At 49.7% G+C, this 139,801-nt stretch overlaps 5 protein-coding genes and 3 long non-coding RNA genes across 13 annotated transcripts; 3 read left to right on the forward strand and 5 right to left on the reverse strand.

The window, feature by feature from the left end:
• Nucleotides 1-13,416: 13,416 nt before the first annotated feature.
• Nucleotides 13,417-19,969, reverse strand: DHH (desert hedgehog signaling molecule). The gene is made up of 3 exons (XM_070052190.1): nt 17,458-19,969; nt 14,563-14,824; nt 13,417-14,277 (listed from the first exon to the last, which is right to left on the reverse strand). The coding sequence occupies exons 1-3, from the start codon at nt 17,758-17,760 to the stop codon at nt 13,652-13,654; spliced, it is 1,191 nt and encodes a 396-aa protein (XP_069908291.1). The 5' UTR covers nt 17,761-19,969; the 3' UTR covers nt 13,417-13,651.
• Nucleotides 19,970-20,085: 116 nt separating this feature from the next.
• On the reverse strand, nt 20,086-35,001 carry LMBR1L (limb development membrane protein 1 like). The gene is made up of 17 exons (XM_002711093.5): nt 34,607-35,001; nt 32,021-32,105; nt 31,122-31,155; nt 30,021-30,160; nt 29,771-29,874; nt 28,271-28,394; nt 27,016-27,084; nt 26,811-26,875; nt 26,404-26,476; nt 26,231-26,314; nt 26,056-26,132; nt 24,293-24,370; nt 24,137-24,210; nt 23,828-23,918; nt 23,661-23,727; nt 20,810-20,971; nt 20,086-20,654 (listed from the first exon to the last, which is right to left on the reverse strand). Exons 1-17 carry the CDS (start codon nt 34,676-34,678, stop codon nt 20,584-20,586), a joined length of 1,470 nt encoding a protein of 489 aa, XP_002711139.1. The 5' UTR covers nt 34,679-35,001; the 3' UTR covers nt 20,086-20,583.
• Nucleotides 35,002-35,135: 134 nt separating this feature from the next.
• On the forward strand, nt 35,136-52,756 carry LOC138844347 (uncharacterized). Its single transcript, XR_011380043.1, has 2 exons — nt 35,136-35,489; nt 52,454-52,756. It is a non-coding gene; the product is annotated as an uncharacterized lncRNA (long non-coding RNA).
• Nucleotides 52,757-54,933: 2,177 nt separating this feature from the next.
• TUBA1B (tubulin alpha 1b) lies at nt 54,934-58,167 on the reverse strand. 2 transcript variants are annotated; one of them, NM_001195806.1, is made up of 4 exons: nt 58,074-58,167; nt 56,581-56,803; nt 56,292-56,440; nt 54,934-56,091 (listed from the first exon to the last, which is right to left on the reverse strand). In NM_001195806.1, exons 1-4 carry the CDS (start codon nt 58,074-58,076, stop codon nt 55,111-55,113), a joined length of 1,356 nt encoding a protein of 451 aa, NP_001182735.1. In that variant the 5' UTR covers nt 58,077-58,167; the 3' UTR covers nt 54,934-55,110. The 2 variants fall into 2 exon arrangements, with proteins under 2 accessions (NP_001182735.1, XP_069907386.1); XM_070051285.1 differs by lacking the exon at nt 58,074-58,167 and adding an exon at nt 56,901-57,536.
• On the forward strand, nt 57,636-105,646 carry LOC103348262 (uncharacterized). Of its 4 annotated transcripts, none has more exons than XR_011380042.1 (4): nt 89,624-89,730; nt 91,547-91,651; nt 97,359-97,473; nt 105,391-105,646. It is a non-coding gene; the product is annotated as an uncharacterized lncRNA (long non-coding RNA). The 4 variants fall into 4 exon arrangements; XR_516691.4 differs by lacking the exon at nt 89,624-89,730 and adding an exon at nt 90,366-90,499; XR_011380041.1 differs by lacking the exons at nt 89,624-89,730; nt 91,547-91,651 and adding an exon at nt 57,636-58,162.
• On the forward strand, nt 72,313-73,327 carry LOC100357307 (prothymosin alpha). The gene is made up of 2 exons (XM_070051551.1): nt 72,313-72,325; nt 72,744-73,327. The coding sequence occupies exons 1-2, from the start codon at nt 72,313-72,315 to the stop codon at nt 73,205-73,207; spliced, it is 477 nt and encodes a 158-aa protein (XP_069907652.1). The 3' UTR covers nt 73,208-73,327.
• LOC100340483 (tubulin alpha-1A chain) lies at nt 86,520-90,498 on the reverse strand. The gene is made up of 4 exons (XM_002711101.5): nt 90,269-90,498; nt 88,307-88,529; nt 88,018-88,166; nt 86,520-87,710 (listed from the first exon to the last, which is right to left on the reverse strand). The coding sequence occupies exons 1-4, from the start codon at nt 90,269-90,271 to the stop codon at nt 86,730-86,732; spliced, it is 1,356 nt and encodes a 451-aa protein (XP_002711147.1). The 5' UTR covers nt 90,272-90,498; the 3' UTR covers nt 86,520-86,729.
• A 20,581-nt stretch (nt 105,647-126,227) lies between the features above and the next one.
• Nucleotides 126,228-131,318, reverse strand: LOC108176638 (uncharacterized). Of its 2 annotated transcripts, none has more exons than XR_011380044.1 (3): nt 131,100-131,313; nt 126,793-127,109; nt 126,228-126,339 (listed from the first exon to the last, which is right to left on the reverse strand). It is a non-coding gene; the product is annotated as an uncharacterized lncRNA (long non-coding RNA). The 2 variants fall into 2 exon arrangements; XR_007919446.2 differs by lacking the exon at nt 126,228-126,339 and adding an exon at nt 126,371-126,650 and having other exon boundaries at nt 131,100-131,318.
• Nucleotides 131,319-139,801: the final 8,483 nt, after the last annotated feature.

A 139,801-nucleotide genomic window follows, 5' to 3' on the forward strand; every position in this document is an offset into this window, starting at 1 on the left:
GGCCATTGCAGACATTTGGGGAGTGACCCAGCAAGTGGAAGACACCTCTCTCTTTCTTTCTCTCTCTCTCTAACTCTGCCTTTCAAATAAATAAAATAAATTTTTCAAGCAAACATACAAAAAACCCCATAAGTTTGATCAGATGTCTCCTTCAAACCAAAACCTAATTAACTGACTTCACTAAATATGTTTTTTTTTGGGGGGGGGGCAGCACTATGACTTAGAGGGTAAAGCTGCTGTCTGTGGTGCCAGCATCCCATATGGCTGTTGGTTCAAGTCCTAGCTGCTCCATTTCTGATCCAGCTCCCTGATAATTACCTGCAAAAGCAGCAAAAGATGTCCCAAGTACTTGGGGCCCTGCACCCAATTGGGAGACCTGGATGAAGCTCTTGGCAGTGGAGCAGGGGCCAGCACTGTGGCACAGTGGGTTAAATCCTGGCCTGAAGCGCCGGCATCCCATATGGGTGCTGGTTCTAGTCCCAGCTGCTCCTCTTCTGCCCCAGCTCTCTGCTGTGGCCTAGGAAAGCAGTAGAAGATGGCCTAAGTCCTTGGGCCCCTGCACCCACGTGGAAGACCCGGCAGAAGCTCCTGGCTTCAGATCGGCACAGTTCCGGCCATTGTAGACATCTGGGGAGTGAACCAGCTGGTGGAAGACCTCTGTCTCTGTCTCTACCTCTATCTGTAACTCTGTCTTTCAAATAAATAAATCTTTTTATATTTTTATTACTTTTTTAAAAGATTTATTTATTTTGCTTGAAAGTCAGGGTTACACAGAGAGAAGAGGCAGAGACAGAGAGAGGTCTTCCATCTGCTGGTTCACTCCCCAATCAGCCGCAATGACCGGAGCTGCACCAATCCGAAGCCAGGAGCCAGGAGCTTCTTCCAGGTCTCCCACGTTGGTGCAGGGGCCCAAGGACTTGGGCCATCTTCTACTGCTATCCCAGGCCACAGCAGAGAGCTGGATGGGAAGCAGAGCAGCCAGGACTAGAACCAGTGCCCATATGAGATGCCAGCGCTTCAGGCCAGGGTGTTAACCCACTGTGCCACAGCGCCGGCCTCTAAAATAAATCTTAAAAAAAAAAAAAAAAGTGGAGTAGCCAGGACTGAAACTGGCACCCACATGGGATGCTGGCTCTGCAGTTGAGAGCTTTACCCTCTGTGCCATGACATTGGCCCCCCTGACCAAATCCTTAACATAACACAGTGACCATTAGTATTTTTTCAGGGGCTTGATAAACATTTGAGGGAGGGAGTCAAGTGTCTAGCTCTGGGAAGCACTGTCCCTGTGGGTATGAATTGGTCTCCTCCTCTTTGGCAGCACACGGAAGCACCTCACTGCAGCCTTTGCACCTCATGCAGAGGGCAAGTCTCAAGGCCACACAGCTGGTGAATAAGAACATACAGCCCTATTGTTTTTAACTGTGGAATCGCAGTTAACTCAAAAGAAAGCAGTTTAGAAGTGGCAGCTACTGCTATGATGCAAGAATCTCCCCAAGACACTCCCTGTACTGATAACTAGGCCTTGATACAGAGCTTTCAAAGATAAAGGAAATCTACTTCCCCAACCACCTGAGAAGCCCCTTCATCTTTAGACTTTTTCTAAAAGATGTACTTATTTATTTGAAAGGCAGATTTACAAAGAGAGAGGCCGAGATAGAGAGAAGAGAGAGAGAGTGCTTCTATCCATTGCTCACTCCCCAAATGGCCACAGCATCCAGGGCTGAGCCAGGCTGAAGCCAGGAGCCCAGAATTCCATCTGGGTCTCCCACAGGGGTGGCACAGAGCCAGGTACCTGGGCCATCTTCCACTGCTTTTCCAGGCACATTAGCAGGGAGTTGGATGGGAAATGCAGCAGCTGGGATTTGAACTGGTGCCCATAGGGGATGCCTGCATCGTAGGTGGCAGCTTAACCCACTATACCATATCACTAGCCCCTTCACCTATACACTTTTTCATTTTTAAAATTGGTTTTGCTTATTTGAAAGGTAGAGTTACACACACACATACACACACACAGAGAGAGAGAGAGAGAGAGAGAGAGAGAGGGCAGAGAGAGGTCTTCCCTCTGCTGGTTCACCCTTCCAAATGGCCACAATGGCTGGGGCTGGGCCAGGTTGAAACCAGGAACCAGAAGCTTCTTCCAGGTCTCCGATACAGGTATAGGGACTCAAGGATTTGAGCAGTCCTCCATCTTTCCATCTTTATACTTTTTTAAAAGATTTTTATTTATTTATTTGAGAGGTAGAGTTACAGAGAGTGAGAGGGAGAGACAGAGAGAAAAGTCTTCCTTCCGTTGGTTCACTCCCCAAATGGCCAGGAGCCAGGTGTTTCTTCCCAGTCTCCCATGTGGGTGCAGCGGCCCAAGTACTTGGGCCATCTTCTACTGCATTCCCAGGCCATAGCAGAGAGCTGGATCAGAAGAGGAGCAGCCGGGGCTAGAACTGGTACCCATATGGGATGCTGGCACCACAGGCGGAGAATTAACCTACTACGCCACTGCACAAGCCCCAATCTTTATATAATTATAAAAAAAAAAAAACTATTTGAAAGCCAGATGTGTGTGTGTGAGAGATCCCATCTGCCGATTTACTCTTCAAATATTGGCACTAGCCAAGGTGGGCCAGTCTAAAGCCAAGAGATAGGAACTCAATCTGAGTCTCCCACATGGACAACCATGGTCCAAACATCTGAGCCATCACTGCTGCCTCTGAGCGAATGCAGTAGCAGAAAGCTGGAATCAGGAGCGGAGCCAGGATTTGTACCCAGGCACACTAGTAGGCATCCCTAGGGGCAAGTTCACTGTTAGAACAATTGCCTATCCCTTCTTCAGACAATTCCAACAGTCCCTGAATACCAGACAATGCCAAATAATGCTCCCTCCTAGTCAGTGTGCAGGAGGATAGGGAGAGCAAGACCCTCCTTCCCGTGGTAGTCCCTGGGTGCTTTGGGTGCCAGCTGCCTCTAAAAAAAGTTGGGTGACTTAGATTCCAGCTTAGTAAGGAAAAGATCTGTAGAAGCCATTCTCGAAGATTCTAAAAGACACTAGAGATTGGCCAAGGGCTGGAACAAGGAAAGGGTGTGTGTGTGTGTTCTGTGGAGGAAACAGGATTAATCTCAGCTCAATTGTGGGTGGAATCCTAGCTGCTGCAGCTGCTAAGGGCTTAGCCAGCTGTTCCCTGGGCAGATGCATTGTTCAGCACAGGCTTGACCTATAGGGTGGCAGCTCTGTCTCAACTTGTGACCATCAAGCTCCAAGCTAAGACTCAATTGAAAAGATCACAGGAAAGCAAGAGAAGCTAGCAAGGAAATTGTCCCCAGTTCCAAGGACTTCTGCTTGGACACCTTATGCCTTGGAATTAGATAACTATGCTCTTAGGTTATCTGGTCCTAGGAGAGGAGCTGAGAGATCATTTGAGTTTAGGTTTCCTCCTTCTTTCTTGTTTTCTTTAAGAGACAGAGACAAGCCCCATTTAATCATTCACTCCCCTCAATGATTACAATGGCTGGAGCCAGGCCCAGCTGAAGCCAGGAGCTGGGAATGCAATTCAGGTCTCCCATGTGGGTGGCAGGGACCCAATGGTATCAGGAACCAGAGCTGGGAATTGAACCCAGGCACTTGATTTGGGACGTGGGCATCTCACTGGTGTTCTAACTGCTAGGTTACATGGCTGTTCCAGAAATGCTTGTTAGCATGCATCAAGTTGTGTACAAATTAATAATAGCAAGGAGGAAAGGGTGTTCTGTTTTGTGAGAGGCAGAGAGACAGACAGACAGACTCAGAGAGAGCTCCCATCCTCTGGTTCACTCCCCAAATGCCCTCAATAGCTGGGGCTGGGACTGGCTAAAGCCAGGTTAGAAACTTAATCCAGGTCTGCAGGCTGCCTGCCTCCCAGGAAGCTGGAATTGGAAGCACAGTTGAAATTTAAATGCAGGGGCAGCGCATTAAAGCCCTGGCCTGAAGCGCAGGCATCCCATTTGGGCGTTGGTTCTAGTCCCAGCTGCTCCTCTTCCTGCTATGGCCTGGGAAAGCAGTGGAAGATGGCCCAAGTCCTTGGGCCCCTGCACCCACATGGCAGACCCAGAGGAGGCTCCTGGCTCCTGACTTCGGATCAGTGCAGCTCTGGCCATTGCGGCCAATTGGAGAATGAACCATCGGTTTGAAGACCTCTCTCTCTCTCTCTCTACCTCTCTCGGTAACTCTGTCTTTAAAATAAATAAAATAAATCTTAAAAAAAAAAAAAGAAATTTAAATGCAAGCACTCAAACATGGGACATGGGCATGTAACTGATGTCTTTGATGTTAGACTAAACACATGCTGGAGAAGAGGGTTTGAATGCGCTAATACACCATAAAATGCCTACGAGAAACAGACACTGACTACCCATAGGCAGCCGCTTCAGTCTCCCAGCCAGAGAAGGATGCTTCTTCAAGTATAACACAGGGCCAGTGCAGTGGCTCACTTGGTTAATCCTCCTCCTGAGGCGCCGGCATCCCATATGGTGCCAGTTCTAGTCCCGGTTGCTCCTCTTCCAGTCCAGCTCTCTGCTGTGGCCCAGGAGGGCAGTGGAGGATGGCCCAAGTGCTTGGGCCCCTGCACCCACCTGGGAGACCAGGAAGAAGCACCTGGCTCCTGGCTTCAGATAGGCACAGCACCAGCTGTGGTGGCCATCTGGGGAGTAAACCAATGGAGGGAAGACCTTTCTGTCTGTCTCTCTCTCTCACTGTCTATCACTCTACCTGTCAAATAAATAAATGCTCATTTTCAAGGCTGGCTGGTGCTGGTTCGAGTCCCAGCTACTGTGCTTCCAATCCAACTCCCTGCTATTGCACCAGGGAAAGCAGTGGAAGATAGTTCAAGTGCTTGGGCTCCTGCCACCCATGCAGGAGACCCAGATAGCATTCCAGGTTCCTGGCTTCAGGCTGAGTTGGCCAGCCCTGGCTTTTGGGGCCATTTGGGGAGTGAATCAATGGATGATAGATCTCTCCCTCTCTCCCTGTAACCCTGCCTTTCAAATAAATTAGCAAATCTTTTTATTTTAAAGAGATGTTCATTTTCCAAGGAGGTAGGACTATTTTCACCAAGTAATGGCCTTTGCTCAGCACTGGCCTCTCACTACTATTGTGGGGCAGGGAAACCCAGGTTCTCTCTATTGAACAAAGTAGCAGAGGAATAAGGTTGATGAGCAAAGTAAAGGGTGTGGGCAGGCTCCAGTGAGCTGCAACCCACAAGGCTCAGGGCTGTACCTTTACGTGATCTAGGGACAGAAGGCATAGTGCTTTGAGGAGGCTTCCAGGAAAGGGCAGTCAATTCCACAAATTCAGTGACTGCCCATTTTCCCACCTTTTGAGGAAGTCTCAGAAGTGTTGTGGTATCAGGCACGGGAAGGCTGTCAGAGTGCCAGTCATGGTGATTTTATAACAATGCTATTACCTATTAGTAGGTTAAAGGTCAGCAGGGTACATGAGGTCAAGAGCCATGTTGGATATTTTTAGGCTGTACCACTTGGGGCAGTGTGGTTGCTACAGTAGCCATTTCTGGTTGCTGGTGGAGGTGCGGTGGGGAGTGGGGGGATGATGTCCAGAGGCAGCCCTGGGGAGGGTGTGGTGACGGATTCCCTCCAGCCCTTCCTCTGATCCCTGGCTGTCTCCTTACCTATAACACTACTTCAAACATGTGGAAGCTTCTAACAAGGCTGCTGTAACAACAAAACACCACAGACAGGGCGGCTTCAACAGCTGGAAGTTCAAGATCAAGGGTGAAGCTGGTTCCATTTCAAGTGAGGGGTCGCTTCCTGGCTTGTAGACAGTTTCTGTCCACACAGGGCTTCTCCTCAGTGTGTAGGAGGAGAGGGAGGGAGAGAGAAACTGATGTCTTTTCTCCTAAGGGTGCTAACCATACAAGCCCCCGGCCCCACCCTTATGATCCCATTTTAGCACTGATTTCATGAATCACGCTGCAGGTTAGGATTTCCATCTATGAATCTGGGGGAAGGAGACACAAATATGTAATCTCCCCACTAGGCCAACGGAAAGGAGAAATGTCACGGAGCTAGGAAGTCTTTTTTTTTTTTTTTTTTTTTAATTTATTTGAGAAGTAGAGTTACAGACAGTGAAAGGGAGAGACAGAAAGGTCTTCCACCTGCTTGTTCACTCCCCAAATGGCTGCAATAGCAGGAGCTGTTCTGATCTGAAGCCAGGAGCCAGGAGCTTCTTCCGGGTCTCCCACATGGGTGCAGGGGCCCAAGGACTTGGGCCATCTTCCACTGCTTTCCCAGGCCATAGCAGAGAGCTGGACTGGAAGAGGAGCAGTTGGGACTGGAACCGGTGCTCATATGGGATGTTGGTGCCATAAGTAGAGGATTAACCTACTGCACCACAGCACCGGCCCCCAGCTAGGAAGTCTTTATAAGGACTCAACAAAGTGAATGAGCAAGGGTGAAAATCTATCAAGTTTTAGTTCTCAGTGGTCCTGGCTCCATCCCACCACTTACTGGCTGTGGTAACTTGGACAAACGACTTAACCCTCACTTGGCCTGTTTCCTCATCTGTGATAGCATCTGAGTTATTGTGGGGATTAAATTACAATGCATGTAAAGGGCTACAACAATGGGTATGTATAAACGTCTTAGTCACATGGGGGCCAGCGCTGTGGCATAGCTGGTAAAGCCACCACCTGCAGTGCCACTATCCCATATGGGCGCCGGTTCAAGTCATGGCTGCTCCAGTTCTGATCCAGCTCTCGGCTATGGCTTGGGAAAGCAGTAGAAGATGGCCCAAGTGCTTGGGCCCCTGTACTCCTGTGGGAGACACAGAAGAAGCTCCTGGCTCCTGGTTATGGATCAGTGTGGGGAGCAACTGGGAGCAACTCGGACTAGACTAAGTTACTGGAATTAAGAGTTATTCTATGCATCTGCTTTCCCACAATATGGCGCTGAGAAGGGAAACAGCTTCTACACAGCTGCCTCCAGTTCAACCAATAGACTGTGGGACCTGCTCCTGATTGGAGGAGAGCAGCGTACTCGGCGTGTGGGCAGCTGAGTTGGGATTGGCGGAAGAGGACTATAAAGGAGGAGAGAGACAGCATGCACCAGGAGCATCTAAGGGGAACACCTGTGCAGCCCCCGAGAGAGCCGGCCTGCGGTGTGCCGCTCCCCCGCGGAAGTGGGGAATGTGGCAGGGGGAACCGCCCTTCCACGGAGGTGGAAGGGACGGTAGCCAACCCGGGAAGAACCAGCAGCAAACCCGGGGAGGGCCGAGCAGACAAAAGAACAGCGCAGGGTCCTGTGTCGTTCCTCCACGAAGACGGGGAGCGACAGATCAGCCTGGCTCCGGCCATTGCGGCCAGTTGGGTAGAGAACCAGCGGATGGGAGACACTCTCTCTCTCTCTGTCTCTCCTTCTCTCTCTGTGTAACTCTGACTTTCAAATAAATAAATAAATCTTCAAAAAAATAAATAAAGTTCTCAGTTGCTTGTAGCTACCCTGTTTGGTCTCCTGCTCCAAACAGACTGCCTCATCCCAGCTTCCAGGTCTTTGCTGGTGATGTTCCCTCTGTCTGGAATGCCCTTCCAGACTCCATCATCTACATCATTTCTTTTTTTTTTTTTTTTTTTTTTTTTTTTTTTTTTTTTTTTTTTGACAGGCGGAGTGGACAGTGAGAGAGAGAGACAGAGAGAAAGGTCTTCCTTTGCCATTGGTTCACCCTTCAATGGCCGCCGCAGCCGGCATGCTGCGGCGGGCGCACCACGCTGATCTGATGGCAGGAGCCAGGTACTTCTCCTGGTCTCCCATGGGGTGCAGGGCCCAAGCACTTGGGCCATCCTCCACTGCACTCCCTGGCCACGGCAGAGAACTGGCCTGGAAGAGGGGCAACCGGGACAGAATCCGGCGCCCCGACCGGGACTAGAACCCAGTGTGCCGGCGCCGCTAGGCAGAGGTTTAGCCTAGTGAGCCACGGCGCCGGCACCTACATCATTTCAACGCTGCATCCAGGCACTCTTTTCTCCATAAGCCCTTCTCTGTATCAATAGATCATTTGCCCCAGTTAGGTTCATCCCAAATAAATAACACTGTTACTATGATAGTTAAACATTTTGCCCCTTTATGTCTACTTCTCCAAAAAAGAAACTTTCTTTTTTTTTTTTCAAAATATTTATTTTATTTATTTGAAAAGCAGAGTTATGGGGTGGGGGTGGGGGGAATCTTCCATTTGCTGGTTCACTGCCCAAATGGTCACAAAGGCCAAGGCTGGGCCAGGCCAAAGCCAGAAGCCAGGAGTGTTTCCCATGCGGATGCAGAGGCACAAGGACTTGGGCCATCTTCCGCTGCTTTTCCAGGTACATTAGCAGGAAGCTGAATCAGAAGTGGAGCAGCCAGCTCTTGAACTGGCACCATCTGGGATGCTGTCGTTGAAGGCATGGCTTACCCATTATGCCACACTGCCAGCCCCCCAACCTTTTTTTTAAACATGTATTTATTTTTTTTTATTTGAGAGGCAGAATTACAGAAAGAGGGAAAGAATCATCCACCTGCTGCTTCACTCCCTAAATGGCCATAATGGCAGGGCTGGGCCAGACAGAAGCCAGGAACCAGAAGCTTCTTCCGGGTCTCCCACATGGGTGCAGGAGCCTGTGCAGGACTATGCTAGAGATTCAGTAAGTTCTACTTGGAGAAAGGATGGAAGAAAGGAAAGACCAGAGACAGTCATTGTGCTATGGTGGGTTAAGCTGCCCCTTGGGACATACACATCCCATATTGAACTACCAGTCTGAGTCTCAGCTTTTCATTTCTTGCTACTACCTCCTGGGGCAGAGCAGATGATGACTTAATTATTTGGGTCCCTGTCACTCACATGGAAGACTTGGATGGAGTTTCTTGGCTCCTGGCTTCAGTCTGGCCTTGGCTGTAAAAGGCATTTGGGGCAATAAACCAGTGGATGGAAGATCTCTCTTTATCTCTTTTCAAGTAGATGAAAATACACTTAAAAAAAAATTCTGGGCCATGAAAGGTCACCTGAAACTTTAAGCAGGGGTTCTCAGCTCATTCGCAGTATGCAAGAGATCTTGCAGGAGTTATCACAAAATGTTCCATAAATTCCCAAAACAAGATTTCAGTTACTCACACTTTATTTCTCTCTCTCTCTCTCTCTCTTTTTTTTTTTTTTAAGATTTGCTTTATTTATTTGAAAGGCAGAGTTACAGAAAGAGGGAGAGACAGGAGAGAAAGAGAGATCTTCCATCCATTGGTTCACTCCCCAATTGGCCACAGTGGCCGGAACTGTGCCGATCCGAAGTCAGGAGCCAGGAGTCTCCCATGCGGGTGCAGGGGCCCAAGGACTTGGGCCATCTTCTACTGCTTTCCCAGGCCACAGCAGAGAGCTGGATTGGAAGAGTAGCTGGGACTAGAACCTGTGCCCATATGGGATGCCGACGCTTCAGGCCAGGGCTTTAATCTACTATGCCACAGCACCGGCCCCCACACTTTAGCTCTAAAACAAATTCAGGGACTAGCATTTAACACAGGAGATAAGTTAGCCCTTGGAACACCAGCATTCCATATCAGAACTCCCGGGGTTCAAGTCCCACTCCTCTTCCAATTCAGCTTCCTGGGATAGCTCATGTGTTTGGGTCCACCACCACTCCCTACATGGGAGATCCAGACGTAATTCCTGGCTTCTGGCTTCATCATGGTCCAACTCCAGCTGTTGTAGGCATTTGGGGAGTGCACCAGCAGATGAAAGATTTCTCATTCCCTCTCTCCTCTGTCACTTTACCTTTCAAATTAATAAAAATAAATAAATATAAAAAAAAAGGCTGGCGCCGCAGTTCACTAGACTAATCCTCCGCCTGTGGCACCAGCACCCCAGGTTCTAGTCCTGGCTGGGGCACCGGATTCTGTCCCAGTTGCTCCTCTTCCAGTCCAGCTCTCTGCTGTTGCCCGGGAGTGCAGTGGAGGATGGCCCAAGTGCTTGGGCCCTGAACCTGCATGGGAGACCAGGAAGAAGCACCTGGCTCCTGCCTTCGGATTGGCGCAGCGCACCAACCGTGGTGGCCATTTTGGGAGTGAACCAACAGAAAAGGAAGACTTTGTCTCTGTCTCTCTCTCTCTCTAGCTGCCTGTCAAAAAATTAAATCAGATAGCTGAAGAGAACAGCAAAGACAGTGGCAGATGGAGGTAAGGATAGAAAATATTGTTGAGTTGTGTACCAGGCACAGGGTCTTGTCAACGTTCTTGTCTCGGAGGGCTCATCATCCCCAGGTCTACCTGACCTTCAAGCTAGGCTCTTTTCCTACTTAAACATCCTTTTAAATTCATTTTTGTTTGAAAGCAGAGAGAGAGAGAGAGATCGTCTATCCACTGATCCACTTCTCGAATGACTGAAACAACCAGAGTTGAGTCAGTCACAAGCCATGAGCCTGGAACTTAATCTAGATCTTCCACAAGGGTGGCAGGAACCCAACTGTTTGGGCCATTGCCTGCTGCCTCTCAGGGTTCACATTAACAGGACGCTGGTATGGGAAGGGGAGCCAGGACTCGAACCAAGGCACTCTGATATGGAATGCGGGCATCCCAAGTAGCATCTTAACCACCATGCCTGGTGCCCAGTCCCTCTTTGCCTACTTTGTTGATGAGAAGAGGTATTGTAATTGAAAGATGCTGTGTGGCCGAGTGAACATACCCACCTGCTTTGTAGAGGTGGTGCCCCTTGCTGTTTGCAGGCAGTATTGCATTTTTTTTTTTTTTTTTAAGAAATCTGGGAGGGGGCCACAAGGGAACAAAGATAATAAAGGATGGCAGTGGGAGGTGAGTGGAGCCTCAGGGCCAGAAAGTAACCTACAAGATGTAGGGATTTTTTTTTTAATATTAAGATTTATTTATTTGAAAGGCAGAGTTACAGAGAGAAAGGGAGAAACAGAGATCTTCCATCTGCTGATTCCCTCTCCAAATGGCTGCAATGGCCAGGGCTGAGTCAGGCCAAAGCCAGGAGCCTGGAACTCCTTCTGGATCTCCCACATGAGTGGCAGGGGCCCAAGCACTTGGGCCATCTTCTGCAGCTTTCTCAGGAGCTGTAGCAGGGAACTGGATCAGAAGTGAAGCAGCTGGGACCTGAACCAGCACCCATATTGAATACCAGTATTGCAGATGGCAGCTTAACCCACTGTGCCACAGCATCAGCCCCAGGATGTGGATTTTCTTAAACCTGTTTTCATCTATTTGAAAGGCAGGCAAATAGAGAGACAGAGACCAATACAGAAAGATCTTCCATCTGATGATTCATCCCCAAATGCACACAACAGCCGGGAGCTAGGTACTCAATAAAGTATCCCACATGGGAGCCAACTACTTGAACTACCACCTGCTGCCCCTCATGCTGAGCCATTAGCAGGAAGCTGTAATCAGAGTTGCATGTTAGAGTCCCATGCAGAGTCTAACCAGGTTCATCATCAAATGCCTGTCCCCAGGATATGATTTTTTTCTCCTTTTTTTTTTTTGACAGAGGGAAAGAGACAAACTGCCACTGGTTTTGCTAGCTCACTCCCCAAATGCTTGCAACACCTGGGCTGACACCTGGAGCCCAGAACTCAATCAGATCTCACACAAGGGGAGGCAAAGACTAAACACTTGAGCCTACATCTGCTGTCTCCCAGGGTGTGCATTAGCAGAAAGTTGGAGTCAGAAACCAGAGCCAGCTACAGAATCCAGGCACTCTGCAAAGAGATGTGGATGTCTTCACACACACACACACACACACACACACAATATTATTTTCAGAGGGCCTTTAAGACATATGCATTATCTGAGTAGTATAGCAAGAAGAAGGAACCATCGATATAGGAAGACTAATTTATCAGATTAGGCAGTACCTGGGGTGACATGACAGGACAGCACCAGAATCTGGTGGGAGGCAAAGGCAGATTCAGAAAGAAAGCAGGAAGACCCTGCAGCTTGGGTGTGTTTCTGAGTCTGGGCCAAGGCGAGGTGGCGACAGGTGCCAAGGCAAACCTAGGGTCCAAATGTTGGCTCTATCAGACACTTCCTGGAACCCTATTTAGTATGCTTTTACCTGCTTGGCCAATGTACTTAAGGGTGCAAAGGCAAGGGACACAAGGGAGCAACTTTGACATGTAATGAAATCTGGCCTACCCCAGCTTCGAGCAGGCACAAGGGATACAAGGATGCGGCAGCTTGAACGGGTTTTCCTGAGAGAAGCAGATGGGCTCCTCTCCAGCTCCTGATACCTGCAGCTCTGCTCTGGCAACTTAGCCTGCCCTTCCCACCAGCTCTCCTTCCTGGGGGAGGCTGCCTTTGCACAGGTCCCCTCCACAGAGCAGAGTCATCTCTAGGCTTTCCAACAAAGCACTGCCTACCTAAGCCTCGAATTCTCCTGAAGGCCACCAGAGGGCAGTTTATAAGCAGGGACCTATGTGCTCTGCTGTGGACCCATCTAACCACCAGCACAGCTGCTGCAGGGAAAGGGGGTTGGGGGGATCCAAGCAGTACCATCCTCCAGGCCCTTGACACTCGCCTTCCAGAGACTTCTACTCCTAACTCAGGAAGTGGATCTGCCTGCCTGGGTTCCAAGTGTCTACTCCATTGGAACCCAAGGTTTCCAAAAACACCCAGGCCAGGGAGGCAGAGCTAGCAAAGGTGGGAGACAGGAGGAAGCCATAGAAATAACCAGCAGAGCTTGCAGTCAGGAAGGGAGCTCCAGCTGTGATAATTACATGCCCTAGTTGGGGAACTATTCTCCCCCTCCCATACACAAACACACCCCTCCATGCTGAACCCATTCTCCGAAGCCCTTGGTAAGAACAGTTTTGAACTTCCTCTGTCTACAAGTGTTTTCTTTGGGCTACACCACACCAGGGCATGGGGACTGTTATCAGCCAGGGATCCCCCCTCCCCAACACACATGCCCACCCCTATCATCAGATAACACACTGATATCCCAGAAAACAACATCAGCCTCATCCAGACACCCCTACCAGCGTAGGGGGTGGGCCAGGTTGATTCATGGCCTTGAAAGAAGGCGCCAGAGCTGCTGGTGAGCAAGAGCAGGCTGAGATGCTTTGTGTGCTGATGCCAGGGGGAGCCTGAGCATCTTGGGGAGCGGCTGCAGAGAAATGACGTGCAAGGGACTTTCCACCCCCTGCACAATGCCCACCCAAGCTGCAAACTCCAGGGCAGAATGTTTGTGCGCTCTGGGCGGGAGGTGGGCAGGCGTTGACTTGGGTCCAGCATCCCTTTCCTCACCCTCTGAGTAGAGACGTTTTCAATAAGCTCCTGGAAGCCTTCCCTTTTTCATCCCACCTGTCAGAACGTCTGGCTATGTCAGACGGTGTTAATGCAGTGCCCCAGCCCCTCCCCCTCGACAAGCTGGGCAAGCAAGCAGATCATTATATTACAATTTATAAATAGAAAATAAAATAAAATTATTGGGTAGGGCTGAGGCTCTAGGGAGGAAGGGCCTTACCTTCAACACCAACTGCCTGGGACCCGGGAACCCCTATTCTCAGTTCTTAGGTACGCCTAAACCAGGCAGTCCCCCACAGCCCTCCCCAACAGCATCGTTTGCTGTCCACACCCCCGAGATCTCAGCCAGCAGCCCATGGCCTCGTCCGGCGCCTCGAAGTTTCCATGCCTGGTGCCCTCAGCCCAGCAGCTCTTCGGCCAGGCGATAGAGGAGCCTAGAGTACCAGTGCATGCCGGTGGGTTGGACGTTGCCGCCCGGGAGCAGCGCCCCCAGCGCATGCAACAGGCGCAAAGGAGCGAAGGCGCGGTGCGCCCACTGGTGACTCTCCAGAACCGCGTAGCACGAGGCCAGGACGTCGTTTACCAACAGCGTCCCGTGCGCCGTGAGCGGCGCGAACACGCCCACGGCCTCCTCCCGTGCTACGCGGGCCACGCGCGCCGGCCGGAGGGCGTCCCCGCCGGGAGCCAGCACCGAGTCTCCAGCGCGTAGCCGGCGCGCGAACACCGGGGCAAAGTCCCCCGGCTCGGGAGCCGGCCCGCGAGCAGCGAACACCAGGTGCCAGGGCGTGAGCAGCAGTTTGCGCGGAGGCCGCTCGGTCTCCACAGCCACGAAGGAGGCCCGGCGCTGCAAGTCCCGGTCCAGGAAGAGCAGCACGGGCGTGGGCACCACCCGGCCCGCCGCATCGGCCGCCAGAACCCAGTCTCCGCGATGCAGCTCCCGCAGGCCCTTCCGCTCGCCGCTCTGCAGGCGCACCGTAGCGTTTCCCGGAAAGCAACCACCTGCCCTCACGGCCAGGGAGTTATCTGCAGGATACAACCACAGGGAGTGCTGAGTCAAGACCAGCGGCCTCCAGAACATTGGAACCGACGCCAAGCCCAGCACAGACCTCTCCACTTCACGGACCCCGCAATTTCCCATGGGGCTGGCCCCAACCTGGGCGAAAAATGCAAGGGGCAGGGGGGAGGTTCACACCGCAAAAGCTCCCTCGGTCTCCCCTAAGGTAGAAACAGAGCTGTTGCGGGCTCAGTTTCCGCCCCCTCCCGGGGACCCCGCTTTGGGTGGCCCTCCCCACCTGGCCCCTACAGTACCAGCTTTGACCGACACGTGGACGTGGTTGCGAGACTCATAGTAGACCCAGTCGAAGCCGGCCTCCACGGCCAGGCGCGCCAGCAGCCCGTACTTATTGCGATCGCGGTCGGAGGTGGTAATGTCCAGGGCCCTGCCTTCGTAGTGCAGCGAGTCCTGAGCGTGGTGGCCGTCCTCGTCCCAGCCCTCCGTCACCCGGAGGCGCACTCCGGGCCACATGTTCATCACGGCAATGGCCAGAGCATTCACGCGCTCCTTGCAGCGCTGGCAGGGAAGAGAGAGGAGTCAGTCTCCTCCCTAGCGCCACCTTGGGGGCCAAGGGACCCGGACAGGCCGGCCACCTCTCCCCCCACTCCCTCCCCACGTTTAGATGTCTTAGGAAAATGAGAAATCTGCACAGGTGTAGTGTTCGAACTGCACTCCCTGCTCCATTTGGGGGAGCTTCCTGGAAGAACCCTGGGGTTCCTCTGAGATTGAGGGGGCGTGACCATACCTACTTCTCCCCAGTTTGTAGGGCCTGCCCTTCACCCCCCACCTTGTGGGACCTCGGCTGAACCTGGGAGAGAGCCAGAGTGGACAGGGTGGTGGGAGGTTGGGGAGGGAGGCTGGGCTGCACCAGAGGAGCCCCTGTTTGAACCTGGCCCCTGCCCCGGGCCCTGGCTGCCCTCCCTCCACCCGATTCATCTTTTGTTTCATTGCCTTCCCTGGCATTGGGCATCGCTTCCTTCCTTCCTTCCTCCTCCTCCTGCTTTCAGTCCCTAATGTTAACCCCTTCCTGGTCTGGGTGCCCCCGACAGAGGTGCCAAAAGGAGCCTTGTGGGATCAAGGCCATGCTGGAAGAAAGAGCGGGGGCTGCGGGAAGTACAATGGCCATTCTCCCGGATGACTTAACTGAGCGAGAATCCCGGGCCGAGGCCGCGGACACACGGCGAGAAGCGGACTCAGCAGCTCCAGCCACAAAGGCGCTTTTCAGCCGCCCCAACTCTGGGAGAGGAAAGGGCAGAAAGCCGCGCCCCCCCTCCCCATCCCTGCTCCTGCCCGCTGGGTCCCCTCCCCCAGCATGGCCCAGTCCTCCCAGTTAGCACTTAGGCTTCTGCCAGCCAGCCTCAAGAGAGCCCCCATCTCTCCATCTCTGTTCCAGAGACAACCCAGAAGGGAGTGGGAGCCACACCTGAGAATGCCGTGCCTGGATCGGGGTGGGGGGGCACCTTCTGCAGGGTGGGGGTGGAGAGGAAGGCCAAGAAGTTGCTGCTTGCTGCAGCCGGGGGAGTGAGACTGCGGTTATCTTGGCCGTTCTGGTCTGGGAGCTGAAGACCTTGGCGCGCCCCGTGGCACCACCACCCGGGAGGGGAGGTGCAGAGAGACAGTTTCCCTTTCTTCTTCCCCCTCCAACCTCTCACCACTGGGCTTTCTCCTGTCAGAGGGACACTTCCCACCCACCCCACCCCCCAGCCCAGCCTCTCTGATGGCTTCACCTCCACAGGGCTTGCGGGTGGGGTGGGGGGGACAGGAACAGTGGTAACTCCTACCAACTTCTTGTCAGTTGTGTCCCCTAAGGAGGCCTGGGGCCCTGACCTGCGGGGGCAGCAGGCCAGTGCAAAGCCAACTCAATGGAGGCCTTTTTTGCAGCCAGCTGTGTGGGAGATAAGCAGGCCCCAGGGGGTTCCCAGGCCTGGCAGAGCCCCCTCTTGGTTGTGGTTTTGCCCCCTGTGCCATAGGTGGAGCGAGAGGAGGAGGAGAGAGAGGGCCACCATACTCCATGAAGAGGGGGCAAGACGGGAGTGGCCCCGTCTTCATCTCTTGGTAGGAGCAAGAGACCACTTTCTCTCCTTGGACAGGTTCTCCTAACAAAGTAACCTGGAAAGCCATGGAAATTAATCAGAGGAAATCCGTGCCACTCCCTCTCCCCCCCTTCCTCGCTCCATACACAATTAGGTGGTGTAATGGAAAGTGTATAGGACTTAGAATCAACAGCCCTGAATTCTAGTTCCGCTCGCGCCACTCATCGGTTCTGAGACTTTGAGTAAATGACTTTTCCTCCTGGGGCCCAGCTCTCCCATGTAAAAGTGGGGGTGGGTGGGTGGAAGTGACCCCCAAGTTTCCCTGCAGTCTTGACGTGTGTCCCCCTCTATGGTCAGATGTGGTCCTTCTCGTTTAAGGTGTTGCCCACCCCAGCACAGGCTAATTCGGTTCAAGTCTGTAGCGGATCCTCCATAATGGCAGGTGGATTTCTTCTCACTCCAAGGCAAGTGCTTTGGGATGCTTTGGGAGCCTGTTTGTTACCCCCCCCCCAACATGATTGTTCAGGCCCCAGAATAGGTCTGCCCTCATTCTGGGTCACTTCTTCCATGGCAGAGAGAACTCCATGTAGGGTGGCCTGATGACCTGATCTTGGGCCATCCTTCTTCTCCAGCCTCCTCGGGTGTCTCTGGCCCAGGGCTTCTGCACAGTCGGGGGCAGGAGCCAGGCAAAGGGCTTCTGTCTGCTGCCCAGCCGGCTCCTGGCCCCCAGCTCACCCCAGCCCTTCCTGCCTGGCTCGGTGGCTGACCCCCGGTCCACGCCTCAGCCATTTCCCGTCTCGCCTGCCGCCATCCTCTTTTCCCCGCCCTCGCTGCCTCTCCTGGCTTCACTCTCACTAGTCGGTCCCTCCTCCTCCTCCTCTCCATCCCAACCTTTCCCAGTGGGGATTCCCCCCACCCCCCACCAACCACTGGATTCAGTCAGCTGGGAGGTTTTCAGGTGGGGGTGGGGGACCGAAGGGGAGGTCATAAGAGTAAATTCTCTGCAAGAAGCCCAGTTCGCCTCCCCCCCCCCCCCGCCCCCAATCCCCAGGCGGCAACAGGGAAAACGGTGGAGTTGCCGGTGCCCCAGCGCAGGTTGGGAGAGGCACTCCTTACCTCTGTCATCAGGCGGTCTGCGCCAGTGTTCTCTTCATCCTTGAAGATGATGTCGGGGTTGTAGTTGGGCACCAGGTCCCGGAAGCGCTCAGAGCCCCTGGCCACCCTCCCCTCGGCCGGCCCACTGGCGCCCAGGGTCCGTTCAGGCATGCTGGGCACGAATTGCTTGTAGAGGAGCGGCACGAGCTGCTTGCGCACGTAGCGGCGCCGGCCAACTGGTCCCCGGCCGGGCCCGCAACTCTGGGCCGGCAGCACCAGCAGTGCCAAGCAGCACAGAGGCAGCAGGCTGGCCGGCAGTGCCATGGGTGCAGCGGGCTTGGGCCAAAAGGCAACGTTCTTCTCCTCACCAGTTCGCCTGTCAGTTGGGCATCTCCGCAGGCATCAGAGCGCGCGGCGGGCAGAGCCGCCCCCAGAGTGCCCTAGAGCCCTGGTGGCTCTGCGCACCTGGCCCCCCGCTAGCTCTGCCCACATGCCACCGAGGCGGGGGAGGGGGCCTGGAACCTGCTACAGATGGACCGACATAGCAGGGAAGGGGGGTCGTGGGTGAATGCCAGCCCAGCCGGTCTCTGCTGCCCAGCTCCGGCGCTGCCAGAACGCCGGGACTCCGCCTTAAGTGGCCCCTGGCCCCGCCCCCCGCCTTTCTCCCAGGACCGTCCCGCCCCATCCCATCCCACCCGGGCGGGGGCTCTAGCCGGTCACCAATGGTCCATTTTACCACTGGAGTGTGCTCCATCCTGGAACCCAGACAGACACCTGCCTAGGAAATCCTCGTAGCTTTACAGTCCTCAGCTGCCTGGATAACCGTCTTTATCTACCCAAGCCTAAATTTGGAACCAAACCACCCTCCTGATACTTGTCTTGGATCTTTGCTCTCCCAAAGCCTCCCCTGGGGGGCCATGCCCTCTGCTGTCCTCCAGGAAGGGTTCCAATTTCTGTCCCCCTCCAAGACCAGCCATGCCCTTTGGGCACACGGCCAGGACCTCCCCAAACTTCCCCCATTTCCATCTTTCCTCCGGATGCCCAGCGCTAGGAGGTGCGGGGGTCCAGGGGACAGGTTTCCCTCCTACTTGACAGTTCACTGGACCTGCCCCAGAACCAAGGACAGAGCTGGGTACTTAGTCTGCTTTGAGACTTGCGCTTTTGTCCCCTCTCATCCTTGCCAGGCATCCAAACAGCTGCTTCTTTCCTAATGGGTAACTTGTCTATTGGAAGCCACTGAAGGATGGTCTTAGATTGTGCATAAAAGGCTGATGACTCCCCTTGACCTTCCCCCAGGCACCCTTCTTAGCTGCCTCCTGGACTCCAATTCCAGCCTCTTGGGTCTTATCTCAGATGTACCTGACCTGCCAATTTTTATCATCTAGAAATCACATCCTCTTAAGGCTTCCCTGATGACCCCTCCATGCCCACCTGGGTTCCCTAGAGACAAAGCAATTAACTGCTCCGACAGCACAGTGTTAGAATTATCTGGTCCCCTTACTAGACAAAGCAATTCTTAAGCACAAACTTGTTTATCATCTATCTCCAAGGCTAAAGTGTCCAGCCTACAGTTGGGCGTTCGGCAAGTATTTGTGGAATCTATACTTTGTTGCATTTCACATTCCCCCTCCACTCACTCAGCCCCAGACCTGGCATTCCCAAGGAACTTTGGGCACATCAGGAAGAAAAACACCCATTCCTCAAGATATCTGAATGCCATTTGTGAGGAAATTATCACAGTGACTGTATACACAATGATTGGGACAATGGTGTCCCTGGAAGCTATGCAATGGATAACCTGCACAATCCTAAGCAGAAATTTAGCAAGAGAATTACTGAAGGAAATCAGTTTTTTGAGAGATGAAATTGGGGTCTTCCTTGGTGTAGGAATCAACCCCTTGTAGGGGCCAGCGCTGTGGCATAGCAGGTAAAGCTGCCACCTGCAATGCTGGCAATCCATATGGGCACTGGCTGGAGTCCTGGCTGTTCCACTTCCAATCCAGCTCTCTGCTATGGCCTGGGAAAGCAATGGAGGATGGCCCAAGTCTTTGCACCCCTGCACCTGTGTGGGAGACTTGGAGGAGGCTCCTGGCTCCAGATTGACCCAGGTCTGGCTGCTGTGACCATTTGGGGAGTGAACCAGTGGATGGAAGATCTCTCTCTGCCTCTCAAATAAATAAATAAATCTTAAAAAAAAAAAAAAAAAAAAAACAGACTAAGAGAAGAGGATCATGGCTTAGGGGTTGGTGTGGCACAGCAGGTTAAGCCACCACCCCTGTGATGCAGGCATCCCATCGCTGGTTGACAGTTCAAGTCCCAGCTGCTCTACTTCCAGTCCAGCTCCCTACTAATGTGCCTGGGAAAGCAGTGGAAGATAGCCCAAGTGTTTGGACCTCTGCACCCATGTGGGAGACCTGGTCCAACTCTGGCCATTGAGGCCATCTGGGGAGTGAACCAGTGGATGAAAGATCTCTCCCTCTCTCTATGAGTACTGTAACTCTGACTTTCAAATAAATAAATCTTAAAAAAAAAAAAAAAAAAAAAGCCCTGTGTTTCCCTCTCATGCAGGAGAGCTGGGGACAGTGGGAACAAGGCCATTCAAGTAGACACAGAAACAAGCTCTTCAAACAAATAAACAAACAAAAAAGCAAACCCTGGGATCAACTTTATTGCTGTTGGGTGCAGCCTCTTCATCCCTACGCCTTCAGTCTCTCTAGGACAGCACAGTGCTTAGGCTCCACTGGGCCAGAGGCAAGGCAGACAACCTGCTGCCCGAGCCTGCCCTGGCCCAGCCCCCTCCCTGCCCCCACCCCACCCTATTGCACATCAGGTCATGTAAACATGGCTCCGGGCATGGCCCGGAACAGCAGTGAGGCAGATTGATTTGTAAACGGATTTGGGACCAGGAGGCCAGGCCCAGTCACCCAGCCCAACCCCAAGCTGAGACCACTGTTAAGTCTGGAAAAGCAGAGGCCTGGTCCCAAACGCTGGCTCAGATTATGCAACAGTGCAGATGGCTCAGTTCCCCTCTGCCCACCCACACTCTCAGATGCCGGGCCCTGAGATCCCACCAACCCCGGTTCCCTCCAGGCCCTTCGGTAGCAGATGGCAGTGTCCAGTTCTCTCCCTCCCTCCCCCAGCCGGAGGTCACTGGTGGTGCTGGCTCTTCCGAGATGCCCGGGGGAAGCCGGAAACAGGCAGCGGCAATCTGTCCAGGCCTGAAGAAGAGGGGGAGGTGGGCAGGTCAAAGGCAGGCTAGGGAGTGGGTGGACCAGGCACACAGCAAGCAAAGCAGGAAGCGTACCCTTCCCAACTGGACTGACCATTGGCCTAGAGTACCCCCCCATCAGCGTGCACTCCCACTGCCCCTCACCAAAGGCTCGGATGAGCTCTGCCCGCACGGCCGCGGTGAAGGTCTTCACCAAGCACAGCGTGCTGAGGCCGGCAAAGGCTGCGTTGTAGAGGAACACGATGTAGAAGTTTCCCAGCCAGTTGAAGCGTCCAAAGTCGCCCAGCAGGTCGAAGCGGGTGAGTCCTGAAGTGCACAGGGTGACAGGTGGGCTCCCCAGTCCCTCTCCTACCAGCAGCTCGACTTTCTGCTGCCTCCTGGCGGCCACATCTTAGCACTGCAACAGATAGCTCGGCCTCTAGGGATCAATTACTCGCCCTCCCAAGCTCTGGCTCAAGGTCAGTTAGGGGCTCCATCTTCCCTTCTCCCCCAGGGGGCTTCCTCCTCTAGCTCCAACTGTTCCTAAGACCCTGGGCCTACTACGTGTTCCTAGGCCAATAGCTTCGAAGCTGGTCACCAGGATTTTTCTTAGTAGAGAGCAGTGTGAGGGCTAAGAGCTCAGACCATGATATGGGGATGTTTTAATTCATATCCCACCTCCACCCCTAACTGACTATGTGATCTAAGTAAGGCAAGTTCCTTACACACACTTTATCTGAGTTTCTTCAACTATTAAGTGGGGGGAAAAAAAGAACCGTGGGCTAGCGCCGTGGCGCAGAGGGTAAAGCCACTGTATGTAGTGCCAGCATCCCATATGGGCACAGGTTTGAGTCCTGGCTGCTCCAGTTCCAATCCAGCTCCCTGCTAGTGGCCTGGAAAAAGCAGCAGAAGATGGCCCAAGTGCTTGGGCCCCTGCACCCATGTGGGAGACCAAGATGAAGCTCCTGGCTTCAGCCTGGCTCAGCCCTGGACATTGTAGCCACTTGGGGAGTGAACCAATGGGTGGAAGATCTCTGTCTTCCCCCTCTCTCTGTAACTCTTTCAAAAAGAAAAGAAGAACAATAAGAAAAAGAATGGGACTATCTGATAATATACACTGGGCACTAAATGTTCAAGGCACCATTTTAAACTTACTGAGCCCTTAATATCATAATTGAAAAGTCTACCACCCCCTACTTTTGAATAATCCTACCCACACTGGGGTGAGCAAGTTTGGTCCAGTGGCTAAGATGCCCCTTGGGCAGCTCCTATCTTGTGTCACAAACTACCTAGGTTTGAGTCCCAGCTCCTCTTCCAACCTAGCTTTTTTTTTAAGATTTATTTATTTATTTGAAAGTCAGAGTTACACAGTGAGAGAAGGAGAAGCAGAGAGAGAGAGAGGTCTTCTATCCACTGGATCACTCCCCAGATGGCTGCAATGGCTGGAGCTGCACCGACCCGAAGCCAGGAGCTTCTTCCAGGTCTCCCACACGGGTGCAGGGGCCCACAGCTCCTTACTAATGTACATTCTGGGAGGCAGCAGGTGACAGTTCAAGTACGTGGGTCTCTGCTACCCATGTGAAACCCAGACTGAGCACCTGGCCCCTGGCTTTGGCCTGCACAACCCTGACTTTTGCAGGCATCTAGGGAATGAACTAACAGATGGAGATGTCACCCTTTGCCTTTCAAATAAAGTAAAATAAAATTGTAAACATTTAAAACCTAGAGGAATTAATAATTGTACATTCCTATAAAATTCCCATGGCGTAAATACCAATGGCACAGTAGCAAGTTTAACTTTAAGAACTAAATTGAGCCAATTTAAACACAAAGCCATTTATAATCCACAAAGGATAATGTGATGGTGGTGGTGGCTGGAAGTTACATCTGTAACTTGGGGTGAGTTCGTTATTTCTGTAAACTTATTAACCAGCTAATCCAGATCAAAGCTCAAAAGGCAGGAGAAGGACTGAGTAAATGAGTACTGAATGTGCAGACAAAGCACAGGACCGAGGGTCAGAAAAGGCTTCTAAATGGATCTGGGGGCTGCGGTTGGGGTGCTGTGGGTTAAGCTCCCGCCTGGGACACCAAGATCTGATACGAGCTTTGGCTTCAGTCCCTCTGCTCCACTTCCTATCCAGCTCCCTGCTGATGTGCCTGGGAAAGCAGCAGCAGATAGCCCAAGTGCTTGGGCCCTTGCACCCACGTGGGACACTTGGGAGTTCTAGGCTCCTGGTTTTGGCCTGTCCCAGCCCGAGCTGTTGCAGCCATTGGGGAGTGAACCAGCAGATGAAAGATATCTCTGCCTCTCCCTCTTCCTCTTTACGTTTCAACTAAACAAATAAATCTTAATAAATAAACTATCTTGGTCTTGCCTTAAACTAGCAGTACAAGTCTGGGTCAGTTGATTACCTACTTTCTTCTCTTTCAGATGAGAATATTTATTAACTGACCCACCCAGAAGGAAGATTTCATGAATACTGTGCTCCCCACCAGAAGCAAAAGTCTTAATGGGAGAAGCGGCAGGATGTAGTGACTGAGCTCCGGGGAACGGGCATTCGATCTGGCAGTTAAAGACCCCCGTGTCCCACATCAGTGGCTGGGCTTCTGTCACTGCAGATCCTGGGAGGCAGCACTGATGGCTGAAGTGCTGAGTTCTTGCTTGAGCCTCCAGTCCCCACCACCAGGAGTTTCAGGTATTTAAGGAGTGAACACTGGATGGGCGTGCTCTCTCTCTGCCCCATCTCCATCTGTCTGCCTCTCAAAAATAAAATAAAGTCTGAGCTTTGAACCAACACTACTCTGAAACTCAGCCATACTTAGATACTTTACGGGACTCAGTGTCCCCATCTATATAATGGATAGAGCTCCCAGTTTGGTGTAGGGGTGGAAACAGTATATATACACATACATACATATGTATATATACACACATGCATTTACACACACACGTCTGCCTGCCAGCAGGAGGTACTCAGAAAAAGCCAATTCCCTTTACCGCCCTCCACTAACTTACCCAGAGTCCGAGAGAACACAGGAAGTGCCGAGCTTAGGACCAGGAGGCAGACACAGTTCCCAATTATCTGGGTGGGAGTAGGGAGAGAAGAGGTGAAGGTAGCACAGCGGCCGGACCCATGGCCCATGCACATGCCCAGGAGGCTTCCCCTACCCCATCCCAGCTACCTGAGTCATGGCTGTGTCGTGGCACCGGGGCCGCAGGCCCCGGAAGAGCGGAGAGCTATAGAAGCCCACGACGGAGGATACCATCAGGTAACTGCCGACAGGGTTAGGGAAGAAGCAGGCCGCTCGGAGGGGTAAGGCCTCACCTCCAAGGGGGCAGCCCTCCTTTCAAAAGCCAGGTCTTTTTCTTCTTTCTGGACCTGAGGTTGGTGAAGACTTGCTCCCTTCCCCATCACCACCTGCCACCCCCACCCCAGTGCCAAGGGAGACAGGTTTGGTGAGCAGAGGCCACGGCGGGTTGCTGAAGGATACAAGATGAGGACAACCTGGATGATGGCACCGAAGGAGCCCAGCTTGGAGAAAGACACCTGGCCCAGGGAGGCATCCTGACAGGGAAGAACAGCATCAGAGTGGACGCTCTTCCCACCGCGGCCCCCCCACCTCTCCCCAGGGAAGGTAGGGCAGTACCTGCATGCCTCGGGGCATGGCCGCCTCATCGATGAGCAGCTCCAGGATGTGGAAGGCCACGATGAGCACAGACAGGCCCTGTGGGAGGCAAGGGCACGGACTGCCATCCCTGGCCCAGAGCTCATATCAGCAGCAGATGGGCCCCATGTCCGTCCGCACTTCCCAGGCCTGGCTCTGCTGCCCATCAACCTGCTGTGTGCAGGACCCTTTTCAGGGCTGTGACCAGCAACAGAGCACCTCTGAGGATCCCACAAGGTCAGCCCCTTTGGGAAGAAGGACTGCACAAAGGCTGGGTAGGGAATGGGCTCGTGCTGTGGCATTGTGCACTAAGCTTCCACCTGTAGCACCGGGATCCCACATGGGCACCAGTTGGAGACCTGGCTGCTCCTCCTCTGATCCAGCTCTGCTTTTATGGCCTGGGAAAGCAGAAAAAGGTGGCCCAAGTCTCCCACATGGGAGAACCAAAGAAGCTCCTGGCTCTGGATCAGCTCAGCTCCAGTCATTGTGGCCATTTGGGGAGTGAACCAGCAGATGAAAGACCTTTCTCTCTGTCTCTCCCTCTCTCTGACTCTCAAATAATAAATAAATAAAATCTCGAGAAAGAAAATGGTGCCTCTTCCTACAACTCACAAATCTGGGGTGGGACTGGATTTCAACCCTTATTCTCACATTCTACCACAAACCTGGCAAGTTATTTAATTCTTGTTTACGGATCAGGGGCCAGTGTGGTGGCACACAGGGCTAAGCTGTTGTTTGGGCTCGTGTATCCAATATTGGAGTCCCCTGGACTCCACTTCCAGTCTAGTTCCCTAGGAATGCATCCTGGGAGGCAGCAGCTGATGGCTAACAGTCTTGGGTTCCTGCCACCCACATGGAGAGTCAGATGGAGCTCCAGGTCCTGGCTTTGGCCTGGCCCAGCCCTGGTTGCTATGGGTATTTGAGGGGGAGTGCATCAGTGGATAGAAGATAGTTCTCTCTTTTTCTCTGTCACTATGCTTTTTAAGTTTTTCAAAAGATTTATTTATTTTGAAAGTCAGAGTTAGAGAGAGGGAGAGACAGAGAGAAATCTTCTGTCCACTGATTCACTCTCCACACGGCTGCAAAGCCAGGACTGGGCCAGGCCAAAGCCAGGAGGTTCTTCCAGGTCTCCCACATGGGTGTAGGGGCCCTGGCACTTGGCATCTCCTTTGCTGTTTTTCCCAGGGCATTAGCAGGGAGTCACATGTGAAGTGGAGCAGTCGGTACATGAACTGGCATCCTTACGGGATGCTGGCATCACAGGTGGCAGCTTTACCCAGTATACCTCAATGTCAGCCCCTCACTCTACCTCTTTTAAGTAGATGAAAGCAAATATATAAATACTAAACTATTTAATTAAAAAACATAGGAGCCAGCTCTGTGGCATAGCAGATAATACCACTGCCTGTGGTGCCAGCATCCCATATGGGTGCCAATTTGAGTCCTGGCTGCTTCATTTCCAATCTATGTCCCTACTAATGTGCCTGGGAAAGCAGCAGCAGATGGCCCAAATGCTTGGGCCCCTGTACCCACATAGAAGGCCTGGAAGAAGGTCCTGGCTCCTGGCTTTAGATCCGCCCAGCTCCTACCATTGTGGTGATGTGTTCACTACAGGGCAGGACTTAAAGTAGGCCCAAAGTGAAAGGCATCTACGATTACTGATGATCACCGGTCCCTGTGTCTTCCCCCTCCTCCCTGAGTCTCAAGGGCCTCCTCCCCTGCCTGCCCACGGCTGCTCTACTCACGGTCAGCACCAGCAAGCACAGCATGGCCAGGGGGTAGCCCAGGTTCCGCTGCCAGGCTGAAGCCTTCCGCCGCTTCTCTGTTTAGAAATGGGAGACTAGCAGGTTAGCCAGCACCTGGAACAAGGGGCGGGGGGTTCCTCTCCTTGGGGACACCCAGGTGTGCCAAGCCACATACCCAGGAGGACCCTCTGTGTCTGCAGAGCCAAGACCTGTCTGTGCAGCAGCTCCATGTCCAAAGGCAGCCAGCAGGAGGTGGGATCTAAGGGCAGAGAAGATGGTGCCTGCCTCCAGTCCCATGGCCCTGCCCAGGGCTAAGCCCATCACCCCAAGCTGAGAGCTGCAACTCACTACAGATCCTGTGTGTCAGAGCTGCTTCCTCAAAGGCCGAGCAGTAGAGTTGCTCTTCCAGGTCTTCCAGCAGCTGGGGGCACAGGGAAACGAAGGACCAACCCTCAGGGACTCCCTCACTGCCAAAGGCCCCAGAGGAACCCTGCTTAGCCGGGGCTACACAGTATCAGGACTTCCTCCAAGCTGCAGCCACCACCCTGTGGCCAGCAGCTTTGCTAAGTCTCCCAGTGGTCTGGCGTCCTGTCTTGCACGTTTAGGGGAGGGGTAGGGATGCCCAGCTCCACGTGCTAGGAGCCAACAAAGGCAGTGGCCCTCTGTGCACCATGCAACTGGAGGGCTGCTTCGTTGTCTGGCTCCAGCTTTGCAGAAGGCTCCCTCTGTAGGACAACAGGGCAAGGAGCACATACCCGGGGCTTGACCAGCAGCTTCCCGGTGACTGAGAACATGCGGGCGAGACCTAGCGGGGTACACACTGTGGGGATAAAAGCCAGTCACCTGCCAGGCCCTTCTTTCTACCCCTTCCCCTAACTCCTCCTCTGCTCCCTCTTCTTCCACCCCACTCGCTTTGGCTCACAGACCCTACCCACTCCCTCACAGGCTGTGCACACTTACCCAGAAGCAGCAGGACCCCGAGGAAGGAGATGCAGGAGTAGAGGTAGGGGAGATAGTACTCCCAGAAGTCTAAGGATGAAAAGTGGCAAGTTGGGGCAGGCACCGTGGCTCAGCAGGGTAAGCCTGCAGCCCCTTATCTGAGCACCAGGTTGAGTCCTGGCTGCTCTGCTTACGAACCCTTCCTTGCTTGTGTCTGGGAAGGTGGCAGCAGATGGCCCAAGTACTTGCGTTCTGCCACCCTTGTGGGAAGACCAGGGTGGAGTTCCAGGCTCATGGTTTCAGCCTGGCCCAAATCTGGCTGCTGCAGCCATTTGAAGAGTGATCATCAGATAGATCTCTGTCTCTCCCTCTCTGTCACTCTGCCTTTCAGAGCAGGTGCAGGGGTCCAAGGACTTAGGCCATCTTCTACTGCTTTCCCAGGCCACAGCAGAGAGCTGGATGGGAAGTGGAGCAGCCAGCAACCCATAGGGATGCTGGCACTGCAGGCGGTGGCTTCACCCGCTATGCCACAGCTCCAGCCCATAAATAAGCCTTTTAAAAAAATCACAGATGCGGCCGGTGCCACAGCTCACTTGACTAATCCTCTGCCTGCGGTGCCAGCACCCGGGTTCTAGTCCTGGTTGGGGCACCGGATTCTGTCCCGGTTGCTCCTCTTCCAGTCCAGCTCTCTGCTGTGGCCTGGGAGTGCAGTGGAGGACGGCCCAAGTCCTTGGGCCCTGCACCCTCATGGGAGACCAGGAAGAAGCACCTGGCTCTTGGCTTTGGATCGGCGCAGCACGCCAGCTGTAGCAGCTATTTGGGGAGTGAACCAACGGAAGGAAGACCTTTCGCTCTGTTTCTTTCTCACTGTCTAACTCTGCCTGTCCAAAAAAAAAAAAAAAAAAAAAAAAAAAAAAAAAAAATCACAGCTACATAAGATCTGTAGTACACAATGTATTCCTGTAATAATTTTGCCGCCCCCTTCTGTTGCTAGTATGGAGAGCCAAAAAGCACATAGATTTTGTTTTCCTTGGAACAGGTTGGCACCCCCAACCCCTTCGTTGTTTGGGGTCAACTCTACTCCTTAGTCCTTGCAAGGGTCTGATGGAATGAGCATGCAGGGTGCACCTGGCAGAGGACCATCAGTCTGTACCTCCCGCCTAATGCCCAGGGTGCCAATGTCTGTCACGTGAGAGGGACGCGGTCACTCCTGGAATGGAGCACTGACTGCCTGGGAAGTCGCTCGGATGGAAGGGGAAGAACTCTGGCCCCTCACCGTAGAGTGACTCCCTGCTGGCCTTGTTGTCCACGATGGCCGACGCCACCCACACCATGCCCAGCACCAGCAGAGTGAGCAGCAGCAGCATCACCACTGTCTCGTAGACCCGGCCCAGGACACCCTGCAAGGGGAGGCAGCAGGAGAGGGGAGGAGGAGGTCATTGTCAGGGAGGCGAGGAGACACTGGAGATGGCTGCCAGGCGAGGGAAGGGGAGACAGGACACAGGCATCCCCGCTCATTGCATGAAGTCGCTGTGCCCTCCGCCCACCCCCACCCCCAACCCCCCCATCATCATACCCACTCGCTATTCTTCCTTGGGCACCTCCTCCCCAAATGCATTCTCCTTCCTTCCGGCCTCTGAGGTCTACATCTCGCAAGCTCTCTGCTCTCTGGTATCCTGTCCAGCCCGCCCCGTGAAGAACCAGCAAGGGAGTGAGTGGAAAGTAAGACGAGCAATCCATCAGGGAGTTTTCCTGTGCGTGTTGCCACCTTCAGCACCCTGGTTTCGGCACTGGCTGTGCCACTAAGACAACAAACAGCTCCTGTGCTGAGTGGCCTCACATTCCAGCTTCAATTAGCAGTGTGGGTCCCAGAACTATTTCCTCCCTTGACCTCCACAAGCCCAGGGGTGGTAATGACCTCCTACTGTCACTTCAGCCTCCAACTCTTTACTGAGAGGGTGGCATAGCAGGTTAATCCACGCTTAGGACACTTGCATCCCGTGTCAGAGTGCTAATTTGAGTCCTGGCTGCTCTGTGTCCCATCTGGCTCCCTGCTAATGTACCTGGATAGCAGCAATAATGGCTCCAAGTCCTTGAGTTCCAGCCACTCACATAGGAAGACACTGATGGAGTCTCTGGCTCCTGGCTTGAGCCTGGCCTAGCCTTGGCTGTTGCAGCCATTTTAGGAGTGAACCAGAGGATGGAAGACCTCTCTCTCTGTCTCCCCCCACCATGGTTCTGCCTCTCAAATAAATAATTAAAAAAAAAAAAAATCTCCTGGGCCAGCGCCGCGGCTCACTAGGCTAATCCTCCGCCTTGCAGCACCAGCACACCGGGTTTTAGTCCCGGTGGGGTGCCGGATTCTGTTCCGGTTGCCCCTCTTCCAGGCCAGCTCTCTGCTGTGGCCTGGGAGTGCAGTGGAGGATGGCCCAAGTACTTGGGCCCTGCGCCCCATGGGAGACCAGGATAAGTACCTGGCTCCTGCCATCAGATCAGCACGGTGTGCCAGCCGCAGCACGCCGGCTGCGGCGGCCATTGGAGGGTGAACCAACGGCAAAGGAAGACCTTTCTATCTCTTGAACCAAAGGAAAAGGAAGACCTTTCTCTCTGTCTCTGTCTCTCTCACTGTCCACTCTGCCTGTCAAAAAAATAAATAAAAAAAATCTCCTGGTTGGCTCCCTTAACTCTGCAAATAGTTCCTCTATGAAAATCCCTTCAGTGGAAGCAAGTGAGTGGAATTATGTTTGCTGCCTCTCTGACATTGCCTCCCACTCACCTTTCTAGAGCCAGCAAAGCCCTCGGACTCAGTGAAGAAATACGCAAAGGGCATGAGGAAGATGAGGGACAGGTTGGAAAAGAGAAAAACCAGGTTCCAGAGGCCTAGAGTAAAATGAAAAGCAGAGATGGGTGAGGCGGCCAGTCCGCAGGGGACCGGAAGCAGTGACTCACGCCTGGTTGTTCTGGGGAGGTCTGTGTCCCCCAGACTCCCTGCTCCCCAGCCGCAGCCCCAGCCAGGAACCACGCACCATGGATGAGGGAACCATTGAGCCACTGGATGTAGTAGTTCCGAGGCAGGGACAGCAGCACCTCGTTGCTGATGATGGAGAAGGGCAAGAGTAGGACAGCACCCAGGGCAACGGCCAGGGTAAAAGTGCACAGCTCCAGCCTGGGCAGAGAAGGGAAAGTGACCTTGCTTGTGTCCGGGAAGCTCCATTAGTCCCTGAGGGCCCCTGTAACTTCCAGAACCAGCTGCACCACTGAAAGACCTAGGGAAGGAACTGTCCAGTGGGGGTCTACACACTGCTGCCCCTCCCCTCGCCCCGTCCCTCCCAGGGAAGCCTCAGTACACACCATGGGCCCCACCTTGGGGCCACCTGGCCCCAGGAATGTCTATGGGTTGCAGCATGCACAATGCCAAAGCTCAGGGGCGTGGCCTCTCTTCTCTGCCCAGGGATATGGGTTTCTGAGCTTGCCTCCCTGTTGCCTCGGTAACAGCAGGGTCATCTCACATGGCTATGCCTTGCACAAGGGCACAAGGGCAAAGAACAGGGGGAATGGGAGCCCAGCTTCACCGCCAAGGCCCGTGCCCTGGCTGCATCCCCCTGAAAGGAAGAAGTCCTTGCATGTAGTCAGAATGTCACGTAAGGAGGGTTGCCTTCTAACCTCTCGGCCCAAAGGGGCCGTCTGTTTATTCCTCCCTATACACACCAAGGGGTTATCATGCCCTGGCCTTCCTCTGGGCACCAAGCATGCCCTGCCTCAGGCATTCTCCCTTCCCCATACCCGGCTCTGTTCCCAAAACGCACCCCCACTCCACTCCCTCCCACTGGCCGCCGGGAGGTGAAGCCACGCTGGAGACATTTCTGTGACTCAGGCCCCAACCCTCACAGTTCCTGGCCATAAGGCTCCCTGAAGTTCCTGACCTAACCAGGGAGACAGGAACAGCAGCTTTCCTGAGTGTGCCCAGGGGTGGGGCAAAGCTGGAAGAAGCCAGAAGCAGGGTGGAAGTGGACACTGTCTCTTCACTGTGTGATGCCCCAGCCCCCTCCTCCTGCCACTCCAGGGGCCTCCCTGCCTCCAGCTCCTAAAGGCCACTTGGTGCCAGGGACTGAGACAATGATACTTACGCAATTTTATTGACTGTGGCATCTTCATCATCCACTGTGAGCAAGAGAAGGGGGAGGAGAGGCAAGATGTCAGTAGGCAGCCCTGGGAGCCATCTGGGCATTAAAATATGTCCCTTCCCACTCCTTGAAAAGAGGCGACCCTGGGAGACCTTACACTGTGAACCCTCCAAGGTGGCAGCTTAACAGGTGAGTGGCCCCAGGTAAAGAGAATGTGGGCTAGAAACTCCCCTACTCCACCCTCCTCCTCCACCTCTCCCAATGCAGGTTCCTCTTTCTGAGCTCAAGACACCAGGTCTTGGAGGCTGCTTATATCAGCTGCAGGTGGAGGGAAGAGAAATGAGGGGAAGGGGACCCATACTCGGTTAGCTGCCTTGTTGGGTGGGGTCTTAGCAAACTCTCCTGAGGGGGAGAGGCTGGGGCCAGGCTGTGGACAGGTGGGGGCTAGGAACTGGGGCGAGTGGATCCCCCTCACACAACGTCTACAGGAAGGAAAGCTCCAATCTGAGCACATCTGGGCCCTTGGCAAAGCCAGAGGCCACCAGCAAGTGGCTGAGGAGGCCTGTGGTTGTGGGTGAGGAGAGGTGTCACAGCTCCCGCCAAGGGTGACATTTGTCTTGCCGGTTCACAAAAGGCTTACATGATAGCTACCTCATAGGGTGCACACAATGACAAGGGACTGTGCAGACACTGCTATGCCCATTCGCAGGATGGGACTAAGGATTGGAAAGGTGAAGTGACCTGCGTGGCAGCCCACAGGTGTGCTGCTACCCCCACCTCGCCCCTGCTCATGAGGAAGGGAGGCCACTAGGGCAGAAGTTCCAGAACAGCCCAGCCTCCTTCCCAGGAGGCCCCATGGCAGCAGGTACGTGGGGCGGGGTGGGGCGCGGTGTCACAGGTACCTGTGGTGAACTCTGCAGGCTTCTTGAAGCGGGTCAGGAAGATGTGGCAAAGGATGTAGAGTGTGGCAAACAGAAGAGCTGAGATCTGTAAGAGAATGTGAGTTCCAATGAGATGTTCCACTTCCCAGAAATTCCACAGCCCCGGGTGGCCTGGCTGGTCACTCCATAACACTCTGTACTTCCAGGGGCTCCATCATTCTCTCTGGTAAATTCCTGGCCTTCAGGGCCTCAGAGACCTCGAGGAAGGGCTAGACAGGAGCTGTCCCAGGCCAGTGCTGTGGTGTAGTGGGTAAAGCCTCCACCTGCAGCACCGGCATCCTATATGGGTGCCAGTTCAAGTTCTGGCTGCTCCTTTTCCGATCCAGCTCTCTGCTATGGCCTGGGAAAGCAGTAGAAGATGGCCCAGCCTAGCCTGGCTCTGGCCACCGTGGCCATTTGGGGACTCAACAAGCGGATGGAAGATCGCTCTCTGTCTGTCTCTTCCTCTCTCTCTAATTCTGCCTTTCAAATAAATAATCTTTAAAAAAAAAAAAAAAAGGTACTGTCCCACATTCCTGGGGAAACAGGACAGCACCCAGCCCTACATGGACCCTCCACCCCCCACCCCGGGTAGTTAATGGGTAGAGAAACTCCTAGAGCTGCCTATGGACACACCCATAGAACAGATTTCAAGGGCATTTACTCCAAGTTTATCCTTAGGAAGGGAAGCAGGCTGGAGGGTAGGAAAACATCTACACTGTCCTGGCACACCACCCTGCCTCCACCCTCCACTGCTGCTGCAGCCTTGACCTACACTACAGGAGAGAATAAGGAGGAATCGTGTCTCTAGACCAAGGCAGAAGTTCTACTCCGTTTATTCAGGGGCTCTGCAAGATCAGGTCTGTCCTGAACCAAACCAGAGCCTCATTTAATCCCCTCCCCCATTGGCTGGCTTCCAGCGCCAGCACCAGCCACGTTAAAGGCACTCAAATCCTAGACCCTGCCCTGTGCGACTTCCAGCTCCAAGGTTAAGCCGTGTCTCTAAGTGACTGGACTTGAACTTGGCCAGGTTAATCCACACATGCATCCCTACTCTACCTCAAGTAAGCAGTCATTGCCCACACGAGGAAATATGGATCAGCCTGGCTCCACAGCCAAGGTCAGAGTCTTAAGATACAATGTTACTGCTCTTGAGACAGGCCAAAAGACAAGATCGGTTTCATGGATCTTCCAGTTGCAAAAATGGGCTGATTTCACAAGGACTCTGCACACTCTGTCTATACATGGAGGCAAAGAAGCCAACAGAGACCCAGGAGAGCCAAGGTCCAGGACAAAATTGCAGCTTTTGACATTAGGGATGCAGAAATATAAGGAGTCAGGCAAAAGGGAAAAAAAGTCTGTAGCTGCAGGATTTTTACAACCCATTACTCAGCCCTGAACTTGTGTAATAGACAGGAAGGTGGGAGGGCTCAAAAGGTCATTCTGGGGCTCCCCAGGATTCCAGCCCAGAGGAGGTACCGGAAGCCTTTAGGCTGTCCTTGACCAGTACTGATGGGAGGTACACGGGAGGCTTGGTTGTGTCTAAGGTCTCATCCCTCCCTGTTCTCTAGGAATGTGGGCCTCTGGCCCTACAGGCTCCACCTCGGGTGTGTCTCCACAGGGTGCCCAACCCCAACAAGTGGGACTACCACCAAGGCAGGCTTCCTGAAAACAGACTCCTGGAGTGCCACACGTGGCTGCCTACTTCCCAGCCCTTACTGATAAGGACAGACCAGCTAGCTCCATCCTGGCTCCAATCTCACAGACAAGAACCCAGCTGAGAAAGATGAAGGAAAACCCCATCAGAAGCCCCCCACCCCGGCTACACACACACACTCAGGACTCTTCTCTCAATGCCTCCAAACCTTTCCCTTCCCCTCAGCTTTTGGGCCAAGGGTTGCCCTGGGGAGAAAGGCTTGAGGAAGGCAGGACTCTCTAAGCCCCTAGCCCCCATCCACCGCTGAGCGCTGCCCCTAGCCACCACCATCCACCGCTGAGCGGCTTTGATCCTGGCTGTGACCGAGGAAAGACAGCAACGGGAGAATCAACCACGGAGACATCCTTGGTCGTTCCCCATCTGCAAACATTAGAATGCCCCGACCAACAGTGCTGTCTTCCTAAGTGGGATGGGACTCACTAAGTACCAGGTCCTCCTGCCAGCCGCCCCCTCCACCTCCTAAATCTTTCCTGGAATCTGGCTCCCGGTGACCACCCCTCCCCTTCAACCCCTATAGAGGAGGAAACGCAACCCATCCCCCCCTCGGCCCCCTGCAGACACTGAAGACCCCCCGCCAGAGCCCCGGATGGGGAGGGAATGGCCGGGCGGGCGGGGGAGGGGCGTGCCGGGCAGGAACGGAAACCGACGGGCTTTGTTTACCGCGCGGGGACCCAGCTAATCCCCTGCAGGGGCTCGCCGGCGGGGCGCCCGTCCTTGGGTTCCGCCTTGGTGGTGGTGGTGGTGGGGCTTCGTCGGCCCCCACCTGGTTCAAGCTGGGTCCGCAGGCGCCCGGAAGCCCAGGCTGTCCGGTCCCCCCACCCCCCGCTCCCGCCCGGGGGTCCCGCACTCACGATGCACTCGCGGACCCGCTCATGAAATAGCTGCTCCCGTACGGACAGCACTTCGTAGTCCGCCGCTTCCATACTCTGCTCAGCATGACTGAGGCTAGGCCGTCTCTGGGCCCGGGGGAGGCCGAGCGGGGATGAAGCCGCCGCCGCCGCCGCCAAACACCCGGACCCAGCCGAGGAGCTCGCCTCGCAAGCGGCGGCGGAAACTCCGGGGCGATCTGGGGCTCAGACTCGGTCACCGGGACGCCCCGCCCTTAAAGGGGCAGGCACCTGCCTGCCTCGCTTTAAAGGACTCCGGCCCCCCTCCGCTCCCCTCCCCTTTAGGGTCGGGCCACGGTCACGTTTCAACGCCAGCACCAGCGGCCCGACTCGCAGCGAGGAAGCACCGGGCTAGTTCTATCGTTTTAAGAAGACCAACTGACGACACAAGGCGGTGGGCGGGTTCCATCCAGGAAGCGGAACTCATTGGCTCCTAAAGAGCTGCCGCTCATCGCTAGAGGAGAGCTCATAGGCTGGCTCCGCAGAAGGAGGCGGGATCTTGTGGGCCTACCAAGCTCATTGTAAAGTCGAGCAACCGCCTCCCTCCCTCTGTCTCCACGGCTGCTGCTCTGGAGAAGCGACGGCTCTCGGGACTTAGCAGCGGCCAGGTTCTGAGTGACCCCCTTGGAGCGGACCGGCCAGGCGGGATGTGAGAGCACACAGGGAGTTCTGGAAGGTACCGCGGCCTGCAGCAGCGTTTTGAGTGTGTTGGTGTTGGAGTCCCGCGTGCCGCCTGTGTCTCCGGGACAGGGACTCGGTCACTTTTGTGGAAAGGCCTACGTGTGCAAGGAGCAAATACTACAGAAATTTCCTGGAACCTTGTGGGACATGCCCAGGAGGGTCTATGGTGAGTGCAGCCCAGTCAGACATTATCTAACCACCTGAGTCTGCTGCAGTTGGAATCTAAGAGAGCAGTGAGAAGTTGTCCTGTTCCTAAGTTCACAAAGTGAAGGCATGCAAATTACCATCCTGTGACCTTGGTACACGTGGGGTTTAGGAGTTCCAGCCTCATGGAATTGAACTCTTATTTTTTTTTTTTAAGATTATTTATTTATTTATTTGAAAAAGTTAGAGGCAGAAAGAGAGGTGGGGAGGGTCTTCCATCTGCTGGTTCACTCCCCAAAGGGCCACAAGGGCCAGAGTTGGACCAACCTGAAGCCAGGAGCCAGGAGTCTGTTCCAGGTAAACTACAGGGGTGCAGGGGTCCAAGGACTTGGTCCATCTTCCACTGCTTTCCCAGGTGCATTAGCAGGGAGTTAGATGGGAAGTGGAGCAGCCAGGACTTAAACCGTCAGCCATATGGGATGCAGGTGCTGCAGGTGGTGGCTTAACCCAATACGCCACAGCACAACCCCCTAAACTCTGTTTAGATCAGAGAGAACAGTACAGGGAAAGGAAAAGGAAGGGCCCCTCACTGAAGAATAATAGCCTAATTGTAAAGGCCTAGATGGTCTAGTTAACTATTTGAAGGTGGCCTAGACCATTAACAACTGAATTCTGTACCTTTGTAATTTCTTCTCTCTCTCTCTTTTTTTTTTTTTTTTAAGATTTATTTATTTATATGAAAGACAGAGTTACAGAGAGGCAGAAAGAGAGAGAGAGATCTTCTATCTGCTGGTTCATTCCCCCAAATGGCTACAATGGCCAGAGTTGGGCTGATCCAAAGCCAGGAGACAGGAGTTCTTCTGGGTCTCTCATGCAGGTGCAGGGGCCCAAGGACTTGGGCCATCTTCTTCTGCTTTCCCAGACCATAGCAGAGAGCTAGATCGGAAGTGGAGCCTCTAGGTCTTGAACCAGCACCCATATGGGATGCCAGCACTGCAGGTGGCGGCTTTATCTGCTATGCCACAGAGCCAGCCCTAAGACAAGGTATTTTTTCCCCTTTGTATTTCCCCCAGTGATTTGCACTAGAGCCTTGGGAAACAAAAAATAGCATACCAGCCAGCGCCGCGGCTCACTAGGCTAATCCTCCGCCTTGCGGCGCCGGCACACCGGGTTCTAGTCCCGGTCGGGGCGCCGGATTCTGTCCCGGTTGCCCCTCTTCCAGGCCAGCTCTCTGCTGTGGCCAGGGAGTGCAGTGGAGGATGGCCCAGGTGCTTGGGCCCTGCACCCCATGGGAGACCAGGAAAAGCACCTGGCTCCTGGCTCCTGCCATCGGATCAGCGCGGTGCGCCAGCCGCAGCGCGCCGGCCACGGCGGCCATTGGAGAGTGAACCAACAGCAAAGGAAGACCTTTCTCTCTGTCTCTCTCTCTCTCTCTCACTGTCCACTCTGCCTGTCCAAAAAAAAAAAAAAAAAAAAAAAAAAAAATAGCATACCTTGCATCTGTTATGTATGCTCATATTTCTGTGCATTTGTGTATCCCCACCACCACCACATATACACTTTTGTGATAGAAGGATGTGGGTGATCCTGTGCCTGACAGGGAGAGACTGCCTGCCTAGCCCATGCAAGAGGTTAAGAGGGCATGGCACACCATGCCTCCTGAGAAAGACCCTGGTTGGGGGTTCAGCACACTGAGATCCACATATGACCTGACTGCTGGCAGGTGGCAGTGGCCCTAGGCACACTTTCCCCACCACCACTTCCTGTTGAGGGGTCTTGGACAGCTCCCAGGTGTGGCCCAGACCCATAAGACCACCTGGAAGGCTACGTAGGCTGGTTGGAGAAGCATGGAGGCACCAGTATTGGCTTTATTCTATAGAATTAGTGTTGCTACCCTGAACTAGCTACTCCCCTTTGCCTGCCCTATAAAAGCCTGTGCCTGATTGTTAATAAATGGACTGCCTCTGGTGCTTCTTGTTGAAGAATGCTGTCACCCCACCATCCCAACAGTGTGGACCTCGCAGGACGAGCCCACAGAAGGATACTGAAAGGACCTGAAGGACTGATTTTCCTCTTAACAGCCAAACTACCAAGCTTGGCATGAACAGAACTCCTTACAGGGTGAATAGAGACAGTTACAAAGAGAAGATAGTGACCAGGGCCTTGGCTCTGCTGTAAGGAAAGTAAGGAGAGCACGGGCAGGAGACGCCTCTGGCCCTGCCCTGGAGGAGTTTACACTCCCTCCTCAAGAGAGGACCTTGATAACTATTCTCAGATACATACTTCAAACTATGAGAAGCAGTGTGCAACAACGATACTAAAACACAAAGCCAGGGCCGATGATGCTGTGGTGTAGCCGGTAAAGTGGCCTGCAGACTGGCTGCTCCATGTCCCATTCAGCTCCCTGCTAATGCATCTGGGAAGGCAGCAGAGAATGGCCCAAGTGTTGGGGCCCTGCGCCCATGAGGGAGATCCAGAAGAAGCTCCTGATTCTTGGCTTCAGATCAGCTGAGCTCCAGCCATTTTGGCCATTTGGGGAGTGAATCAGTGGATAGAAGCTCTCTCTGTCTCTCCCTCTGTCTGTTGCTCTGCCTTTCAAATAAAATAACAAAATCTTTAAAAATAAATAAAGTAGCAGGCACATCCAGGAGTTTGGCCTAGCAGTTAACATATTGCATCCCAGGGCCAGTGCTGTGGTGTAGCAGGTAAAACTGCCACTTGCAACACCAGCATCTCATGCGGGCACCAGTTAGAGTCTGGCTGCTCTACTTCCAATCCAGCTCCCCTTTTTTTTTTTTTTTTTTTTTTTTTGACAGGCAGAGTAGACAGTGAGAGAGACAGAGACAGAGAGAAAGGTCTTCCTTTGCCGTTGGTTCACCCTCCAATGGCCGCTGCAGCTGGCGCACCGCGCCATCCTCCACTGCACCCCCCCCCCCCGGGCCATAGCAGAGAGCTGGCCTGGAAGAGGGGCAACCAGGACAGAATCTGGCACCCTAACCAGGACTAGAACCCAGTGTGCTGGTGCCGCAGGCGGAGGATTAGCCTATTGAGCCATGGCACCGGCCTTCCAGCTCCCTTCTAATGCCTCTGGGAAAGCAGTGGAGAATGCCCCAAGTACTTGGGCCCCTGTTCCTGCATGTGAGACTCAGATGAAGCTCCTGGTTTCAGATTGGCACAGCTCTGGCCATTGTGGCCATTAAGGGAGTGAACCAGCAAATGGAAGACTTTTCTCTCCCTGTAACTCTGCCTTTCAAATAAGTAAATAAATCTTAAAAAAAAAAAAAAATACTGCATCCCCCATCAGAGTGCCTGGCCCAGCTCCAGCTACTGATAAATAAATAAATCTATTTAAATCAAATAAATAGATTAAAAAAATAGATTAAAAAAAAAAAACACATACTTTAAACCTTTCAGGCCCTCACAGGTTGCAAAATGATAGCCATTGGACTATATTAGACAGGCTGTTTGGCCTACTCACAGTGAGGTTTTGGTTTTTAATGATCTATGTATTTGAAAGGCAGAGTGACAGAAAGAAAGAGATATCTTCCATTCACTGTTCACTCTTCAAATGCTCACAACAGGGCTGGGCCAGGCTGAAACCAGGAGCCCAGAACTCCAGGAATCCTAGGTAGGTGGCAGGGTCTCAGGTACTTGAGGTATCATCTGTTACCTCCAGGGTGCACATTGGCAGGAAGCTGGTTGGGCAACAGAGGCAGGATTTCAACCAGGAATTTCCATATGGATGGAGGTAAAAGTGCCCACCACTGAAAATTCCAACTTGTATCCTTTTAAAATATTTATTTGTTTGAAAGATAAAGTTATAGAAAAAGAGAGAGATCTTCCATCTGCTGGCTCATTCCCTAAATGGCCACAATAGCCTGGCCCAGCCAGGCCAAAGCTAGGAGCCAGGAGTTTCATCCAGGTCTCACATGGGTGCAGCAGCCCAAACATTTGGACTGTCTTCCTATCTTCCACTGCTCTCCCAGGCACATTAGCAGGGAGCTGGATCAGAAGTGGAGCATCCAGGACTTGAACCGGCACCCATATGGAATGCCAGTGCTACAGGCAGCAGCTTTACCTGCTACATCACAACATTGGCCCCACTCCCCAATCCTTTGTAGCTCCTTGAAATTTGTAAGGTGCCATCCATTTGTGGTGTTCATGAACACTGTATTATTAACCATGTATGTGCCATCTCATGCATTCATTACCCTGAGTTGTTAAATGCTTTGGACCATTGAACTTTACCTTCAATTATGTTCTCCTTTCCTCTTCAAAGATTGTGTGCGTATTTGGCTTCTAAATTCACTCCCCTCTTTCCATCTCCAAGCAGGGATGTTCTCAGCATAAACACTCAATTTTTTGGATTGAATCTACCCAGGGGATTAGACACCAGTTCTTAGTAGAGAAGAGATCACCTTGACCTTGTAAGTTTCAACATCTTCAAGTTACATAATGAAGGGAATTACAACACACACTTTTCATAAACAAGTGTTACCAGGATGCTATAAAATAGACTTTTTTTAATCAATGAAGATTCAAATAAATTAATAAAGATTGATTAAATTATTTGAAAGACAGAGAACAGAGAAAGAGCAAGGGAGAGTTCTATTCCCTGATTCACTCCCCAAATGGTTGCAAAAGCCTGGTCCAGCCCACACCAAAGCCAGGAGGCAGGAACCCTATCCAGGTCTTCCACATGGGTTGCAGGGGCACAAGCACTTGGGCCATCATCCACTGGCTTCCCAGAAACATCAGCAGGAAGCTGGACCAGAAATGGCAAAGCCATGACTCAACCTGGTGCTTAGATGCGAGATGCCAGTGACGAAGAGTGGCAGCTTGACTCACCGTGTTCACAACGCTTGCTGGAAGAGTCACTTTAAAGAGGTTTGTTATCCTGTGGAAGGGCCCACAAGTAGTAGAGGGGAGCTGGAATATGAACCTAGCCAGTCTGACCCCAAGGCATCCATTTCCCTCAATAGTCTGCTATTGCCTCAAAAGGGCCCCCTCAGGATGCAGGGGAGTGGTAAGGCCTTAGTAGACAGGAGGTGACCCAGGGTCTCAAGGGCATCAAAGGTCAAGTTTTAGCAGGATGGTAAAGAGGGGGTCGGGGGATAGGGAGGATGGTGGTAGCAATGATTCTTTCAAGAGGCAATAGCAGGGGTCGGCGCCGTGGCTCACTTGGTTAATACTCCACCTGCAGCGCTGACATCCCATATGGGCGCCGGGTTCTAGTCCCGGCTGTTCCTCCTCCAATCCAGCTCTCTGCTGTCGCCCAGGAGGGCAGTGGAGGATGGCCCAAGTGCTTGGGCCCTGCACCCACATAGGAGACAGGAAGAAGCACCTGGCTCCTGGCTTCGGATCGGCGCAGCTCCAGCTGTTGCGGCCATTTGAGGAGTGAACCAATGGAAGGAAGACCTTTCTCTCTGTCTCTCTCACTGTCTGTAACTCTACCTGTCAAATAAATAAATAAAATCTTAAAAAAAAAAAATACCACACAGGCTGTTACCTTTCTGTCTGTCTTGTGGGAACAGAAGTGATTTCTAAAAAATGGGCCAGCAATTCAGAAACTGCTCCCTTATCTGAGATGCCAGGAAGCCAGAAGGCTGGACCTCCATAGGTTTGAGAACTTTTTGTTGTTGCTGGGGATCAGGGTAGGGGAGAAGAGTTATTAAAAATAAGGGCCATGGGGCTTGCACTGTGGTACAGTGGGCAAAGCTGCCGCCTGCAGTGCCAGCATCCCATATGGGCGCCAGTTCGAGTCCTGGCTGTTCCACTTCTAATCCAGCTCTCTGCTATGGCCTGGGAAAGCAATAGAAGATGGCCCAAGTTCTTGGGCCCCTGCACCAATGTGGGAGACCCGGAAGAAGCTTCCTCACCTCTGATCTGGTTTTCTGCTGATGTGCACCATAGGAAGGCAGAGGATGATGGCTCAGGTACCTGTGCTCCTGCCACACACATGGGAGACCCAGACTGAGTGCCAAGCTCCTGGCTTCAGCCCAGCTAGTCCTGACTGTTGTGGGCGTTGAGGGATGGAATCAGCGACTCTCTCTCTCTCTCTCTGTCTCTCAAATAAAATGAAACTAATTAAATACATCAATTTAAAAAATTGGTTTTGAGAAGGGGAGAGAAGTTGTGTTCTTTTAACCCTACCTATCTCTGACTTCTCAAAAAAAATATTTCAGAGAATAGTCCCTTTTTTTATTAAAGATTTATTTGAGAGGCATAGGCAGAAAGAGAGAGAGAGAGAGAGAGGTCTTCCATCTGCTTTTTCACTTCCCAAATGGCTGCAATGGCCAGAGCTGCACCAATCCAAAGCCAGGAGCCAGGAGCTTCTTCCAGGTCTCCCATGTGGGTGCAGGGGCCCAAGCACTTGGGCCATCTTCTACTGCTTTCCCAGGCCATAGCAGAGAGCTGGATTGGAAGTGGAGCAGCTGAGACTTGAACTGGTGCCCCTATAGGATACTGGCAATACAGGTAGCAGATTTATCCACTACAGCACAACACCAGCCTGAGATAACATTTTTTTAAAGTTTTGTTTGTTTGTTATTCATTTGAGAGGCAGAGAGACCAAAGCAAAAATGGACACAGCAAGCTCCTATCTGCTGATTTACTCCCCAAATGCCCACAATCGCTGGGAGGCTGCAGCTGGGAGTGTGGAACGTAATTTGGGTCTCCCATGTTGGTGGCAGAGACCTAAGCCTTCTGCCTTACCTGCTAACTCCCTGTGTTTGCATTAGCATGAAGCAGAGTGGGGACTTGCATCCTGGCACTTCTTTATGGGAATTTGGCATCCCACTGGGCAGCTTAATCATTGCACCAAACTGCCCTGAAGAAATGACATCTGAGTTTCCATTCTATCACTGAAGGAAGAGTTAACCAAAGCTTTAGGGGCACTTATGGCTGGAGAAGATATAGATGAAGGGACAACTGTGTCTGGATACAAGAGCACCCAGGCTGTCAACAGGGAGATGGGTTGGTCAGTGGGAACAGGTAGGGTAGGACATTTGTTTTGGTTTCTGAACCAGGTGGCAGAGGGGAGGAAGCTGGTTTTAGCCACACAATAACATCAAGATCTATATGATTATACTCACATCATCAGATGATTACTGACTTTGTATCAATATTGAGTTTAGATGGGCTGGCACTGTGGCACAGCAGGTTAAAGCCCCCGGCCTGAAGTGCCAGCATCCCATATGGGCACCCATTCAAGTCTCAGCTGCCCCACTTCCAATCCAGCTCTCTGCTGTGGCCTGGGAAAGCAGAAGATGGCCCAAGTCCTTAGGCCCCTGAATCCACATGGGAGACCTGGAAGAAGCTCCTGACTCCTGATTTTGGGTCGGATCAGCTCCGGCTGTTGCAGCCATTTGGGGAGTGAACCAGTGGATGGAAGACCTCTCTCTCTGTCTCTACCTCTCTCTGCAATTCCGTCTTTCAAATAAATAAAAATAAATCTTAAAAAAATATATTGAGTTTAGATCAATGTGGCAATGTGCTCCTCTCTTACTACATGTTGACCCCAAGGTCATATTTGATACCCAGGAAGGAGGAGCACCTTGTAGGCAGAGTCTAAGGTCCAAAAACTCCTTGGTGGTGGGGAGGACATTGTGGTGCAGCAGGCTAAGTTGCTGTTTGGGACACCTGTATCCCATATTCAAGTGCCACCTGGAACCTCCAGCTTTTCCATTTCCGATCCACCTTTCTGCTAATGCTTCTGGGAGACAGCAATTGATGGTTAGAATACTTTGGCCACTACTACCCATGAGGCAGAGCCAAATGGAGTTCCACATTCCTGACTTCAGCCTGACCCAGTCCTGACCATTGTGGGCATTTGGGGAAAGAACCAGTGGGTGGAAAGTCAATCTCTCCCTCTCTGCCATTGGGGGTGTAAAGTAGAGAAAAAAACTGCTTGTGAGAGAGTGAGTATTGGGCACAGCAGATTAAGTCACCTCTCAGGACACCCACATCCCTGGCTTGAGTCCAGTCTGTTCTACCTCTGATACAGTTTCCGGGTAATGCACAACCTGGGAGACAACTGATGATGGCTCAGGAACTTGGCTCCCTGCCATCCAGGTGGGAGATCCAGACTGAGTTCCAGGCTCCTGGCTTCAGCCTGGCCCATTCCTAGCTGTTGTGGCCATTTGGGGAGTGAGCCACTCACTCTCTTGCTCTGCCTTTCAGATAAATAAATATTTAAAAAATAAACCAAATTTCTGTTTGTAGGGTTTCCCTTGGCCCCTTGATTCACAGTAGCCTAGCAGGTGACTGACTTAGCTGTCTTCAGTAATCGACAGACAAAAAAAGAAAAAGACAACATGTGAATGCTGAGGGTGCCAGGTCAGTCACTTCCTGTTATGCATCCTTATAGGCTCGGCTCCAAGGTGATGGCAAGGGCAGAGTTCACAGCTCCAAGCTCAGCTTTCCTGGACAGAGAACTCCTTGTCATTGGTGCCATCTGCAGGGCATTAAGGAATTTGCCAGGATGTAGTTGGGATTGCGAGGGTGGAAATGGCATCCATGGATGAAATGCTCTACCCCCTCCCCTGATTAAGCTTCTGAGACTGAGCGAGTCCCTAAACCACAGCCCGAATCCTCAGAAGAGCCAGATGACCCACGTTCCCTTTGATCTTGTGGCACACGGCATTTAGGGCCTGAGGCCGGCAAGCCCAGACTCCTGGTACACTTCCCTTCTGCTCTGCAATTAAATCTACCAGCTGTGAAAGGAGGAACCAGGCGCCTCCCATTTTAACAGTGACCTCAGGGAGGTGAAGAATGCCAAGCTGCGAGGCATTTCCTCATTCTGGTGCTTAAAAAAATTTCAAAAAAGGTGAGTGGTTGAGTGTGGATTGAAGGTGTTGATGTAGTTGAAGTTAATAATCATTATTATTTTATTGTCCTTGTCCTGGCTAAGTAAACTTTCCTTGTGCTTTTTCTTTTATTTATTTGAAAGACAGAGTTTCAGAGAGAGGTAGAGACAGAGAGAGAAAGGGAAGTCTTCCATCCGCTGCTTCACTCCCCAGCTGAGCCGATCTGAAGCCACGAGCCAGGAGCTTCATCCGGGTCTCCTGTGTGGGTGCAGGACTGAAGCACTTGGGCCATCTTTACTGCTTTCTCAGACACATTAGCAGGGAGCTGGATTGGAGGTGGAGCAGCTGGGACTCAAACCAGTGCCTCTATGGGATGCTGCAGGCCGGGGCTTTAACATGCTGTGCCACAGCACTGGCCACATAGTCTTTCTTATTTCCATTTCCTTTTGTGATTAAATAGCTCCTGGGTAGAGCTGAGTATCACTGTCAAGGCCCTGGGGTGCCCTACCCTTCATTCCCCTGAGGCTTGGACACAAATCTCAAAGCCAACAAGTCCTTCCAGATTCCATCACTCTCCTTGCTAGCCCTCTGGAGAAGGCAAAAAGCAAATTTGTAGAGCAAAATGGAGAGTATACTCAGAGGGCTCAGGGGCCTGAACAGTGACAGAGCAATAGGTGAGATGTCTCTTTGCTCTCTAGGCTCTCCCCTGAGCTGCAGCTTCTCTGGAGGGGCTGAAGGAGGCCTGAGCTGGGAAACAGTATTTTTTTTTTTTTTTTTTAATTTAAAGGTCTCCTTTTTTTTTTTTTTTTTTTAAGATTTATTTATTTATTTATTTGAAAGTCAGAGTTACACAGGGAGAGAAGGAAAGGCAGAGAGATACAGAGAGTGATCTTCCATCTAATGGTTCACTCCCCATTTGGCTGCAATGGCCAGAGCTTCTCCAATCTGAAGCCAGGAGCTTCTTCTGGGTCTCCCATGTGGGTGCAGGGGCCCAAGCACTTGGGCCATCTTCTACTGCTTTCCCAGGCCATAGCAGAGAGCTGGATGGAAAGTGGAGAAGCCGGGACTCAAACTGATGCCCATATAGGATGCCAGCACTGCAGGCGGTGGCTTTACCTGCTACACTACAGTGCTGGCCTCAAGAGCAAATATTATAAAATCTCAGGTCTTAAAGCTTACCTTGAAACCAACACTAAGGAACCTGGCTTAAGAAGGAAACACTCAGCATTTCTTACCCTCTAGGAGCATTCTGTAGACCCTAAGCATTGCCAGGCACTGTACATGCTGCTGGGCAGAGATACACAGGATCATAATTCAGACTCCAGGAACCCTGTAAAGGAGGGTTGATGGCAGCTCTGGCTGCCCCCACCTTTCGTCAAAGCCACACCTCCCTCACAACCCTCTCCTGGGATCTCGTGTCTCCCATGATGTAATAATTACAAGACATATAATAGACTTATAAGTCATTGCCTTGATGTATAAGGCAGTTGGAAACAGGGAGTGAATTACTTAGTATGAGCAGTAAGTCCGATCAGTAACCAAATAATTTAGGCTATAAAAAGTATAGTTCAGAGAGATATTTGTCCTTTTTTAAAAAAAGATTTATTTATTTGAAAGGCTGAGTTATAGAGAGGCAGAGACAGAGAGAGAATGAAGTGTTCCAGTGTTCCATTCATTGGTTCACTCTCTTTTCTTTCTTTTTTTTTTTTTTTTTTTTTTTTTTTTTTACAGGCAGAGTGGATAGTGAGAGAGAGAGACAGAGAGAAAGGTCTTCCTTTTGCCATTGGCTCACCCTCCAATGGCCGCCGCGGCCAGCGCGCTGCGGCCAGCACACCGCGCTGATCCAATGGCAGGAGCCAGGTACTTCTCCTGGTCTCCCATGGGGTGCAGGGCCCAAGCACTTGGGCCATCCTCCACTGCACTCCCTGGCCACAGCAGAGAGCTGGACTGGAAGAGGGGCAACCGGGACAGAATCTGGTGCCCCGACTGGGACTAGAACCTGGTGTGCCGGCGCCGCAAGGCGGAGGATTAGCCTAGTGAGCCGCGGCGCCGGCCGGTTCACTCTCCAAATGGCCACAACAGCCGGAGCTGGGCTGATGTGAAGTCAAGAGCCAGGAGAGCCTCTTCTGGGTCTCCTATGTGGTTACTGGGGCCCAAGGACCTGTGTGGGGAGCCATTGCACGGCGCCCTAAAGATGGCGCCGGCTCCTTTCCCCCGGAAGGACTGGCGAGAAACAAACATCTCCTAATAAGGAGATGTCTGAGCTCCCTTCCGGCTTCCGCATTGCTGTACCAATCAATCCTTGCCACTTGGCTGCTTTTGATTGGTGTGCTGATGGCTATAAGAGGGATGGGAGAGGGAAGGAGGCGGAAGAAGAAGCTTGTTCAAGGTTCCTGAATAAACTGCTTGAAGAAGAGTTCGGGTCGTGTCTTCCTTGCTGGTCGAGGGACGCGACAACTGGTGGCCCGTACGGGGAACCATCTCGAACGCGAACTCAGAACTTCCTGCAGTCAGGGCAGCGCTGGTAAGTCCCCCAGGAAAATAAGGTGGGGATCCGCGATAAGAGCGGGAAGTCCTGCGACAATAGCGGGAGGATAGCTCTGCGATTAAAGCAGAGGAAGTTCTGCGACAAAAGCAGAAGGAGCTCTGACCCGTGGCCAGGGAAAGAGTAAAATATTTGACGGTGGGTAATTCACAGTCCCATCCAATTTTTCTGGCGCTGAATGCGCTGCTTTGAGAAAACGGTTTGAAACTTAAGCCTAGTACATTGCATAGGTTTTTACGTAACTGCGATACCATTGCACCCTGGTATGGGGTTTCGGGAAGCCTTACTATCCCTTCATGGGACAAACTAGGCAGGGATTTGGATTTTGCATTTGAACAGGGTAATCTCAAAAGGGGAGTGAGACCAATATGGAAGTTAGTGCGAGCATGCCTCGAGGATGAGCAGTGTAGTGAAGCTATTCTGAGCGGTCAAGCTGCCTTGGAGGAGCTTCAGGAAGAGCGCTCCGAGAGAGCTGCCAGTGAAAAAGGGAAAACTTTGAAGGAGAGTCAGAAAAGAACTAGGAAAAAACTGTACCCTGATCTTTCCGAGTTGCGCAGCCCCTCCTCAGTAAGTAGTACTAGTGCAGAAAGTAGCTCAGAAAGCAGCAGTGAGTCTGAAGAGTGTGGCGATAACAAAGAGTCTGGTATAAAGCAAGTACGGGAATTGAATCGGCAAATGAGGATTTCCAAAAATTACAGCTGCTGAGCCATTACCAGTTGTTGTCAGATTCCTTATATGTGGTGAACGCATTAAAGATATTGGAAACCGCAGGACCGATTAAACCTTCTAGCCCAATTGCATCCCTAACGTCAGGTGATTGCTCATTGTCTGGATGCATGGGCCGCCTGGGGGAGACCCCAGGTGCTAAAAACTGATAATGGCCTGGCCTATACATCTCAAACCTTTACCACCTTTTGCCAAAAAATGGAGGTTCAACTTGTCCATGAATTGCCGTACAATCCTCAGGGCCAGGGCATAATTGAGCGAGCACACCGCACACTGAAAGAATATCTTTTAAAACAAAAAGGGGGGCACGACAGGCCAGGAGAAAGAGAGAGGAAAAATTCCACAGGTATCTTGACCTAGAGAAAAGTCTTAATTCGATAACCCTTTCCAACTTGATGGGTTTTTCTCTTTACAGTTAATAAAAACTTAAGCAATGGGCTCATACGCTGATAATCAATTCTTTTCTGTGCTGCTGTAGCTAACTTATCTAATGAGAGTTTTCATGTGTCTTGAAGGTTTCGCATTTTTCTATTGCCAGTATGAGTCTTGATTGGAAAAACTGCATCATGAAGCTGTTTACGTTATATCTTTAATGTTTGAGTGAGTACCTAACTTTGATCAGATCTAGTCCACAGCCTTGGTTAAACGTACTAATTTTTGACTAAAATGGTTTGACTCTCTGATAGTTTAAATTCTAAACCGAGTCTTTCAACTTTGGGGCTTCCAGTCGGATCCCTGGAACTCTCAAAGGATGGGACTCTAAATTTGTTAAAGTAACAGCTGTTTGAGTCAATTCAAATTATACAAAGTGTATTAAAATGTAGTAAATGATGTCAGATCTATGTTGTATTCATGTTTTTGCTTTTCAGCTAGAGTAGTCTTATAAAAATGAGAGTAAATTCTGTGTATACAAGCCTTTATGTTGTTAACTCAAGTAAGCCAATACAGATTGGTTCAGAAAATTGGGTTAATGCAAACGCCCTTTGGTTCACTTGCTCAGTTTTACATTTACATGTCTTTGATATGCTTTAAACTTGTTTCTCTTAAGGATGAAGATCTTTTCAAAGTTGTAAATATGCACTAGTGACTGTTGCTGCCCAAGTGGTGTTATCCTTATGTTACTTAAAAGCATGGAAATGTAATTTTGACTTTTAATTCAGATAATGGTGTGGTATTCATTAATAGCTCAGTGTTTTAAGTTATCCAGGCATCGGTGCTAAGTAAAATATGGAAAACGTATTATGTGTACTTTTAACATCTTAAATTTGATAAGAGAGACTTTTAAGTTTGCCAGCATGTATTCTCATAGGTTGTCCATACATGATAATTCAAGACTGGAAAAGTAACTACAGGTATAAAGTTTCAGAAGGTGTGAGCAAGTCATGAAAAGTTGTAAAAAGTTTACGATTTTAAAACATTGTTTACAGAGTTTTCTATAAGTTAAATGTTAATGCCAAAATTACACTAACCTAAAGTTGAAGTCTGATCTTCTGTTATAACAATGGGATTTTTTAAAATGTGTACTATTGTTATTAATTATCTGGAAATGGTCTCAATTGTAAATCTTAAAATCTGTTGTTGCAAAAACTGTAACGTCTCTTTTTAACACTACTGTCTGTTAAGTTATGATTGATAAAAAGTATTAAGTCTTAAAAAGTTATGTTAAATATTATGATCAGATCTGGTCTAAAAGTGTTAAAATCGCCCTGACTAAATGTTAAGGAATTCTATTTTGACCAGATACTCTAAGTTCTCTTGGCACCTTTAACAGACTTTCTGAAAATCAAAGTTCTAAATTCTCTGGACTTTTGGTATCTCCAGAGGGCCCCTGGAGATGTCAAAAGATATATCTCTCATCTTGCAGAGATAATAACCAATCGGGTTGTTTAGATTAAAAGTGGTGCCAAGATGTGAAATGATGCTAAACTTCAGCTATAAACATGTTTCTTTCTAGCTGCTCCAGTCTCTGGCTCAGTAGCCAGATCCTTTAAAGAGGGACTGACAAAGTCTAAGAAGCATCCCATGGTCATGATTTGCATCACCTCAATGTCCAAACCTTAAGCTTTGGCAGATGGATGTTACCCATTTTTCTGAATTTGGTAAACTAAAATACATACATGTTTCTTTAGATACATGTTCAGGTTTTGTTTTTGCCACCCCGCAATGCGGCGAGGCTGCCAAACATCTCTCATTGCCTTCAGGCCTTTGCTGTTCTAGGAACCCCTATACAGATAAAAACTAATAATGGCCCAGCGTATACTTCCAACTCTTTTAAGCACTTCTGTACTAACTTCCACATCTCTCATCACCAGGATTCCTTATAATCCCCAGGGACAAGGTATTGTGGAACCACCACATGCCACATTAAAAAATTATTTACAAAAAATAAAAAAGGGGGAATACAGGACCATGGCATATTCCCCACAAAAATGGCTATCACATGCTCTTTTCATTTTAAATTTTCTAATACTGGATAATCAAGGGAAAACTGCAGCTGATCGTCACTGGCAACCTGAAACCAAAAGACAAGTCTATGTGAAGTGGAAAGACCCTCTAACTGCTCAATGGTATGGACCTGACCCTGTTTTAATATGGGGACGTGGACATGTTTCTATATTCTCGATGGTTACCTGAGCGACTGGTGCGGCAGACAATGTCACAAAGCAGCCCCTCGATCTTCATTATGATAACATTGCTGATTGGGATCGTTACTGCAGCCGTTATAACCGCCATTTCCATTGCAGCTGTGGGCGCTACAACAGCTGCTATAGCGCTCACAGGGACAGTTCAAACTGCTAATACCCTGAATAATTTGACGGCCTCCGTGGCTGCTGCTTTGGATACTCAGACATCCTTAAATGTACATATAAAGGGAGGCTTGATGATTGTTAATCAGCGTGTGGATTTGGTACAGGAGCAGGTGGATACTCTCTGGCAGCTTGCTCAGCTAGGATGTGAGTGGAAATTTTCAGGGTTGTGTGTGACCTCTGTTCAGTACGATAACATGACTCAGGCAGCAAATTACTCTAAACAGTTGTCTCAGATGCTCTTGCAGAATTGGTCCGCAGAATTTGACTACACCTTGAAGCAACTGTGCCTTGCCGTGGTCACCATCAACTCCACACGTGTGGATGTCTCCTTCACATCTGGATTGTCATCCTGGATCCGCACAGCCGTCTCCAACCTGAAGGAGTGGGTGGGACTTGGAGCTTTGACGGGGTTGCTGTTACTTGTTGTGTTATTTTGCCTGTGGTGTTTGTGCAGGATGAGGACAGCTCATTGGCGGGAATTGGCCATGATAGCTCAAGACTTTTATGCCCTTGAGGCTGGACAATCACCGCAAGCATAGCTGGCCTTCCTTGAATGCTAGGCATAGGTGCAGGGTGCGAGGCAAAGCACTGCAGAGAGAACGAGCCATTACGTTCTCTGGAAGGCAAGTCTGTCTGCATGTGGGTTGGCATCCCAGATCCCACCCCCGCGAAAAGGATGCTGTTCCAGGTGGATGCCTGGCAGTGGGGGACAGACCCCTACCTTCTCCTGTAATCCTTAGATGCCTGGTTCTAAAACAAAAAGGGGGAACTGTGGGGAGCCATTGCACGGCGCCCTAAAGATGGCGCCGGCTCCTTTCCCCCGGAAGGACTGGCGAGAAACAAACATCTCCTAATAAGGAGATGTCTGAGCTCCCTTCCGGCTTCCGCATTGCTGTACCAATCAATCCTTGCCACTTGGCTGCTTTTGATTGGTGTGCTGATGGCTATAAGAGGGATGGGAGAGGGAAGGAGGCGGAAGAAGAAGCTTGTTCAAGGTTCCTGAATAAACTGCTTGAAGAAGAGTTCGGGTCGTGTCTTCCTTGCTGGTCGAGGGACGCGACAGACCTGGGCCATCTTCTGCTGCTTTCCAAGGCCATAGCAGAGAGCTGGATCAGAAGAGGAATAGCTGGGACCCGAACTGACACCCATATGGGATCCCAGCACTGAGGCAGCAGCTTTACCCGCTATGCCACAGTGCCAGCCTTGATATCTGCCCTTTAAAACACTTTTAATTTATTTGAAAGGCAGAGAGACAGAGACAGAAGTCCTGTACATTCTTCATGTGCCCACAAGGGCCAATACAGTGCTGGACTGAAGCCAGGACCCAGGAACCTCACCCTGGTCTCCTGTGTGAGTGACAGGGACCCAAGTACTTAAAGCATTACCTGCTGTTTCCCAGGGTGCACATATGCAAGAAGCTGGAGTCTGGAGTACAGCCAGAACTTGAACCCATGCATTCTGACATGAGATGTGAGCACCCCACATGGCATCTTAATCATTACACAGGCTGTTCTCATGCACAGGGAAGCAATCTTTTGGGTTTCCCTGACCAACAATAAACCTTCTTCCTTAAAGAAAATCATTACACAAAATGCCTGCCCCAAGAAGTCTGTTTGTTTTAAAGATTTATTTATTTATTTGAAAGTCAGAGTTACACAGTGAGAGAAGGAGAGGCAGAAAGGGCGGGGGGAAGAGAAAGAGAGGAAGAAGTCTTCCATCCACTGGTTCACTCCCCATTTGGCTGTGATGGCCGGAGCTGCACTGATCCGAAGCTAGGAGCCAGGAGCCAGGAGCTTCTTCCAGGTCTCCCATTCAGGTGCAGGGGCCCAGGGACTTGAGCCATCTTCTACTGCTTTTCCAGGCCATAGCAGAGAACTAGATCGGCAGTGGAGCAGCCAGTACTTGAACCGGTGCCCATATGGGATGTGGGCACTGCAGGCAGCGGGTTTACCCACTATACCACAATGCCGGCCCCTTAAGGGTAGTTTAAAAGGCAACCAAAAATATTGAAAACTGGATTTGAACAGTAGAACATGAAAAACCTCCCTTCTCTAAATGACAGGCTTCCCTCCAATTCTTCTTAAAATATTTCCAACAGAGGTGGGTATTGTGGCACAAGCTGCTGCTTTGGGACTCCTGCCATCAGATCGGAATGCCTGGGATTGAGTTCTACTCTCACTTCTGATCCAGCTTCCTGCCAATGCACCTGCAGGGCAGCTCATCATGAATCATGTACTTCCCTCGGAGTGAGTGATCTACGAGACAGCAAGTTGGAAGCCACAACATGCATTTGTCATTTCTGCAATTTCGCATTCCCTATGCATGTCACTCAATATTATTCAGTTCAGGAGGAAGCTTCACAATGACAGGTAACAAGAAGAATTGAAAATCACAAACAAAATCCAAAAGTTCCATGTTTATATCAAGCAAAACATTCTACTATTATTCCTCTCCTCCCCATATGCTTGAAATATTTATTGGAAATTAATTAATTTGAAAGGCACAGTGACACAGAGAGACAGAGAAATCTTCCGTCCTCTGGTTTCCTCCACAAATGCCACAACAGCCAGCATTGAGCCAGGCCAAAGCCAGGACCCAGGAACTCCATCCAGGTGCTGAAACATGAACTAGTACTCTGATAGGGGATGTGAGTGTCCCAAAGTGGTGATTTTTAAAAATTTATTTGAAAGTCAGAGTTACACACAGAGAGGAGAGGCAGAGAGAGAGAGAGAGAGAGAGAGAGAGAGAGAGAGAGGTCTTGAGAGGTCTTCCATCTGCTGGTTCACTTCCCAAATGGCCACAATGGCTGAAGCCAGGGGCTTCTTCCACGTCTCCCACGCAGGTACAGGGGCCCAAGGTCTTAGGCCATCTTCTACTGCTTTTCCCAGGCCATAGTAGAGAGCTAGATTAGAAATGGAGCAGCTGGGACTCAAACTGGTGCCCATATGGGATGCTGGCCAGCACTGCAAGCAGCGGTGGCTTTACCAGCTACACCACAGTGCTGGACCCCCAAGTGGTGATTAAAAAAAAAAAAAAAAAGATTTGAAAGGCAAAGTGACAGAGAGGGAGACAGAATCTTCCATCCATTGGTTCGCTCCCCAAATGGCTGCAACTGTCTGGGCTAGTCCAGGAATCAGGAACTCCACTTGGGTCTCCCACAATGGTGGCAGGTGCCCAATACTTGGGCCACCATCGTTAGCAGGGAGCTGGATTAGAAGAGGAGCAGCCTGGCACTTTGATATGGGATGCTGGTGCTGCAAGCAGAGGCTTAACTCTTTGCACCACAATGCCAGCCCCTCAAATGGCAGCTTCCCCTACTGCATCACCATGCCCACCACAGCCTAAGTTGGAAGTGGTACCCATGAACTTAGTTTTCTCCAGAGCTTCCTATTTGGTTTGTAGCAGCAAAGACTTGTGGAGGGTGCATGCTTGCTTCTGGGTTCCCACCAGGCAAACAAGCCAAACCAAAACACCTGAAATCCTGGCTTCTCAGTCCTGCCTGCCTTGTGCCTCAGAAATCTGAAGAAGCACCATGACACACTTGACTGTGACTGTAGGCCACTCAGGGACCTTTCTGGAGTGCAAGCTGCTCTCTGCATTCTTTGCTGCTGTGCCCCAGGCTCTGATTGAACCACCTTCCCTGCTTATTTTGCAGAAGAGAGGACAGAATCATTTTACAGACCTCAGGGTGTTCAGCACTCAGACCTTGAATCCGCACTGAGCCACTTAATCTCATCCTGGTGCCTGCCTTCTTCATGGTCTGTGCTGCTGTCCTAGGCCTGCAAAGCTATCCACCAGCTTTCCCTGAAATGTCTATGCCTTTCTGTAAATCTGTATGATATATGGGCTAAGAAATAACCTGGGAAAATTGTATAGCCCCCTCCTACTCGAGATTTTTCCATCCACTGCTCACTAAACCAGGCACCCACAACACCTGGGAATGAGTGAGGCCCCAGCCAGAAGTCCATAACGCCATCTGGGTCTCCCACATGGATGGCACAAGGACCCAAGTACTTGAGCCATTGCCTGCTGATTCCCAGAGTGTGCAATCAAAAGCGAAGCTGGGTATGGGATGGGAGCAGACCAAGGGACATCTTAACTACTTACCATATGCCTAGCACTCTAATCCTAACCCAAGCTATCAGCATGGATGAACAGAAACTTATTCTTGCAGAATGCAATCTTCCACATAAGGCAGTGGAAGACAGCCCAACTACTCAGGCCCTTGCCATTCATGTGGAACACTGTTTCAACCTGTATGTTGTCAGTCATTTGGGGAGTGAACCAGAAATTCAAAGATGACTCTTCCTCTTTACTACCTTATACTAAGTTGCATGCTATCTAAAAGTACTGATTTCTTTATACCTAAAATGCAGTCATGACCACAAGAACTAAACAAGCCCTGGACTAGCAGACTAACTTTTGGAACTGGTTAGTTACATGCCAGGTCTCTTGCCTTTGCAGTCCAAGGTATCCCCCTTTCCCTGGAGCACCTGGATAGGTAGTGGGGGGCCCATAGCCATCACATGCTCCAGGTATACATGACTTGTAGTTTAAAAAAAACACAGGAGACATAGCTTTTTTCTTAAAGCCTTTACTTTCAGACATGATGCAAATTATTTCACAGGTACACATGGAAAAACAGACATGATCACAGTTGAGTGAAGACAATGTAGCCGGGAAAGTCTAATGGCTGTCAGCTACTGTTGAAGCTGAAGTTCAGTGACATGCTGCAGGGCTCAAAGGAATGGAAAATTAGTATTCCTCTCCTTCCTCCTCACCCTCACCTTCAACAGAATCCACACCAACCTCCTCGTAATCCTTCTCCAGGGCAGCCATGTCCTCACGAGCTTCAGAAAACTCTCCCTCCTCCATGCCCTCCCCCACGTACCAGTGAACAAAGGCACGCTTGGCATACATCAGGTCAAACTTGTGGTCCAGGCGAGCCCAGGCCTCAGCAATGGCTGTGGTGTTGCTCAGCATGCACACAGCTCGCTGCACCTTGGCCAGGTCTCCACCAGGCACCACCGTGGGAGGCTGGTAGTTAATGCCAACCTTGAAGCCAGTGGGGCACCAATCCACAAACTGGATGCTGCGCTTGGTCTTGATGGTAGCAATGGCAGCATTGACATCTTTGGGAACCACGTCGCCACGGTACAGCAGGCAGCAAGCCATGTATTTACCGTGGCGAGGGTCACATTTCACCATCTGGTTGGCCGGCTCAAAGCAGGCATTGGTGATCTCTGCTACAGAAAGCTGCTCGTGGTAGGCTTTCTCAGCAGAGATGACGGGGGCGTATGTGGCCAGAGGGAAGTGGATGCGGGGGTAGGGCACCAGGTTGGTCTGGAATTCTGTCAGGTCAACATTCAGGGCTCCGTCAAACCGCAGGGAAGCCGTGATGGAGGACACGATCTGGCTAATAAGGCGGTTCAGGTTAGTGTAGGTGGGGCGCTCGATATCGAGGTTTCTACGACAGATGTCATAGATGGCCTCGTTGTCTACCATGAAGGCACAATCAGAGTGCTCCAGGGTGGTGTGGGTGGTGAGGATGGAGTTGTAGGGCTCCACCACAGCTGTGGAAACCTGGGGGGCTGGGTAGATGGAGAACTCCAGCTTGGACTTCTTGCCGTAATCGACAGAGAGGCGTTCCATCAGCAGGGAGGTGAACCCAGAACCAGTTCCCCCACCAAAGCTGTGGAAAACCAAGAAGCCCTGCAGGCCCGTGCACTGGTCAGCCTGGAGAGAAAGAAAACAAAAGGTAGCATTTTAATGTCAGGACACATTTCCCATCTGGTTTAGAACACCAATTACCAGTAGTGTAACCCAGTCCCCATTTTGGCAGGCACCACAGAAAATCCTGCCATCTGTTTACCCCATTACACTTGCACTCCAATCCCCTGATCCACCTTAAATACATCTTTATATAGGGTATTTACCAGCTTGCGAATTCGGTCCAGGACGAGGTCAATGATCTCCTTGCCAATGGTGTAGTGCCCGCGGGCATAGTTATTGGCAGCATCTTCCTTGCCCGTGATGAGCTGCTCGGGGTGGAAGAGCTGGCGGTAGGTGCCGGTGCGAACTTCATCTGGAAGAGGGAAACAGACCAGCCACCTGTCACTGACAGCCTGCAGGGCCCCGGGGTGCCAGGGGCTCCCCCCTCACAGAATTGTCCCAGACCTGTCCCAGCACCCGGGGCTCTCACTGAGGCCACGGAGGCCAACTCACCAATGACCGTGGGCTCCAGGTCTACAAACACGGCCCTGGGCACGTGCTTGCCAGCGCCCGTCTCACTGAAGAAGGTGTTGAAGGAGTCGTCTCCTCCCCCAATGGTCTTGTCACTTGGCATCTGGCCATCGGGCTGGATGCCGTGTTCCAGGCAGTAGAGCTCCCAGCAGGCATTGCCGATCTGGACACCAGCCTGGCCGACGTGGATGGAGATGCACTCACGCTGTGAGGATAGGAGGAAAAAAAAAGAATTTAAGCCATGGGTGACTGTTGCAGAATCAACTTTCAAAAATTTGGTTTAAAATTCCCTAAAATGTTACCCTTTTCGGTTGGGGAGAAAAGCTACATTTCTTTTAATGAATTTCTCAGCCATCCACAGTGTGGTAGGCCTCTTTCCGGCCTACAACGGCTTAGTCTCGACTTCCTCCTTTTGGGGAGCCATGATAGGGGAAGCGGCCAGCTCTCCATGCAGCTGTGAGATCAGGAAGCACGTGGCCAGGGCCCAGCAGAGGAAATGCCAGGCCCGCAGAGCCTGGGGCGGGGCTCTGCGGCAGGCGATGAATGAGCAATTTCGGGTGCGCACTTGGGCGTGGCCCGGCAGCTGCAAGAGAGGCCCAAGGTGGCCACGTCCAGCCTCCTACCCTGCCCGCAGGCACTGGGCTTGGTCCGGCATGTCCGCAAGTGTCCGGGTACAGCAGGGGATTATCAGCGTCCCACATCTGAGCCAAGATCCGATTTCCGCTCCTTTGCAACCCCCTAACCGCCACCACCTGCTCCCACACAAATTCCTAACGAAGCAAGGAGGGACAGATGGCCCCCTACAGCCTGCCGGGGCTTCATTGTCCTAATACACAGTTGCAGCGCGGAACGCATTCCAGGAATTCTCCCCCTCTCCCCTCCCCACATTCCAGTTCCAGAAACTCCGGGTCGCGGGAGCCACGCCCTCCAGCCGGACCGCAGCGCCCCAGCGCGCACGCGCAGGCTGCAGGGGCCGTTTCCCGCCGAGGTAACGGTCGCGCGTGCGCTTTGTGTCTCCTGCGCCTTCCCGCCCCCGCGTTTTCGCGCCCAAGAGGAAGTGAGGGCCAGCAGGGACGGCGCGCGTCCGAGAGCCCCGGGCGCGGGGCTGAGTGGGGAGGGGCGGGCGCAGGAAAAAGACTCAGGGTGGGGGATGGTGGTATGTGTGTGTGGAGGGGAGTTCTACCGGCCTCGCGCCCGAGAATTAAGGATTAAAGGAGAGCGCCAAACACGGCGTAAGGGGTCGGCCCTGCGCCCCGCCACGCTCCCCGGAGTCCCTGGGGGAAAAAACCCGGCCACCATCTTCTTTCTGAGGCTCCGCCATTCTCCACAAACCCTTGTTCTCATCTGCCCACGCCGTGCCACCTGCCTCCCACCGTTCGACGCCGGCCCCAGCCCGCGCTAGATAGAGACCCCCGGCGCCTCGCGGTCCTTTATCTCCCCATCTCCCAGCTCGAGGCCGGGCGGCGCGTACTCACCATGGTGGCTAACGAGTTAGGAGGCGGAGAAGAAGACAGGAGCAGACGGCGGGTCCCCGGTTACCGTCCCCGACAAGCTAAGAGTCGAGGTAAGTAACGCACTGAGGCAGGGGCGGCGCCGGAGCCGCTTTAAGTAGCGGCTGCGGAAGGGGGCGGGCGGGCTCCGCCCTCGGTCCCGCGCGCCATTCCGGGCCCGGCCTGGCCGCCGCAGAGGCGGGATCGGCGCCCGCGCCCGCGCCCCGCGCCCGCGCCCGCGCCCCGCGCCCGCTCTGGGCGGGTCCCCGGGCCCGCGGCCGCGCGCGCCTCTGCGGTAGTCTGCGGTGGGCGGCCCTGGCGACTTCGGGGTGGGGGATGGGAGTCTCCCGGGCCGTGTGACGGACGCAGAGACCCCCGGCCCCTGGTTCGGTTGGTTCAGCCGCTCATTTTCTTGTTGCTGCCGTTGGTCAGTGAGTTTTGCAGCTTTCTCTTCTGGGCTCCTTGCTGGGTGATGACTCGGTGTCATCATCACTCGCCGGCAGCGGATTAGCAGTACCACTGGAAAAAGTGGTACCCAATGCTCTGGACATTTGAGGCTGGGAGAAGGGCAGGGTAGGCCTCGCGCTTGGACCTAAAGCCACAGGTTTATGGACACTACCCTAGGGACTTTAAAAAAAGGGGGGGGGGTAGTTGAAAAAAAAAAAAAAACAGCTTTGGAACATTTGGTAGCGGAATTGAAGAAGTGAGATGAAACCTGAGGGTGGGGGTGGGAGCTAAATCGTTTGACACTGCAGGGTTTTCCGAAGGGCGGATCCCCTGTGCTGATAGAATTTTGTAGAAAGAAAAAAAAAAAAAGGTGTCGTGCATTATGTCAGTTGTTTAGAGTTTAGGGCCAAGAGACCCAGGTTAGAGTGGACAGACTAGTTCCCCACCCCCACCGCCAGGAAAATCTCTTTCAAGATTGTACACTACATTGCTAATCTTTGGAAATGCCTTAAGATGGTTAGGGCTACAGCGTGGCTTTAAAATCGTCGTTAAGCAGAAACCTTGTGCTATTGGTAAACTATTCAAGATGTCCTCCCCATGTTGCAGCAGGTGAACATGACACAGTAAAAATTCACAATTCATGTCCGTTTATTACCTTATTCAGACTTGGTAAAGCCTTCTGATTGCAGACAAATAGCACATTTGCACTGCTAATATTCCTACATGCATTTTGTAAAGATACATGACTCCCATGTCAACCTGGCATGCAAGCTGGAAATTCTTGTTTATTTCCCATAAAATTTTTTTTTTAGTTCTTTTAAAAGATTTTAGACTCAAAACCCCAATTTACACACACTTTTCAAACTTGGTTAGAGAGGGCAGTTACAAATTTGGAAATTGTCACTTCTTAGTCTTTAACCCCTCTTCCTGGTTCTTGAAAGGATACTGAAAATAGTATTTAGCTTTCCTTAACTGGAGGAATGAACGCTAGGGAAGCAGACTGCTGAACTCCACGTCGCCATCTGCCTTGGACAAGAGCCATTTCAGAGCAGGCACCTCCCTCCTCCTGACTCTCTGCAGAATAGCAGCACATTCACTGCAGGGGTTTGCTGCTGTGGGCCCCTCTGTCTCCCTGGATGCCTTCCTAAAACTACTGGCTTTGCTGGTCTTGTTATCTGTGTACTCCCCTGTTGTGCATGCGGAAGTATTTGAGTTTCTTTTTAGGTCCCTGATGATACCTCAGGGTTCACAGAGTAATAGAACTGAAAGATATCTTTAAATAGAACCCAGTCTGGTATGTTTATGCCAGAAAAATATGAAATAGTGATAATTTATTTTGCTTCCTCTTGAGTACCTGAACCAGCAGGGTGACTTGCTTGCTTGCTTGCTTGCAGCCATAGTAAAACTTACAGGGGTCTCTATCATACTGTGCATGTATGTACTTTGTATTCAAGGACTGACAAGGGAGTTGTTATTTGTGTCTCTAACATAAGTGTAGTCTATATACTGGGGGAACATTGTATTTCATTGGACAGGTCTCTGTTTTGTTGTAACTATTTGCGTTGAGTCTTTTCTGTAGTGGGAAACCCAGTGTTGCAGTCTGAGCCACTCCCATCTTCCCTACATATGTTACTGTTCAAAGCCCTCAGTAACTGTTGTTGGTAGTTACATCTTGTGATTCAGACACAGAGTTTTACAAAGCGTTTTGTTAATTTTCCTGGCCCCAAACAAACAGAACATACAAGTAGCAACAATTTACTAAGATCAACAGCTCCTGGGGAGTGATTTTTGTTCTTATTCCAGTGTTAACAGGCTTGCCTACGCCATTTCCTGTTCTGCTTTATTGGCTTTGATGTCAGATATGACTAGATTCTGCTATAACTTTGTTAGGGAATAGTGTTTCGACTTAAACCCTTAATTATCTTTCTTAAGCTTTATTTATGAATAGAAATAAATATTAACTTGGAATCATCTTTCTTTCATTTGTCCAATTATTAAATTTTGTCAGATTTATCTGTTTGCCCACCACCTTATTATATCATATCACCCTATTATTGAACAGCTGATAGAATCTGAAATTACTTTGTATATTTATTTACTCGTTTTAAAGTTTTTTTCCTTTATGTGGCTTCATGTCTGTTCTGTGGAAGTCCGTTTTGTGGGCACCAAAATGAAAACTCGATTGCCCTTCCTAACCTCACTTTCTTCCATTCTCGCTCATTAAGAGAATCCTATTTTTAATGTATTTTATTTATTTAAGATTTGTTTTATATATTTGAAAGACAGAGAGAGAGAGAGAGAGACAGATCTTCCATCCCCTGGTTCACTCCCCAAATGGCCATGATAGCCAGGGTTGGACCAGGCCCAAGCTGGAAGTCCAGAACTCCATCCGACCTCCCAGGTAGGTGGCAGGGGCTCAGGTACTTGCTGCTTTCCCAGGTGCATTAGCAGGGAGCTGCATTGGAAGCAGAGCAGTCGAGAGCAGAACTGGTGCTCAGAGGGGGGGTACTAGCACTGCAGGCATTAGCTTAACCCACTGCTCTAAAATGCCACACCCTATTTTTTTTAAAGCAGTATTTATTTATTTATTTACATTTATTTGGAGAGCAGAGTGACAGAGATCTTCCATCCACTGGCTCACTCCCTACATGCCTGCAGTAACCAGGGCAGCACCAGGCTGGAGCCTGGAGCTAGGTCTCTCACATGGATGATAGGGACTTAGTACTGTTGCCTCTGAAGAACATTAATGGGAAGCAGAGGCAGAGGTGGGGCTTGATCCCAAGTGCTCCAGTAGGGGATGCTAGTATCCCCAAGTAGTGGTCTAATCTACTTTGCCATAATGCCTATCCCCCCTCATTTAAAAAAAAAAAGATTTTTAATTTTTTTAAAAAAAGATTTATTTATTTATTTGAAAGTCAGAGTTACACAGAGAAAAGAAGAGGCAGAGAGAGAGAGAGAGAGAGGTCTTCCATCCACTGTTTCACTCCCCAGTTGGCCGCAACAGCTGGAGCTGCGCTGATCTGAAGCCAGGATCCAGGAGCTTCTTCCGGTCTCCCATGCAGGTGCAGGGAACCAAGGCCTTGGGCCATCTTCTACTGCTTTCCCAGGCCATAGCAGAGAGCTGGATTAGAAGTGGAGCAGCCAGGACTCGAACCAGCACCCATATGTGATGCTGGCACTGCAGACAGCAGCTTTACCCACTACACCACAGCGCTGGCCCCTATTTATTTATTTGAAAGGCAGAGCAACAGAAAGGGAGATCTTCCGTCTGCTGGTTTGCTCCCCAAATGCCCACAACAATTGAGACTAGACCAGGCCAAAGCCAGGAGCCTGGAACTCCATCTGAGTTTCCCATCTGAGTAGCAGGAACCTTAGTAGTTAGCCCATGGTTTGCTGTTTCCCAGGTGCATTAGCAGGAAGCTAGGTTGATCCCAAGTACACTGATAAGGGAGGAGGGCGTCCCAAGAAGCAGCTTAAACTGCTGTGCTGTGGATATTCATTTAACTCTGGGGGACAAATCGAGATAACCTTATTTCCCTTTGCCACATACTTGCTTTCCCAGTCTCTTTTGCAATTGGAACTGGTTCTGACCGATGGAACATTAAGGGAAGTCAGAGTTTCTGGAATGGATTTCCTCCCTGATAAAAAGAAATAACTCGCTTGATTAAAGCCTTTTTTTTTTTTTTAAACAGGCAGAATGGACAGTGAGAGAGAGACAGAGAAAAAGGTCTTCCTTTACTGTTGGTTCACCCTCCAATGGCCACCGCGGCCGGCGCGCTGCAGCCGGTGCACCGCACTGATCCGAAGCCAGAAGCCAGGTACTTCTCCAGGGCTCCCATGTGAGTGCAAGGCCCAAGGACCTTGGGCGACCCTCCACTGCACTCCTGGGCCACAGCAGAGAGCTGGACTGTAAGCGGAGCAGCTGGGACAGAATCCGGCGCCCCAACCGGGACTAGAACCTGGTGAGCCGGCGCCGCAGGCAGAGGATTAGCCTAGTGAGCTGCGGCGCCGGCTGATGAAAGCCATTTTTAATTATATTTCCGTCTAGGGCCTGCAGTGTGGCACAGTGGGTTAAGCCACCACCTGCTATGCCAGCTTACTAATAATTAGGGCTGGGCCAGTCTTAAGACTCATTCCAGGTCTCCCATATGGATGGCAGAGATCCAATTATTTGAGCGATCACTGCTGCTTCCCAGTATTTGTACCAAGAAGCTGGAATCCAAAGCTGGGGGTGGGAATCAAGCCCAGGCATTCAGATACAGGGTGCAAGCTCTGGTTAAAGATTTACTTATTTACTTGAAAGGCAGAGTTACCTAGAGGGAGAGACCCAGAGAAACTTCCATCTGCTGGTTCACAGTGACTGCAATGGCCAATGCTGGCCCGGGCCAGATCCAAGAGCCTGGAACTGTGTACAGGTTTCCCACGTGGGAGCTGCTTTCCCAGGTGAATTAATTGGGAACTGCATCAGAAGTAGAGCAGCCAGGACTCAAACTGGCACTCATTTGGGATGCTGGTGCTAGAATCACGGGCAGCAGCTTAACCAGCTACTGGGATGCAAGCTCTTAACCCAGCTATTAACCCATACCCTAACTGCTAGGTTTAATGCCTGCCTCAAGCATTAGAATTTTTTTCTGTAGATTTCTTCTTCTTTTGTTGTTGTTATTAGGTTTATTTGTAGTCATTAACTTGATTTTTTAAACAGATTTTGTTTATTTATTTGAGAGGTAGAGTTACAGAGAAAGGGAGAGACAGAGAGAAAGGTCTTCATCCTCGGATTCACTCCCCAAGTGGCCGCAATGGCTGGAGCTGCGCTGATCTGCTTCTCCTAGGTCTCCCACGTAGTTGCAGGACCCAAGCACTTGGGCCATATTCCACTGCTTTCCCAGGCACATTAGCAGGGAGCAATCAGGATACAAAACAGTGCCCATATGGGATGCTGGCGCCACAGGTGGCAGCTTAAGCCACTATGCCACAGCACAGGCCCCCTTACTTGATTTTTTTAAAAAAGACTTATTTATTTATCTGAAAGTCAAAGTTACAGCGAGAGAGAGGGAAAGAGAGAGAGAGAGAGAGAGAGAGAGATCTTCCACCCACTGGTTCACTCCTCAGATGGCTGACATGGCCAGAGTTTGGCCAGGCCAAAGCCAGGAGCCAAGAGGTTCTTTCTGGTCTCCCATGTGGGTACAGGGGCCCAAGTACTTGGGCCATCTTCTGCTGCTTTTCCCAGGCCATTAGCAGGAGCTCAATTGGAAGTAGAGCAGGTGGGACTCAAACCGGTGCCCATATGGGGTTTTAGTGTTGCAGGGGGTTGGCGCTGCAGCTCACTAGGCTAATCCTCCGCCTTGTGGCGCCGGCACACCGGGTTCTAGTCCCGGTCGGGGCGCCGGATTCTGTCCTGGTTGCCCCTCTTCCAGACCAGCTCTCTGCTGTGGCCAGGGAGTGCAGTGGAGGATGGCCCAAGTGTTTGGGCCCTGCACCCCATGGGAGACCAGGAGAAGTACCTGGCTCCTGCCATCAGATCAGCGTGGGGCGCCGGCCGCAGTGCGCCGGCCGCAGAGGCCATTGGAGGGTGAACCAATGGCAAAAGGAAGACCTTTCTCTCTGTCTCTCTCTCACTGTCCACTCTGCCTGTCAAAATAAATAAATAAATAAATAAATAAATAAATAAATAAATAGTGTTGCAGGGAGTGGCTTTACCCATGAGGCCACAGTGCTGACCCCTGGTACTTGATTTTTTCTTGATGTTATTATAGATTAATGAAACTTTTCATTTTCTTTTTTTGTGAATGTATAGAATTATGATTTTTTTCAATTTTTTAAAAAATATTGGCTGGCGCCGCGGCTCACTAGGCTAATCCTCCGCCTAGCGGCGCCGGCACACCGGGTTCTAGTCCCGGTTGGGGCGCCGGATTCTGTCCCGGTTGCCCCTCTTCCAGTCCAGCTCTCTGCTGTGGCCAGGGAGTGCAGTGGAGGATGGCCCAAGTGCTTGGGCCCTGCACCCCATGGGAGACCAGGAAAAGCACCTGGCTCCTGGCTCCTGCCATCGGATCAGCGCAGTGCACTGGCCGCAGCGCGCCAGCCGTGGCAGCCATTGGAGGGTGAACCAACGGCAAAAGGAAGACCTTTCTCTCTCTCTCTCTCACTGTCTACTCTGCCTGTCAAAAAATAAAAAAAATAAAAAAAAATAATTATTTATTTATTTGAAAGGCAGAGTTACAGAGAGGGAGAAACATAGAGAGATTTTTTATCTGCTGGTTCAATCCCCAAGTTGCTGCAATGGCGGGAGCTGAACCAGTCCAAAACTAGGAGCCAGGGGCTTCTTGCAGGTCTCCCATGTGGGTGCAAGGGCCCAAGCACTTGGGTCATCTTCCGTTGCTTTCCTACACCATCAGTAGGGAGCTGGATCAGAAGTGGAACAGCTGAGAACCAGCGCCTGTATGGGATTTTGACATTGCATGCGGCAGCCTTACCACTATGCAACAACCCCAGCCCCTCAGATACTTATTTATTTGAAAGGCAGAGTGACAGAGAGAGAAAGACAAAGAGATTTTTCACCTGCTGATTCATAACCAGGGCTGTCCAAGTTAAAGCCAGGAGTCCAGAACTTAATCCAGGTCTCTCACATGGGAGGCAGCTCATGTACATATGAGCTATCACCTGCTGCCTCCCAGAGTGTACATTAGCATGAAGCTGGATTAAGAGCGGAGCTGGTGCTCAGATAGGGAATGCAGGCATCTCAAGCAGTGTCTCTGCTGCTGAGCCAAGCACCCATCCCTAGCTCACGATTTGGTAGGCTGAGAGTCCGGGACTGGGTGACCCCAATTATTCAGCACGTTGTGAGATCTCCCTTGGCTGCATCACAATATGCAGATGGCGTCATGGCAGGAGCATGGTTAGGTGGGAAAGCAGAGACTGCAGTGTGGCCAATGTGTTCTTTCTAGTGGCCTGTTTTCATGGACCTAACTCATTTTGGAGATCATGATAAATCCCTCTGAGGACTGTACCTGTCGTGACTCAATTACCTCACGTGAGGCCCCACCTCTTCAAGGTTCTTTAACCTCTTTGTGTTGCCACACAGAGAACCAAGCTCCCAACACATGGACGTTTGAGGGACACACTAAAACTGTATCCCCACCACAGCAGTGTCCTCCTAAGAGAGGGAAAAGCAGAAGACGTTTAGAGAGGAAGGCCATGTGACGATGGTGGCGGAGACTAGAGTGATATTTCTGTAAGTTAAGGCATGCCAAGGATTGCCAGCACCTGCCATAAACTTGCAGAGATACAAAGAATGGACTTGCTCTCAGTCTTCAGAAAGAAGCAAACCTACCGACTCCTTGGTTTAGAACTTGTGGTTTCCAGATCTGTGAGAGAACAGATTTCTGTTGTTTTAAGCTACTAAGTGTGGTAATGTTGGTTTGGCAGACCTTAGGAAGCTAATATAATTATTTAAAAAAATTATTGGCTACCTATTTTTTTTTTAAGATTTTAAAAAATTTCATTAAATCAGAGTTACAGAGAGAAAGACAGACAGATAGACACACATACACAAAGAATGTTCCATCTGCCGGTCCACTCCCCAGATGGCTGCAATGGCTGGGCTGGGTTTGGCCAAAGCCAGGAGCTAGGAACTTCATCCAGATCCCCCACGTGGGTTGCAGGGATCCAAACACTTGGGCCATCTTCTACTGCTTTCCCAGGCCATTAACAGGGAGCTGAATCAGAAATGGACCAGCTGGGACATGAACTGGCACCCATATAGGACACTGACATCGCAGGCAGCAGCTTTACCCATTATGCCACAATGCTGGCCCCCTGCTACCTGTTTCTTATAGATGTTTCAAGCTTGCCTTTTATTTCTTGAAAAATAGAATTCAGAATTATTTTATAGTGTAGATCTTATTATTCCAACATCCAAAGCCCCTGGTGGTCTGTGTTGTTTAAGCTGGTTGATGATCAGGGGCTGGTGGTGTGGCACAGCTGGTTAAGGAGTCACCTGTGATGCCCACATCCCATTTGAGCACTAGTTCGAGTTCCAGCTGCTCCACTTCCAATTCAGCTCTGGTAATGAGCCTAGGAAAGTAGTGGAGGATGCTCCAAGTACTTGGGTCCCTGCCACCCACATGAAGACCTGGATGGAGTTATAGGCTCCTGACTTTGGCCGGCCTAGCCCCAGCCATTGCAGCCATCTGGGGAGTGAACCAGCAGATGGAAAATCTCTCGATCTCTCTATATATTTGCCTTTCAAGTAAATAAATAAATCTTTAAAAAAAAAAAAAACTAGTTGATGTTCGGAATACTTTACTTCCTGTGCATTTAATTTTTTTCTACTATAAAGCCTCATTTTCCTTGGGAATTTTTGATTTTTGGAGAAAATTATTTTTTTATTTTTATTTATTTATTTTTTGACAGGCAGAGTGGACAGTGAGAGAGACAGAGAGAAAGGTCTTCCTTTGCCATTGGTTCACCCTCCAATGGCTGCCGCAGCCGGCATACCATGCTGATCCAAAGGCAGGAGCCAGGTGCTTATCCTGGTCTCCCATGGGGTGCAGGGCCCAAGAAATTGGGCCATCCTCCACTGCACTCCCAGGCCACAGCAGAGAGATGGACTGGAAGAGGGGCAACTGGGACAGAATCCGGCGCCCCGACCAGGACTAGAACCTTGTGTGCTGGCGCTGCAAGGCGGAGGATTAGCCTAGTGAGCCGCGGCGCCGGTGGAGAAAATTCTTTAATGCCTAACATGAGGATTTATTTTTTTTTCTTCAAGATTAAGAAGATCATTTTATTTTCAGGATATTTTTATTTCTATTCTTCCTAAAAAACTTTAGACATTTGTTTTTATTTATTTAAAAGGCAGAGTGACAGAGGGAAAGAGAGCCATCTTCCATCTGATTGCTTATTCCCCAAATGCCTACAATAGCCAGGGTTGAGCCAAGTCAAAATCAGAAGCCCTCAACTCTATCTGGGTCTCTCATGTGGGTAGCCAGGACCCAAGTACTTGAGCCATTATCTGCTCCCTCCCAGCACTGACAGGAAGCTGGGTCAGAAGTAGAGGCACAGGGCCAGTGTTGTGGTGTAGTGCATAAAGCTGTTGCCCACTTTGCTGGCATCCCATATGGGTGCTGGTTGGAGTCCTGGCTGCTCCATTTCTGATCCAGTTTCCTGCTAATGGCCTGGGAAAATAACAGAAGATGACCCAAGTGTTTGGACCCCATCCAGATGGAGACCAGATGAAGCTCCTGGCTCCTGGCTCTGGCCTGGCTCAACCCTGGCCATTGCAGTCTTATAGGGAGCGAACCAGCTGATGGAAGATGTCTCTCTCTCTCTCTCTGTCTCTCCCTCTGTAATTCTGACTTTCAAATAAATAAATTAATATTGTAAAAAAAAAAAAAAGTAGAGACAGGGTTGGAACCCAGGCACTCTGATATGGGGTATGGGTTTTCTAAGCCGTGGTTCAACCTGCTGTGCCACAGTGCTTACTCTACTAGGCTCACTTTAAACTGAATTTGGTGGGTTTAGGAATTTTGAAAGACCCAGATTGTATGAATTAATGTTGCAATTCCCTGAAAATTCAGCTTGTTTTGACCATTTCTTAGGTATTATTTTTCTTTCTTTTACCCGCTCCCATCAAGACCATTCTTATTTCAGTCCTCTGGAAGACAGGTTGGGGTAGATCTGCTTTTGGCTCACCCTTGCTTTGAAGGTTTAGCCCTTCGGAGTCTCAACTGTTTGAGGCAGTGGGTCTCTTATACTTCTCACCTTGATGGGGTCTCAACTTCACATTCTACCCTAACCACCTATAGGGCTGTAGAGAAATGGAATCCATGTTAAAGGTTCCTTGCTATCTTGTCAGCTTTTTATTTATTTATTTTTTAAGTTTATTTATTTGGAAGGCAGAGCAAGAGAGATTTTTTTTCCCTCTGTTGGTCACTGGTTCACTCCCCAAATGTCCATAGCATCCAGGGCTGGTCCAGGCCATTAGCAGCCTTAGCAGGCCACGTCCTCAGAGTGCACACTGTTGGGGTTGCACTGAGGCCCATCTGATTCCAGACTCCTTCAGCTGTGAGGCCCTGAGCGTTGTCAAGGGTGTGAGACTCTTGAGTTCTGCACCTGGCAAAAGTGGAGACCACTGGGTGTAGGGCAGTCGTGGGAGGAGTGCCCATCCCATCAGACTTGGCTCAGAGGTGGCCACAATGAGTGGGCACTATCTAGGAGTACAATAAATGCCTGTAAGAAGCCTGAGGAGAAGAGCCAGCAGTCTGCCTCCTAGGGACAGGGCAGAAGGCTCTGAAGTTCCCAGCAGGGTCACCCCATAAGCAGAGCCTCTGGCAGGGGACTGAAGGTGGGAAGTGGCACGTAATACTCACACATCTTCATAATGTGGCCAGTACTGGCCTCCTCAGCCCCACTCCATAGGATCTCTGCCTCCCAGGCTCCCTTGTGCTGTGACAGGTGGCCTGATAGGAATTCAGGTCAGGTCCTGGTTGGAATGAGGAAAGGGGGAGTCCCTTTAAGAGTGCTTACTCCTCCCCCCTCTTCCACCAGAAACTGTTTTTAGCAAGACAAAAGTACCTGTCTCACTCTTCTGAGTTTCTGGTTTTACCCTGAGAACACAAAGTTACCTGTCCCACCCTTCTGATGGCCTTTTGGTTTTATTCTGTGCAGGCTAGATGGATTTAGAACTCTGGCTCTCTGATGGGTTTTGTCCCTGCCCTTTAATTGATTATTCCCTGAACTGTGCTTAAAAGACTCCACCTCTACCAGTTTCTCAGGTCTGACTCTTAGAGGCCTCCCTCCTGGCTGCTGCAGCAGGAGGTTTCTGCCTTAAATAAACCATGTCCACATGGAAATTCTTCCACATGAGATAGGAACCGAGGTCACCTTTCTTTGCTTCTGTTTTCCCTGTAATAGTGCCACCCAAACCCCCCAGCACAACCAAGCACTCCCCTAAACCTTTGCTGTGCTGTTCAGAGCCTGGAAAGTTCCTCCTCTTTTATTTTTATTTTTTTAAAATGTTTATTTATTTATTTGAAAGGCAGGGTTACAGAGAGGCAGAGAGAGAGAGGTCTTTCATCTGCTGGTTTATTCTGCAGGTGGCCGCAACAGCCGGAGCTAGGCTGACCCAAAGCCAGGAGTCTGGAGCTTCTTCCAGGTCTCCCACTTGGGTTCAGGGGCCCAAGCACTTGAACCATCTTCTGCTGCTTTCTCAGGCACATTAGTAGGGAGCTGGATCAGAAGTGGAGAAGCTGGGACTCATATGGAACTGGCACCCGTGTGGAATGCCAGCATTGCAGGTGACAGCTTTACCCACATGGCACCGCCCCCCCTCCTCACTTTAAAACCCATCCTGGAAGTCTCCCCTATCCTCTGCCTCTTCCTGCCAGCTGCCTCTCCTCCAGTGGATCACCACCTGCACATCCCTATGTCATGTCACCAAGACTACCACTTTATCAGTATTGATGGGAAGTTGTTTTCCTCTTATATCCATGAGTATATCTTTCTATTTATATCTACCTATATATCTGTCATACTGGCTCCATCTGTCTGGAGCATCCTAATATGAGTACAGATCCCTTCCTTACACATATGCAAAAATTAACCCCAAATAGATCCTAGACCTAATGTGATAGTTAAAACTATGAAACTTTAGGAGAAAGTATAAGTAAATCTTTTTTTTTTTTTAATTTTTATTTGACAGGTAGAGTTATAGACAGTGACAGAGAGACAGAGAGAAAGGTCCTCTTTCCGTTGTTTCATTCCCCCAATGGCCACCACGGCTGGCACTGTGCCAATCCGAAGCCAGGAGCCAGGTGCTTCCTCCTGGTCTCCCATGCGGGTGCAGGGACCCAAGTACCTGGGCCATCCTCCGCTGTCCTCCCAGGCCACAGCAGAGAGCTGGACTGGAAGAGTAGCAACCGGGAGCAGTATCCGGCACCCCAATGGGGACTAGAACCTGGGGTGCCGCCGCCACAGGTGGAGGATTAGCCTTGTGATCCACGGCGCCAGCCTCTTTTTAAAGTTAAACATTTGGGCCGGCGCCGCGGCTCACTAGGCTAATCCTCTGCCTGTGGCGGCGGCACCCCAGGTTCTAGTCCCGATTGGGGTGCCGGATACTGCTCCCGGTTGCCCCTCTTCCAGGCCAGCTCTCTGCTGTGGCCAGGGAGTGCAGTGGAGGATGGCCCAGGTGCTTGGGCCCTGCACCCCATGGGAGACCAGGAAAAGCACCTGGCTCCTGGCTCCTGCCATCGGATCAGCGCGGTGCGCCGGCCGCAGCGCGCCAGCCGCGGTGGCCATTGGAGGGTGAACCAACGGCAAAGGAAGACCTTTCTCTCTGTCTCTCTCTCTCACTGTCCACTCTGCCTGTCAAAAAAAAAATAAATAAATAAATAAATAAAAATAAAGTTAAACATTTGGGGGCCGGCACTGTGGTAAAGCGGGTAAAGATGCCACCTGCAGAGCCAGCTTCCCTTATGAGCACCAGTTCGAGTCCTGGCTGCTCCACTTCCGGTCCAGCTCTCTACTGTAGCCTGGGAAAGCAGCAGAAGATGGCCCAAGTCTTTGGGCCCCTGTACCTGCATGGGAGACCTAGAGGAAGTTCCTGGTTCCTGGCTTCAGATCAGCACAGCTCTGGCTGTTAGCCAATTGGGGAGTGAACCTGCAGATGGAAGACCTCTCTCTCTGCCTCTCCGTTTCTCTCCGTATAACATTGACTTTCAAATACATAAATAAATCTTAAAAAAAAAAAGTTAAGCATTTGGAACCTTCATACACTACTACTAGGATGTAAATGGGGCAGCCATTTTGGAAAACAACTTGGCAGTTTCACAAAATGCTAAACAGAGCTACTGTTTAATTCAACAGTTCCACTTCTAGGTATATACTTACTGTCAGTGAAAACATGACCACGCAAAAACTTGTATATGAATGTTCATGGTAGCATGATTCATAATAGCCAAGAAGTAGAAACAACTGATCAATTGGTGAACAGGTAAAGAAAATGTACTGCTAGCCAGCACCGCGGCTCACTAGGCTAATCCTCTGCCTGTGGCACCGGCACCCCAGGTTCTAGTCCTGGTTGGGGTACCAGATTCTGTCCCAGTTGCTCCTCTTTCAGTCCAGCTCTCTGCTGTGGCCCGGGAAGGCAGTGGAGGATGGCCCAAGTGCTTGGGCCCTGCACCCACATGGGAGACCGGGAGGAAGCACCTGGCTCCTGGCTTCGGATCGGCTCAGCGTGCCGGCTGTAGCGGCTATTTGGGGGTGAATCAACGGAAGGAAGACCTTTCTCTCTGCCCCTCTCACTGTCTAACTCTGCCTGTCCAAAAAAAAGAAAAAAGAAAAAATGTACTGTTTATCAATTTAATAAAATACTAATTGACAATAAAAAAGAAATGAAAACTAATGCATGCTTCAACGATGAACTTGAAAATGGTAGGCATAGTGACCAGCACTGTAGTACAGCAGATTAAGCCATATGGGCTCTGATTTGAGTCCTGCCTGCTCCACTTCTGCTCCAGCTCTCTGCTAATGCACCTAGGAAAGCAGTGGAAGATGACCCAAGTCCCTGGGCCCTGGTACCCATTTGGGAGACCTGGGTGGAGCTTCTGCCTCTTGGCTTTGATTTGGCCCAGCCTTGGCCATTGCAGCTGTTTGGGGAGTGAACCAGCAAATGGAAAAATCTCTCTCTGTGTAACTGCCTTTCAAGTAAATTAGTAAATATGTCTTCTTTAAAAGAAAATAATAACAAAAAGAGGCTACAAATTGTTTGACTCGTTCATATAAAATGTCCAAAACAGGTAAATCCATAGAAAGTTTAGTATATACCATGGGCTCAATGAGGGGTTAATGGGGAGTGACTACTAATGGTTATAGAGTTTGAAGTTTTAGTAGAATTATGAGAATAAATTCTGGGAATTAGATAGTAGTGATAGTTGTACAACTTGCTGAATATACTAAAAGCCTGTAAATTAAACAAATACTACAGAGTGGATTTTATGGTATGTGAATTATGTCTCCATTAACCATACAAAGAAATTGCTGTATTCTAAAATTTCATGTTCTAGTGATAGAACAATCTGGATCACTGAAATAGAAGTATTTTCACAGCACATCTATTTGAGTGAATTAAGAAGAAACAGGAAAGCTATAAGCCACCTATATATTGTAATATTCCTTTTTTTAAAAAAAGATTTATTTACTGGCTGCTCTGAAAAGCCATCTTTACATTGTTCCCGGGCCCGGCTCCCCGCTCGCCGCAGCCGCCTCCGCTGCCGCCGCCTCGCCAGAGCCCCCGAACGCCCGCTTTCTCTCGAGTCCGCTGCCTCGGATCCCCGGCGTGCCCCACCATATCCGACACGGCCGTGGACACCAGCTCCGAGATCACCACCAAGGACTTGAAAGAGAAGAAGGAAGTGGTGGAGGAGACGGAGAATGGGAGAGACGCCCCCGCCAACGGCAACACCAATGAGGAGAACAGGGAGCAGGAGGCGGACAACGAGGTAGACCAGGAAGAGGAGGAAGGTGGCGAGGAGGAAGAGGAGGAGGAAGAGGGCGATGGTGAGGAAGAGGACGGAGACGAAGACGAGGAGGCCGAGGCGGCTACAGGCAAGCGGGCAGCTGAGGATGACGAGGAGGACGACGTGGACACCAAGAAGCAGAAGACCGATGAGGATGACTAGACCGCAAGGCAGAAGGCACCTGTGAACCCGAGGCCGCCGTGACCTTCCACCCTCACTCCCGTCTCCCCCAATGTGGTCACCTCCGAGTAGAGGCCAGCCGCGCCCCTGCGGATGCAGCGCTCACGCCCACAAACCCAGTGAATTCGCAACAGGGGAGGGACAGCACCAAACTCCAGGCCCTGCTTTCTTTCTTAAAAGTACTTTAAAAAGGAAAAAAAAAAAAAAAAGATTTATTTATTTGAAAGTCAGAGTTGCACAGAGAGAGGAGAGGCAGAGAGAGAGAAAGGTCTTCCATCCGATGGTTCACTCCCCGGATGGCTGCAACGGCCAGAGCTGCGCTGATCCGAAGCCAGGAGCCAGGAGCTTCTTCAGGGTCTCCCACATGGGTGCAGGGGCCCAAGGACTTGGGCCATCTTCTGCTGCTATCCCGGGCCATAGCAGAGAGCTGGACAGGAAGTAGAGCAGTGGTTTCTCAAACCGGCGCCGATATGGGATGCAGGCACTTCAGGCCAGGGTGTTAACCCACTGCGCCACAGAGCCGGCCCCATCCTTTTTTTTTTTTTTTTTTTTTTTAAGGATTTATTTATTTGAAAAGCAAAGCAACAGAAAAGGAGAGACAGAGATCTTTCATCTGCTGGTTCATTTCCTAAATGGCTGCAATAGCCAGAGCTGGGCCAGGCTGAAGCCAGGAGCAAGGAACGCCATCCCAGTCTCCCAAGAGGGTGGCCATTTCCTGCTGCTTTCTCAGTTGCATTAGCAGAAAGCTGGATCAGAAGCAGAGCAGCAAGGACTAGAAGTGGCAATCTGGTATGGGGTGCCAGTGTCCTAGTTGGCAGCCGAACTTGGTGCACCACAACACCATTCCCTGAATTAGATTTCAGTAAAGCTGTTGATTTTAAAAAAAAAAAAAAAAAAAAAAAAAGGATAAAGTGTGAGTCACTGCCTTTAATGACTCAGGATACTTAAAATAGCTACCCAAAATATCATCAACTTTGAGATGGTGCTTGAAACTTTTCCTAGAGAGTTCTTTAGAAGTTGCTTTTTTAGTTTCTAAAAATTTCCTGTTTAAATGCTGTAATTTACAGGAAGATTGCATCTTAAGGGATCAGCAACTATTTTTGTAGCTACTGGTAGATTATTGGTAGGAAGTAAAGATTTGGATTAAAAAAAATAAGAATTGGGTATGGGAGGGTATTGGATTGGCTTGAGAGTGACCAGTACAGGAGAAGGGAATGCTAAAAATGCTAAAATGTCATCTCTTTCACAGAGTTCTCAAAGATGCTATTTTTTTGTAAAGATTTATTTATTTGAAAGAGTTACACAGAGAGAAGAGAGGCAGAGAGAGAGAGAGGTCTTCCATCTGCAGTGCCAATTGGCCGCAATGGCCAGAACTGTGCTGATCTGAAGCCAGGAGCTTCTTCCAGGTCTCTCACGCAGGTGTAGGGGCCCAAGGACTTGGGCCATCTTCTACTGCTTTCCCAGGCCATAGCAGAGAGCTGGATGGGAAGTGGAACAGCCGGGTCTCAAACCGGCACCCATATGGGATGCCAGCGCTTCAGGCCAGGGCGTTAACCCGCTGAACCACAGCGCGGGCCCCTCGAAGATGCTATTATCAAACACCATGTTGGGGCTGGCACTGTGGTGTGGCGGATAAGGCCGCCACCTGCAGTGCTGCATCCCATATGGGTGCCGGTTCGAATCCTGGCTACTCCACTTCTGATCCAGCGCTCTCCTATGGCTTGGGAAAGCAGTAGAAGATGACCCAAGTACTTGGGCCCCTGCGCCCATGTGGGAGACCTAGAGGAAGCTCCTGGCTCCTGGCTTCGGATCAACACAGCTTCAGCCACTGCACCCAATTGGAGTGAACCAGCAGATGGAAGACCTCTTTCTCTCTCTCTGCCTCTCCTTTTCTCTCTGTTAACTCTGACTTTCAGATAAAATAAATAAATAAATATTTTTTAAAAATCTTAAAAAAATAAAAATAAACACCATGTTGCCTAAATCATATACTCCTATGACAATATTAAGATTTTTACCTTCTCTCGACTGTAGAGGAACATTTTTTGAACTCTTTGCTTAGTGTAGTGTTAATCATATGTGTATAAAGTTATGGAAAATTGATCTTAGTAAAAAAAAAATAAGAATGGGAATAGGAGAGGGAGGAGGAAGAGGGGTGAGAGTTGCAGGTGGGAGGGCGGGTATGGTGGAAAGAATCATTATGTCCCTAAAGTTTTACTTGCTAAAATGCATGAAGTTTGTATTCCTTAGATAAAAGGTTTCTGGAGGAATAAAATATTTTTGCTCTTTACAAAAACAATGAGAGTTACCCAAGCTAACAGTTGCAGATTAGACATTTGCTTAGCACCTTTGATGTGATTTTTAAGGAAATTGTTTCTTGACTCATTGCTACAAAGTATTTCAAATAAATAAAATAAATAATGATTTGGGGAAGTTCCTACCTAAAAGTGTAATTAGAACATGCTAACTAACATCAGCTACAAAGAAACTTGTAAAACTAACAAAGCATCATTAAGGAATATCCAGGATTTTAAAATTTATTTATTTATTTTATTTCATTTTAAATTTATTTATTTATTTATTTGAAAGGCAGAGTTAGAGACAAAGGCAGAGAGAGAGAGAGAGAGAGATCTTCATCCACTGGTTTACTCCCCAGATGGCTGCAATGGCCAGAGCTGTGCTGATCTGAAGCCAGGAGCCAAGAGCTTCTTCCAGATCTCCCACAATCCATTCAAGTGCAGAGGCCCAAGGGCCATCTTGTACTGTTTTCCCAGGCCATAGCAGAGAGATGGATCAGTATTGCAGCAGCCAGGACTGGAACTGGTGCCCATATGGGATGCTGGCACTGCAGGCAGTGGCTCTACCCACTACTCCACAGCACTGGCCCCTATTTATTTTATTTTTCAAGATTTATTGATTTATTTGAAAGTTAGAGTTACAAAGGGAGAGAGAGAAAGAGATATCTTCCAACTGCTGCTTCCATCCCCAGATAGCTTAACCAGGTCTGGGCCAGCCTAAAGCCAGGAACCAGGAGCTTCCTCCAGGTCTCCCATGTGGATAGCAGGAGCCCAAATACTTGTGCCATGATCTGCTGCTTTTCTCAGATCATTAGCAAAGAGAGAGATTGGAAATGGAGCAGACAGGATGTGAACTGGCACTAATATGGGATGCTGCATCACAGATGGTGGCTTCACCCTCTACGCCACAACACTGGCCCCAGATACTAGGACTTTTTTGACACCCAGCCTATATATCAAGTATAAACAAGATTTCAAGTTCAATCCAGAAGAAATCCTTTTCTCTTCTCTTCTCTTCTCTTCTCTTCTCTTCTCTTCTCTTCTCTTCTCTTCTCTGTGAATTAACGGTATAACTAGTACTCAAACAGTACTTTATACTTTGTGTTTCTGTGTGGGTGCAAACTGTTGAAATCTTTACTTAGTATGTACTAAATTGATCTTCTGTATATAAAGATAATTGAAAATGAATCTTGATGTGAATGGGATGGGAGAGGGAGCGGGAGATGGGATGGTTGCAGGTGGGAGGGAGGTTTTATAGGGGGTAAAAGCCGCTATAATCTAAAAGTTGTACTTTGGAAATTTATATTTATTAAATAAAAGTTTAAAAAATGATAAAAAATAAAAAGGTGTGCACTTAACCCAAGTCACAGAGTTAAGGGGCTATATTTATTGCAGGATTGTCAACACTAACACTATAGTGAAATAGTTTGAGAAACAGAGAAAAAAAATCTTTATTTCTTTATATAATCTATCAAGAAAACATAACAGAGAAGATCTGAAATTTACCACAGAGTACATAACATAGTTAAATTTGATCCTATTAAAGCTTTACCTTAGCCTTATTAGCCAGATAAAAAGTCCATATTTAGCTTCCTAAGTAGTAAATATTCTTAACCTTCAGCTTTCTTATCAGGACAAAGACAGTTTATAACATAATGCTCAAAAGAAACAGATTGTCTAAGTACCTACCCAGGCCTTGGGGTGCTGAAGAAGTTTGCTGTGGGAGGGCAGACACCCAACCCCTCTGCTTGTTCCCTGAGGCCACTGTCAACTGTGTCATACAGCATCATCCACAGGGACTTCTGTCTACTATGTAAATATTTTTAAAACTTCTGGGGGCTGGTGCTGTGGCGCAGCAGGTTAAAGCCTCGGCCTGCAGCACCAGCATCCCATATGGGCACTGGTTCTAGTCCCGGCTGCTCCACTTCCAATCCAGCTCCCTGCTATTGCCTGGGAAAGCAATGGAAGATGGCCCAAATCCTTGGACCCCTGTACCTGCTTGGGAGACCTGGAGGAGGCTCCTGGCAGATCAGCACAGCTACAGCCATTGTGGCCCTCTGGGGAGTGGGGAGTGAGCCAGAAGACCCCCCCCTCTGTCTCTGCCTCCCTGTAACTCTGCTTTTAAAAATAATTAATTAATTAAAAAAAAAAAAAGTGGATCAGCCAGGACCAGAACCAGTACCCATATAGGATGCTGGCACTGCAGCCCTCAGCCTTACTCACTAAGCCACAGCACTGGCCCCCAACCATCAGTCATTTTTAAAACATAGATTCTTCCAGGGAGGCTTTCAGTCTCAAATTCACTTTCTACCATGGCCACACTGTGATGGTAATTGAATCCGCTCAGGTAGTTCTTGTATGAAACTACATTTTGCCCACACTTTGTATTACAGAACTTTGCATTTTCAGATTGGTTTTTCTTTTCTTCTTCTTCTTTTTTTTTTTTTTTTCATTTCTCTGTGTGTAGATTTGTGTGTATATTTTCATATACTCATATGCCTATTTCTCTGTGAAGGATTTTGGTGTGGGGGATGGCGTCATGGCACAGTGGGTTAAGCTGCTGCCTGTGATGCTTGCATACCATTTGAGTGCCAGTTAGAGTCCCAGCTGATTCACTTCTGTTCCAGCTCCCATTTTTTTTCTGCTTGTTTTTGAAGGTTTATTCACTTATTTGAAAAAAAGTTACAGAGAGAGGGAGAGGTCAGCCCTATTTATAATTTTTTAAACATTAATTTATTTATTTGAAAGGCAGAGTTAGAGAGAGACAGGGAGAGACAGATCTTCCATCTGCTGGTTCACTCCCCAGATGGCTGCAACCACCAGGGCTGGGCCAGGCCAAAGCCAGGAACCAGGAGCTTCCTCCAGGTTTTCCGCTTGGATGCAGGGGTCCAAGCACTTGAACCATTCTCCACTGCTTTCCCAGGCACAATAGCAGGGCACTGGATTGGAAGTAGAGCAGCCAGGACTTGAACTGGAGCCCTTATGGGATGCTGGCACTGGAGACAGCAGATTAGCCCACTATTCCACAGTGCCAGCCTCTCCAACACCCTTCTAATGATGAGGGAAAAGCAGTGGAAGATGGCCCAAGTGTTTGGTCTCCTGTGACCCACGTGGGAGACCTGGATGAAGCTTTTGGCTCCTGACTTTGGTCTGACCAAGCCCTGGCCATTGTGGCTATCTGAAGAGTGTACCAGAAGATGAAAGATCTATCTCTCCCAGACTCTTTCTCTAGCTCTGCCTTTCAAATAAATAAATAAATAAATGTTTTAAAAAATAATAAATAGGGCCAGTGCTGCGGCATAGTAGTTTAAGCCTCTTTCTGCAGCCCGGGCCATACTAAATGACCCAGGGTTTAAGTCCCGGCTGCTCCACTTCCAATCCAGCTGATGGCCTGGAAAAGCAGTAGAAGATGGCCCAAGTGCTTGAGCCCCTGCACCTACATGGGAGACCTGGAAGAAGCTCCTGGCTCTTGGCTTCAGATCGACCCAGCTCCAGCCATTGCTGCCATTTGGGGAATGAACCAATGGATGGAAGATCTCTCTCTCTCTCTGTCTGTCTCTCCCTCTCCCCATCTGTAACTCTGCCTCTCAAGTAAATAAACAAATCTTTTTAAAAAGTAAATTAAAAACACTAATAAATAAATATCAGAATTTTGGTCTGGCCCTCGAATGCTACCTAAACTTGCTTTAAAGTAGAGGCAGAATGGCCCATCAGATATCTCATTTTTCATTTTAGGTTGCCATTCCCATTATATTCCTAAACCATATGACCTTGCATTTGACAGCCAAATTCAATAGTCATACTCTACTTACATGGGGCAAAAGACTGTAATCTTAAACACACTGCTTCCATACCTAACAAAAATGTTATAAAACCATGTTTATAAGAGATTTCCTAAAGGACTTTGGGTATTTCATCCCTCTAGATTAGTAGTTGTAATTGTTTTGGAGAATCTGATGAAATAGTGTATTCTCCAAATGAGTGTGCAAGCCCTGTTTCAGTTAGCTATTGTGGTGTAACAAATCCCTCCCAAATTTACTGACTTAAAAACAATAACTCATTAGTTCTTGTTATTCCGTGTGGTGTCACCTGGCTCACTCATGCAACTACATTCAGCTGGGAACTCAGCCGGGGATGGAAGGTCTAAGGTGGTCTCCCTCAGTGCTAGCTGTTGGTTGTGGTGCTGTGGTTCTCTCTCTCTCTCTCTCCATGTGGTCTCTTATCCATCATTAATCTAGCTCAGGCTTATTTGCATGGTGGCTTGCCTTTAAAACAATAAAATCAAAGCTGCCAGCCTTCTTAAGGGCTTGTCTGACCTAGATTTGGCACAGCTTTGCTTCTGCTCTGTTCTTAGTCAAAGCAGTCACAAGGCCAGCTTGGAGTTCTTTGTTGTTGTTTTGTTTTTGTTTTTGTTTTTTGAAAGGCAGAGCTACAGAGAGAGCAAGAGTGTGTCCATCTGCTGGTTCTCTCCCAGATGACTGCAATGGCCAGAGCTAGGCCAAGCTAAAACCAGGAGTCAGGAACTTTATCTGAGTCTCTCATGTGGGTGGCAGAAGCCCAAGCACTTGGCTCATCTTCCACTGCTCTCCTAGGTGCATTAGCAGGGAACTGAATCAGATCTGGAACAGCCAGGGCTTGAACCAGTGATCATATTGGATGAATCATTAGGCAGCTGCTTAAGCTGCTGCACCCCCATTCTAGATTATTTTTTTAAGCTGAAGCCAGGAGCTTCGTCTCCCACATGAGTGCAGGGGCCCAAGCACTTGAGACATCTGCCACCGCTTTCCCAGGTATGTTATCAGGGAACTGGATAAACAGTGGCCAAATGGGATGCTGGCATCACAGACACAGCTTAACCTTCCACTGTGTCACAGCACTGGCCCCGCCATTTTAGATTCTTTTTTTTTTTTTTTTTTTTTTGACAGGCAGAGTTAGTGAGAGACAGAGAGAAAGGTCTTCCTTCTGTTGGTTCACCCCCCAAATGGTTGCTACGGCTGTCACGCTGTGCCAATCTGAAGCCAGGAGCCAGGCGCCTCCTCCTGGTCTCTCATGCGGGTGCAGGGCCCAAGGACTTGGGCCATCCTCCACTGCATTCCCAGGCCACAGCAGAGAGCTGGACTGGAAGAGGAGCAAGGAGCAACCGGGTCAGAACTGGCGCCCCAACCGGGACTAGAACCCGGGGTGCCGGTGCCGCAGGCAGAGGATTAGCCTAGTGAGCCATGGCACTGGCTCATTTTAGATTCTTTTTGTTTGTTTGTTTGTTTGTTTATTTATTTTTTTTGACAGGCAGAGTGGACAGTGAGAGAGAGAGACAGAGAGAAAGGTCTTCCTTTGCTGTTGGTTCACCCTCCAATGGCTGCCGCGGCCGGTGTGCTGTGGCCGGTGCACCGCGCTGATCTGACAGCAGGAGCCAGGTACTTATCCTGGTCTCCCATGGGGTGCAGGGCCCAAGCACTTGGGCCATCCTCCACTCACTCCCTGGTCACAGCAGAGAGCTGGCCTGGAAGAGGGGCAGCCGGGACAGAATCCGGCGCCCCGACCGGGACTAGAACCCGGTGTGCTGCGCCGCTAGGTGGAGGATTAGCCTAGTGAGCCGCGGCACCGGCCTTCATTTTAGATTCTTTAAAAGAAGTTAAACAATATTTGTCTTTCTGTGTCTGTCTTATTTCACTCAGCATATTTTTAAGATTAATCTATATTGTAGCATGTATAAAAACTTAATTATTTTGTATGATTTATTTATTTATTTGAAAAGCAGAGTTACAGAGAGTGAAAGAGAGAACAGAAACAGAGAGAGCACGAGATATTCCATTTGCTGGTTCACTACGCAAAAGGCCACAACAGCCATGGCTGGCCCAAGCTGAATCCAGGAGCCAGGAGCTTCTTCTGGGTCTTCCATGTGGATGCAGGGGCCCAAGCACTTGGGCTATCCTCTACTGCTTTCCCAGGCCATTAGTCAGGTGCTGGATCAGAAGTGGAACAGCCAGGACTTGAACTAGCACCCATATGGGATGCCAGCACCACAGGTGGTGGCTTTACCAGCCAAGCCATGGCACTGTCCCCAAAACTTCATTCTTTTTAAAGGCTGAATAATACTCCATTGTATGTGTTTACTACATTTTTAAAAAGAATTTGGTTTTCATTTATTTGAAAGGCAGAGAGACAGAGAGAGAGAGCAATCTTCCATCTACTGGTTCACTTCCCAGATGACTACAACAGGTGAGCCTGGGCCAGGCTGAAGCCAGGAGCCTGGAACTCCATCCGGTTTTCCCATGTGGGAATCAGCAGCCCAAAAACTTAGGCCACCAGCCACTGCATTCCCAGGTGTATTTGCAGGGAGATGGACAGAAAGCAGAGAAGCCGGGACTGGAACTGGTGCTCTGATATGGGATGCGAGTATTGCAAGTGGTGGTTTAACCTGCTTTGCCACAGTTCCGGCTCTGTACCACATTTTGTTCATCCATTCTTCCCTAATGTAAATTAGAGTTGCTCCAATTTTTAACTGTTATGAGTGAATAATGCTGCTATGAACATGGAAGTACAAATGTCAGTGCTTTCAGTTCTTTTGGATGTCACTGTATTGGTGCAACTAAATATCTAAACAAGCTACCCAGGAAGGAGGAAGCTGATTTCAGCTCATGGTTTTAGAGTTTTACAGTCTTAAGATTGAGTGGCCCCGTTGGCCTGGGGTTTGATGAGGGCAGAGGATGGCAGAATATGCACAGAGGAAGGGTCACATGATGAGTCAGGAAGCAGAGACAGCAACCGGGACCAACTTGGCTTTTATGACCAGTGCTGTCCAGGAACAACCCCCTTCTCCTTCTCCTTTTCCCCTCCCCCCTCCTCTTCCTCCTTCCATTTATTTATTTATTTATTTATTCAGAAGGCAGAGTGACAGAGAGACAAAGAGAAAGATCGTCTAACTGCTGGTTCATTCCTGACATGGACTCAACTGCTAGGGCTGGGCTGGGCCAGGCCAAAGTCAGGAGCCTCAGATGGGTCTTCCCTGTGGGTGCAAGGGCCCAAGCACTTGGACCATCTTCCATTGCTTTCCCAGGCACATTAATAGGGAACTGGATCCTAAGTGGAGCAGCTGGGACTTTAACTGGCACCCACATAAGATGCCGGCATTATGGCAGCAGCTTAACCCAATACACCACAATGCTGCAGTGACCTAAGGACCTCCCTCTAGACCTACCTCCTAGAAATCCCAATAGGATAAATCCTCTACACTCTTTAAAAATGATGAATTATTTGCTTATTTATTTAAAAAATTATTAGAGCTCCGATCTGCTAGTTTACTCCCCAAATACCCACAATGGCTCTGAGCTGGGCTAAAACCAGATCTCCCACATGAGTGTCAAGAACCCAATCACTTGAGCCAACACTGCTGTCTCCCAAGGTCTGAATCAGCAGGAGGAGCTGGGCCCATCCAAAGCCAGGAGCCAGGATCATCCTCTGGGTCTCCTACGTGAGTACAGGAGCCTAAGGACTTGGGCCATCCTCCACTGCTTTCCAAGGCCATAGCAGAGAGCTGCATTGGAAGTGGAGCAGCTGGGACTTGAACTGGCACCCATATGGGATGCCGGCACTGCAGGTGGCAGCTTTACCCCCTACACCACAGTGCTGGCTCTTAAATCATGTTTAATCGTAGCATATACCCAGAAGTGGAGTTGGTAGATCATATGGTCATTTTGTTTCTTTTTAAATTTTTTTCCTAGAATTTATTTGGGAAGCAGACAGATGGAGAACCTAATTCTGTGGTTCATTCCCCAGATGCCTGCATTGACTGTCTAGGGGGTCAACACTGGGAGCCAGAAACTCGATGTGAGTTTCCCATATGGATAGCAGGAACCCCACTAATTGAGCCATTACCACTGCTTTCCAGGGTCTGCATTAGCAGGATGCTGGGATCAGGAGTTTGTGTAGGGGTTCACTGCCAGGTAGTCTGATATGGTACATTTCCTAACCAGCGTCTTAAATGGTAGGCCAAGTGTATACCCCTCCCTGTGTTTCAGTTTTTGAAGAACTGTCATATTGTTTTTCATTGTGGTTTTAATTAAATAAAAAAGGGTATGAGCACATGGATTTTAACGTATCTTATATTTTTATTTCTTTGTTTCCATTTATTTAAAGGGCAAAGAGAGATCTTCCACCTGCTGGTTCACTCCCAGCCAAGGCTGGGCCAGACTGAAGTCAAGAGCTGGGAACTCAATTTGGGCATTGCTTATGGGTGGCAATTATTTGAGTCATTACTTGCTACTTCCCAGACTCTGCGTTAGCAGGAAATTGGAATTAGAAGCATAGCCAGGACTTGAACCCAGGCACTCTGACATGGGATCTGGGTGTCCCAAGTGGCATCTTTATTTCCGTGCTAAACGCCTGCCCCATAGTTTGTAATGGCTCAATGTTTGATTCTTGGATCCTTTTGATACTTTAATAGTCTTTTATATGATCTTTGTTTTCTGGGATGACAAAATATTTGAGGCTAGATTTGTGTATTTCCTGCTCCAGGCTTGGAATCAATCCTTCCTCCAAAACATCCTGGTTCCTTTTAATGGGCAATGGCATTTAGAAATCACCATCTCAGTGAAAGGGACATTCATTGCCACATAGGAGTTTTCAGTGGACAAAGCTAAAGGATGTTTTTTCCTATTGTAATTAAAATTGGCATTATTAAACTTATATTTAACTTGTTTGAATTTTTAGTAATTTTTAAAGATTTATTTATTTATCTGAAAGGCAGAGAAACAGAGAGGCAGCGGCAGAGAGAGAGGTCCTGCATCCGCTGATTCACTCCTCAAATGGCCACAATTGCCAGAGCTGGGTCGATCCAAAGCCAGGAGCCTGGAGCTTCCTCCAGGTTTCCCATGTGTGTGTAGAGGCCCAACAACTTGGGCCATCTTCTACTGCCTTCCCAAGCCACAGCAGAGTGCTGGTTTGGAAGTGGAGTAGCCAGGACTCGAACCGGTGCCCACATGGGATGCTGCACTGCAGGCAGTGGCTTTACCGGCTACACCACAGCATCAGCACCTGAATTTTTTGCCTTTATCTCTTTTATTCTAAATTTGACTCATTCAACCAACAGTCTTTGTATATCTACCTAACTTTTAACACTTTGCTAAGTGCTGGGAATGTACATTCAAAACTTACATTTAGGCCGGCGCCGCGGCTCACTAGGCTAATCCTCCACCTAGCGGCGCCGGCACACCGGGTTCTAGTCCCGGTCGGGGCGCCGGATTCTGTCCCGGTTGCTCCTCTTCCAGGCCAGCTCTCTGCTGTGGCCCAGGAGTGCAGTGGAGGATGGCCCAAATGCTTGGGCCCTGCACTCCATGGGAGACTAGGAGAAGCACCTGGCTCCTGCCTTCGGATCAGCACGGTGCGCCGGCCACAGCGCGCCGGCCATGGCGGCCATTGGAGGGTGAACCAATGGCAAAGGAAGACCTTTCTCTCTCTCTCACTATCCACTCCGCCTGTAAAAAACAAACAAACAAACAAACAAACAAAAAACCTTACATTTAATTTAGTTTCCATTTACTTTTTGTGCATTGGATTTTCTTTAAGATTTATTATTTATTTATTTGACAGAGTTAGACAGTGAGAGTGAGAGAGAGAGACAGAGAGAAAGGTCTTCCTTCTGTTGGTTCACCCCACAAATGACCACTACGGCCAGAACTACGCGGATCCAAAGCCAGGAGTCAGGTGCTTCCTCCTGGTCTCCCACGTGGGTGCAGGTGCCCAAGCACTTGGGCCATCCCCCACTGCCTTCCTGGGCCACAGCAGAGAGCTGGACTGGAAGAGGAGCAGCCTGGACTAGAACTTGGTACCCATATTGGATGCCGGCACCTCAGGTGGAGGATTGGCCAAGTGAGCCACGGCGCCGGCCCCTATTCTATTTATTTTGAAAGGCACAGTTGGAGAGAGGAGACAGAGAGGTCTTCCATTCACTGGTTCACCCTCAAAATGGCTACAACAGCCAGGGCTGGGCCAGGCGGAAGCCAGGAGCCATGAGCTTCTTCCAGGTCTCCCACGTGGGTGCAGGGTCCCAAGCACTTGAGCCATCATCTGTTGCTTTCCCAAGCCATAGAGACCTGGATGGGAAAAGGAGCAGCCTGGTCTAGAATTGGCCCCCATATGGGATGCCAGCACTCTAAGTCAAGGCTTAGCCCACTATTTCACAGTGCTGGCCCTTGGATTAACTTTTTTTCAAAGATTTATTTATTTATTTGAAAGTCAACTACACAGAGAGGGAGGGAGGGAGGGAAGGAGGGAGGGAAGGAAGGAGGGAGAGAGGGAAAGAGGGAGAGAGAGAAAATCTTCCATCAGGTTCACTCCCCAGATGGCCACAGCAGCTGAAGCTATGTCAATTGCAAAGCCAGGAGCCAGGAGCTTCTTTCATCTCCCATGCGGGTGCAGGGGCCCAAGGACTTGGGCCATCTTCCATTGCTTCCCCAGGCCATAGCAGAGAGCTAGATCGGAAGTGGAGCAGCCAGGACTCAAACCAGCACGCATGTGGGATGCTGGCACTGCAGGCAGCAGCTTTACCCACTATGCCACAGTGCTGGCCCCCATGGATTGGCTTTTTAAATAAAAGATCTCTTGATTTGAAAGGTAGAGTGACAGATAGATAGGAAAGATGAGAAATCCATCCACTGGTTCACTCCTCAAACACTACAACAGCCAGGAGCCAGGAACTCCCATCTAGATCTCCCACACAGGTGGCAGTGGCATAAGCACTTGACCCTCATCATCCACTGCCTTCCCAAATGCATTAGCAGGAAGCTGGATTGGAAGCAGCACAGATAGGATGCCAGCATTGCAAGCAGCAGCTTAACCAAAATACTGGAGTTCACATTTTATTTTTAAAATAAATGTAAAACACTAAGATAATCTAAAGTCATTTAATAGTTTGTGTATGGACCACAGGCAATGGTAATTCTTAATGTACTGAATATATAGAAGTTTCCAGACACTCGAATAAAAAACACAACACTGAATTTATTTAAGACAGGGAATACTTTATTCAAAACCCATCAGAGAAATGAACCGCTTGGGTCCCCGACAAAGCATTCATGTTTCAAAGCATAACTCAGTAATTGTATATGAGAGCATATGCTGCTACATACAAATTAACTGATCAGACCCCAAATTTCCACTGTTTGAAACAGAAAAAGCTTCCCTGTAAAAGCAGCACCTTTGCGACATTTTTAGTATTCCTCTCCTTCCTCCTCACCCTCACCTTCAACAGAATCCACACCAACCTCCTCGTAATCCTTCTCCAGGGCAGCCATGTCCTCACGAGCTTCAGAAAACTCTCCCTCCTCCATGCCCTCCCCCACGTACCAGTGAACAAAGGCACGCTTGGCATACATCAGGTCAAACTTGTGGTCCAGGCGAGCCCAGGCCTCAGCAATGGCTGTGGTGTTGCTCAGCATGCACACAGCTCGCTGCACCTTGGCCAGGTCTCCACCAGGCACCACCGTGGGAGGCTGGTAGTTAATGCCAACCTTGAAGCCAGTGGGGCACCAATCCACAAACTGGATGGTACGTTTGGTCTTGATGGTAGCAATGGCAGCATTGACATCTTTGGGAACCACGTCGCCACGGTACAGCAGGCAGCAAGCCATGTATTTACCGTGGCGAGGGTCACATTTCACCATCTGGTTGGCCGGCTCAAAGCAGGCATTGGTGATCTCTGCTACAGAAAGCTGCTCGTGGTAGGCTTTCTCAGCAGAGATGACGGGGGCGTATGTGGCCAGAGGGAAGTGGATGCGGGGGTAGGGCACCAGGTTGGTCTGGAATTCTGTTAGATCAACATTCAGGGCTCCGTCAAACCGCAGGGAAGCTGTGATAGAGGATACAATTTGACCTATCAACCTATTCAGGTTAGTGTAGGTGGGGCGCTCGATATCGAGGTTTCTACGACAGATGTCATAGATGGCCTCGTTGTCTACCATGAAGGCACAATCAGAGTGCTCCAGGGTGGTGTGGGTGGTGAGGATGGAGTTGTAGGGCTCCACCACAGCTGTGGAAACCTGGGGGGCTGGGTAGATGGAGAACTCCAGCTTGGACTTCTTGCCGTAATCGACAGAGAGGCGTTCCATCAGCAGGGAGGTGAACCCAGAACCAGTTCCCCCACCAAAGCTGTGGAAAACCAAGAAGCCCTGCAGGCCCGTGCACTGGTCAGCCTGTTTAAAAGAGAGGAATAGAAAAGATTAAGTCTTTGTTGTCTGTGATACAATCATAGTAAATAGTCTCACTTTTCGTACATCTCTAAGAATTTAGATCTTACTTTAACAAATGCTTTTTAAAAAGCGAAGACCTTGGAATTACTCAACATTTCTTCATTTAAAAATTCTCAGTATTTACAAAATGATATCAGATAGTTCATGTTTTAATTGAATTTTTAAAAACCTTTTTTCAATTTCAATTCTGTTTCAACCAAACAGCATCCCTTAACTTACTAATGTACTTTATTGTTGAGAGGAAACATACCAGCTTGCGAATTCGGTCCAGGACGAGGTCAATGATCTCCTTGCCAATGGTGTAGTGCCCGCGGGCATAGTTATTGGCAGCATCTTCCTTGCCTGTGATGAGCTGCTCGGGGTGGAAGAGCTGGCGGTAGGTGCCGGTGCGAACTTCATCTGGAAGAGGGAAGCAGACCAGCCACCTGTCACTGACAGCCTGCAGGGCCCCGGGGTGCCAGTGGCTCCCCCCTCACAGAATTGTCCCAGACCTGTCCCAGCACCCGGGGCTCTCACTGAGGCCACGGAGGCCAACTCACCAATGACCGTAGGCTCCAGGTCTACAAACACGGCCCTGGGCACGTGCTTGCCAGCGCCCGTCTCACTGAAGAAGGTGTTGAAGGAGTCGTCTCCTCCCCCAATGGTCTTGTCACTTGGCATCTGGCCATCGGGCTGGATGCCGTGTTCCAGGCAGTAGAGCTCCCAGCAGGCATTGCCGATCTGGACACCAGCCTGGCCGACGTGGATGGAGATGCACTCACGCTGTGTGAGGGAAAGAGAAAAATATATATAAATTATTTTGTATTAGCATTTTGAATTTTCAGCAAATTTCTAAAAGTATTTCTAGTAATTAGATCTTCCTCAAATTTATTTGCAGTTTTATCCCTAATATGATAGAAACGATGAAAGAAAAGCACCTGCTACAAATACTGCAGATGGGTGTGGTCTGAATAATAATGTCGCCTTGGCACAGTTTAGCACATGGTGCAAGCCCATTGTTCACAGAGCCATGCTTGAATGGAAGATTTTTTTATGGCTTCAAAGCACAGATTTTGTAAAATGAAGTAAATTAAATTCAATCCAATCATGGATTGGAATTCATTTTACTGCTTTTTTCCCCCTTTAACTGGAGATTAGTTTCTTCTGCAGAGGACTTAGGATTCCAAGAGGCATCTGTACTGCAGCTGCAAGCCACACCCTTCTGCAGTCTGCCTGCAGGATCCATCAATACTAGGAGTTATTAGAAGCTAGACAAAAGTCTGCCTCTGCATTGCTGCACTGCCGTTATTTGCTGTGCCTGGCGCTAGCCTGTACTGTCTGCTACATTATTTAACAGAGCAAGCTCTATTTCCAGCAACTGCCTATATGATCTCATTGTGCTGTTTTGCTAGTTCTTCCCCTGACCCAGCCTGGGACCATGCTCCTGAATCGAAATGAATTAATGAAGACACCCTAGAACAAAAGACGGCTGGAGAGCAGAATGTAATTCTTTGTCTGCAGCAATTGTGTTACTTTAAGTTTTTACAGAATCGCCTCCACTGTAAAAAACTGAAAAATTGTTAGTATTTTTGAAACAACAGTTTGCGAGTTAGGAAGAAATGTTATATGAGAAGCTAGCAAAGAACAAAAGCCCAGTGAAAGGACAGTGAAATATGTATTTAAAGCAACAAAAAAGTGTTTTCTTTCTGAAATTCTTTACCCACCACATAAAATTCTTACTCCTCATCCCACAGAGATTGTCACTTTTAGGGCTGCAATTTTCATTGTCTGCTCCCTGGGGCGGGGGCGGGGCAGGCGTTCCCGACCGCAGCCCAGCAGGCACCCAGGGCGGACCCTGCGCCCCCCCACAGCCCGGCCCCGCAGCCCTCAAGGGCGTGGCCACGCTGGACCAGACTTTAAAGGGCTTGTGAATTGGGATTCTGGGCCTCGAGAAAACAATTTTTTTTCATCTGAGCTTTAGCAGGTAATGAAAACCCTTTTGAAGTCTTCAGTTCCGCGGTGATGCAAGGCTTTTATTCAAGGCTTCCCCGTGACCGCGGAGGCTGAGCGAGGGCGAACCCGGTCCGGCGGCTCCAACACCGGGGAAGCCAGAAACAAACAACCCCGCCCCTGCGCCGCCCCGGCCCCAGCCGCTAGTAGACGGCTGTCTCTCTAGAACGCAAGGGTCTTGCGCCAACCCGAGGCTTCCCTCGGTTCCCGTCCTCCTCTCCGCGCCCAGCTACACCCAGCGCCCCCGGGCTGCAGGTCCCCGGGGAGCCCCACGAGCGCGGAGCGCACGCCCCGCCCGGCTGCGGACCCTCCCGCCCCGCCGGAGGGGCAGCTGCGGCCCCGGGGAGTCCTCGGCGACAAACACTCCCTGGCGTCGCCTTTGTTCGTCCCGGCCGGGCCCTGGCTCCGCACTGCGGCAGCGGCAGGGCGTAGGGACCGAAAGCAAACAAAGCCACCCTGGACAAAAAAGGCTACAAAGGGCTCCCCGGGCCGCCTGGGGGGCCGGCGCTTACCATGGTTGCTGCTGCGCGCGGAGGCCGAGAGGGAGGCTGCTGCTTCTTACAGCGCGACTCTTAGGCGGTCGATGTAAGAGAACCTGCGGCTCGGGCGGTGGCGGCCGCCTATATACAGCCCGGTCGCCATGGGGATGGGCCGGGGCCTCTTCCTGTTGGTCCAGACCCCTCTCTCTGCCCGGAGAAGCCGCGGCAGAAGAGTGCTGATTGGTGCAGGCGACATGGGATGAGGTAATCGCTCCCCCACCCGTTTTCCCCCAGTATCCATAGACTGCATCCTTCAGACAAAGAGACCGAGCCAAAGCCGGCAGCCCAGCATCCATTACGGGGTGGGGCTCTCGGGAGGGGCGGAAGGGAAGAAAGAGGACTGCGGCTAGATCATTTTCTATCGCTTCAGTCTCAACCTGCAGCTAAAATCACCTAGGTACGGTTTCAATCGTAGCATTTGTGTTGAGATGGAATCTTCGTGAAGAATCGCCCCCTGACAGTACACTAAGCTACATTTGGTTACGAACCAGCATCTCGAATTGCTTTAAAAATAAAGTGGGAAAGACGGGAGCGATACTCAAAATGGTTTGAGTAAATATGCTTTCCCTTTCTCTCTTATTTTAATTAGAAAAGGACCCGGTAATACAGTCATCCAAAAAAAAAAAAAAAAGGCTCTGCAGGTTCAATTAATGTATTTTCATATCTTCTTTTGGGCACAGACACCCAAATAGCTCAACAAAATGGGTGATGGGAGGCATAGCCATACCGCATAAAAGAACACAAAAGGTTCTAGCATTGCAGTCGGTGAGAGCTAATGGACACATGAGGGTTAGCTGATGAGAGATACTCATTTGCCAAAAGACTCTGTAATATATTTTGTGAGATGTAGAAATGAATCATCGTTCCCAATACAGAATTGGGAAAACACAAGGAGAAAGAATTGACTGCAGAAACCGGTATCCCTTGTGTGTGCAATTATATTTCTGCATTGCTCGCCTTTTGGGAAAGTTACAAACAAAAAAGAGTAACCAAAACACTAAATTAAAAAGAAGACAAGAAAGATGTAGGATGCAAAAAGAGGACCACTTTGTATTGTTGCCTCCATCTGCAGGCAACTCTGCAGTCTCAGTTCAACCGCAGTCCATTTTTATATAGTGCTTATAAGAATGGGGTCCACACCCTCCTAACTGTGGGAACCTTAGCCGGCCTCACACCGCTGCTATTCAGCTGGAGACTGGTGGCTGCCCAGAGGCCTCTTGGGGACAAAAAAGGCTTTGCTTTCCCCCCTAGGAAATGGTTTGCTGCTCGGAACGGCTCCATTCTCATCAAGGATGGGCTATGCAAAATAGGTCTCCGGGCTGTGCACCTCTTGCCATTGTGGATGACATTTCAGAGGTAAAGAGATTTGTTTGACTATCAAAAATAGAAATTTCTGTTTTTCCTTTCAATTTCCAGCAACTGATTTTCGGGGGCTGCATTACTACAGCGCCCTGTGGAGCCCAGTCACTGCTGCGGGCTGGTGGGCAGAGCAGGGCGTGGGCAGCACTGCAGGTTGTGGGATGACAATGGCGGCTGTGGGACTGCGCTAGCCACACCTCTGCTTTGCTTGCACAGATTTGCTGCAGTAAGTTCTCTAGAAAAAAATGAAGCCTAACACACAAGCCATTTTATCTACTGCTTGCATATTTCATTGTAAAAGTAGTCAACATCACCTTGTTGCAATCCTTTTAGCCAATAAAATATATTTCAGTAAAGAGACAGAAGGATTGAGGATGACTTGAATACTTTCTGAACCCAGAAGTGTGTTTAACAAAGATAAAAAGTAAATGGCCTAGAGAGCATAAAGATTAATAGATCATTAAAAATGCTTAAACCATTTTAATAACAAAGGAAATCAAACATTGCTAGACTGTATATAGTAAGTATAGAAATCTTCTTTTTGGAATGAGCAATAGTCTTGAATTTCTATTTTCCTTACAGTAGAAAAAAATAAATTAAGAAAATTTTCATCGCCCCAGTAATTTCAGTCCTTTTTGTGTTTTACAGAGACTTAACTACAAGAGAGGAGGGTTCATGGTATTGATTCTTTGTAACTCTATCTCAGAGCCATTCTGTTCTTTATGTAAATGAAGGTCTTTCTCCCTCCTCTTGGGCAGAAGTAACAATAAGATCTAGGTCAGCAATAGTGTATTTGACAATCTTAAATATATAAGCGGGAGATCAGAGAAAATAACCACTCTGTTCTTTTTGTTTCTTCATTATCTGATTTAAAAGCATTCAAACTATGGAAAGCAAAAAAAAAATTTTTCTTACTAATTTACTTCCTATTTTTACTGCTAATTTTTAAAATATGTATTTGTTTGAAAGGCAGAGTTACAAAGTGAGAGAGGGAGAGACGAGAGATCTTCCATCTGCTGGTTCGGTCCCCAAATGGCCTCAACGGCCCAGGCTCAGCAAGGCTGAAATCAGGAGGACGAGCTTCATCCAGGTCTCCCACATGAGTGATGGGACCCAGGAACCAGATGCTCAATCTGGGTTTCTTACATGGGTGGCAGAGACACACATACATGAGCTATCACCTGCTGCCTCCCAGAATGTACATTAATGAGGCGGCACTGTGGCATGGTGGGTAAAACCACCGCCTACATTGCTGGAATCCCATATGGATATCTTCTCGAGCCCTGACTGCTCCACTTCTGATCCAGCTCCCTGCTAGTGCACTTGGAAAGGCAGCAGAGGATGGCCCAAGTGCTTGGGCCCCTTCACCCACATGGGAAACCTGAATGAAGCTCCTGGATCCTGGCTTCTGCCTGGGCCAACTCCAACTCCAGCCATTGCGACCACTTGGAGAGTGAACCAGCAGGTGGAAGATTCTCTCTCTCTCTCTCTCTCTCTCTCTCTCTCTCTCTCTCTCGCCTTCTCTCTCTATGACTCTGCCTTCAAAAAAGAATGTACATTAGTAAGAAGCTGGATTGGAAGAGGAGCTGGGACTCAAACCCAGGTAGTCTGACATGGGATGGGAGCTTCCCAAGTGGCATCTTAAACACTATACTAAACTTGCTCACCCCAGCCTGGGTAGGATTATTCAAAAGTAGGGGGTGGCAGAGTTTTGATTTATGGTATTAATGACTCAGTAAAATCAGAATGATTCCTGAAACATTTGGGGCCCTGTATATGTTATCCAGTAGTCTCATCCCCTTTCTCTCCTTTTTTATTTGAAATAGTTGCACAGAGGGAGGGAGAGACAGATATCTGCCATCCTCTGGTTCACTCTTTTTTTTTTTTTTTTTTTTTTTTTTTTGACAGGCAGAGATGACAGTGAGAGAGAGAGACAGAGAGAAAGGTCTTCCTTTTGCCATTGGTTCACCCTCCAATGGCCGCCGTGGCCAGCGCACTGTGGCCAGCGCACCACACTGATCTGATGGCAGGAGCCAGGTACTTATCCTGGTCTCCCATGGGGTGCAGGGCCCAAGTACTTGGGCCATCCTCCACTGCACTCCCTGGTCACAGCAGAGAGCTGGCCTGAAAGAGGGGCAACCGGGACAGAACCGGCGCCCCAACCGGGACTAGAACCCAGTGTGCCGGCGCCGCAAGGCGGAAGATTAGCCTAGTGAGCCGCGGCGCTGGCCTGGTTCACTCTTCAAGTGATCACAACATATAGGGCTCAGCCAGGCCAAAACCAGGAGCCAGGAACTTCTTCCGGGTCTCCCATGTGGGTGGCAGGGATCCAAGCACTTGGGCCATCTTCTGCTGCTTTCCTAGACACATTAGCAGGGAGCTGGATAGGAAGTGGAGCAGCCAGGACTTGAACCTGCACCCATATGGGGTGCTGGCATCATAGGCAGCTGCTGAACATATTCAGCCGCAATGCTGGCCCCACCAGTTTTTACAGTATCATTATGCATGTTTAAATATTTTGCTAACGATCATTCTTGTACAGAGTAATAGCATGAAACATTTCTCTTTCATAATACTTACGGAATTCTGATGATTTCTTTGCATGTCTATACTCTGCTTTGTTAAAATGCAAGTTGAGTCCTAGTTGCTTGTAAAGTGCCTGGCGTACAGTGGATAGTAATACATGCTTGTGGAATTAAATGAACAGCTCTCTATGCTAATCTAAAAGTATTTAACAAAGTAATTTATCATAAATTTTTTAAATTAATTTATTTATTTGAGAGGGAGAAGGAGAGAGACAGACGTTTTCCATCTGCTGGTTCACTCCTCAGAAGGCCGCAATGATGGAGCTGTGCCAATCCGAAGCCAGGAGCCTCCTCTGGATCTCCCATGTGTTTGCAGGGGCTCAAGGACTTGGGTCATCCTCTACTGCTTTCCCAGGCCATAGCAGAGAGCGGGATTGGAAGAGGGGCAGCCAGGTCTTGAACCGGCACCCATATGGGATGCCGGCACTGCAGGCAGCGGCTTTACCCAGTATGCTACAGCGCTGGCACCACCATTTATATTTAAAATGCATTTACTTGGGGCCAGCGCTGTGGCACAGAGGGTAAAGCCACTGCCTGAAGTGCCAGCATCCTGTATGGGTGTCAGTTTGAGTCTCAGCTGCTCCACTGCTGATCCAGCTCTCTGCTGTGGCCTGGGAATGCAGTAGAAAATGGCCCAATTCCTTGGGCCCCTGCACCCGCATGGGAGACCTAGAGGAAGCTCCTGGTTCCAGCCTTCGGATCGGCACAGCTCCGGCCGTTGCAGTCAGTTGGGGAGTGAACCATCGGATGGAAGACCTCTTTCTCTGATTCTCTCTGCCTCTTCTTCCCTCTCTGTGTAACTCTGACTTTCAAATAAATAAATAAATCTCTCTTAAAAAAAAAAAAAAAGCATTTACTCTGTGTCTGTAAGTGAGCCCTAGACCATCACTGGTAGTAGGGAATTCTCTTTTCTCTGAAATCTTCCAATCTAATTGAGATGTTAAAGCATGCACATATGGGTAGGTTTGAAAGTAGCATGTGTTTGGTGTATGGAGAGGGACCTCATGCATGATCCCACATATCATAACTTACATAGGAAATAAGGGAACTCTCTAACACTTTTCTACTTCTTCCTCCTTTTTTGCTTCTAAATCCATTCCAGTCTGGGTTATGCTCCTATCACTCCTTGAAACTAAAGTCCCTCCTGTTTGTTATTAGATCTCCCAGAAATAATTTTCCTCCCAAGGTTTATGTATTTGAAAGGCGGAGAGATAGAGACATCGGCTGGTTCACTCCCCAAATACCTTCAATGGTGGGCAGGAGGGAGACTGAGCCAGGGTCTCCTCTCCCATGTGAGTGGCAGGGACCCAAATATTGCAATAATCTAAGCTGAAGGTTCCAGACCTTCATAATCAACAGTGAAATAGATAGAAAGAGATAATGGAAGAGATCATTCAAAGAAAGAGTCTTGGCGTGTTTGGTTGGACACATAGTAAAAGAAAGGAAGGAGTCAAAATTAACTCTAAAATAATTAGCCTACAGGCCTAAGAGAATGAACTGGTGGTGGTGCTATTGACAGAAATAGGGAAGTTGAAAAGAGAAGTGAGTCTGAGCAGGAAATGTGTGTCTGTCTGTGTGTTGGGAGGAGGGTGTTAAGGTCAGGAAAGTTGAGTTGACGCGAGCTATACATTGAGTGTTAAACCATTTGAGGTGATGGAGGGATTGAGAGCAAAAGTCTTGGTGGCCACTGGGAATCTCAAGTTGGCGCTGGGACAGAGGCAGAGACCTACACTTGAAGTCTAACAGTATGGTTCTAATGCCAGTGGGATGTTAGGAGACTAGAATTCTCCAGTGTGACACAGAATTTCAAGTGATGCCACAGAAGAGGAAATTTAGGAGGTTGACTTACCAGGTTTGGGAATAGATTTAATAAATGAACAACAGTAAAAGACCACCAGAGAAACAAGTGTCAGAAGAGGATAGAAGTAGTGTCCAGAAGAAGGAGAAGTTCAAGGAGATGACCTTGACATTTATAAACAAAGGAGAGAATGCCAAGAGAGTACTGAGGGGTGGGCTAAGCTGTAATGCCCACAGCCCACACTGGAATGTGGACTTGACTCCCGCTTCCTGCTCCTGACTCCAATTTTCTGCTAATGCAGACCTTGGGAGGCAGCAAGTGACAGAGCAAATGATTGGGTTCTTGCCACCCATGTAGAAAACCTGGATTGAGTTCCCAGCTCCTAGCTTTGGCCCTTGGCCATTGCAGGCATTTGGAGAATGAAACAGCACTGTCTCTTTCTCTCTTGGCCTCTCAAAAAAAATTAACAAAGAAGGCTCTGCATAATATAAAATACTGTAGAGAAATTGTTAAGTAAAGACGGAAGAGTACTCATTGGATTTTTTAAAGTGTTTTTTTTTTTAAGATTTATTTATTTATTTGAAAGTCAGAGTTACACAGAAAAAGAAGGAAAGGCAGAGAGAGAGAGAGAGGTCTTCCATCTGCTGGTTCACTCCCCAAGTGGCCTCAACGGCCAGAGCTGCACCAATCTGAAGCCAGGAGCCAGGAGCTTCTTCCAGGTCTCCCACATGGGTGCAGGGGCCCAAGGAGTTGGGCCATCTTCTGTTGCTTTCTTGGGCCACAGCAGAGAGCTGGATTGGAAATGGAGCAGCCAGGACAGGTACCCATATGGGATGCCAGCACTGCAGGTGTTGACTTTACCTCCTATCCCACAGCTATGACCCCGTTTTGGATTTTACAACAAGGAAATCAACATATAACAAGGGCTTGGAATAAAAGACAGTAGGAAATGTTGCTCTGGTGGAGTTCAAAATGCAATACAATGTCTTGAGAGCTAGGGAACAGAGGCCACACAGGAGCTGCCTGACACAAAGGCAAAGCTGGCTGTGTGGTTTTCCAGGTGCCGTGAAGTCACAGTCCCCACTTTTTTCTGCTCAGTGTGTCTTGTCTCACACCATGTTACTACCTCTGTCCCCTTCACAGCGTGCCCATACCTGCGTGTCACCTGCCTGAGTGGCGTATGTTCGAATGCCCATGGCTGTATTCAAACAACTAGATTTCTCTTAAGTTCTCTTGCAAAGTACACCTCAAAGTCTAAATGCAACAAAGAGGTGGGTCTGATTATGTCACCACACTGAATTTATGCTGGTCTTCATTTTAGGATCTAGCAATGTTACAGTGATTATGACATTGAGGAAATTCGCTCTCATCGTGGGTGGCCTCGAAAGACTAACCATTGAAGTCACCCAGGGCACACTCCAGTGCTAAAAAGTTAGGTAAGAGTATGACCCTCTCTCTGGAATCCAGAATTTTATTTAAAATATAACATGCTTTCCCTCAAACTTGGGCAACACAGTGCAATATTACTGCATACTAGTTTTTTCCTGGATAACCATGGTAAGAATTATTTGTAGTCATTCTGGTTGAGTTTCATGTATGTTGGGAAAGACTCAGTATATAGCAGAGATACATATTACTGACTTTCTATTCCAGAAGTAAGATATACAACAGCATGATAGGTATCTATATTCTGTAATTCTGAAAATGTGTCTCTGGTGGTAGAATACTTTGATGTTCAATCATTTCCTGAACCACTTTTTTTTTTTTTTTAAGATTTATTTGTTTATTTGAAAGGCAGAGTTCCAGAGAGAGAAGGAGAGACAGAGAGAGGAAGATCTTTCCATTGGCTGGTTCACTCCCCAAATGACAGCAATGGCTGAGGGAAAACCAGAGCTAGGAGCTTCATCTGGGTCTCCTACGTGGGTGGCAGGGGCCCAAGGACTTGACCATCTTTCACTGCTTTTCTAAGTGTATTAGCAGGGAGCTAGATCAGAAGCAGAGTGGCTGAGATTAGAACCGACACCCATACAGGATGCTGGCTTTGCAGGCGATTGTGCCTGCATAACCCATTGTGCCACAACACCAGTCCCAAACCACTGCTTTTGTTTTGTTTTAAGATTTATTTATTTATCTGAAAGGCAGAGTCACACAGAGAGGCAGAGAGAGAGAGGTCGGTCTTCCATCTGCTGGTTCACTCCACAAATGGCTGCAAGGGTCAGAGCTGGACCAACCTGAATCCAGGAGCCAGGAGCTTCTTCCAGGTCTCCCAAGTGGGTTCAGGGTCCCAAGGACTTGGGCCATCTTGTACTGCTTTCTCAGGCCATAGCAGAGAGCTAGAATAGCTTTTCCTGCTGCACCACAGCACCGGCCCCTGAAGCACTGTTTTTTTGTTTGTTTGTTTGTTTGTTTTTGACAGGCAGAGTGGACAGTGAAAGAGAGAGAGAGAGAGACAGGGAGAAAGGTCTTCCTTTTCCATTGGTTCACCCCGCAATGGCCGGATGCAAAAGCAGAGGTTTATTTGTACCAGCCGGCTAGGACCCCCTACCTGCACACAGCCCTTTAGCAGTGCACAGGCAAAAGGCCCTCTCGTTTGCATAAGAGAGGTTTTTATAGCCTCACACTTACAAGGGTGCAGGTCATCTCCTACCTAGGTTACCTTCTTACTCTCTATATGGTAGGCATTGGGACCTAACATGTTCATTGGTTCATTTAAACGTATAGGCTGTATACGTTATGTGGCGGGAAGGTCACACAAAGGAGATGGCACAGGGAGTGGGGAGTCACTGGGGGGAAGCATTGGGCCATAAATTCCAGGGGAGCTGGTGGGGAGCAGAAGGTCATAAATTCCAGGAGAGCTTATTTAGCAAACTAGGGAATCTATCCCTACAATCTGAAGCCAGGAGCCAGGTGCTTCCTCCTGGTCTCCCATGCGGGTGCAGGACTTAGGCCATCCTCCACTGAACTCCCGGGCCACAGCAGAGAGCTGGACTGGAAGAGGAGCAACCCGAACAGAATCCGGCCCTGGCCGGGACTAGAACTTGGTGTGCCGGTGCCGCAGGTGGAGGATTAGCCTATTGAGCTGCGGCACCGGCCTGAAGCACTGTTTTTAATGAAGTATTTATGTCCTCAGATACACATTTTAATTTGCACTTCTTCCTAGTGCATCGGGGTGGTGATTAACCCAAGCCTTCCAATGAAATCTGAAAAAGGGGACAAAATTTGAAGAGGCTCAAAAGCATTCTTACAGAAGAAGGAACAGAAACTTAGAAGATGGAAATCATCTGTCTCCACGAAGCACAATTTATAATTTGGTTGCATTTCATTGACCCAAATTACACATATGCACAAGAGTGCACACTGGGGGCCGGCACTGTGGCTTAGCGGTTAAAGCTGCTGACTACAGTGCTGGCATCCCTTATGGGCACCATTTTGAGTCCCAGCTGCTCCACTTCTGATCCAGCTCTCTGCTGTGGCCTAAGAAAGCAGTGGGAGATGGCCCAAGTCCTTGGGCCTCTGCACACGCAAGGGAGACCCAGAAGAGGCTCTGGGCTCCTGGCTTCAGATCGGCTTAGCTCTGGCCATTGTAGCCATTTGGGGAGTGAACCAGCAGATGGAAGACCTCTCTCTATCTCTCCCTCTCTCTGTCTATAACTTTAACTCTCAAATAAATGATTGAATCTTTAAAAAATGAAAAGATGTGATCATTTAAAAATAATGCAGACTGAACCACCTCTGTCCGGCCCCCTGCCTTCCCAAAGGGGATGGAAATTAGGTGGCAGACCAGGGAGGTTGCCATGGTGCACTGGCCCCAGGGATTTGATAGTAATCAAAAGACACTCCGGACCCCATCCCCCAACCCCCAAATGTGGGCTTTTCTCTTTTCTCTCCATCTTTGTCTTAATTAATTCCGTGTTGTACATAAGCCAGGGTAAGATTGATTTACTAGTGAACAAAAAAGCATTTGATGCCTCCAAAAGTGTTTATAGTTGCCTGGATCTTGTTATACATAAAACACTGGGAGTTATAACTGATTCTTTTGTATGTATAGTTAATCCCACACAAAATCAAAATTTATTTTTAAAATGCCTTATACAAAATGCTCTCATCTTGAGCCGGCGCCGTGGCTCAATAGGCTAATCCTCCACCTTGCGGCGCCGGCACACGGGGTTCTAGTCCCGGTCGGGGCGCCGGATTCTGTCCCGGTTGCCCCTCTTCCAGGCCAGCTCTCTGCTATGGCCAGGGAGTGCAGTGGAGGATGGCCCAGGTGCTTGGGCCCTGCACCCCATGGGAGACCAGGAAAAGCACCTGGATCCTGGCTCCTGCCATCGGATCAGCACGGTGCTCCGGCTGCAGCGGCGGCCATTGGAGGGTGAACCAACGGCAAAGGAAGACCTTTCTCTCTGTCTCTCTCTCTCTCACTGTCCACTCTGCCTGTCAAAAAAAAAAAAAATGCTCTCATCTTGGAGACTTAGTTCATATTGGTTTTATTCCCCTGGATGTCCCCAGACATCCCACTTTCAACATACCTAAATTATTATTAATTATTATTATCGATATTTTAATTATTATTAATAATTATTAATTAATTATTGTTCTCTGTTACTCTCTTCAATATTTTATATGCTCAGTATCCTCAGTTATTCTATATTCTCAATTTCCATTCATTATGACCAGCTTTTTGACCTACTAAGCCAGATGAAAATGATAACTTCATCTAGCACTATGTTCCAGGCATTTTTCTAAGTACTTCACATGTATTAATACATTTAAATTTATCCCCAACTTGTCACGAAATTATGTCATTCATATGTCAGAATTGTCTTAATATTTGCAGATAGAACAAATTAATATTGGAAACATATCCCTTAGAAGTCCCATCTGGGATTCCATTTATGTTGCCGGATGCTTATTAATAAATTTGGAATATTAATAACTCTTGTTGTCCCTTGCCATGAATTTAGAGAAGAATTTTGAATACTGGCATAAATGAACCAGGCAGCATGATAAGTTTTAAGCTTTTATTCAGTGGGAGAAATGCATAGGAGAGTGAGAGCTCTATATAAGAGAGAGGGAAATCTGGATTCATACCAAGCACCAAGAGCCAGCCACGTGGAGGAGCATGTAGGCCAGGAAGCATGCATGGGGCGGGTGGCCCAAAGGCCACACATCCCGGAGGCACAGGGCTGAAAAGGGGTCTAGGGCAAAAGGAAAAAAGGGCTGGGCCCACCATGTTTCAGGCCTTTAATCCACTTATAAAGGGGAGTGGTTAATTAGACTGATTGGCAGGTGGGTGCACAGGTGTTTCCATGTATGGCATGAGGTCACATGGGGCAGGGTGTGGAGGCGTGGTCTTCTAGCTCACAAACCTGATCAATTTTATTCTGTATGCCTGCCTACAACAAAATGACTAGTCTTCCAATTCTTGACCAATTTTTACTACCTGAAGGGCCTAGGTAAAGGGGAGGATGTGACAGAATATTTAGGACTCAGCCTTCCAGGCTTCCTCTTTAAGAGTTATGTATGTAAATTTGAAACCAAAATAAAAAATTTCCCCTGAAACACGTTGGCTCGATCCCTAAATGTGCTGAACCAATTGAGGTGCTTGTCAAAAATATGGATTCCCAGTTGTATAACTAGAGAGTCTGATTCAGTAGCTCTAATTCAGTAAGTAATAATAAAAACTTTCAGAATTATTAATTTACCATTCTGGAGCCAAACAGTTTTAGTGTGTTTGCTGTGGCTCAGTTATTTTTTTTTTTTTAAGATTTATTTATTTATTTGAAAGGCAGAGTTACAGAGAGGAAGAGGCAGAGAGAGCAAGGTCTTCCATTGGCTGGTTCACTCCCAAAATGGCCGCAACTGGCAGAGCTGAGCCAATCCAAAGCCAGGAGCCAGGAGCTTCTTCCAGGTCTCCCAAATGGGTGCAGGAGCCCAAGGACTTGGGCCATCTTCTACTGCTTTCCCAGGCCATAGCAGAGAGCTGGATCAGAAGTGGAGCAGCCAGGACTCGAACTGGCACCCATATGGGATGCTGGCACTGCAGACAGAGGCTTTACCCATTACATCATGATGCCAGCTCCTGACTCTGTTATTTCTAGATCCCTAGAGGCCCTGGATAATTTGATTGAGAATCACTGATGGCACTCTGAAAGCCAACGCCCAAAGAAGCCCAGCCAAAGCAGGCATCTTAAGAAATATTTCCGCATATTCCTTAAGACTTAAAAATCAATTATTCATGTGCAGAAGAGGAAAGTTGGAGAAGGCTGAGTGTCTTTATATCTGCCCAGCCTAAATGATCATTTAGGAAACATTTCTCCATCTCCCTTTGGACTTCAACATTGATTTGTGCCCTCTGCAGAAGAGAAAGAGGAAAGGCTGTGCATTCACTCCTTCATCTGCTTATCTGAACAGCATCTGTTACACAGATTGTAAGAGATGTTACAGGTTTACTAATATGGCATAGCCTGAACTGTGTCCCCTCTGTGGTAAAATTGTCTCTGGATTTAGCTTATTTTAATAAGTAAGCCCACTATTAATCTTTTTGAAGGCTTTCATTATTTTCAGATATGGAAGAGCAACTTCTCTCTCAGCTCCTGTGTTACTAAGCAACATGTGCTGTTGCTAGGAAACAGACTAGCTAGCAAGGTCGGGGGTACTTCAGATTTCCACGATCACCTTTCCCATCATGTGACAAGACCCTAGAGAGCTTTACAGCCTTAGAGAAAAGAGGGGGGGGGGGAATCAGTGGCACAGAGAAAGGTTGGAAAGAGAGACAGGTTGGGGAATAAGGGAATAGAATAAGGAAAATAGCAAGGTATTTGAGAAGAGTGTGGGAGCTTGGCAGGGAAAGGCTATTATGCAATTTCCTTGAATGAGTCATGGAAAAATCTTAAGTTTCCAGGGCTGCATTTTGTATTCTGCATGCTTCTACTGTCTTTTCTGAAGAGAGATTGGAGAGTAGGCTTGGAGATCACTCCTGAATGTTTGCAGTAGGGCGAGCATCTCACAGTAAGTCTCCCAGACCGCGGGCGATCATAAACAAGGTGAGGAGCTCACACAGTACCCAGCATTCCCCGGTCAGATGCACAGCACTGGTTCCTGCCATCTCACCCGTGCAGCACTGAGACGGAGGTTAGTGAACTTAAGTGCTCTTGGGTGAATTTAGAAGCCAACAGGCAGGCTCCTGGGCAGCGTGTGCAAAGTGTACAATTGTAAAAATCTAACAGGAAGGGAAGAGGGAAAAGAAGCTGTTGTGCTCTGCCTGGAGGACTCTTGTATCTGCAATGAGAAACCAGCTCCAGGTCTCATTGTGTGCAGGAGAAAGGTGGAGTCTCTGTGTCTCTGTGGTATTTACTGTTCCTAGCAACCAGGAAGCTCCCCAGCGATTGTTGCTATGTCTTCTGTGCCTCTGTTTGCCTGAAACCTTAGCCAGTGCCAGACGCAGGAGATAAAAATCATTGCAAAAAAAAAAAAAAAAAAAAGTCCAGAACCCGTTTTCCTCAATGGTTTGACAGCAAACAGGCATCTTGTGTTCACTGGAAAATCAGTGTAAAATGGAGTTCGCCCTTGGCTTCCTTTCAACCAGTGCCCAGGCTGTCTGTGGGGGAGCATTGAGAGGATGCTCCAGAAGGGGTTGATTTACATAGGATTTATGATCTGCTGTCACCAGCTCTAACCACGAGAACAGTCAGGAATCGAGGGGTTTCATGAGACATAGGTGACCCCCAGGTCTGAGGCAAGACGGTCCCTCCAGCCTTTGCTGACGGTCTGAGATCACATGCAGTGTCTGCAGAAGCCGTGGTGCCAGTGACAGGGCCTGTTTCAAATAGGCATCCAGAAAATCCTGGTTTGAGAGCCACTTCAGCGTCAGTCCCAGAAACACTGACGTCACCCTCTCAACTTTAAACACCTTGGCTCAGATAAACCCCACAGATACACACAACCCTGCACAAACATGCCAGACGCGGGGACAGTTTTATCACGGAGGGAACCCAGTTCAGGCTACCCAGTTCAGGCTACGCTGTCTTTGTACACCTCTGCACCTCTCACAACCTGTGTATCAGAACAGCCGGCTTCCTACCTTGTTTCCACCATCTGCAGTCCACAGGTAGATGGTTACAGCTCTGAACTTGGCAACAGTTGCAAACCTGGGCTGAGATTTAGAAACAGTGTTTTTACATTTTTTATGTTTATTTGTGAGACAGGCAGCTTCCATCCTCTGGTTCACTCCCCAAATGCCCACCATGATCCAAGTGGGAGCTGGGAATGCAATCCAGCTTTCCCTCATGGGTAGCAGAAACCTAATCACTTGTGCCATTACCAAGGCCTCCCAGGGTCGGCACTACCCGGAAGCTGGAATCAGGAGTCAGCAGGTGCGATCTCCCTCAAAGGAAGCTGGCTTCCCTTCTTAACTGGTAGCTTTGCTGCTAGATGAAATGCTCCTCACTTCCTAGTTAATGTTTATATGGCATAAATATCTACTTGTCAGATATTTGAACTCCAGAAGAGCATCTGAAGACTTATTTATTATGATTCTTGTTGATTACCAAATGTAGGCCAATTCCTTATATCTATCATCTAATTCAGTCCTCAGAATAATTCCAGCAGCGGGACTGGCATTGTAGAGCAATGTGTTAAACCACTACTTGTGACACTGGTGTAGTGATGGCCCAAGTGCTTCGGCACCTGCCATGATGTGGGAGACATGGGTGGAGGCTGATCCAGCCCCCACCATTGCAGGCATGAACCAGGAGATAGCAGATCTCTCTCTCTCTCTCTCTCTCTCTCTCTCTCTCTCTCTCTCTCTCTCTCTCTGCCTCTGTGTGTGTCCCTCTCTCTGTCTCACACTTTCAAACAAATCAACAAATATTAAACAATAATAATTCTAGGAGGTAGGTACAATTACATTCACTGTTTTCCTGAGTTGAGGAAACAGATTCAGGGAAGATAAATAGTACATCCCAAGCCCTGACAACTGATCAGAGGCAAAATGAGAATCCCCACTTGGCTCTATCTGGCTTCTCGGCTGGGCTCTCCCTGTTACATGTTTTGATGAATAGCAAGTGCCTTCCTTGTGGAAATAAGCTCTGCAGTGCGGTGTTCATTGGTGCTGAGTAGCAGCTCTGGAGTTGTCTGCTCGCTCGGGTTGGCCTTGGCGCAGTGACCCTGCAGCCCTCAGCAACTCCCCAGCCTGAGACTTGCTGCAGCCTGTGCTGTTCAGTGGGGAGTGACAGCCCCTGGAGTCAGTGGATGGGGGCTCCAGCTGGGCTGAGCTGAGGCAGGGACCCCCCTTCCCCCCCACCCCCAGCTCTCCTGCATTCATCTGATCTCCCCTCCTCTTCTTATCTGCACAGGAACAAGCGAGTGTGTTGAAGAAGTATATGGTTGGAATTCTAATTTAGAAACGAATGTTTCTCCCAAAGGACCATCTGCAGGATTGCAGCATTTTACATTAGCCACAGCTTGGTTCAGTGCCTTGGAGCCAAATCACATTTTCTGAAAATCTTTGTTTCAACCAAAAATCTTTGCTTTCCCTTTGCATAATCATACCCCCCTCTTTTTTTTTTTTCAATTTGTATCCTCTGAACAAAATAAAATTTGATAATTTTTTTTGTTTGGTTGGTTTTTGTTTCTTGAAGATTTATTTATTTATTTGAAAGGCAGAGTTTCAGAGAGCCACTGAGAGAGAGAGAGAGAGAGAGAGAGAGAGAGTCTTCCATTCACTGGTTCACTCCCTAAATAGCCGCAGTGTCCAGAACTAGGATGATCCGAAGCCAGGAGCCAGGAGCTTCTTCTGGGTCTCCCAGTGGATACAGTAGCCCAAGCACCTGGGCCATCTTCTACTGCTTCCCCAGGCCATAGCAGAGAGCTGGATTGGAAGTGGAGCAGCTGGAACTTGAACCGGCCCCATATAGGATGCCGGCACTGCAGGCAGCAACTTTTTTTGTTGTTTTTAAGATTTATTTATTTATTTGAAAGTCAGAGTAGTACACAGAGAAAGAAGGAGAGGCAGAAAGAGAAAGAGAGAGAGGTCTTCCATCTGCTGATTCACTCCCCAGTTGGCTGCAATGGCCAGAGTTGCACCAATCCAAAGCCAGGAGTCAGGAGCTTCCTCCAGGTCTCCCACATAGGTGCAGGGGCCCAAGGTCTTGGGCCATCTTCCACTGCTTTCCCAGGCAGAGAGTTTGATTGGAAGAGGAGCAGCTGGGACTCGAACAGGTGCCCATATGGGATGCTGGCACTGCTCGGTAATGTTTTTAATTTGAAAAAGCTTTCCTGGGGCCGGGACAGTGGTGCAGTGAGCTAAGCTGCTGTCTGTCACACTGGCATCCCATGTCAGAGTGCATGTCCAAGTTCTGGCTACTCTGCTGCTGATCCAGTTCCCTGCTAATGTGTCTGGGAAAGCAGCAGAGCATGGGCCCCACCACTTATGTGGGAGACCTGGCAGGAGTTCCAGGCTTTGGCCTGGCCCAGCCCTGGCTGTTAAGGCCACTTCAGAAGTAAACTAGTGGAAGCTCTCTCTATGTCTCTGTCACTCTGCTTTTAAAATGAATAAAATCAGTCTTTTAAAAAAAATCCTGAAAAAATAAAAGAAAAAAATACCTTTAATTTTATTGCTAGATGATTTGAGACCTATGGTAAAAGCTAACATTTCTGAAGTTATCACTGATTGCTAAGGCTCTGTTCTAGGCATTTTTACTCAGTTATTCTTCAACACAGAGATAGATATTCTTCAACAGAGATAGATACAATGATTATTTCCCTTTTACAGATGACAAAATTGAGGCACAAAAGTTTAAGTTGACAGAAGTCACCAAGTAAATGCAATAGAGCCAGAGCTCAAATCCAAGTCTAAGTTTCACTGAATTACAATTGTTTGTTTGTTTAAAGACTTATTTATTTATCTGAAAGCAAGAGTTACAGAGAGAGAGAGAGAGAGAGAGAGAGATCTGCCAGTTCACCCCACAGATGGACACAATGCCAGGGGCAAGCCAGGCCGAAGCCAGGAGCCAGGAGCTTCATCCCAGTCTCCCACAAGGGGGTGGCAGGGGCCCAAGCTCTTGAACTATCTTCCACTGCTTTTCCAAGGCACATTAGTCGGGGGCTGCATTGGAAGTGGAGCATCAGAGACTTGAACCAGCTCCCACGTGGAATGCTGGCTTCGCAGGCAGCAGCTCCACCTGCTACACCATAGCACTAGCCTCAAAAGAAGCAACACTGTATAATTAAAAATAAATTTCTGATACCACTACCAGCTCCCTGCTAATGTACCTGGGAAACAGCAGAGATGGCCATGTCCTTGGGTCCCTGCCACCCACTTGGGAGACCCAGATGGAGTTCTTGGCTCCTGGTTTTGGCATGGTCCAGCCCCAGCTATTGGCCATTTGGCAAGTGAACCATCAGATGGAAGATCTATTTCTGTGTCTCTCCTCCCTCTGTCACTCTGCCTTTCAAATAAATAAAATGCTTCTTTTTTAAAAAGGTGAAAAAAATGCAAATGTTTATCAGCTGGTGAAAATTACATAAATTATGGGTTTTTTTTTGTTTTGTTTTGTTTTGTTTTGTTTTTTTTTTTTGAAAGGCAGAGTGGACAGTGAGAGAGAGAGAGAGAGAGAAAGGTCTTCCTTTGCTGTTGGTTCACCCTCCAATGGCCGCCACGGCTGGCGCGCTGCTGCCGGCGCACTGCACTGATCCGATGGCAGGAGCCAGGTACTTATCCTGGTCTCCCATGGGGTGCAGGGCCAAGGACTTGGGCCATCCTCCACTGCACTCCCGGGCCACAGCAGAGAGCTGGCCTGGAAGAGGGGCAACCGGGACAGAATCCGGCGCCCCGACCGGGACTAGAACCCGGTGTGCCGGCGCCGCAAGGTGGAGGATTAGCCTAGTGAGCCGCGGCGCCAGCCTTAAATTATGTTTAAAGTGAAATATTATTCTTCAAGAAAACAGCAGTGCTATACTGACACATACAATAACATTAATTTTGAAGACATGCTAAATCAAAGAAGCTATGCATAAAAGGCTACATGTTGTATGATTCCTCTTTTTAAAAAAAGATTTATTTATTGAAAGTCAGAGTTACACAGAGAGAGAAGAGGCAGAGAGAGAAAGAAAGAGGTCTTCCATCTGCTTGTTCACTCTCCAGTTGGCTGCAATGGTTGGAGCTGTGCCTATGGGGAACCAGGATCCAGGAGCTTCTTCTGGGTCTCCCACAGGGGTGAGGGGCCCAAGCACTTGGGTCACCTTCTACTGCTTTCCCAGGCCATAGCAGAGAGCTGGATCAGAAGAGGAGCAGCCGGGACTCAAACTGGCACACACATGGGATGCCAGCACTTCAGGCAGCAGCTTTACCTGCTACACCACAGCACCAGCCCCATATGATTCCTTTTATGGTCAATGTTCAGAAAAGACAAATTCATGGAGATAGAAAGTAGATTGGAGGTTTTCTGGTGGGACATGAGAGCATAGGAAGGGGCTGGGAAATGGAGAGTGATGATGGATACAGGATTTCTTTGTGAGCTGAGGGAAATGATCTAAACTGGACTGTGGTGATGGTTGCGCAATTCTGAATGTGCTCCCAGCCATTGAATTGTGGACTTTAAATGGGTGGGTTATATGATATGCTAATTATAACTAAATAAAAAGGTTTTTTTTTAACAAAGAAAACATTATAGCCACAAAATATATATATATATATATATATATATTTCCTGGCTCTGTTCGCTGCATAGGTCTAAAAAGAAATTCCTTAGCACTCAGATTGTGAGTTTTAGAAATTGATTCCTGATGCATTTAGGTCAGAGGATCCCAGAATGGCATCTAGTAAAATAATGCAGCCGTATCACAAATGTGTGAAAAACAACACTGCAGAGGGTGAGAAGAAAAGACATGGACCTAAGTAACTCTGGAAATGAGTGGCATTTGCAAGATGAAGGGCCCTGTCCTCCTGCCCACGAAGTGGATTCCCAGGCAAGCCCTGGCTAACGGTCCTGAAGCCACCACCAAGTGCCCTGGAATCGAACAGTGAAGTGAACGGATGGCAGGTGGCAGGGCAGGTTTCTTTCTTACTGTCAGTGTGGGAGGTTACAGACAAGGAAGAGGAGGGAGCGAAAAATAAACCCTGTATAATGAATTACAGTTGGAGGCACAGTGTGAAGTCACCTATGTGACTTCACCAATGTTTTTTTTTTTTTTAAAAGATTTATTTTATTTATTTGAAAGACAGAGATACAGAGAGAGGTAGAGACAGATAGAATGGTTTTCCATCCACTGGTTCACTCCCCAAATGGCCGCAACAACCAGGGTCTCCCACATGGGTGCAGGGATCCAAGCACTTGGGCCATCCTCTCCTACTTTCTCAGGCACATTAGCAGGGAGCTGAATCAAAAGTGGAGCAGCTGGCTGGTGCCACACTCACTAGGCTAATATTCCACCTGCGGCGCTGGCACCCCGGGTTCTAGTCCTGGTTGGGACGCCGGTTCTGTCCCGGTTGCTCCTCTTCCAGTGCAGCTCTCTGCTGTGGCCCAGGAAGGCAGTGGAGGATGGCCCAAGTGCTTGGGCCCTGTACCCGCATGGGAGACCAGGAGGAAGCACCTGGCTTTGGATCAGCGTAGTTCCGGCCAAAGTGGCTATTTGGGGGGTGAACCAACAGAAGGAAAACCTTTCTCTTTCTCTCTCTCTCTCACTGTCTAACTCTGCCTGTAAAAAAAAAAAAAAAAAAAAAAAAGTGGAGCAGCCGGGACTCAAACCAATGGGATGTCAGTGCTGCAGGCAGCAGCTTAACCTGCTATGCCACAGCGTCAGCAACCCCCGCCCTGGCACCCCATTTTTATGAAAGTCAAAGCCAGCATTGCAGACAATGTGATGCCTTGCCCTCGAGCCCTTGATGAAGGCTTGCCGTCCTGGCTGCTGGAATGCTGTTGACAGGTGCCCTCAGCAGCTAACCCTTCACAGAGGGCCTCCCCTACAGACAGCTGCCTGTTCCTCTCAGCCCAGCCCAGCCCTGCTGCCAGAGCAGAGAGCCCCCTGGGGAGCCAGCCAGGTCTGTATCCCAGCTTAACTTGCCTTCTGCACAGTCTTGCTTCCATCTCCCATCCCCAGATGTTGATTCCAAAGACCAAGCTTTGCGAACACCACCCATGCACGTCCAACTCCATCTCAGAGTCTGCGTTCCCAAGAACGTTCACCGTGGCAATGTAGCTGAATTGTGTCCCACCTCAAAAGTCAGGTGATGAAGTTCTAATTCCCGAGACCTCAGATCATGAGCTTATTTGGAGACGGGGTCTTTACAGTAGTCATCAGTTAGCACGGGGTCACTGGGGTAGGGCCTAATCCCACATTACAGGTTTCCTTCCAGAAAGGGGAAAGCCAGACCACGCAGACAAGCTGAGGAGGAAGACAAGGCCGGTAGATATGTGGAGACACAGGGCCATCCACAAGCTGAGCAGAGAGGCCTAGAGCAGATACCCCACCCACAACCCTGCCAGCACCTTGATTTTGGGCTTCTAATCTACAGAACCAAAGATGATCAGTGTCTGTTCAAGGTACCCAGTTTGTGGTGCATTGTTACAACAATCCTAGCTGAAGAGTACCAACAACAGGCAAAACTAAACACCTTCTGCCCAGGGATGCCTATGGATATGGCAAAACTATTAAGAAAAGAAAGAATGAGGCCGGCGCCACAGCTTACTTGGCTAATCCTCCACCTGCAGCACCAGCACCCCAAATTCTAGTCCCGGTTGGGGCACCGGATTCTGTCCCAGTTGCTCCTCTTCCAGTCCAGCTCTCTGCTGTGGCCCAGGAAGGCAGTGGAGGATGGCCCAAGTGCTTGGGCCCTGCACCCACATGGGAGACCAGGAGGAAGCACCTGGCTCCTGGCTTCGGATCGGCACAGCGCGCCAGCCGTAGCGGCCATTTGGGGAGTGAACCAACAGAACCTTTCTCTCTCTCTCTCTCACTGTCTAACTCTGCCTGTCAAAAAAAAAAAAAAAAAAAAAAGAAAGAAAGAAAGAAAGAAAAGAAAAAAGAAAGGAAGGAAGGAAGGAAAAAGAAAGAGAATGAGAATATGGGCACTCTCAGGGAGCCCCTTCAGCCTGTCACGTCTCAGTTCTGTCTCTCTTTTTTTAAAAAAAAAATTATTTTATTTATTTAAAGAGTTACAGGGGGAGGATTGAGAGGGAGAGAGAGAGAGGTCTTCTATCTGCTGGTTCACTCCCCCAAGTGACTGCAGTGGCTGGGGCTGGTCCAGGCTGAAGCCAGGAGCCAGGAGCTTCTTCCAGGTCTTCCACATGGGTACAGGGGTCCAAGCACTTGGGCCATCTTCTTCTGTTTTCCCAGGCACATTAGCAGGGAACTGGATTGGAAGTGGAGCAGCCAGGACTTGAACTGGTGCCCATATGGGATGCTGGCACTGCAGGTGGTGGTTTAACCCACTACGCCACAACACAAGCCCAATGTCCTAGTCCCTGAGATGGTGGTGCCATTACCAAAATCTCAGTTCCTGTCACTGGTGCCAAATCAAAGTAACAAGGACAAGGTTTTGGGGTGAAGGAAAGAGAACATTTAATCTGTTGACAGGTGAGAAGGTAGCAGACCTCATGGTCTCAAAAACTCTGCTAAAAGAGAGTGTTCGGGGTGTTTTGTGTTTGTTTTTTAAGAGGATACAGGGGTTCTGGGATGGCAAAACCATGAAGGAGCTGCAGGTATCTGGTCCCCACATGGTGCTGAGTGGTGTTCACTAGATCCGTGGCAACGCATTCCTTCTCTGTTTTGTCATGCTGGTTCTTCAGGTGCACAGGTGGTGAGATTAGACCAGGCATGAGCAGGTGCTCCTACTCTGCAAAAGCAGCTGAGATAGGAGCTGGCACTGTGGCGTAGGGGGTAAAGCTGCCGCCTGCCAAGCTGGCATCCCATGCAGACACCGGTTCAAGACCTGGCTGCTCCACTTCTGATCCAGCTCTATGCTATGGCCTGGGAAAGCAGTAGAAGATGGCCCAAGCCCTTGGGCCGCTGCGCCCATGTGGGAGACCCAGAAGAAGCTCCTGGCTCCTGGCTTCGGATTAGCCCAGCTCCAGCCATTTTGGCCACCTGGGGGAGTGGACAAACAGATGGAAGACCTCTCTCTTGCTCTCTCTGCCTCTGCCTGTCTGTAATTCTGCCTTTCAAATAAATTTAAAAAAAAAGAAAAAAAAAATATAAGCCGGCACCGCGGCTCACTAGGCTAATCCTCCGCCTTGTGGCGCCGGCACACCGGGTTCTAGTCCCGGTCGGGGCGCCGGATTCTGTCCCGGTTGCCCCTCTTCCAGGCCAGCTCTCTGCTGTGGCCCAGGAGGGCAGTGGAGGATGGCCCAGGTGCTTGGGCCCTGCACCCCATGGGAGACCAGGAAAAGCACCTGGCTCCTGCCATCGGATCAGCGTGGTGCGCCGGCCGCAGCATGCCGGCCATGGCGGCCATTGGAGGGTGAACCAACGGCAAAAGGAAGACCTTTCTCTCTGTCTCTCTCTCTCACTGTCCACTCTGCCTGTCAAAAAAATAAAATAAATAAATTGAAAAAAAGAAAGAAAAAGAATATAAAACAGTCACCTGAATTGTGGTTACTTGTGCAACGTTTGCATTACTAGACAGGGACAGGGACGGGGATGTGTTTCCCTTACAGGGACCGAAGATCTGTCAGGAACCTTTCTTGGGTGAAGTTCATTTCTGTGACTTCCAGGTCTTTGCTCAGCCCCTGGAATGTGAGGGAAACATTCCTGTTTCAATTTTCAAGGCCCCAGGAAACATGTTGCTCATATGAACGCAGTGATGAATCAGCTGAAATGACTCATTTCTGCAGTTCTGAGACTGGATGCAGCAGATTCATTAAATTCTGACCTTGACTGCAGCAGGGAATGATGTGCCTGACCTCATTCTGGAAAATGCAATTTTTGTTCACCTCAGAGCAGTGCACTGAGACCCGGTGTTTGAGAGGAGGTTTGTGACGAGAGGCGTTTCAGAAATCCAACCTGTTTGGACTGCGGCTGAGGATGTTTTCTCATTTGGCTAAGACAGGAACTCTGTTCTGCTGTTCATGTAGTGGCTGGCCTGGTGCCAGGCACTCCTGGCCCCTCTCACCTGATGGGGACAGTGATCAGAGTCCCTAAAGCCACAGCCTGGCTGGCCACCGCCCTGCTACCCCAGGGGCGGCCGCACCTTCTCTGCCGCTCAGAAAGCCAGCACCTCCTTCCACAGCTAATGGTACACAAGAAGGTTATTTAGGGCTGGGCAGCTTCAAAAGGCAATTAGCATAAAGGGGGAAAGCAGTGCAGTGCTGAAACCTGGCAACAAAGGGGCCACAATTCACATTACTCGTCCAAATGTGGGGAGGAGGGTTCTGCGAAAACGAGCCGTTGCTCTGTGGAAATTTTAAAGCTGTTTTCCTACAGCAGCTATTCTCTCTCGCTCTCGCTCTCTCTCACCCAAGGCTGAGGACACAGCTACAGCGCTTCTCAGAAAACAGGTGGGATGGAGGAGCTGTATTTATAACTTACTGGAAACATAAAGGGAAGCTGTTGTTGTTGATGGCCAAGCTGGGTGGGTGCCAGGAGGCGCACCCCAGAGCGCCAGCACACAGGGCTGACTCCTCCCTGTGCCTGCCAACTGCTCGCTCAGAAACAATCTCAGAGGACTGCACTGAGAGACCCAGAAAAAAAATATGGAGGCTGCCGAGTAAAAGGACATAGAGAGAGGCAGTGTCTCCACCAGTCTGTGTGGACTCCTGCTTGGCCGGCATAGGGGACAGCCTTGGGCAGTGCCACAGGGCCAGGCAGTGGGTGTCATCCTCCTCCTCTGCTCTTGAAGCTGCGCGTTTACATCCAGCTCCCAGCAGGTACTTCCCAGACACTTCTGGCCAGGGGCCAACATCTTCTTGTGACACCTTGGCCAGCACCATGGCGCTCCCACCCACCCAGTGCCCCGGCCTTGCCCCAGTCACTTTAGTAGGATCGGACAAGGAGACCTGCGTAGGCCCATAGGATTCTGGCCTCTGTGTCTCATCTCATGTGTTTCAGCTAGCTCTGATTTTTTTTTCCCCTTGGAAAATATGATATGTACCTGTAACAGAAGAGGGAGTCATCCTGTAGAGTCCTTGTGAGAGCAGTTCACTTGCTAGTCTTTTCCGATGCTGCGGATCCCGGAGCCCATGGGATCTGGGCAGCCCCAGCTGTTGCAGCCTCACAGTGTCCTCATGCCAATCATTCATTTTCTCAATAGTGACTTTTACCGGAGTGCAGTCCAGGAACCACAGGGGACTCAAATCTGTGGCTTTTTTAGATAAGCTGGTGGACACCGTGTCGTTTGTTTGTACTGGTGGGGGAAGGGCACACGTGGTAGCTGGTGTAACATAGAATATAATAGCAGTGTGTGTGCAAGCTTGGTTCTGGGTCTTTAATTACTGTCTCCTTACCTCTATCACTGTCTTGCACTACCAGACATACTGTCGCCTCAACCACCAGTGGGCTTGGTAATTTGTGTTTGCTTCTTTAAAGTGCTTGCATTTACAAACAGAAAACTACATCCACAGGGGCTCTGTGGTATGGATTCTTAGATTACTGGCAGCTGGCATCCAGAACACTCTGGAGCTCTCTGTTCTGTTTCTTTCCTTTCTTTTCTTTTTCTTTTATTTTTTTTTAAAGAAAGATTTATTTGTTTATTTGAAAGTCAAGAGTTACAGAGAGGCAGAGGCAGAAAGAGAGAGCGGTCTTCCATCTGCCAGTTCAGTCCCCAAATGGCCGCAATGGCCAGAGATAGGCCGATGCAAAGCCAGGAGCCAGGAGCTTCTTCCAGGTCCATTGGGGTGATACAGATGCCCAAGGACTTGGGCCATCTTATACTGCTTTCCCAGGACATAGCAGAGAACCGGATCAGAATTGGAGCATCCAGGACTCAAACCGGCTGCCCACCTGGCATGCTGGCAGTGAAGGCAGCGGCTTTACCCATTAGGCCACATTGCCAATCCCAAGAGTTTCTGATACTCTTAGGTGTCTCAAAAAGATTTATTTGCAACCTACTCAGTAAGGAAAAGTTAATACACAGAGAAGTAAAGCTGTTTGCGCAATGCCCCATGGCTAGGAAGTGGCAGGGCCGGGGTTTGAGCACAGTCTGACTCCAGAACTTAGGATTTTGAAGAAGTATAAATTGTGGTTCCTTCCCTCAATGAATATGTAATCTACTTGGGGAAACCATGACTAATGCACATGGAAACAACAGTAAGTTATGTAAGACGAGCATATGCCATTCCATGCTAAGTTGGGTGCTGACAACTGTGAATGCCTCAGGAGTTCAGAGGGCATGGAGTGGACCAGGCAGGCAAGATTTCACTTAGTGATCCCTGAGAAGGCCATGAGGAGTGGGGTGGCAAAAGTGCTAGCAGTAGGGCCTCCTCCTGGAGGATGGAGCCACCAGCCTGAGCCAGCCTGGGGAGTGACCGGAAAGTCTGGGCCGGCCACCAAGGCCTCCAGGGCAAGGGTGGGGAACCTTTTATCTGCAAAGGGTGCTTTGGATATTTAGAACACCATTCGCAGGCCACACAAAACTAGCAGCTTCAAAATTTGCCTGCTCTAGGTCCTTGCCTCAGCAAAGCCAGACCAGATGATTTCCTGAGCCTTTTAACAGCCTGTGGGCTGGGTTGCCTCACCCTTGCCTAGAGCAAGGCAGAGTAGGCCTGGTGCAAGACAGGGAAAGCCGTGGAGGATGGCCCAGGTGCTTGGGCCCTTGCATCTATGTGGGAAGACCTGGAGGAGGCTCCTGGCTCCTGGCTTTGCATTCGCCCAGCTCTGGCCATCTGGGGAGTGGATCGTTGGATGGAAGACCTCTCTCTCTCTCTCTCTCTCTCTCTCTCTCTCTCTCTGTAGCTCTTCCTTTCAGATAAATAAATAAGTCTTTAAAAAAAAAAAAAAAGGTTCTGGATCAGTAAAGCAAAATGCTTCTATGAAAGGGACGGCTAAGTAAGATCCCTCTCTGGTCATCCAGGCCGGAAGAGTGGAGTGACCTGCCTAGCGATGCAGAGCTACGTGGCAGCAGGAAGTTGGGTCATTCATTCTCTGAGAGCCAGAGAATCTGTCTTGTTAAGCTACAGACAACACAGAGCTTGAAAAAACAAATGGGATTTCTTTGAATTGTTAGCAGATCCTTCAGATCTTATTCACAAACTTACTTCTTTTTTTTTTAAAGATTTATTTTACTTATTTGAAAGACAGAGTTAGAGAGAGAGGTAGAGCCAGAGTGAGAGAGAGGTCTTCCATCTGCTGGTTCACTCCCCAGATGGCCGCAATGACCAGAGCTGAGCTGATCCAAAGCCAGGAGCCAAGAGCTTCTTCCGGGTCTCCCACGTAGGTGCAGGGACCCAAGGACTTGAGCCATCTTCTACTGCTTTCCCAGGCCATAGCAGAGAGCTGGATTGGAAGTGGAGTAGCTGGGACTCAAACCAGCATGGTGCTGCAGGCCAGGGCATTAACCCACTGCAGTACAGCTCCGGCCCCCAAACTCACTGTTTATTCTGCTTGACCTTTATAGTTAGCAATTTGCCCATCTGCCTCCTTTGCATTTTTCAGATTTGTCCATTTCTTTGCATTTTCCTCACCATTCCTTCAGATCTGCCTGAGTAATCCCAAGGGGTAGGGAGATGTCAGAGAAGCCTTACTGGAAGAGATGGCATTCTTCCACAATCTTGAGTATTTGGCAAGGGAAGGTGTGGCACTGCGGCACAGTGGGCTAAACCTCTGCCTGTGATGTCAGCATCCCATATGGGCACTGTTTTAAGTCCTGGCTGCTCCACTTCTAATCCAGCTCTCTGCTCTAGCTTGGGAAAGCAGTAGAAAACCTGGAAGAAGCTCCTGGCTCTAGGCTTCAGATCAGCCCAGCTGTGGCCACTGCGGCCATTTGGGGAATGAACCAGTAGATGGAAGACCTCTCTGTCTCTCCCTCTCTCTGTCTGTAACTCTGCCTCTCAAGTAAATAAATAAATCTTTTTTAAAAAAAATCATACCACATGAATATGTACAGTTATAGTTAATCAACATTTAAAACAAAAAGAATAGGTGCTGGCGCTGTGGCGCAGCAGGTTAACACCCTGGCCTGAAACACCAGCATCCCATATGAGCACCAATTCTAGTCCTGGCTGCTCCACTTCCAATCCAGCTCTCTGCTATGGCCTGGGATAACAGCAGAAGATGACACAAGTCCTTGGGCCGCTGCACCCACGTAGGAGACCCAGAAGAAGCTCCTGGCTCCGGATCAGCGCAGTTCCAGCCCTTGCAGCCAATTGGGGAGTGAACCATCAAATGGAAGACCTCTCTCTCTCTGCCTCTCCTCTCTATGTGTAACTCTGACTCTAAAGTAAAAAATAAATATATCTTTAAAAAAGAAAAAAAAAAGCATAAGGAGATGGAAATGTCAGCTAACTTGATTTGATCATTACACATCACACCCACGTATTGAATGGCCACACTGTAGCCCATAAGGATGTGCACTTAAAGCAATAACAAAAAGGAAAACAACAAAGAAGCCATGTGCTCATTTGCACCCTCGCCAGCTCTTGGTAATTGCTAATCTGCTCCTACCCTGGTGGGCTTGCCTGTTCTGCCCACTTCACAGAAATAGAATCATACGGTGCAAACTCTTCCGTGACTTGCTACGTTCATGAATGCTAGATCTTGTAATTCCATGGTGTTGTTATTGAAGAAGCAGCATTTAAACTACACATTTTCAAATGTATCAGGAAGAAATAATCATAAATATTTGGAAGATAAGGGATGGGATGCTGGTGTGATAATGAAGACTGTGAACCAGGAATGAGGAGTTTTGAATTCTGGGCTTGCTCCTGCTTTTTTTTTTTTTTTTTTTTTTTTTTAAGTTTATTTCTTTCTCTTTGTTTGAAAGGCAGAGAGGGAGGGAGAGATCAATCTTCCATCTGCTGATTTACTTCACAAATGACTGCAACAGCCAGGGCTGGACCAGGTAGAACCCAGGAGCCAGGAGCTCCATCAGAATCTCCCGTGTGTGGGTAGTACAGACTCATCTGCTACTCCCAGGGTCTGCATTAGCTGGCAGCTGGATCAGTAGATCCCAGGCACTCTGGTATGGGATGCAGGGGTCCCAAGCAGTGGTTGAAGCCGCTGTGCTCCTGGATTCTGCTTTCAGCTAGGCATGTGGTCCTGGGCAAGCCAGCAGCTGCTCTGGGCCACAGACCACTGCCTGTGACACAAAGAAAGTGGGGTTAGGACAGTAGACTTGCCATGAAACTCTGAAAAAACAACCCTGGGCCCCCATTCCAAATATGTTTTAAGAGCCCCCTAAGAGGGGCCAGAGCTGTGGTATAGCGGGTAAAGCTGCCACCTGCAGTGCCGGCATCCCATATGGGCTCCAGTTCAAGTACTGGCTGCTCCACTTCTGATCCAGCTCCTTGCTATGGGCTGGGAAAGCAGCAGAAGATAGCTTAAGTGCTTGGGCCCCTGCATGCATGTGGGAGACCCAGAAGAAGCTCCTGGCTCCTGGCTTCAGCCTGGCCCACTCCTGGCTGTTGTGGCCATTTGGGTAGTGAACCAGCAGATGGAAGACCTCTCTGTTTCTCCCTCTCTCTTTCTGAAACTCTGCCTCTCAAATAAACAAATCTTAAAACCTCCTAAGGTGAGTTTGCTGCTTACCAAAAGTTGAGCATTTCAAGGCTGGGCTGGGTGTTTGGGGCAGTGGTTAGGTGGCTACATGGGACACCCTAGCCCACACCTGAGTGCCAGGGTTGAATCCTGGCTCCTCTGCTTCATTCAGATGCATCTTGCTGCCGAAGCAGGCAGCAGTGATCGCTCAAGTACTTGGGAGACCCCTGCCACCCATGGAGAGACCCTGATTGAGTTCTGGGGTCGTAGCTTTGACCTGGCCCAGCCCTGACTGTCATAGGCATTTGGAAACTCTCTCTGTTTCTCTACCTTTCAAATAAAAATAAAGACATGAAATTAAAACAATCAAAATAATTTCAAGGGCCTGATGTTCTTCAGTTTTCCCTCTTGAATGCATTTTGCCTGGAACCGCACCTGTGGTTTCTGATCAAGTCCCTAGATCTATGGTGGGAAATTGTATCAACTGGGAGGATTTCCTGAGATGCGGCCATGGCTAATGGCAGTGGCCCCAGGGGCTGACTTAACTCACTGTGAATCATAGGGATAACTAAGAACAGTTTGCTTTCCACAGCACTTCCCACTTTACAGAGGATAAAAATAACTGAGAATAAGGAACAAGCTATGTAAGTAAATACCATACATGTGGCATATTTCACCATAATTGTGTGTGTGTGTGCGTGTGTAAGAGAGCTAGGGAGAGAAGTGGGGAGGGGGGGCAGAGAGTGAGCCACGGGTGGGGGGGATGCAAACCAGAGAGGGGGAATGCTCGGCATTTTTTACCCTACTTCCCCATGAACAGCTGGTCAAATTCCTAACTTGTGAGACTGCTTGGACAGAAGTGGTTGAGTTGTATGTAATGGAGCATGGCTTACAGACAGCCTTTAACAAGGCTGGAAGAGAAACAGAAGACCCTTTGGGAGGGTCTTGAGTTCTCTGTATTTTGTATCCATCGAAAATGCTGAATCCCAACCCTTATCCTTGAGTGCTAAGATCTGATTTGTTGTTCCCACACCTTTTGTTTTCCTTTAGCTGCCTAATACATTTTTTTTCACAAGAGGAGGGAGAGTGAAAATTACAGACCCAGATTTCAAGTTAAAATAAAGAAAGAAACTTCACGTGAGCAAGTGAGTTAACACACATCCTTACCAAATGCACACAGTTCCAAGTTATCAGGGGAGTTGTTACTCCTCTTAGTTACAGAATTCATTTTCAGTGTGTGTTTTTGAGACTGTTGTACACCCCCCTCAAAGCTTTTCACTGGCTCTTTTTCACCGGGTATAAAATAATTTTAGGGGCTGGCTTGGTGGTGTGGTGGAGTTGAGCTGCTGCCTGCAATGCTAGCATATAAGCACTGGTTCAAATCCCAGCTGCCCCACTTCTGATCCAGCTCCCTGCTAATGGGCTGGGGAAAGATGGCCTGAGTGCTTGGGCCCCTGCACCCACGTGGAAGACCCAGATGGAATTCCAGGCTCTTTGGCTTCAGCCTGGCCCAGCTTTGGTTGTCGTGACCATTTAAAAAGTGAACCAGTGGATGGAAGATCTCTATCCTTCTCTCTGTGTTTTTTTTTTTTTTTTTTTTGACAGGCAGAGTTAGACAGTGAGAGACAGTGAGAGAGAGACAGAGAGAAAGGTCTTCCTTCAGCTGGTTCACTCCCCAAATGGCCACATGGCCAGTGCTGCGCCAATCCAAAGCCAGGAGCCAGGTGCTTCCTGCTGTCTCCCATGTGGGTGTAGGGCCCAAGCACTTGGGCCATCCTCCACTGTCTTCCCAGGCCACAGCAGAGAGCTGGACTGGAAGAGGAGCAACCAGGACTAGAACCCAGCACCCATATGGGATGCTGGCGCCTCAGGCAGATGATTAACCAAGTGAGCCACGGTGCCAGCCCCTCTCTGTGTTCCTCTCTCTCTCTCTCTCTCTCTCTCTCTAAGTATGTCTTTTAAATACATGAATGAATTAATCTTTAAATAATAAAATAAAAAAGCATACTGAGTACCCAATATGGTGTTAGCCTTTCACCTCAATCTGCAGAAAACACAGCCCTGATGGTTGGGAAGAGCACACTATCGGAGGAGGAGCAGCCGTTGCAGCAGAGGTAATAGGCTAAGTGTAAGGAAAGCATGGGTCAAGGGCACCCCAGCCTTGCCTGAGAACCCAGGAAAGGTCTCCTAAAATAGATGCCCCCTGAGCTGAATCTGGTAGCACGACATGGAGGAAAGTGGAAAGAGGCTTTACTGTAAAAAGAGCTGCATGAAGTGGAGAGGAATTATAAATAGTTCAGTATCCAAAACTAACATCTGTGGAGAGCTACTCTATGCTGGCACTGTCTCAGCCCTTTATTGAATTGCAAGCAATGAACGTGTTCAGAAAATAATGAATAATCTGATATTCTGGGAGGAATGGTCCTGAAAAAGAAAACAGAATAAAGCCCACGGAACAAAAACCAGCCAGCAAACAAAACCAAAGAGATCTGGCTGAAAAGAGCACACTGGGATCAGATTACAGCAGGGCTTTGCGTCACTGTCTGGTTCAGTAGGTACCACATGGGGAGCAGACCAAGGGCATGGCCATACTTTATAAACGTCTTCCAGACACAACACTGCAAGATGGCATGGAGTGGAGACAGTTGTGTTTGGGAGACCAGAGCCCTGGGAGACCCAGATGGAGTTCCAGGCTCCTGGTGTTGGCCTGGCCCAGCCCTGGCCATTGCAGCCACTTGGGGAGTAAACCAGTGGATGAAGGACTCCCTGCGCCCATGCCGTTTCTCCATTTACCTCTGTAACTCTGCCTTTCTTTCTTTTTTTATTTGAAACACAGAGCTACACAGAGAGAGAGTTAGATCTTCCATCTTCTGGTTCACTCTCTAGACCACCGCAATAGCCAAGGCTGTTCCAGACTGAAAGCAGGAGCCAGGAGCCTCATCCAGGTCCCCCACATAGGTGGCAGGGGCCCAAACACTTGGACCATCTTCCTCTGCTTTTCCCAAGCCATTGTCAGGGAATTGGATTGGAAATGGAGCAGCCAGAATACAAATTGGTGCCTGTATGGCATGCCGGTTTCGCAGCCAGCAGCTTTACCCACTGTGCCATAATGCTAGTAGCAATAAATAAATCTTTTTAATAAAAAATATTTTATTTATTTGACAGAGTTACAGAGAGGCAGACACAGAGGGGGAGGGAGGAAGGGAGAGAGAGAGAGAGAGAGAGAGAGAGAGAGAGAGGTCTTCCATCTGCCCGCTCACTCCCCAAATGGCTACAACAGCCAGAGCTAAGCCTATCCTAAGCGAGGAGTCAGGAGCTTCTTCCAGGTCTCCCACATGGGTGCAGGGGCCCAAGGACTTGGGCCATCTTCTACTGCTTTCCCAGGCCTCAGCAGAGAGCTGGATTGGACGAAGAGCAGCCATGTCTTGAACTGGTGCTCATATAGGATGCCAGCATTGCAGGCAGCGGTTTTACCCACTGCACCACAGCGCCAGCCCCCATCATCTGAATTATTAACTTTTTCCCATGGTCACTTTGTTTTTTTGGTAAAGGGTTTTATTACAAATCCAGATATCAGACATCAGACATCATAACATCCTATCCATTAATACCTCTGTGTCCTCTTTTTTTTTTTCAACTTGAAAGGGAGAATTTCCATCCACTGACTCATTCCCCAAATGTCCACAATGGCCAGAGATCAGAGATGAACTAGAAACTCAATCCGGGTCTCCAGCCACTGGAGCTGCTTTTTCCGCCTCTCAGGGTCTGTATTAGCAGGAAGCTGGAGCCACATTGGTAGCAAACCCAGGCACTCCAATATGAGATGCAGGTGTGTTAGCCAGTCTTTTTGTTTTAGGGATTTATTTTATTTATTTGAAATGCAGAGTTAGAGAGGGGTAGGGGTGTGGGAGAGAGATTTTCCATCCACTGGTTCACTCCTCCAAATGGCTACAACAACCAGGACTCAGCCAGGCCAAAGCCAGGAGCCAGGAGCTTCCTCCAAGTTTCCCACATGGGTGCAGGGGCCCAAGCACCTGGACCATCTTCTACTGCTTTCCCAGGCACATTAGCAGGGATGTGGATCAGAAGTGGAGCAGCTAGGACTTGAACTGGTACCCACTTGGCGGGCCAGGCACCCACATGGGAGACCAGGAAGAAACTCTTGGCTCCTGGCTTTGGATCAGCCCAGCACCAGCTGTTTCAACCATTTGGAGAGTGAACCAGTGGATGGAAGACCTCTCTCTCTCTCTCTTTCTTTCTCTCTCTCTCTCTTTCTACCTCTACCTCTGCCTCTCTGTAACTCTGCCTTTTAAATAAACAAATAAATCAATCTTTTAAAAAAAGATTAGCAGTGGTTTGTTTGTAATATCATCTAATACTCGGTCTCCCATATTTTCCATTTACAGTTGCTCTGTATGAATCAAGATCCAAACAAGGTGTATACATTGCATTTAACTGTCTCTTTGTGTGTGGTTGGGGTTCCTTAGAAACTAAAAAACTTCCCTCCTGCCCAATCTCCTTTTATTCTTCTCTGATTTGTTGAAGACACTGGGTCAGCCACCTTATCTCACCTACGTTTTTGCGATGGTCTCTTACTGCCTCTCTGCCTTGAGTCTTGCTCCATCCCACCCATCTGCCTGCCAGAGCCATCTTACAATGCTTCCCATGAGCTACCAAGATCAGAGCCACAGTTCTTCCCTTTCTGTGTCCTGTTCCTGTGGATCTCTTCCAAAATTTCTAATCTCTTCGTTGGTGGCTGTTTTCTTATACCAAGAAAGACCCCTCATGGCCACCACAGTGCACCAGGGCTCAGAATTCCTCAGCTGGTGACTTCTGACTTCTCCAGGCTGAGTCCTACTCATTATAGTCTTGTCAGTCTGCAGTGGCTTAGCAAGTAATGGGCTTTTAATAAATGCTTAGGAGTAGGTGAGTGACTGTAAATGAATGGGTTTACATAATAACTCAGTAAACACTAAATTGTCTCCCAGAAGAACTTTCTCCTTTATTTTTTCTTTATTTTATCTCATTTTTGTTTATTTAAAAAGCAGAGCAACTGAGAGACAGAGATAGAGAAATATCTTCCATCCACTGGCTTACTCTCCAAATGCCCACAATATCTAGGGCTGGACCAGGCCAAAACCAAGAGCCAGGAATTCCATTCCAGTCTCCCACTTGGGTGGCAGGGATCCAAGTACTTGGGTCATCTTCTGCTGCCTCCAGGAAAGGAAGCTGGATTAGAAGCAGAGGTGGGACTCAAGCTGGAAAGAACTCCTGCTCACAACTCTTTAAAAACAATTATTTTGGCTGGCGCTATGGCCCATTGGGTTAACGCCCTGGCCTGAAGTGCTGGCATCCCATATGGCGCTGGTTCTAGTCCCAACTGTTCCTCTTCTGATCCAGCTCTCTGCTATGGCCTGGGAAAGCACTAGAAGAAGGCCCAAGTCCTTGGGCCCCTGCACCCAAATGAGAGACCCGGAGGAAGCTCCTGGCTTCGGATTGGCGCAGCTCCAGCTGTTGCGGCCATTTGGGGAGTGAACCCCGGATGGAAAACCTCTCTCTCTGTGTCTACCCCTTTCTGTAACTCTGTCTTTCAAATAAATAAAATAAATCTTTTTTAAAAAGTATCTATTTGAAAAGCAGAGTGATAGAGACTGAGATCTCCCATCCTCTGGTTTACTCTGAAGCCAGGAGCCGGGAACTCCATCTGGGTCTCCCATATGGTTGGGAGGAGCTCAAGTACTCAAATACCCCTGCTGCTTTCCCGAGCACAGAAGTAGGGAGCTGGATTGGAAGCAGCTGGGATTTGAACCGGCACTCCCATACCGGAGGCAGGCACCCAAGTGGAGGCTTAACTCACTGCACCCCAAGGCTGCTCACAACTCTTTGAGGTTAGGAGAGGGTCAGGGCTAGGTCAGGGTGAGGCCACTTCTATTTGTGTTCCTATGAGAGCACAGTGGCATTTGCAAAGCCATTAAATTCTCAGTAAAGGGAAAATATAATCCTTGATTGAGAATTCCTTCCTCCGAGGGAAAAAAGAAAAAAAAAAAAAACTTGCTTTTCTGGCTAGTAGGGTTTATCCAGCATTGATTAAACTGGGAAATGGCTGGTTACTGACAAAACTGGCTGGCAGGCTGTTGCTCGGTGCCAGGCATTTAAAGTCTATGAACCAGCTTCTCTGTGTATCACACATTGTGCGTGCCACTTCCCTCTTTTGGTCTGTGTTTTTGAATCTTCCAAAGATATTGCATTATATGCTGATTCACTTCCAATTTCATCACTTCAGTATCTAATTCTTTTTTAAAAAATATTTGTTTCAGGGACCGGCACTGCGGCAAAGCGGGTAAGCCTGCAGTGCCAGCATCCCATATGGGCGCCGTTCAAATCCCGGCTGCTCCACTTCTGATCCAGTTCTCTGCTATGGCCTGGGAAAGCAGTAGAGGATGGCCCAAGTCCTTGGGCTCCTGCACCCACGTGGAGACCTGGAAGAAGCTCCTGGCTCCTGACTTGGGATCAACGCTGCTCTGGCCGTTGTGGCCATCAGATGAAAGACCTCTTTCTCTGTTTCTCTCTCTGCCTCTCAAATAAAATTAAATAAAACTTTAAAAAATATTTGTTTCATTTATTTGAAAGGCAGAGTTACAAAGAAAGAGAGAGAGAGAGAGGTCCTCCATCCTCTGGTTCACTCCCCACATGGTTGCAACAGCCATGGGCTGGGCCAGGCTGAAGCCAGGAGCTTCCTCCAGGTCTCCTGGGTGAATGCAGGGTCCCAAGCACCTGGACTATCCTCTGCTGCCTTCCCAGACACATTAGCCGAAGCTAATCAGAAATACAGTAGCCACAACTCGAACCTGCACCTGTATGGGATGCCGGCACTGCAGGCGGCAGCTTAACCTGCTAAGCCACAATGCTGGCCCCAGTATCTAATTCTTAAAAAATACCAGTATAGCCCAGTTTATAGCATGTGTTTGATACGGTAAAGACTCAAAAATTATTTTTTAGTAATTTTCATTTTATTTGAAAGACATACAAGCATGTGCATGTTCAAACACACACACACACACACACACACACATCTTCCATCCTCTGGTTCAGTCCCCAAATGGCTACAATGGCCAGGGCAGGACCACTTGAAGCCAGGAGCCCAGAACTCAATCCAGGTCTCCCATGCGAGTGACAAGGACCCAAGTAGTTGGGCCATCACCCGCTGCCTCCCAGGGTACAGGTTAGCAGGAATCTGCATCAGAAGTAGTGGAGCGGAGCTTGAACCAAGCAGTCTAACATGAATTGTGGACATCCCGGATGGCACCTTAATTGCCGTATCCCATGCCTTCACAGAGATTCAAGGATTGCTTGGGACACCGCCATCTCCTACCAGAGCTCCTGTTCAAGTCCTGGCTGCTCTGCTAATTACCTCCCTGCTAAGGGGCCTGGGAAAGCAGCAGCAGATGGCCAGAATATTTGGAAACTCACTTGGAGTTCCAGGCATCTGGCTTCAGTGTGGCCCACCCCTGGCCATTGCAGCCACTTGGGGAGTGAAGCAGTAGATGGAAGATCTGTCTCTCCCTCCCTCTGTAACTCTGCCTATCAAATAAATCTTAAAATAAATAAGTAAAACTAACCTGCAGAAAGAGATAGAGGAAATAGGTAGGGAGAGACATGATCTGTTTTTCTTCTCAGGGCTGCAAAAAAAAAAAAAAAAGGGTCAGAGAATTATTGTGAAAAATATTAGAGCACCGTTTATTTCACTCCCACCGCTTACTTGGGCTTTGAATCCTACAGTATTGAAAGTAAGGAAGCTCAGTGGCACTGAGAATGCCAGGGGGCACTTAAGGAAGAGGTTGGAGGCAAAGGAAGGGCCGCCTGACAGCTGCTAAGGCTGCAGCATCAGAGGCTGGATGGATCCCAAGGGCGTAATGGCGAGGTCACCCTCATCTCTCTTCTCTCTGCTCTTGGCAGCAGCCAGTCCCGCCCGAAGAGCAATCTGTCAAATCTAATTAGAGGAGAAGAAAGTGAACAATGGGTACCCAGCCCTGCAATGACAGCCCAGTTAATGGGGTGGTGGAAGCCTGGGAGAGCCGGGGGCTTTGTGTGCTTGGAGTGAGCTCCTGCAAAGGGATTCCATCTGAACCCACCTGCAGAACCTCTCCACCAGCATCCTGCTCCACTTCACTGGAACCCTGCCGGCTCTCGTGCTCTTTCAACAGTCGCTCCCACATCCGGCGAAAGCAAAGGAGACCCTGGCTCTGTTTCAGAGGTGAGACCGTGATGGAAAATAGTTGTATCCCGCGTGGCTTGGACACGGTGCTGTGAGCATGGCACTGGCATTCATGAATGTGTTCGTATTTCCTTTTGTTTTCAATTATATTGAGGGCACTATGGTTTCTCTTATTGTTCCTGCAGTCCTTCTGAATAAGGGCGTGGAATTTGATTCTTGACACTTCAGGAGGGCCTAAAATTGTATTAGGACCACAAAAAAACACATTTTTAAGATGCCAGACCAATTGTGATTATATTTTTGACTGATACTTTAAGTGGCCTGATTTGGGTATTTTAGTTCTTGCGTCAAAAGTGGAGCTCATAGAGAAAGGGTATTATTTTTAGAAATGAATCATGTCAGTGTATTTCTTACAGTAAATACATGAGTGCACATTATTGAAGTTTAAAAACCATGCGTCGGCAGCAAGTCTCAAATAACGAAGGCCTATCTGCTATTAGCAGATAGCAAAGACCGCCTGCCAGCTTATCAACTTAGCTCTCCCTCCCTGTGGCACATTTCAGACATCCTAAAGACAAATGATTCCATGCAGCTCAGGGGGAGAGAGGATGGGAAGAGAGTGGCACGGGCAGAGTCTGCATCCCCGCATCACGTCTGCCCCCACCGCACCCAGCTCCCTGTAAGGCATGGGACCATTCTCTCCACTAAGCCTGAGAGACTAACCTGAGGTTACAGGAAGAGGCAGCTGTGTCTTGAATCCAGGCTGTTGGTACCAACTCTAGGGCATGTCTCAAGACTGTCTTTGTGTCGGAGGCCAGAGAGGGTCAGTTTTCAAAAGCCCTAGATTGACATGTCCGCCTGAGGACTCTCTTCCTAACCGATCCGCACTAGACTTTGCTGGGTGCATTAGTGCTGCTTGCCTTACTGCACGTTGCTCGTCTCATTTATTTTCCAGCAGGGCCACCTATTCCTTTTCTGCCCTTTATCTTTCTCTTTTCCATGCCTATGATATGAATAAATTATCTTGCAAAAAGACAAAGGACAAGTCTGCCAGTAACACCCACTTCATGCCAGAGAAAGCACCACTCCCAATGTAAGGCATAATCAACTGTTTACCTCCTGGGTTTGCAGATGTGTGAGTGTGTGTCTGTGTGTGCATGCAAATCACATCACTTTCGTGTGTCTTATTAAAACACAGATGCTGCCATGCTGTACTTCATGCTCTCAACTTGCTCTTAAAAAAAAAAAAAAAAAAAACTGTCTTTTTTCGGCATTGAATTTAAATCTGATTCATTCTTCTGAACTGTTCCGTAGCCTTCCACGCATAGTTACTTTTCACTGTTTTCTCCCTACCTTGCCTGTGCATTGGAAGTTTTTTAATGGCACAGCAAGTCCACATGCAACCATATTTGTGTCTCTGGGGCAGGGGAAAAAAAGAATCCAGGCACAGCGGGTGGCTGACTGGAGGATACTGAGCACATGGAAGGAAGGAAGGGAGGGAGGGAGGGAAGGCAGGCGGGCAGAGTGCCCACACCAGCAAGTGAGGGCAGGCCAGCTTTCAGAAGCTGTCAGCTCTCCGCCTCTGGGTATTCTAGCATTTACTTTTTGTTTGTTTGTTTGTTTACCCTACTCTTCCACAGACTTGTCTTCACAATACTCAAAGTTAACAGTGACGTACTACCCAGGGCACAGGGCGGGGTACTCAGTGACACAGCACACAGAACAGGAAACCCAGGCACACCAGCTATGTAGGTTCTGATCTGTGCTTGCGCCAATGCCACTTTAGAGGCTTGAGAAGGGTTGGCTAATCCTCACACGAGGAGCCACGCGTGGTGGCACTGCTGGGTGTTCTGTGCACAGGAGCCCGGGAGCCACTCCCAAATCCTCCTGCGGCTAACTGATCCAGCGTGACTGGGGTGACGTTGCGCCCCGTGTAGGATAAGGGTGACAGTAACAATGGCAGTGGTCCGCAGCCTGCGGGCCCAGTGAGGCTGACACCAGATGTTGCAGGTGGAGTATTCAGAGTGGGATTGTCAGCTGCTGTCATCACCGGTCAGAGACGTTGGCAACACCCTGGCTGCTGGCTTCTGTCTCTAAAGGATCACTATCGAACTGACCATCAAGCAGGCCTGGCCTCAGGGTCCCAGCACAGCCATTCCTCTCGTGTGTGTGTGTGTGTGTGTGTGTGTGTGTTAAAGCAAGGAGCAAGGAGTTTGAAATACCCACTGCATAGTCACCCTGCTGGGCATGGGTGAACACAGGGACTTGCAAAGCAGACCCCTTGCCCTCCCAGTGCCTGTAATTAATTCTTTTTGCTCAAACCTCCTCCATACAGGAGGCAGCACAGGAGCCCCGTGCACCGTCCCTGGCCAGAACCCACTGAGTGTGCCGGCTGGGTGTCCTACACAGGCCCAGGAGGATGAATGTGTGTGCCCAGCGGCCATTCTGTCAAGCCTGTCCGTTCATTACAAGGGCATCTGCAATCCCTTCCACGCCTTGGTGCCTCGGTGTCAGTATCGGGCTTCAGAACGGCCCGAAGCCGGCCTGGGCCTGGGCAGGAGGAAGCACGAGGGTCACCCCTCGCCCGAAAGCGCTCAGGCCACGCTGGCTTCCCGGTGCGGGGCGCCCGCACTTCCTCCTAGGTCAGCCGCAAAGAATGAGGGGGAGAGAAATCGTTAAACATAACTTTCTTAGAGAAAAAGCAGAAAGGGGTGGGGGGCGAGCACCCTGGGAGGGAATGCCTCCAAGGGCTGAGCGCTGACTCCCCCGGGAAGGAAACCTGCGGTGTTTCCAATATGCCCATCCAGGTCCTCCTCGGTCCGCAAGGCCGAAACCCGCGTGGTGGGCTCGCTTCCGCGGTGGGGATTCTAACCGAACATAAAAGGCCACCGCAGCTGTCAGGCTCTGCACTCTTTGTCTTAGTTCGGTGCTTAAATCAGGGATAAGCCATTGTGAGTGGTGGTTTTTTTTTTTTTTTCCTCTTTTCTTTTAAAGGGACCAAGTTGAATCGTTTTTAGGAGAAAAATGTCATTTATAATGTAAACAGGCTACATATCTCAGATGGTTCCTTAGCAAAACCTGCAAAATCACAGACTTAAATGCAAGGTGCACCCTGTGGCCAGTACAATTCACAGCAGTGTCCATGGCACCTCTTTCTGCGGGTGGTCTTTTTATTTATTTTATTTTCATAAAGAGGGGCGCAGTTCTGTAATCCCTGTCTAGAAGTCCAGGACAAAAACTCACATTAGAATTCTTTAAAAAATATATCGGAAATACCTGAAATATTGTATCCCTTAAATATCTTTTAAAAATGACAAGGAATGGAAAAAAAAAAAAGGACTCTCAAAATAGTTTGACCCTGGATCCCACAGTCAGAGTTCCTAGCTCCATAAATACGCCGTCCAAAGCATTATTGGCGATGAATTTATTTTGCTCCCCGCGGGAGGGGAAAGGGAAAGCAGCTGGCGTCTGGGACTGGAGCCCCATCTTCCAAGGCAGAACAAAGAGCCAGCAGGCAGCTCGCGCCCCCACCCCAGAAGGGCCGGGCTTGGGCCGGGCCGGGGCGGCTCCCGCTGGCCTGGGCAGACGTGTGCAGATAAACAAGGGCAGAGATCTCGCTGATTTCGCGAGGTCACTGCGGAACCACGGCTGCCGTGTCCCGAAAACAACGCGGAGACGGTGAGGGCTCCGGCCCTGGCAGCCACTGCTGAGACCCCACCCTCCCCCTTCTCCCTGGCCCCGGCTGCTTCCCCGCGAAAGCGTGCGGGCTTATGGGAGGTGCGAGTCTGCGGGCCCACATGGCTTCACCCTATCGCCAGGACAGATGCGGGAACGGCGCTCACACTCGCATCGACCCCCACCACCCCCACCCCGGGCGCCGTTGAAGGCCGGGCCTCGCGGGCGAGAACTCCGCAGCAGGGCGCAGGCGCGGGTTTCTCAGCAGGGCGCAGGCGCAAGGGCGGGCGCGAGCGCAGAGCCGCGCAGGCGCAGGGGCGCGGTGGCGCCACCGCGCTGCCCCAGTGGACTGCAGCAACGCGCGCTGGGCCGAGCGCCGCCGAGGCTCCCGGCAAATGAGCGAGGAGGAAAAGGAAGTGGGGAGAGGAGGAGGGCCTTCCCGCAAGCCTGGAATACGAATGAAGGCCGGGGTTGGAAGCGGCGGCGCAGCCCCCAGCCCCGTTGTTGTCACGATCCGCTTTCGCATGACGCCTGGGGACTCGCATTTACCTCAGGATGGAGTAAACCAGAGAGGGCTCCCACAGCCCTCCATTTTCCATCTGCCTTCGGGATCGCCTTAAATAACGTTACCCAAAAGGCCAGACCTGCCCTTTAGCGTGGGGGAGGCTTTGGAAGCCGTTCTGCCCGCCAGAGGCCCCGGCGGGCGCGTAGGCTTCTCCCGACGGAAGCGCGGGGCCGCGTGGAGCCCGCGCCCTCTCCACTCTACCCGCCTCGGCGGCAGGCGGCGGTGTCGCCGCGTCCTCCCTTGGCCCCCGAACCCCTCCCTAACAACAAATGCCGCGGGACTGTTTGCAGAAAGAGTTGGAAACCCGCACGTTTGGGGTTGCGTCCTGATAGTCAAACAGCTGACGTTCATTCCGATGTGTCCCCGTAAAAAGGTCTCTGGCACGACAAAGAAGGCCAGATGATACTGAAAATGGGACCACTATTAAAAAAAAAAAAAAAAAAAGACAAATCCCCCCCTTGACTGCCCCCCCCCCGAGTCTTCTACCGGGCGTGGACCGCGGCTCGCGAAAATTCAGCTGCGGCGCCATCTGCTGGCCGCGCCGCGCCGCTACCGGGCCCCGCCGGGGGAGGCGGTGGCGGGGCTGCGGCGAAGGCCCGGCTTGGGGCCCAGCACTGGCCCTCGCTCTAACGTAGCCCCGCTCACGCCCTCTGCGTGTCGGAAATGGGTCCCGGCCGACCCTCCCCAGGAGAACGGGCTTGGTGTGCTGGGGTCGCCAGGCCTGGAGGCGGCGGCGCTTGTGCCGCGTTGGGGGTGGGGAGTAGGGGTGGGGGTCCTAGGGCCACCGGGGAGGGTCACCCGCCGGGGGCTCGGGCGCAGGCCGGAAGTGGGGACTGCCCGCAGAGGGTCGTCGGGGGCTGTTGTGCTCCTGTGATTTTACCAGGCGTAGGTGTAGTGGGTGACAGAAATGACATTAATTTGGGAGTTGCCGGTTATTCAAGTGCCACCTCGCCGAGGCTTTGATCTAAAACCCTCCAAGCCCGCCCCCCCACTCCCCCCCCCCAAACCTTCAGGCCGTTCTGATGCTCCTGCCGCTTTTTCTGTTGGCGCTGCCCACCCCAGGGCCGAAAGCCCTGTGCGCACTGCACCTGCCTGGACAAAAGCGCGCATTCACCATTGTTGCAAACCTTGTGAAAGTTCATAATCAAGACTGGGCTCTGGGCAGAGTGGAATCTGAGAGATTGCAGTTGGGGAAAAAAAAATGTGGTCTCCCTGATAAGAGCCGTTTGTTGTTATCAGGCTGGTGATAAGCCACTGGGGTGGCTACTGCATCACAAAGCCAGGTCTTTGTGTTAAGGGACTGCATTCTTGGAAAAGCAGCTTTCCCAGCTGAGTGGTCCTGCAGAGCCCGGGGCGGGGCGTGTGGTGGCTTCCTGGGCCGGCCTTTGGGTGTGGTCTGTGGGATTCAGGAGACCCCCCCCCCCCCCCGCCCAGAGACCTGGGGTGTGTGTGTGTGTGTGTGTGTGTGTGTGTGTCAGGAATTTGGTTAGAAAGCAAAGAGAACGTGAACCAACCCTGCGGCGATGGCGGGTTAGGTGGCACTGGAGAGCTAGAAGTTTGTGTTGGCACTGGACAAAGAGTTAACAGGGGGGTTCCAGGCGGTGACCAGTATGGGAAACAGATAATGGTTGACATTGCATGTAGCGGATCTCACGGCCAGTGAGTTTTATAGAAGGAAGTAGCTGGACTGAAAAACAAAAAGCCAGCACGCATCTGGGCATTAGGAAGCTGGTGGAGCATCTCAGTGGAGGTGCTGCAGCCCCAGGATAGTGCAGAGGGCAGAGGCGCAACACAAGTGGCCCAGACTCCCTGAGCAGCCCTCACTGCCTCCTCTAAATGCAGCACCAGGCAGGCCCTTGAAATCAAATGTTCTCCTCTCCGGTTCTCCTTATTTCATTAACTTACTTGTTTCGCTGGTGCCTCCGCCCTCAGACTAGGGCCCTGCACGCAAGCCACCTGGCATGTTCCTCAGGTGTCCCTAGAGCATTCCCTGTGCTGTTTCTGGGGAACCTGACCTCCTTCCGAGGGCCGCCGGTTTCCCCAGCAACAGCGCAGGGCTCAAGGCTCCCGTCCTTAGCTTTGGCTAAAAGCAAGAGGAAAATTCCCTGGAGGTGACCTCTCGCCTGACCTCCAGCTTGGCATCTGGTCAGAGTTTCAGGCTGGGCTGTAGGGTTAAGGGTGTCCCTCATGGTTAATTTCCTGAGTCCACAGAGCAATTGCCTTAACAATATCAACTCACTCATTTAAAAAGAAAAAGATTGACTTATTTATTTGAAAGAGTTACAGAGACAGGGAGGAAGAGATCTTGCATCTGCTGGTTTACTCCCCAAATGGCTGCAATGGCCTGGGCCAAAACCAAGAACCAGGAGTTTCTTCTGGGTCTCCCATGTGGGTGCAGGGGCCCAAGCCTTTGGGCCATCTTCCATTGCTTTTCCAGGCCCTTAGCAGAGAGCTGGATCAGAAGTGGAGCAGCAGGACTCGAACCGGCGACGACCGTGTGGGAAGCTGGCATCTCAGGCAGCGACTTTATCTGCTGCGCCACAACACCGGCCCCCAACTCATTCATTTTTGTTCTCTCAGCATGGATCAGCCCCCTTCTCTGCCAACAAAAAGATTCCTCGGAGGGTCTTAGCTTTTGAGCTGTTTCCCCTCTGGCGGGAGACATCCTTGATTTCCAGGTGCTGAGAGTTGGCAGCCATGTGCAGCCCGCCCTGGCCCGGCTCTGAAAGTACAGCATCCTCACCACTGCGTGTCTGTCCGGCTCCCTAACTGTCTCCTCCCTTCTGTGAATATGGCCAAGGCTGCTGTGTTCATTTTGCACCCCCAGTGCCTTACTGGTGCCCCACAGCTAGCAGGTGTGAGCTAGGAGTTCCACAGCAATGAAGCGGAAGAGGGGTATTTCCGATGGAGGAACCAACGCAAGTCCAAAAAAGCAAAGGTGGAGATGTGGAGGGGTGCCTGGCGCCAGCAAGAGGTGGTTCGGTGAGCTGGGAGCTCCAACGCAAAGTCCTGGAGATCCCTAGTGTGTTGAGTGTTGGCCAAGGGCTCTACATATGTCCTCGTCGCGAGCTTGGCAACCCAGATCTGGGGAACTCCACTTGCAAAAAAGTTCACTTAAATGGCAAAACCAATCCCTGTTGCCAAACCAGGCAAAAAAGACATTTTCTATCTGAAAAAGTTTAGCTTTGTTTTTTCCAACAGGAAGCCCCCTATCTCACTTGAAGATTTCTTCTGTTTTATTTTTGTTTAAGATTTATTTACTTGAAAATCAAGAGTTATAGAGAGAAGGGGAGAGGGGAAGGGAGGGAGAGAGAGATAAATAGGCCTTCTATCTGCCGGCTTACTCTCCAAATGACCACGATGGCCAGGGCTGGGCCAGGCCAAAGCCAGGAGCCTGGAACTCCATCTGGGTCTCCCACGTGGGTGGGTACAGGGGCCCAAGGACTTGGACCATCTTCCACTGCCATCCCAGGTGCATTAGCAGGGAGCTGCATGGGAATGGAGCAGCCAGGACCCAGCCTGCACTCATACTGGATGCTGGTGTGGCTGTTGGTGGCCTGGCCCCTCATTGTGACTTGTGGCTGTAAACTGGCCCAGGCACGGAGCACTGCTGTGACTGTCACATGGCCCTGCAGCATTTCTTACGTGTCTCTCCAGACACTGTCCCCCAGGCACAGGTGCATTCTTAGATCATTACTGCTTGTAGACAGAGGGCCTGGTGCAGTTCAGGGTGGCAGAGGGGTTTCTTTCTGTCGGGAAGGCTGTGAGCCGTTGGGAAAGGCAGGCTGGGGAGAGAAGCCAGCTGTGGCAAGTGGGCCTCAGGCAGGTGACTTTCAGGAGAGGGGACATTTGGTAGCCCCTCAACATTGTGTTGGAGACTGTGATTTTATTTATTATTTTAAAATAATAAATCTGCCGGCTCTGTGGAATAGCAGGTAAAGCTACCGCCTGCACTGCCGGCATCGCATATGGGTGCTGGTTTGAGACCGGGCTGCCCCACTTCTGATCCAGCTCCCTGCTAATGGCCTGGGAAAGCAGTAGAAGGTGGCCCAAGTCCTTGGGCCATGTACCCTTGTGGGAGACCTGGAAGAAGCTCCAGGCTCCTTGCTTTTTATCTGGCCATTTGGGGAGTGAACTAGTGGATGGAAGATCTCTCTGTCTCTGCCTCTATAACTCTGCCTTTCAAATAAATAAATAAATCTTTTTTAAAAGGTATATTTATTCATTTGAAAGGCAGAGTGACAGAGAGGTCTTCTAGTTGCTGGTTTGCTCCCCAAATGCCTGCAATAGCTAGGGCTAGGCCAGGCTGAAGCCAGGAGCCAGGAACTCCAACCAGGTCTCCCATGTAGGTGGCAGGAATCCAAGTTCTTGGGCTGTCTTCTACTTCCTCCCAGGTGCATAAGCAGGGAGCTGGATCAGAAGCACAGGGTACCCAGGACTCAAGCCAGGCACTCTGATATGGGATGTAGTGTCCAAAGTAGCAGCTTAACCCACTGCACCACAACACCTGCCTTGAAGACTGTGGTTTTGAACCTGGATTTTGTCCTATAGACAATACTCAGCAAGTGCAGAGAAAAAACTGTCACAAATTCTATTTATACTTTGTTAGGTCATCTTCATATAAACTTTGTATTTTGGTACATGCTTATGATGGACATAAAATAGGAGCATAATGCTAGATAGACAATTTTTAAGTAAACTGTATATATGCATATATGTGTGTATATTTTATATATAAGAGGATGTATAACATACAAACAAGCACATGCAATCAAACAAATTTGGGGGTAACTCACTTTTAGGGACACTGGGGAATCCTAGAAAGTTTCTAAGAGAGTGAAGAAAACTGATTTTTTTAAAAAAGATTTCTTTATTTATTTGAGAGACAGAGTTACAGAGAAAGAAAAAGAGAGAGAGAGAGAGGGAGAGGGAGAGGGAGAGAGAGGTCTTCCATCCACAGGTTCACTCCACACAAATGGCCACAACAGCTGGAGCTGGGCCAATCCGAAGCCAGGAGCTGGAGCCAGGAGCCAGGAGCTTGTACCTGGTCTCCTACGTGGTTACAGGGGCCCAAGAACTTGGGCCATCTTCTACTGCTTTCCCAGGCCATAGCAGAGAGCTGGATTGGAAGTGGAGCAGCCAGGACTCGAACAGGTGGCCATACAGGATGCTGGCCCCACAGGCAAAGGCTTAGCCTACTATGCCACAATGACAGCCCTGAAAATTGATTATTGACAGGAAGTGATGGTGAGGAACAGTAGCAGGACAATGCCAGGCATCATGGAGGACACACAGAAGAGTCACACCTGCCTGCAGAGAGCTGGGTGTCTGAGGGCAGGCATTTTACCTCGCCGTGAGGATGGCAGGAGGGACACTCACATCCTGTGTCAGAGTGAATCACATCCCGTGTCAAGTGAGGCTTGAATCCTGGCTCTGTTCCCGATTCCAGGTTCCTGCTCTTGGGCACCCTGGGAAGCAGCAGGTGACGTCTCAAGCAGTTGCAGCCCTGCTGCCAGTGGAAGGGAGCTCTTTCTGTCTGTCTCTCTCAAATATATAAAATGTTTTAAAAAGAGCTGCCAGGGCCCGGCAATGTGGCATAGTGGGTAAAGCTGCCGCCTGTAGTGCCTGCATCCCATATGGGTGCTGGTTCGAGTCCTAACTGCTGCACTTCCGATCCAGCTCTCTGCTATGGCCTGGGAAAGCAGTAGAAGATGGCCCAAGTGCTTGGGCCCCTGCACCCATGTGGGAGACCCAGAAGAAGCTCCTGGCTCCTGGCTTCAGATGGGCGCAGCTCAGCTAATTGGGAAGCTAATTGAGGCTAACTGGGGAATGAACCAGTGGATGGAAGACCTTTCTCTCTCTCAGCCTCTCCTTCTCTCTCTGTGTAACTGACTTTCAAATAAAGAAATAAATCTTTTTTTTTTTTTTTAAAGAGCTGCCAGTTTGACTTACATGAGGAAAAAGTGGTAACAATAATGAATGACAAAAACTGCCTGGTTGATTAGAGAAAGGACAAAGAAGAAGAAATTTAAGAGTCGTTAGAAAGAGCAGATTTTTTTAATCCTATCTTCAAACATGCATTGCCTGCAGAAAGAGATGAATTTTCAACAAAGCCGTAAATGCAACTCCAAAGGCCTCCCCATACTATTTTCATTTCAAATTCCAAACATTCTTTTCAAAGTCATGTTCCTTCTTCCCCCATCTCTCACCACCAGACTGATGTTTAGCTTCTGATTTAGGGGTCCACGCCCTTCAGCTCTCAGAATAAACACCTAAAAATATCCAAGTGTGTGATTAAGAAGCATCTGCATGTACAGTCCTGGCCTTTCAGAACATATCCACATAATCATGATTAAAATGTCCAAGTTTGAAAAGGGAGGGGCGCCGCTGGCATTGTGGTGCAGTGGGTAAAACCACCACCTACAGTGCTGGCATCCCATAGGGGCGCCAGTTCAACTCCCAGCTGCTCCACTTCCCATCCAGCTCCCTGCTGATGTGTCTAGGAAAGCAGTGGAAGATGACCCAAGTGCCTGGGTTCCTGCCCCCATGTGGGAAGACCCAGAAGAAGCTCTGGGCTCCTGGCTTTGGCCTGGTACAGCCCGAGCCATTGCAGCCACTTACTTGGGGGGTAAACCAGGGAATGGAAGATCTCTCTCTCTCTTTCTCTCTCTCTCTCTGTAACCCTGCCTTTCAAACAAAATAAAAAATAAAAAAAGGAAGTTGGAAGTAGTTTCAGTAACTTCCCTATTTTTAAAATTCTATTCTAAACAAAATTTCCCAGCAAAGGGGATTTTTTTTAACGTTCCCAAACATAATAAAACACAATGATACCTTGTCCATCTGAGAGGCTTTCAGGATCTTAGCCCTGCATTCCCACTACTTATATCTCCGCTGTGTAAGGATGAAAGAGGGTTCCAGGTATCCCAGACTCTATACCTTGTGCAGGAGCACAGCCCTGTGCCCATGCTGTGCTGCAAAAGGCCCCAGCCAGCCAGCCACCAGCTCCTGAGATCCTGCCCCTGCCTTCTTTACAGGGACACTATGGGTATCATCTTAGCAGAAGAAAACCTGAGACTTGCAGGTGATATGTGTCCTTTCCAAGCGCACAATGATGAGGTGACCAAGCTGGAATTCAACCCAGGTCTGTCTTTTTTTTTTTTTTTTAAAGATATATTTATCTATTTGAAAGTCAGAGTTACACACAGAGAGAAGGAGAGGCAGAGAGAGAGAGAGGTCTTCCATCTGCTGGTTCACTCCCCAATTGGCTGCAATGGCCGGAGCTGCACTGATCTGAAGCCAGGAGCCAGGAGCTTCTTCTGGGTCTCCCACATGGGCGCAGGGGCCCAAGGACTTGGGCCATGGTCTACTGCTTTCCCAGGCCATAGCAGAGAGCTGAATCAGAAGTGGAGCAGCTGGATCTCAAACCGCTGCCCATATGGGATGCTGGTACTGCAGGCGGCAGCTTTACCCACTATGCCATAGCGCTGCCCCCCTCTCCCCCCCGCCAGGTCCATCTTACTCAGGTCCCATGTTAATGCATGAGAAGTGCCTGGTAGTTTTTGATGGGACACAGGCAGAAGACAGAATATGAGGGTTTATTTACTTATTCACACTTCCAGCTTTGGCAGAGTGAGGAGGTGGGGAAACCCTCTCTTTGAAAAAGGAACTACAGGGGCCAGCACTGTGGTGCAGTGGGTTAAAGCCCTGGCCTGAATCTCCGGCATCCCATATGGGCACCAGTGTAGTTCCAGCTGCTCCTCTTCTGATCCAGCTCTCTGCTATGGCCTGGGAAAGCAGTGGAAGATGGCCCACGTCCTTGGGCCCCTGCACCCATGTGGGAGACCCAGAAGAAGCTCCTGGCTCCTGGCTTCGGATCGGCGCAGCTCCGGCCGTTTTGGCCATCTGGGGAGTGAACCAGCAGATGCAAGACCTCTCTCTGTGTCTCTACCTCTCTCTGTAACTCTGTATTTCAAATAAATAAAAGAAATCTTTTAAAAAAAAAAAAGGAACTACAAATTGTAGCTGGAGAAAGTGGACAAAAACAGCCCTGTCCAGCAGTGTTTGTGTTTGCATACCTGCTGGTCTGTCCCTGATAACAGTGGGGTTGGTGGCATCCTTGCCTGGGGACATGCCTGTCGCTGAGCAGTCAGCACAGAGATTTTCCAGGGTGGGGCCTGTCCTGAGGACCAGCCTCACAGATTTGGAGTAGAGCAGGGCCAGTGGTGCTCCTGGCCATGTTTGGCCTGGGGCAGACCTATTCCTGGCTCTGAGGCTCTGAGTTACAGAGGAGAATCATTACCTGGGCCAGGCTGAACTGGAGCTGACCACACAGATCAAGAAGGGCCCAAGAGGAAGTAAAAGTGAACGCACAGACAGAATTGAAATTGGCCCTATTACAAAGTAGGTTCAGCCACTGCTGCAGTGCCAGCGACCCATGTAGGCACTGGTTTAGTCCTGGCTGCTCAGCTTCCGATCCAGCTCCCTGCTAATGTTCCTGGGAAAGCAGTAGAAGATGGCCCAAGTCCTGGGCCACCACACCCGTATGGGAGACCCAGAAGAAGCTCTTGGTTCCTGGCTTTGGCCTGGCCCAAATCTCCCCATTTGGGAATGAACTAGTAGATGGAAAATCTCTGGGTCTCCTTCTCTCTCTGTAACTCTGACTTTCAAATTTTAAAAAATATATATT

The sequence above is a fragment of the Oryctolagus cuniculus genome, chromosome 11 (genome assembly GCF_964237555.1).
Source record: "Oryctolagus cuniculus chromosome 11, mOryCun1.1, whole genome shotgun sequence".
NCBI classification, from domain to species: Eukaryota; Metazoa; Chordata; class Mammalia; order Lagomorpha; family Leporidae; genus Oryctolagus; species Oryctolagus cuniculus.

Coding starts and splice junctions, on each gene's coding strand:
- DHH (XM_070052190.1), bottom strand. CDS start 17,760: ATGGCACTGCCGGCCAGCCTGCTGCCTCTGTGCTGCTTGGCACTGCTG. Junction 14,825..17,457: donor CAGACCGCCTGATGACAGAG/GTAAGGAGTGCC, acceptor CTTCCCTGCCAG/CGCTGCAAGGAGCGCGTGAA. Junction 14,278..14,562: donor CCACGTGTCGGTCAAAGCTG/GTACTGTAGGGG, acceptor TGTATCCTGCAG/ATAACTCCCTGGCCGTGAGG.
- LMBR1L (XM_002711093.5), bottom strand. CDS start 34,678: ATGGAAGCGGCGGACTACGAAGTGCTGTCCGTACGGGAGCAGCTATTT. Junction 28,395..29,770: donor GCTTTGCTGGCTCTAGAAAG/GTGAGTGGGAGG, acceptor CTCCCCTTGCAG/GGTGTCCTGGGCCGGGTCTA. Junction 26,133..26,230: donor GACACAGAGGGTCCTCCTGG/GTATGTGGCTTG, acceptor ATTTCTAAACAG/AGAAGCGGCGGAAGGCTTCA.
- TUBA1B (NM_001195806.1), bottom strand. Junction 56,441..56,580: donor CCTGGAGCCCACGGTCATTG/GTGAGTTGGCCT, acceptor TCCCTCTTCCAG/ATGAAGTTCGCACCGGCACC. Junction 56,092..56,291: donor TGGACCGAATTCGCAAGCTG/GTAAATACCCTA, acceptor CTTTCTCTCCAG/GCTGACCAGTGCACGGGCCT.
- LOC100340483 (XM_002711101.5), bottom strand. Junction 88,167..88,306: donor CCTGGAGCCTACGGTCATTG/GTGAGTTGGCCT, acceptor TCCCTCTTCCAG/ATGAAGTTCGCACCGGCACC. Junction 87,711..88,017: donor TGGACCGAATTCGCAAGCTG/GTATGTTTCCTC, acceptor TCTTTTAAACAG/GCTGACCAGTGCACGGGCCT.